Source organism: Dendrobates tinctorius, unplaced genomic scaffold (assembly GCF_039654945.1).
Source record: "Dendrobates tinctorius isolate UK_male_01 unplaced genomic scaffold, ASM3965494v1 ptg000040l, whole genome shotgun sequence".
NCBI classification, from domain to species: Eukaryota; Metazoa; Chordata; class Amphibia; order Anura; family Dendrobatidae; genus Dendrobates; species Dendrobates tinctorius.
The window spans coordinates 4,581,211-4,725,389 of record NW_027361708.1 but is presented as its reverse complement, the minus strand read 5'-3'; the positions used below and the strand labels follow the sequence as shown (position 1 = coordinate 4,725,389).

The following is a 144,179-nucleotide window of genomic DNA, read 5'->3' as shown; positions in this document are numbered from 1 at the left end:
TTGAGGACGCAGAACTATTGTCTCAGGTCCAGTAGAGATTACACCTCAATGTAACAGGCTGAAATTGGATGGTGTATGACAAGGTGGAGGGTGTACATAGTATTGGTGAGAATTTTAATCTCACTATAGATTTGAGGACGCAGAACTATTGTCTCAGGCCCAGGAGAGATTACACCTCAATGTAACAGGCTGAAATTGGATGGTGTATGACAAGGTGGAGGGTGTCTATAGGATTGGTGAGAATTTGAATCGCACTATAGATTTGAGGACGCAGAACTATTGTCTCAGGCCCAGGAGAGATTACACCTCAATGTAACAGGCTGAAATTGGATGGTGTATGACACGGTTGAGGGTGTCTATAGGATTGGTGAGAATTTGAATCTCACTATAGATTTGAGGACGCTAAACTATTGTCTCAGGCCCAGGAGAGATTACACCTCAATGTAACAAGCTGAAATTGGATGGTGTATGACAAGGTGGAGGGTGTCTATAGGATTTGTGAGAATTTGAATCTCACTATAGATTTGAGGACGCTGAACTATTGTCTCAGGCCCAGTAGAGATTACACCTCAATGTAACAGGCTGAAATTGGATGGTGTATGACAAGGTGGAGGGTGTCTATACGATTGGTGTGAATTTTAATCTCACTATAGATTTGAGGACGCAGAACTATTGTCTCAGGTACAGTAGAGATTACACCTCAATGTAACAGGCTGAAATTGGATGGTGTATGACAAGGTGGAGGGTGTATATAGTATTGGTGAGAATTTGAATCTCACTATAGATTTGAGGACGCAGAACTATTGTCTCAGGCCCAGGAGAAATTACATCTCAATATAACAGGCTGAAATTGGATGGTGTATGACAAGGTGGAGGGTGTCTATAGGATTTGTGAGAATTTGAATCTCACTATAGATTTGAGGACGCTGAACTATTGTCTCAGGCCCAGTAGAGATTACACCTCAATGTAACAGGCTGAAATTGGATGGTGTATGACAAGGTGGAGGGTGTCTATACGATTGGTGAGAATTTTAATCTCACTATAGATTTGAGGACGCAGAACTATTGTCTCAGGTCCAGTAGAGATTACACCTCAATGTAACAGGCTGAAATTGGATGGTGTATGACAAGGTGGAGGGTGTACATAGTATTGGTGAGAATTTTAATCTCACTATAGATTTGAGGACGCAGAACTATTGTCTCAGGCCCAGGAGAGATTACACCTCAATGTAACAGGCTGAAATTGGATGGTGTATGACAAGGTGGAGGGTGTCTATAGGATTGGTGAGAATTTGAATCGCACTATAGATTTGAGGACGCAGAACTATTGTCTCAGGCCCAGGAGAGATTACACCTCAATGTAACAGGCTGAAATTGGATGGTGTATGACAAGGTTGAGGGTGTCTATAGGATTGGTGAGAATTTGAATCTCACTATAGATTTGAGGACGCTAAACTATTGTCTCAGGCCCAGGAGAGATTACACCTCAATGTAACAAGCTGAAATTGGATGGTGTATGACAAGGTGGAGGGTGTCTATAGGATTTGTGAGAATTTGAATCTCACTATAGATTTGAGGACGCTGAACTATTGTCTCAGGCCCAGTAGAGATTACACCTCAATGTAACAGGCTGAAATTGGATGGTGTATGACAAGGTGGAGGGTGTCTATACGATTGGTGTGAATTTTAATCTCACTATAGATTTGAGGACGCAGAACTATTGTCTCAGGTACAGTAGAGATTACACCTCAATGTAACAGGCTGAAATTGGATGGTGTATGACAAGGTGGAGGGTGTATATAGTATTGGTGAGAATTTGAATCTCACTATAGATTTGAGGACGCAGAACTATTGTCTCAGGCCCAGGAGAGATTACACCTCAATGTAACAGGCTGAAATTGGATGGTGTATGACAAGGTGGAGGGTGACTATAGGATTGGTGAGAATTTGAATCTCACTATAGATTTGAGGACGCAGAACTATTGTCTCAGGCCCAGGAGAGATTACATCTCAATGTAACAGGCTGAAATTGGATGGTGTATGACAAGGTGGAGGGTGTCTATAGGATTGGTGAGAATTTGAATCTCACTATAGATTTGAGGACGCTAAACTATTGTCTCAGGCCCAGGAGAGATTACACCTCAATGTAACAGGCTGAAATTGGATTGTGTATGACAAGGTGGAGGGTGTCTATAGGATTTGTGAGAATTTGAATCTCATTATAGATTTGAGGACGCTGAACTATTGTCTCAGGCCCAGTAGAGATTACACCTCAATGTAACAGGCTGAAATTGGATGGTGTATGACAAGGTGGAGGGTGTCTATACAATTGGTGAGAATTTGAATCTCACTATAGATTTGAGGATGCTGAACTATTGTCTCAGGCCCAGTAGAGATTACACCTCAATGTAACAGGCTGAAATTGGATGGTGTATGACAAGGTTGAGGGTGTCTATAGGATTTGTGAGAATTTGAATTTCACTATAGATTTGAGGACGCTGAACTATTGTCTCAGGCCCAGTAGAGATTACACCTCAATATAACAGGCTGAAATTGGATGGTGTATGACAAGGTGTAGGGTGTCTATAGGATTGGTGAGAATTTGAATCTCACTATAAATTTGAGTATGCAGAACTATTGTCTCAGGCCCAGGAGAGATTACACCTTAATGTAACAGGCTGAAATTGGATGGTGCATGACAAGGTGGAGGGTGTCTATAGGATTTGTGAGAATTTGAATCTCACTATAGATTTAAGGACGCAGAACTATTGTCTCAGGCCCAGGAGAGATTACACCTCAATGTAACAGCCTGAAATTGGATGGTGTATGACAAGGTGGAGGGTGTCTGTACGATTGGTGAGAATTTGAATCTCACAATAGATTTGAGGATGCTGAACTATTGTCTCAGGCCCAGTAGAGATTACACCTCAATGTAACAGGCTGAAATTGGATGGTGTATGACAAGGTGGAGGGTGTCTATAGGATTGGTGAGAATTTGAATCGCACTATAGATTTGAGGACGCAGAACTATTGTCTCAGGCCCAGGAGAGATTACACCTCAATGTAACAGGCTGAAATTGGATGGTGTATGACAAGGTTGAGGGTGTCTATAGGATTGGTGAGAATTTGAATCTCACTATAGATTTGAGGACGCTAAACTATTGTCTCAGGCCCAGGAGAGATTACACCTCAATGTAACAAGCTGAAATTGGATGGTGTATGACAAGGTGGAGGGTGTCTATAGGATTTGTGAGAATTTGAATCTCACTATAGATTTGAGGACGCTGAACTATTGTCTCAGGCCCAGTAGAGATTACACCTCAATGTAACAGGCTGAAATTGGATGGTGTATGACAAGGTGGAGGGTGTCTATACGATTGGTGTGAATTTTAATCTCACTATAGATTTGAGGACGCAGAACTATTGTCTCAGGTACAGTAGAGATTACACCTCAATGTAACAGGCTGAAATTGGATGGTGTATGACAAGGTGGAGGGTGTATATAGTATTGGTGAGAATTTGAATCTCACTATAGATTTGAGGACGCAGAACTATTGTCTCAGGCCCAGGAGAAATTACATCTCAATATAACAGGCTGAAATTGGATGGTGTATGACAAGGTGGAGGGTGTCTATAGGATTTGTGAGAATTTGAATCTCACTATAGATTTGAGGACGCTGAACTATTGTCTCAGGCCCAGTAGAGATTACACCTCAATGTAACAGGCTGAAATTGGATGGTGTATGACAAGGTGGAGGGTGTCTATACGATTGGTGAGAATTTTAATCTCACTATAGATTTGAGGACGCAGAACTATTGTCTCAGGTCCAGTAGAGATTACACCTCAATGTAACAGGCTGAAATTGGATGGTGTATGACAAGGTGGAGGGTGTACATAGTATTGGTGAGAATTTTAATCTCACTATAGATTTGAGGACGCAGAACTATTGTCTCAGGCCCAGGAGAGATTACACCTCAATGTAACAGGCTGAAATTGGATGGTGTATGACAAGGTGGAGGGTGTCTATAGGATTGGTGAGAATTTGAATCGCACTATAGATTTGAGGACGCAGAACTATTGTCTCAGGCCCAGGAGAGATTACACCTCAATGTAACAGGCTGAAATTGGATGGTGTATGACAAGGTTGAGGGTGTCTATAGGATTGGTGAGAATTTGAATCTCACTATAGATTTGAGGACGCTAAACTATTGTCTCAGGCCCAGGAGAGATTACACCTCAATGTAACAAGCTGAAATTGGATGGTGTATGACAAGGTGGAGGGTGTCTATAGGATTTGTGAGAATTTGAATCTCACTATAGATTTGAGGACGCTGAACTATTGTCTCAGGCCCAGTAGAGATTACACCTCAATGTAACAGGCTGAAATTGGATGGTGTATGACAAGGTGGAGGGTGTCTATACGATTGGTGTGAATTTTAATCTCACTATAGATTTGAGGACGCAGAACTATTGTCTCAGGTACAGTAGAGATTACACCTCAATGTAACAGGCTGAAATTGGATGGTGTATGACAAGGTGGAGGGTGTATATAGTATTGGTGAGAATTTGAATCTCACTATAGATTTGAGGACGCAGAACTATTGTCTCAGGCCCAGGAGAGATTACACCTCAATGTAACAGGCTGAAATTGGATGGTGTATGACAAGGTGGAGGGTGACTATAGGATTGGTGAGAATTTGAATCTCACTATAGATTTGAGGACGCAGAACTATTGTCTCAGGCCCAGGAGAGATTACATCTCAATGTAACAGGCTGAAATTGGATGGTGTATGACAAGGTGGAGGGTGTCTATAGGATTGGTGAGAATTTGAATCTCACTATAGATTTGAGGACGCTAAACTATTGTCTCAGGCCCAGGAGAGATTACACCTCAATGTAACAGGCTGAAATTGGATTGTGTATGACAAGGTGGAGGGTGTCTATAGGATTTGTGAGAATTTGAATCTCATTATAGATTTGAGGACGCTGAACTATTGTCTCAGGCCCAGTAGAGATTACACCTCAATGTAACAGGCTGAAATTGGATGGTGTATGACAAGGTGGAGGGTGTCTATACAATTGGTGAGAATTTGAATCTCACTATAGATTTGAGGATGCTGAACTATTGTCTCAGGCCCAGTAGAGATTACACCTCAATGTAACAGGCTGAAATTGGATGGTGTATGACAAGGTTGAGGGTGTCTATAGGATTTGTGAGAATTTGAATTTCACTATAGATTTGAGGACGCTGAACTATTGTCTCAGGCCCAGTAGAGATTACACCTCAATATAACAGGCTGAAATTGGATGGTGTATGACAAGGTGTAGGGTGTCTATAGGATTGGTGAGAATTTGAATCTCACTATAAATTTGAGTATGCAGAACTATTGTCTCAGGCCCAGGAGAGATTACACCTTAATGTAACAGGCTGAAATTGGATGGTGCATGACAAGGTGGAGGGTGTCTATAGGATTTGTGAGAATTTGAATCTCACTATAGATTTAAGGACGCAGAACTATTGTCTCAGGCCCAGGAGAGATTACACCTCAATGTAACAGCCTGAAATTGGATGGTGTATGACAAGGTGGAGGGTGTCTGTACGATTGGTGAGAATTTGAATCTCACAATAGATTTGAGGATGCTGAACTATTGTCTCAGGCCCAGTAGAGATTACACCTCAATGTAACAGGCTGAAATTGGATGGTGTATGACAAGGTGGAGGGTGTCTATAGGATTTGTGAGAATTTGAATCTCACTATAGATTTGAGGATGCTGAACTATTGTCTCAGGCCCAGTAGAGATTACACCTTAATGTAACAGGCTGAAATTGGATGGTGTATGACATGGTGGAGGGTGTCTATAGGATTGGTGAGAATTTGAATCTCACTATAGATTTGAGGACGCTGAACTATTGTCTCAGGCCCAGGAGAGATTACACCTCAATGTAACAGGCTGAAATTGGATGGTGTATGACAAGGTGAAGGGTGTCTATAGGATTGGTGAGAATTTGAATCTCACTACAGAAATGAATACCCTGAACTATTGTCTCATGCCCAGTAGAGATTACACCTCAATGTAACAGGCTGAAATTGGATGGTGTATGACAAGGTGGAGGGTGTCTCTAGGATTGGTGAGAATTTGAATCTCACTATAGATTTGAGGATGCAGAACTATTGTCTCAGGCCCAGGAGAAATTACACCTCAATGTAACAGGCTGAAATTGGATGGTGTATGACAAGGTGGAGGGTGTCTATAGGATTGGTGAGAATTTGGATTTCACTAGAGATTTGAGTACGCTGAACTATTGTCTCAGGCCCAGTAGAGATTACACCTCAATGTAACAGGCTGAAATTGGATGGTGTATGTCAAGGTGGAGGGTGTCTATAGGATTGGTGAGAATTTGGATCTCACTAGAGATTTGAGGACGCTGACAATGATGCTCTCAGTCCAAGTATGGACGCAGGCAGCCTAATAAGCAGGACTGCTGCACACACAAAAGGGTGGAAAAATGAACGCTTGGTAACTGTGCAGAAAAGAGGAAGAAAAGTATTTTTGCTTTTAAAAAAGCAGTTTGCACAGCAGTGTGCAAACAGCAATGCAGCTATCAGGGAGCCTTATAAGGCAGCCTAGTAACCAACAGAGCTGATGCACGAAAATAGAGCCTCCCCTGTCACTGCACACAAAGTGTTGTGTTGTAAGTGGAAATCGCTAACAGCAGAAGCAGTTTTTGGGTTCTTCTTCCCTGCCTAATGCTCTCCCTTATTCTGAATCAGGAGCAGCAACCTCTCCCTAATGCTAAGATCGGCAGAAGTAAGATGGCGGTCAGCGTTCACGCCCTTTTATAGCCTCTGTGACGCCACACAAAGCCAGCCAATCACTTGCATGCCCTTCTCAAAGATGGTGGTGACCGATGCCTATGTCATCGCGTTGCCCACAGTGTGCGTCCTCCATCATTGGCTGAAAAAGGGCGCTGGAAGCATCTTTTGAAACGCGACTTTGGCGCTCTGGTCGCCGACCTCGTGGCCAACCTCACGCTATGGTCGGGTTTCGTTTCATGAAACCTGACTTCAGCGAAAGTCGCCGACTTTTGAATATGACGACCCGTTTCGCTCAACTCTAGTGACAAATTTTTTGCGGACTGTCCTGAAATTTCTGGATGCTTGGCAATCATGGATACTTCAAAATAGTATTCATGTAGTTTTCAAGCAATAAATATTATCACTATATTGTTACTGAGCAAAGTGCAGTATACTAGGATGATATCAATAATATTACAATAAAAGGGCAAAATGCCACCACATCATGACCTTATGTTACCACCACATACTGTTTAAAAGCAAGCATCATACTGTTACTGAGCAAAACCCTCAATAACAAGACCAATATACTAAACCACATTTTACCAGCATATACAATGGTGAAAAATAATAGCATACTGATCATTAACAAAAATCACATTAATAATACTCATAATATCCCCAGTGACATTATCCACAAGATCTTATATAGCTCATGCAAGTGTATACAGTGCCCATAATTCCAATGACTTACCTTTGATATAATAAGCAGGAACTCTGTAGATAGTATGCAGTGTAAGTGTACAGGTAATACAGTAACCATCATTAACATTAAACACAGGAGATCTGTATACAGTGTAAGTGTACAGGTAATACAGTAACCATCAGTGACATTATACACATGAGCTCTGTATATAGTGTCAGTGTACAGGAAATACAGTGATCACCGGTGACATTATACACAGGAGCTCTGTATATAGTGTCAGTGTACAGGTAATACAGTGATCACCGGTGACATTATACACAGAAGCTCTGTATATAGTGTCAGTGTACAGGTAATATCCATAATCACTGCTGATATTATACACAGGAGCTCTGTGTATAGTGTATGGTGTACAGGTAATAAAGTGATCACCAGTGACATTATACACAGGAGCTCTGTATATAGTGTACAGATATTACAGTGATCACCAGTGACATTATACGCAAGAGCTCTGTAACTAGTATATAGTGTATAGTGTACAGGTAATATAGTGGTCACTAGTACCATTATACAGGAGCGCTGCATATAGTCTAAGTGTACAGGTAATACAGTGATCACCAGTGACATTATACACAGGAGCTCTGTATATAGTGTATAGTGTACAGATAATACAGTGATCACCAGCGACATTATACACAAGAGCTCTGTAACTAGTATATATTGTATAGTGTACAGGTAATATAGTGGTCACTAGTACCATTATACACAAGAGCACTGTATATAGTGTCAGTGTACAGATAATACAGTGATCACCAGTAACAATATACACAGGAGCTCTGCATATAGTGTCATTGTACAGGTACAGTGATCACTGGTGACATTTTATATGTCATTATATACATGAGCATGGTATATGATAAATGCAAAGAATGCAGAAGTGCCCTATGTCATGATGCACTTATAGTGCCAGCACAATCAATGGTGTTAAAGTGTTGCATACAGTGGAAAAAAGGGGGGGAGGGTGGACAATTGCCTCAACACATGTCATCTTGTGCACAGAAATGAAAAAGACTAGACCTTCAAACCTCCATGGGCAGAACAAGAGATGGAAATAATTAAAACAGGTAATAAGGATTTAAAAACAAACCGTTAAAAAATATGTAGCAGAAAAAACAAAGCCAGAAGGCACACAGGTGGTCATTGAAAAGTGGTGTAACTATGCAATGATGTCATTGAACCACAAGCCATGGCTTGACGTCACCTGCTGCTGTTTTCCTCTGATAGGTTGGTGGCTTGTACAGATATTTTGTGGCTGGGAGTCAATGGTTCTCTGCTCTGCAGCAGTTTTCCTCTCAAGATAATTCCAAGAACACCAAGCTGAAAAAAGTGCTGGCACCGGAAGGACCTCTGGCACTTTGGGCCTGGTCGCATCCTCTGCGACTGTTATACTCAGGCTAAGATGCTATATAACCCCTTCCCGACCGGGAGATTTTCCATTTTTGAACTTTTGTTTTTTCCAAGAGCCATGACATTTTTTTCAACCCATATAGTCATATGAGGGCTTGTCCTTTACAGGATAAGCTGGTTTTAAATTACATCATCTATTTCATCATGCGTTGTACTGGAAAATAATTCCAAGTGGAGTGAAATAGCTTAAAAAGTGCAATTCTGCATTGATTTTTTTACATTTTATTATTTACAACTTTCGTTATATGGTAAGTGACCTGAAAATATAATTCTCTAGGTCAGTATGAATATGGTGATACCAAACATGGATAGTTTGCTTTTATCTAAGTGGTAAACAAATTCCGAAATTTGTAAAAAAAAAAAAAAAAAAATTTGCTTGCGTTGCCATTTTCTGAGAATAGTAACATATTTTTTGCACCCGTATCCAGTGTTTTTTTTTAATATCCTTTTTGGGTCAGATTCCATATTCTGATCACCTCTTGCATGTTTTTCAGTGAGGTAGTGGATGTAAAACCACAATAATGGGATTTTCAGTTTTTTTCTCCTAATAACAGTTAAATAAATCAAATATGTTAATTGACTTTACTACACAATATACACAATTTAATAAAGACCCCCTGGCTGTGATCATTGACATTCTCATATTATTTGATTGTTCATTTAGGGACTTGAACCTGTGGTCATCTGATCACTTGTGCAATACTGATCTTCACAGGCTGGCATTCATGGGAGTACCGTTTCATGACAGGCACAGGGGGTCTTCAGCCAAGACACAGCAACTGATTGGCACCCCAGTTAGTGGCTGTAAAAGCAGCTGTCACAGTTTGACAGCAATACAAAAAGGGTGGGGGAACAAGAGGCACAATAGTGCCCTATCACTAGTGACACTACAATGTGAGTGGTGTAATGCAGTTCCACTCACCTATTCCAGTTGTGTGACCCACAACTGGCTTGAAGACATAACACAGTATCAGCTGCTGCAGGACTTCCACCGACCACTCCAACGTGGAAAAACTGCCAGAAAATATGGGAAGCAAGGTGTGCCACAGTCCGCGCTGCTGAGTCCACAAAATCACCAGTAAAATGATATGAAGACCTTCATAAAAATTGCAGCGGAAACATTGCCAAAGTATCCAGACCAAATTTTTCAGGGCTTCTCTCTCTTTCTTCGTGAGATTATTCTTATCCCCCCTTGCACAGGACGGGCTTAACTAAGCGGCTGCCAGGTCCGCGGCATCCGCCAGGTGTCATTCCCAGAATTGTTTAATGTAGAGTCTTGCTGCTATAGTCCTGCAGCATGGGGATCCTGTATATAAGTTCAGGCTAAGTCCAGCCAAGTTCCTGTAACTTCCAGACACACTCACCATGTGCTAAACACCAACCTCCATTACATAGCCCATAGATGGGCTATGTAATGGAGGTTGGTGTTTAGCACATGGTGAGTGTGTCTGGAAGTTACAGGAACTTGGCTGGACTTAGCCTGAACTTATATACAGGATCCCCATGCTGCAGGACTATAGCAGCAAGACTCTACATTAAACAACTCTGGGAATGACACCTGGCGGATGCCGCGGACCTGGCAGCCGCTTAGTTAAGCCCGTCCTGTGCAAGGGGGGATAAGAATAATCTCACGAAGAAAGAGAGAGAAGCCCTGAAAAATTTGGTCTGGATACTTTGGCAATGTTTCCGCTGCAATTTTTATGAAGGTCTTCATATCATTTTACTGGTGATTTTGTGGACTCAGCAGCGCGGACTGTGGCACACCTTGCTTCCCATATTTTCTGACAGTTTGACAGCGGCATTTAACAGAATAACAGCTGCGGACAGAGCTTCACCCCACTTGTTGCTGTTAGAGACACATGATGGCTGAGTATCACAGCCATCACCTGTCTGCAAAAGTGCAAGCTCCGCTTCTAAGAACGTCAGGGAGCCAGCAAATTACATATCAGTACGTCATATATCGGTAAGGGGTTAAAGCCTTGAGCATTGAAGTTATGTCAATTAAACATTACCAGATGATGATAAGTGAGTGAAACTGCGCTCAGCACAATAATGACTACTCTAAGATGAGGAAACTGTGAGGATGGAGGAACAAGTTAATAGTAACAGGAGAAGGCACAAACAGAAGTGGTCCCCTGTGGAAGAACAGTGCACGGGCCCTTTGCAGTCCAATAGCTCATCTTGAAGCACAGGTCTTCCTGCTTTGGAGATGGTAGTAGACCACATTATCTCTTGGGCTCCTCTGCAGCTGCACAGGTTGCACCAAATGTATGTCCATCAATCAATAGTACATAATTTGTATTAGGAAGTTAGAGACCTCTCTGGCTCCTGCTAGACAATATTTATTTACTGGCTTATATAGCACCATTAATTCTGCAATGCTTCACAGATATCATTACTGTTCCCATTGGGGCTCACAATCTACAGTCCCTTCAGTATGTCTTTTGAGCATGGGAGGAAACCAGAGTACCCAGGGGAAACCCACCTAAATATAGGGAAAACATGCAAACTCTTTACAGGTGTTGTGCTTGTTGAAATTTGAATTCAGGACCTCAGCGCTGCATGGCTACAGTGCTAACCACAAGGCCCCCCGAATGCAGCACTGTCTGACCATTGACTCTACACTGATGCACTGTTGAGCTGGCTGTTAGTGCTGGGATGTGACTACAGCCACTGCTCTCAGTGAGAGTGGAGACTGTTATTGCTGAGGAACACCTGCATGACTGAAAGCCAGTGGCTTCAGGGAGAAAATAAAGACAATTTTTTTCTGAAAATGGCTCTCTCAGTACAGTGTCCTCCTGGCACCTCCAAGACCCTATTAACACACAGTTTAATCCCATACCTGCATGTTAATCTATGCAGTTTAATAACATTATTGTGTAATAAAGTTTAGTGACAGATTTATTTTATTTAAGTGTTAACAGGTATGCAGATGCAACAATGCAGACAATGAGGAGACTTAAACCAACAACTATTTATTCAATCAACACAATTAAAGCAGTGCTTTTGGCACAATATCAGGTAATAATGCAAACAGTGAAAAATGAAACAAGCTATATCACAAGGAAAAGGCTGGAGTCACACACAACGAATAAAAAATCGGTCCCATTTTAACGGTACGAAATCGCGCAAAGAATTCTTGTCCAGGGATCCGTCTGTCATCTCATTTTCCGGCGATGAACCGATTTTATTCGCATCTAAGCATCAAATTGACATCCAATGTCAATGCCTCATGCTTTTTCCTGTTGACCTGGATTAGTCTTGCGATTTAATCGCAAATCACTCGTGTGGTGCGTTTTCAATGCGATTTTTAATCGCATCCATAGACTTGCATTGTTGAATCCGATCCGAAAATCGGTGAGAATCGCAGCATGCTGCGATTGTCTCGGTCCGAGGAACGGATCCGATAAAAAAACGCATGATGGGAGCTGCCCCATAGAATAACATTGGGACGAATGCAATGCGATTTTTTATCGCATTGCATTCGTCCGATTTAATCGCTAGTGTGACTCCGGCCCAATACAATAATTCAGATGAACAGAGTAATGACACAATGCTATTGGCACACTATTGCTCTACTATCACTATTAGGCTATGTGCACACGTTGCAGAATTCCTGCAGTAATCGCCGCGAAAAAGCGAAAAAAACGCGACGTGTGAACGCAGCCTTAAACAACTGCTATTGTCAATGACTTCTTATTCTTAATACTGTAGCCTAAAGATCATCACTATCACTACCAGGCCCATCACCGTTGTCACTCTCTAGGCAATGCAGAACATCACACAGGCCAAAATGGCAAGTCTCAGATTGGTGGGTTACTCTGCACAATTGTCATGCTGGCTGCATTTGCTCCCTGAAGCGCAGACCCGGTCACCACTTTGTACTGTATGTCTACAGCAGAAGTAACCGCTCACACGAACGTCTCTCTCTCTTGTTCCTGACTCTGTTCACTCGACTCCCCTCCTCAGCACTCCTTAGCCTTTTATAATTATTATCTGCGCCACAGCTGTCACCTGACCTGGCTTCTCCTCCAATCGCTTCCCTGAGGGAACATACACTTCACTCTTGAGTTCCATCCAATGTCATTCTTTCTGCTTTTTCTTTCTCTATTATCTTTGACCAGCAGATGGCGATGTTCACTTGCAGACGCTCTGTTTGGCATTAACGGTTTGTGTCTTCTTACTTGTCTATCTCGTTACATAGGATTTCTAAATTTTTGTGCATGCTATCCCTGCCCTTGAACTCTTTTTCTGGACCCTTTCTGGTCATTTCTCTCAGGCACAGGCTTATAGACTCAATGGCAAGTCCACCATGACAAAGGCTTTCAAATGTTATTTGGGTTAAGACAATACCTACAATATCTCACATTTACACTTACTGAGCTGGACTTCAGTGATTACAACTGAGTCACTTGCTACGTGCGCAGCAAATGTTATGTTCTTAAGAAGAATTGCAATATGTCAAGAACTCTTACAAAGCTTTTTGTGAATGAAATGTCCTTGTTTTCATAAACTTGATGTTTCAAAATAGAAACTGAAGTATTATTGAGAATTAGTAATGTAATAACCTGGTATGCTAAGTAGAAAGCTCAACACATCTACCACTCATTTACAGCAAATAATACATTCCATAGAAATGCTTAAAAACTTACACATTAGAAGCTATTAAAATTCCTTGCAATTGCTAAATATATGGGGGATAGTGCACAATGTACGGTGGGGTGGGATCAGCCAACACAAGTGCTGTACGTATATCAAATGTTTTTCTCAAGTGTTAATGGGGGTTACAGAAACAATGTAGCAAAGACTCTAACTGTTCTGTAATGAACTCACAGTTGAGTCATAGCTAGACTTTCTATCAACTGCGCCAATATTTTTTTTCCCCCTAGTCCGATATCTAACCATGGCAGAGCGCATGTCCCAAAACCTCTGCATTAAAATACTGATACAGAACTACGGCCTTGATTCATTGGGACTGACGATCTTGACGCTAGTCTTGATGAGAGAGTGAGATATAATGAGATGCTCCTGAACCATTCAAGGGCCTCTCGATAAACCAGAAGCATCTGATGAGTGGCATTCTTTTCTGGGTGTGCCTTGCCACTAATTCTACTTCAGTCCCTGCTGTAGTTATATTTTAATTTTCAAAGCTTTTTATACCAGAATTCTTATGTAAAATATTTACATAATTGTATATATCTTTTCAGTTAGCATTTACAAACTTCTTTTTCTACCAGAACTGTTCTCAAGCTCAAGGTCAGACTGGGGTGTCCAGGGCCCACAGGGGAATGGACTGGGCCCACCCTACAGCTATATTCAAATACTTGTTAGCCATTATCTCCAATATAGCGGAGCTTCGACTGTAAAACACAGGAATCTCCTGCACAATCTACCATGCGCCACCATAACTGTGATGTACAATTACAGTTGTTTGCATTAAAGGAGTTCTTTGATAAAAACAATTTATCACCGATCCATAGGCTAGATAGGTGATAACTTATTTATCGATGGAATCCAACTATTGGAAACCGCACCAATCGGAAGAATGGGGAACTTTTATCCGTAACACAACACTTTTATCCCCATTTTAAAATGGAGCGGCAGGTGAGATGTCTGACCACAGCTTCATTTATCCTCTTTGGGGGCTTCCAGAAGAAGCCAAGTGCTGCCACAGGGAATAAATGGACCAGTGGTCAAGTCGTACATGCCGCTTCATACTAATGAGGATAAAAGCTGCACATTCTGCAGATCAGTGCAGTCCCAGCAGTAGGACCCCCACCAATCAATAACTTTTCTTTTGGCCACATTCACACATTCAGTATTTGGTCAGTATTTGTAATCCAAAACTAGGAGTGGAAGACTCATAGGAAAAGAATAATAGAAATATGGCACCATTTCTGCATTTATCATCCTTTCCTGTTTTTGGCTTACAAATACTGGGACAAAATATTGCCAAATGCAGAATGTGTGAACATGACATTAGAATAGGTATTGTTTTTCACCATAGAATCCCTGTAAGTGCATATTTACTACTGTGTTATAGTCACAGGACAGGGAGGGGGTTAAGCATCCAAGTATTTAATCTCTATTGGAAATCAAGAATCTTCCTCTTGTTTATATAAGAGAGAACAAGTGACTTCCATACACAACACAATCCACTATACCAAGACCAATAATACCACATACAAGGGAGAAATACCACCACCTGCATAAAAGTAACAAATGCCCCCATGCCTTGACTAGGCTACATATTATCACCACACAGTGACCAAATAATACCAGAACCAGGGGATAAATACCATCACACCATGACCAGACTACATATTACCACCACATAGTGTCACAGGAGTGAGAGGCTGCAGACAGTTGCACTGCAACTAGCTGCAGAAGGTCTCAACGGTTGGCTTTGCAAACTCCTTCCTAGTCCTTCTGACTTTAGAACCCAGTGGCAACCTCCCCCAGCTCAAATTGACACACCTAGACCAGGGTGTTTATAGATTCCCAGCTTGCTGCTGGGAGTTGCCGATGATATTTCCATTTCCCACTGTTGAGGCTTGGAGCTATTGTAGTCTGCTATCTTCCTCTGTGGTGTTTTGGGGACGTCTGTATTTTTCTATGAGTCCACTCAAGCTAAGTGTTCCCCTTGTTTGTCTATCCCATCTGTCTTTAGTTATAGCAGGGATCGACTAGTGTCACCCTGTCCTTCCCTAAGCAGGGCTTACTGCTAGGGTCAGGCAGGGTTTAGGTATCCTGCTTGGTGATAGGTGCGAAACTTATAGGGACGCTTAGGGCAGACAGGGTAACGCTAGATCTGCCTATGGGTTTCCACTCCTCACTTCCCTAGTGTTGGGCTCCCTTTCCCTCATCCTTTTGTGTTGCGCTTAGTCTTTCCTACACTGTGCATGAACCCTTAGCGTGGGAATCTCACTGCTCTAAAAGGGCAATCTAGCGGGCCTCATCAACCACTGGCCGTCCAAGCAGTGAACGTAAACCCAGAATCCTTGGAAGTCGCTATGTCTTTGGCTATTCATGTGGATAGACGTATAGACGTCTTTGGGATAGGTGAGTAAGACCATCTTCTCTGCAGCCTCATTTTCAGGGTATTACCTCTTTGCCAGTGAAACAGTCTAGCGATAAACCTGTACTAATGAGGAGGGATTAACCCATGCAGTTAAGGGGTGCCTCTACACCGGACATTTCACAGGAGGTTCGCAAGAAAAAGGTTTTTTTTTTGTGGAAAAAAGGGACATTTTATTGGGGCCTGTCCTTTGATGCATAAACAAAGAGAGACTCATTTAACTCTTGGTAGTTTGGAGTTAAATGAGCAAGGGGTGCATTTTTCATCAACCTGCAGTTCCCGGTTTGCCCTACCTACATAGGTAGTGCTGGAGCGCAAAACCAAAGAGATTTCTGTGTTTGTTGACAGTGGAGCTGGAGTCAGCATGGTTGATGCTGAGTTTGCCAGAACTCACGGGCTGGTTTGCTGTGCTTTAGCTAAGCCCATTTCCATCTTCTCCACTGACTCAGTGCCACTTGCACAGAAAGCTTTCACTCACATTGTGCGTAATGTAAGACTGAGGATCGGGTCGGTTTATTGTGAAATAATTCCTTGCTATGTCCTGGACCGTCGCCCCACTCCAATTGTATTGAGCCTTCCGTGGTTGGTGAAACATAATCCGTTGGTGGATTGGCAAGCCAAGGAGGTCATTAAGTGTGGGGGTTACTGCCAGGAGAACTGTTTAAATATTTCCTTTTCTTCAGTCTCTACAGAAACCTTACCTGCTTTTTTGTCTGGGTTTGAGGACATTTTTCCAGAGAGTGGGTGTCTGGATTTCCCTCCTCATCGTGAATATGACTGTCCTGTTAATCTTGTCCCCAGAGCTAAACTGCCTAAGTACAGGCTGTATTATCTTCCCAGTCCAGAGAGACAAGCCATGAAAGGTTTCATTGCAGAAAGTCTGGAGAAGGGTCACATCAAAACCGTGGTGGCAGGGTTCTTCTTTATGAAGAAGAAAGATGTCGGTCAGCGTCCCTGTTTACATTTCGGGAATTAAATCAAATTACCATCTTAGATCCATACCCTCTTCCTCTGATTCCTGATCTATTCAGCCAGGTTGTGGGACCTAAGGTATTTTTTAAGTGGGATTTAAGGGGGGGCTTACAACCTGGTTAGGTCAGAGAAGGGGATGAATGGAAAATGGCATTCAATACCCCTCAGGGTCATTTTGAAAGTCTGGTCGTGCCTTTCGGTCTGACCAATGCACCTGCGGTGTTCCAGCATTGCCTTAATGATATTTTCTATCATTTGGTGGGTAGGCTTGTGGTGGTCTGCCTAGATGATATTTTGGTTTACTCACCTGATTTGGAGACACATCGGGGACATGTTAGACAGGTGCTCCAAATATTAAGAGATAACAAATGGTATGCCAAACTGGAAAAATGTGTTTTTGCCATTCAGGAGGTGCAGTTTTTGGGGTACCTGTTGTCATCTTCAGGTTTTCAGATGAATCCGGAGAAAATCCTTGCTGTTCTTGATTGGGACTGTCCCGAGAACCTGAAAGCCCTACAACATTTTCTGCGTTTTACTCATTTTTACTGGAAATTCATCCGGAATTATTAAGTAATTGTGTAACCCCTTCCTGACATGACAAAAAAAGATTTTTTCTTGTCCAAATGGTCGAATGCTGCCCTGCAAGCTTTTTCCTCCCTAAAGAGATGTTTCTTCGTGGCTCTTATACTTAGTCTACCGGAGGTTTCCCAACCCTTTGTTGTAGAGGTTGATGCGTCAGAGGCGCGGGTTGGGACTGTGTTGTCTTAGGGTCCGTCCTCTGGTAAATGGCGTCCATACGCCTTCTTTTCAAAAAAATTTTTTCGGCTGAGAGAAATTATGATGTGGGTAATAGGGAGCTTTTGGCAATCAAGTTGGCATTTGAAATGGCGACATTGGTTGGAGGGGAGTGTCCATCCTATTACTGTTATCACTGACCATAAGAACTTGTCATATCTTCAATCGGCTAAACGTCTCAACCCTAGGCAGGCTAGATGGTCCCTGTTTTTTTTACTAGGTTCAATTTTGTGGTCACTTTCTGTCCAGAGGTCAAAAATGTCAAGGCTGATGCTCTGTCCTGGAGCTTCCCTGGTGATGATGACCATGAGAACTCTGCCCCAGTTTTGCAGAATGGGATAGTCATTTTGGCATTGCACCCTGAGCTAGAGGGTGAGGTGTTGGAGGCCCAGGGGGATGTCCCTGCCTACTGACTCCAGGAAGGTTATTTGCACCATCAAATCTGCACCGCAAAGTAATAAGGGAACATTTCAACTCTGTGCTTGCTGACCATCCAGGTGGTAAAGGCAACCGCGGACCTCCTTTCTCATTGTTTTTGGTGGCCGGGGTTGCATCGGGATGTGTTTAAACAAGTATCTACTTGCAGTGTCTGCACACTTTCCAAAGTATCCTATACCCATCTGTCTGATACTCTTCTTCCATTGCCTATTCCCAGCAGACCATGGACAAACTTGTCCACGGATTTTTTTACTGACCTACCGGTGTCTTCAGGCAAGACTGCGGTTTTGGTGGTTGTAGATAGGTTCACTAAAATGGTCCATTTTGTTGCATTATCGGCACTTACGAATGCCAAGACTCTTGCTCAGGTGTTTATAAATCAGATCGTGAAGCTTCACAGGGTTCCCTCCGATGTGTCAGGACCCAATTTGCTTCCATTTTTTGGAGGACTTTCTGTTTTTGACTGAGAGTGCAGATGTCCTTTTCCTCTGCCTTCCATCCCCAGTCGAATGGACAGACCGAATGCATTAACCAGAGTTTGGAGAAGTACCTTAGGTGTTTTGGCGACAAAAATCAGGAGGATTGGGCATCCTACTTACCGCTGCCAGAATTTTATTATCAATAATCACCGTCCGAAATCTACATTCAGGTTACTGTTCTTTGTTGCATATGGTTACTATCCTCAGTTTGGTGCTTTTAGCAGGGGAGGGGCTTTGGGAATTCCTGAAGAGGAACGTTTTGCTTCGCCACTCTCCTCAGTGTATGGGGGGGGGTTCTGAGTAATCTGAAGATGTGGAAGACAGGTACAAACGTATGGCTGACAGAAAATGCATGCCAGGCATGGGACGTGAATGTGAATGACTGTGTGGTTGTCTATCAGGAAAATCAGGTTGAAGGCTCCTTCATGGAAGTTGAGACCAAGAATCACTGGTCCCATTAAAATAACCGCTGTCATTATTCCAGCAGTGTTTCATCTTGAGCTACCTCAGACTCTTAAAATCCACATTGTTTTTCACAGTTCTTTGCTCAATAAATATGTGGAACCTCTTGAGCCCTCACCAATACCGCTACCCACAATAATGGTTGATGGAAATCTGGAGTTTCAGATTTCGAGGATTGTAGATTCTCGCTTCCAACGTCAATCCCTACAATACTTGGTGTACTGGAAGTGTTATGGCCCAGAGGAAAGGATGTGGGTCTCGGCACCAGAGGTGAATGCCCCCATGCTGTTTCATTAATTTCACACCTCTTGTCCTGAGAAGTCTGGTCCTGAGTGTCCAGAGGCCACTCGCAAAAGGGGGTACTGTCTGGGGTGTGGCAGAGGCTGCAGACAGTCGCACTGCATCTAGCTGCAGAAGGTCTCAGCGGTTGGCTTTGAGACTCGTTCCTACTCCTTCTGACTTTATAACCCAGTGGCAACCTCTCCCGGCTTGAATTGACACACCTGGATCGGGGTGTTTATAGACTCCCATCTTGATGCTGGAAGTTACCGGTGATATTTCCATTTCCCACTGTTGAGGCTTGTAACTATAGCTATATATACTCTTTGGTGTTTGGAGGTCGTATGTATTTATCTCTCAGTCCACTCAAGCTAAGTGTTCCCCTTGTTTGTCTATCCCATCTGTCTTTAGTTATAGCGGGGATTGACCAGTGACACCCATCCTTCGCTAAGTAGGGCTTACTGCTAGGGTCAGAGAGGGTTTAGGTATCCTAAACCTACAAGAAGCAAAATAAACATAAACCCTGCTGTAACCAAATAAGTAAAAAGCAAGAGTGCATTTAAATAGCACAGGGTTCTTCGTAATACTGTTTTTGATCAAAAATAGCATAAATGCCATCCCACCGTCAACAAGGTGACCCTGATCGGTATGGCCCTACGCTATCTAATATTAAAAACCTTACCATGTGTCATAGTTGACCTCAGTGTGTTAATAAGGGCAGACAAAAGGATCGGGTCCCGACCTGTGGACACTAGCCTGGGAAAGCCTTTAAATGTAATTTCCAGCTCAAGGGAGCAAGGCCATACCTCGGCTTGCAGAGAATTGTAAAAATACAAAGAAAAAACACAAAAATTGAGCTTAGTTTAAGTTGAGAAAACCGAATTGGTTGAAGCAACCATTGGGCGACCATGAGGATTTTCTAAATTCTTGTGGATCTTGGGTAGGCTATAGAAGACTGGTGTGATAAGGGTCATATTTATGCAGAAAGTCATATTTTTTGTCTATGGTACCCAATAGTAAATCCCTATCAAAAACATAATGAATTTTCTTTGTAATAAATATGATAGGATTAAGGGAAATAAGGGTATAATTATCCTGGTTAGCCTATTTTGATTCAATCTCAGCAATATAATTAGATTTGTTCATGACAGACAGCAATAGAACCTCTATCTGCTGATTTTATTTTTAAAGATGTATCATTTTTAAATGAATCATAAGCTGAGATCACTTCAATAGTCATAGTTGGTCTATGAGGAAAATTACCCAATCTGTATGAATTGATAATATCTTTGTTGTCATTGTTGTCATGGGTAACTGATTAGACATAGGCCTCAACTCTATGTAAATTTTGCAACAGTCTTACATTTCTTTTTTGAAGCAAGCCAAGGGAATGAATAGAGAATGGATCATGAAACGAGGAAGGAGTCAAAACCTATTGGTCATTCACAGAAAAATAGGTTTTAAACTGTAAAGCACTAAAGAAATCTTGTAATTCTTGATCGAGGAGTAATGTCAAGTCCTTGTGTGGTGCAAAATGACAGTCCTCTCCTCAGCAAGTTATATTGCGCAGGAGGCAGAATTTTGGATGAAATATTAAAAACTAGGTACAACCCCAGACCAGCGACCTGGACTGTATCCCGGATGTAGGAATGTCCATGACTTTGGCACCCTCGCTGGATGCATTTTGTCCTGGTGGATGTCTGGGGCGTAGATTTTGAAAGAAATGGGGCCATCTGGAACCATAATCTCTGCCAGATCTGAAAGAATATCTGTCCTGTGAGCGAAAATGATGTTAATAAATTATGACATTTATCTATTTATATACTTGATTAAGTTGATAGTTCTCCGTATCACAAAGAAACATGTTCCTTTTGATGTTCTTTGTAAATTTCCCATAATCTTCAAGGAGTTTAAGAATTTATTTTTAAGATTGGACAGGTAAGCTGCTGAAAAGTTTGAGGTTAATGGTTTCTCCATAGTGTTGCTTGGTATATAGGATTGCTTGTTGAAGAAATTCAATATTCAAAAGAATTAGTTAAAATGAGCATTTATTGATAATGCGGTTTTCTGCTATAAATTTGAGAGCATTATCTGCAAAAAACGTAGGCTGAAAATGTACCCTGAGACCCTTAGTGATCCTTTTGAGTCTATGGTATTCAGCCACGGTTGAAGAATGTAATTCAAAGGAAATCAGTTTACGAGAAACATGTTCCCATTCCCTTGTCTTCAATTCATTATTGGAGACAGGAAAAAACTTACTTGCAGTGGAAACCTGGGATAAAATGTGACTTGTAGATGTATCATCATAAGAAAAAATCTAGGTAGCAGAAGAAATGAGACTGGGTGAGCAAACTCAGAGAGAGAACTCAACAAGGTAATTATCAAGGTACTCAATGATGAAAGTTGGCAGGTGCTCAATGGTAGATCAATTCCAACAAAAGGAGAAAAGATACCATGGCACATCCAACTTGGTAAATAACTGTAAATTTACTTCATAACAGAAAGTCTGGGCATAAGGGCCAACGTTAACCTTTTGGTCATAAGGCCTTGTTCACGGCCAACTAAAATTACAAAATACTTAAATAAACTAATAGAGTAGATGATGTTAATTTAAAAAGCATTAACATGAGTATAAAATAGGGTACTTAGCATTATTTTGATGAAAAAAGTGTAAAAGCCATTCATTAGAAAATCTGTAGGTTCACCGGATGGGGGCGCTCTACACAGGAGAAGCCACCACAATCTGACAGATATGGGGCATTACTACAAGGAAGATTGGGCAAAGATCACCAATTCTAGATGTGCCATGCTGTTGGACCACTACTACAAAACTGAATGCTGTCATAAATTCAAAGGGTACAATAACAAAGTGTTAGATTACGGGTGCGCATATTTATGCACACACATTATTTTAACTCTTTATTTCTTTTTACTACCTGAAAAGATGTCAGGTTGTTTTTCATTTTGATTGTATAGATTATAGGTGACATGAAAAATGGAAAAATGATTCTTCTTGGTATGACTTTTTTTATATAACAAAAAGCTGGCATTTTAACAAGAGCGTATAGACTTTTTCCCACTGCTAGGATCAATGTTCCACCAATCTCAGCAGTTTAACCTCTGATATACCGCAGTCAATAGTGACAGCGACATATATATGGATGGGAAAATGAGGATAATCTTAATTATGTCAAGTGTAATATGGCCGCCAGACAGGTCCTTGAGGGGAGATATGTGTCATCGCTGTTATTAGCTGCAGTAATGAGAGCTTGCAAGCATGCTCCAGCACATCTAGTCCTGAGAGAGTTATGAGGCCATTCTTGGGCCGGGTTTTATGAGTAGTCACAAGAGATTGGTTGGAATGACTGCTCACATATCCCAACCCCAGGGGCGTGGTTTGGCAGAAAAAAATGGAGGCCAAGTGTCTCATTCACTGTCTGGAGCTGGAGATGTGTGGATCTCCTGTGTGTTGGTCTGTGCTAAGGCCTAAAGAACCGGACACTATCCTGAGCAGGCTGACTCACTGTATCTTGTATGGACTTTTTACTTTATGTTTTCACTTTGGGCCGGAAAAGGTGGTTCTTTTTTTCTATCCTGAGCGGTTTATACAGTTTAAATAAACTTGCCTGGATATTTCAGCAATGCCACTTCCTGTGCCTACCTCAACACAAGCCATACCATAATCCTAACAAAGTATGCATAACAATACAAGATTTACTGGTTGTTTTTATCCATCTTCAGAATGGAAAGTAAAAGCTATGAGTAAGTCATATTTAGCCCAAAAATAGTTTCCAGTGAAACCTACAGCTTGTTCTGCAACCCTCACACTACTCTGTCTACGCCAAAAGCTATGGTTCTCGAAGTGAGGTGACCAGACCCATTTTTTTTTGTTATTTAAAGGGAGTTAAATATTAAAAGCTGGATACAGTTGATTTTTTCATATCTTATTGATATGTAGAATTGTGTTAATATGTCAATTAAACTAAATAGTGAGTAAGGATAAAAACAATCTATTTGAATTTTTCTGTTTTGACTATATAGATTAGGTAATGTCATTATTGCATCAATCTGCAGAAAAAATGTTGATATGTCAATTAGATTGAATAGTGGATGGTTTACATAGTGAAAAGAATAATTAAATTGTTACTGTTTCCTTTGTCTATTATTCTACCATCTAAAAAAATGTAATAAAAAGTGATAAAAAAGTGGTATGTACCAGAAAATGGTACCACTGAAAACTAGAGCTTGTCATTCAAAATATAAGCCTACTAGGGATGAGCGGTTCAGGTACCAGAAATGCACCCGAACTTGAACCCGAACCACATTGAAAACAATGGGGACCTGAACTTTTGAGCTGTTAAATCTCTTTTCGTCTCTCTCCAACTTCCCCTGGAACTCCGAACATTGCAACAGACTTAGAGTAGAAGTCTGTTTTTGGCATTTAGCACCAGACACTAACTGTCCGGTACGAACACCGAACTTTTAAGTTCGAGTTTGCTCATCTCTAAAGCCTAAACCAATGAATAAAGGCAGCACTTTATTTAAAAGTATTATATCAGCTGGAATGCTACAATGAAAAAAACCAAACAAAATTACTTTATCCTAAAGTCACAAAATGGTCTAGTCTTTAACAGGTCAATAATCTGCAGCATATGTTTTTTTGTATACAGAATTTTTTTTGATACATGTCTGCACTGCAAATCCTGAAAGTGTGAACATAGCCTAAAGGGTAACTGCATGGATGATGCTGTTAAGGAGAAGTTTAAAAGGGGGAAGCATTGCAACCCCTGCAAAATCAGTATTGGCTGTTGTACTACTGATTGGAAATACCCTTTTTAATAAATAAAAACAAATTCGCTGCTACATTTCCTTTTAATGTCGTTGTTTTGTATGTAACCTATGAGTCTGTATCTCTTTATCAGCAATTTTAGTCATTGGCAGGAAAACTTTACCATCTTGCTGTTTCAGCAATTGGGCAATCAACTCAAATATAACAAGCAAATATCACGTTCTTATACACGGTACATATCCTAGTGGGACTTTCTGTAGAGCGGAGCCATGCGGAACTCTGTCATTTTCTGTTTTGCTGTTATATATTTCAAAGTGACTGTTTACGGCTTAGGTAAGTGTTAAACCAGCTGCAATACATATATATACTGTAGATAATCAGTAAAACTTTCATGGCGAGATATAAATAAAGAAGGCAAAAATATTCTCTCACTATATACAGAGACAGTTAGTTTATTTTCAACCGCGTTGTGCAATGTTCTCATGTGGACTCTGTTCTGTAGGAGCCATTCCACAGATTAGAAAATGTGACAGTTCAGGGAAGTTTAAAAAATAATGGTAAATAGTAATACATGTTGGGATACAGAGAGCAGAGGGTCTATGTAATAGCAGTATATGGACATCTTTCTCTCTAATAAGTAATTAAATTGCATTCTATTCTATCTCTAACGATCTATCAGATATTGTCTTCTATAAAATAATTTTCCACAAGAAGTAGTTTTTACACTTTATGTCTTCTGATCTTTCCTGAAATTTGTATTACAGATGTTTTCTGAAAGTCTAGTAATGACATATGAATTGCCCAGCATACAATGCTTTTTTGCTTGTGCCATTTTGTTGCATTTCAACTCCTGTTTACATCCCTAGCTGATCTCTCTATTTCCAGCCTATTCTTGACAAACACATGGTACTGCTCCAAGGGATCTCACTGAAATTACCACTGCAGTGGCTGCATGGGCAGGACAAGAAGTAGGAAAGAAATGCACCCGCCTAGGGTGCTAGCTCTTGCCCCTCGAGGGGGAGCTTTGGGAGAAAAAGTGACATTGCTGAATGCCTGCAGCCACCCGACACCTTACTCTAGCACAGGCATTCAGCACACTGGTGGCTGGAGTGCAGGTAGTCATATACACCATTTAACCTTCTATCTGCCTTTGTCCGGGTTGTCACTCTCTCCCTGCACTCTGTCACGGGGGTACCAAGACAGTGTGGAGCCAGAAGGCCACAGGTTCTGCTTGCTCCTACTTCGGCCCTGAGAAGAAGCACTTCTTCATTTTAAATGTGTTTATTCCTTCTGGCACTAGAGGAGTTAATTGGCCTTGTTGGAAATCCCTGTGCTCACAGCTCGGTCAGCCACTCCTTTTCCCTTGATCATCTGGACTCTGATACAAATCCTTTTCAGAGCTAGCTTTATTGATGCATGGCTAATGGCGGGAGAGGAGTTCTTATGAGAAGGAGAGTTCGAGGCGTTATTAGTGACATTTGCTTGGTTTATATGCGTCTTAATTCCTTATCCTTCTCTATTTTGGTTTATTCTCCTACCTTCACAGCCTGGTGCATTCCTCTGTAATACATGAGTGAATATTTTGTATGCCTGGAGTTTTCTGTTAACCTTTGTTTGTCGGATTGGTGTACTATGGTGCACAGTAGCGCCCCTCTTCCCTGCGTGGGGGAAGAAAACAGACAGAGGGCTAACTCAGGAGATAAGGCAAGGGGGGAAGCCCGCATCTTCACCTTCAGAAGTATCCCAGGGAGTAGAGCGAGCTAGGGTGCCCCCTAGTGTTAGCGACAAGGAAGGAGTCCCTGGTCCTGGGTCACCCGACAATAAGATGACAATACAATTGATGTGAATGCTGCCTCGCACAGGAGGAGAGGAGGTATATGTCAGGAACTCTATTAGAACACAGGCCACTTCCGCCCTGCACCCTTTTGGCAATGGCACACACAGAGAACGTCAGTTGCAATGATGTCATTGCACCATCCAGCGTCCATTACTGTACTAGTGTAGGTACGTGCGCCGACTAGGGGGTGGTCCCTTTTTCACTGCAAACAGACTGGAGACGGAAACCGATGTGCGTTCAACAGGTCCTCTTTATTGGCCGTCCTCCCGACGACAACAGCAACACAGCAGCAGCACGACAGCTTCTACGCACAGGCCAGGGTACCTTTCACTTCCTTTTCTTTCCTTTACAGTGACGTCCCTCGTGGCTCTTTCACTGTGGCTGCCTTAGGCCCACCACCACAGCGCTTCATCTGTCCAAGTCTGTTTGTCTGGTTCCCCTGGGCTTTGTCTTCTGTCCTGTGGCTCTCCTGTCAGGGCCGCCCCCCGACTGTCTCTCCTTTCAGTCCCTCCTGGAGTTCTTCCTTTGTCAGCATCTCCCACTTTCAGTCTCTTCCTCTGCTGAACTCCTCCTGGACTGGCCTCCTTCTGGAACGCTCTCTGCCTTTTTTATATTCCCCTCCCTGGGAATTCCCCTCTAGAGTCCCCGTCTCTCCGCCCACCATGACTATGCGGTTTGCTAGCCTTAAGCTGCTGTTAAGCCCTTTTCTCACAGCTCCCTGCCTCCATCTTGTGGCCAAACCGTAGTAGTGCACCGTCTCTTTTTCTGCTGTTCTTTGTCTCCCACTAGCGGCCAAAACCCAGTACTTTACCATCCTTCACTGTTTCTAGCTGTCTCCCCACTTATATACACCAGTCCACGTCAAGTACATTTATGGTACATCTTGCATTCACCTTCCTGCTGCAGACAGGTCCATAGGTCAGTTCACTTCCCTACGTTAGATCAAAAAGAAGACAGAGGGTACACTGAAAGGGAAGCTTGGATTGGTTGAATATAAGCTTTTTTTACCTTTTTATCTTATTTTGCAAAAGAATGGGGAACATTACAAGAGGGGCTGGCTTTGAGGACATAAAAGGGGCTCGCTGTGGGGATATAACAAGAAGGGCTGGCTGTGGGGACAAAACAAGAGAAGCTGGCTCTGAGGACTATCACAAGAATCATAGAATCATAGAATGATAGAATGGTAGAGTTGGAAGGGACCTCCTGGGTCATCTGGTCCAACCCTCTGCTCAAAGCAGGATTCACTAAATCATCCCAGACAGATGTCTATCCAGCCTCTGTTTGAAGACTTCCATGGAATGAGAACTCACCACCTCTTGTGGCAGCCTGTTCCACTCATTGATCACCCTCACTGTCAAAAGTTTTTTCTAATATCTAATCTGTGTCTCCTTCCATTCAGTTTCATCCCATTGCTTCTAGTCTTTCCTTGTGCAAATGAGAATAAAGATGATCCTTCTACAATGTGACATCCCTTGAGATATTTGTAGACAGCTAATAAGTCACCTCTCAGTCTTCTTTTTTGCAAGCCAAACATTCCCAAATCCTGTAACCATTCCTCATAGGACATGGTTTGCAGACCAGTCACCATTCTAGCTGCTCTTCTCTGAACATGCTCCAGTTTGTTGATGTCTTTTTTAAAATGTGGTGCACAAAACTGGACTTTTCTTTTACTTTTGACATATCCCCCAAATCCTTTTTTATTGCTTTTGACATCTCTTGCAAGCCTTAATTCAATGTCAGCTTTAGGTAATCTGATTGGTGCCCTGCAGGTTCTATGGACAGCATTATATTCTTCTTTAGATATGCCTCCCTCTTTCCATTTGATAAACATTTCTTTCTTCCTATTTAGCATGTATTTAAGTTCTGTGTTCATCCATCCTGGTTTCCTTAAATGCTTCCTATTCTTCCATCTTTTTGGAATTGTTAACGATTGTGCTTTGAGAATCTCATTTTTCAAGATTTCCCATCCTTCCTGGACATTTTTGCCCTTAAGGATATTCAGCCATTGGATCCCTCTGATTCTCTTTCTGAGACCCTTAAAATCTGCCTTTCTGAAATCTAACCTTGAAGTCTGAGTCTTCACAGGTATTCCTCCTCTAGTTATCCAAAATTCAAAAATAGCATGGTTGCTATCTCCTAGGGTCCCAGTCACTCTTAACTCCTCAACCATTTCCTCCCTGTTTATGAGGATTAGATCCAAGGTAGAAGATCTCCTTGTTTTCTCCCCCAACCTTTTAGAAGATAAAGTTGTCAGCAAGAGAGGATAAGTATTTGCTTGGGTTTTGCCTGTGAGAGAATCCCAACAAATGTCTGGATAGTTGAAATCTCCCATGACGTCAAAAGCAATAAAAAATGATTTTGGGGATATGTCAAAAGTGAAAGAAAAGTCAAAGATGCTATAGGGTTTTTACAAGATGAAAATTATGAAATGGTAAGAAAGGATGTTGAGAAGGCCAAACTTTTAAATTCCTATTTTGCATCTGTTTGCTCTCAGAAAGGAAAAGTAAAATCAACTGATCTTCACTGTCCTATTAAAGAAATATAAGAATCCAGGCTATCTATAAACAGAAAGATAGCTAGGAAATACTTAGCTAACATAAATTAATTCAAGTCTCAAGTTCCAGATGAATTACACCCCAGAGTACTGAAGGAGATAGCAGAATAAATTTTTGAACCACTCTCCTTAATCTTTGAAAATTCTTGTTAATCTGGAGAAGTCCCAGAAGACTGGAGAAGAGCAAAGGTTGTTCCTATCTTCAAAAAGCGGAAGAAGGTGGATCCAGGAAACTATAGGCCGGTGAGTCTGACTTCTATTCCAGGAACAATCTTTGAACAAATAATTAAACAACATATATGTAAGTACCTGGATAAGAATGACATCATTACTCAGAGACCGCATGGATTTGTAACTAGTAAGTCATGCTAGACTAACTTAATTTCCTTCTATGACAGAATAACTGACTGAGTGGATCAGGGAAAGGCTGTAGATATATTATATATTGACTTCATTAAAGCATTTGACAAGGTATCTCACACCATCCTTATTGAAAAAATGACTAAGTATGGAATGTACAAGGCAACTGTTAGGTAGATTCATAACTGGCTTGGTGATCGGACCCAAAGAGTGGCTGTAAATGGCTGCACATCCAGTTGGAAGAATTTCTCAAGTGGGGTACCACAGGGCTTTGTTCTGAGCCCTGTATTGTTTAACATCTTTATCAATTATTTAGATGAAGGAATTGAGGGTACACTGATTACATTTGCTGAAGACACAAAGTTAGGAGGGATAGCTAATACTAAAGATGAGAGATAGGATTCAAAAATGTCACGGCACCGCCAGACTCAGGGCCTGCTGTCCCGGCCTCGGCCAGTAGGAGGCGCTGGACTATCACATCACCGTCAGACTCAGGGCCTGCTGTTCCGGCCTCGACCACTAGGAGGCGCCGGACTGTCCTATCACCATCTGACCCGTGGCCTGCAGTTTCGGCCTTGGTCTCTGGGAGGCGTTGTGCTTCAACCCCGAGTGATGGCGGCGATAGTCATGAGGCTCCTGCGCAGGCGTCCGCTGGACGCAGGCTTCACTCCTCGGTCAGTCATGAAGGGGCTGGTGCATTACCATCCAGCCTGGTCCTGGGGGCGGTCCGGATGACATCATCAGGCCACGGGCCTGTAAGGGATGACCTGATCCCTCAAATACCTTGGGACTGCTCTTGCAGGCCGCCGGATATATTCTTGGTTCCTCTGCGTGTTACTGTGTGAATTACTGTTGACTGACTCTGACTTTTGCCTGGACTTCTGACCCTTCTTCTGCCTAACGATTCTGTACCTCTGCGACCCTCCTGGTTTATGACACTGACTTCGGCCTGGATTCTGACTCTTCTTCTGCCTAACGATTCTGTACCTCTGCGACTCTCCTGGTTTATGACACTGACTTTGGCCTGGATTCTGACTCTGCTTCTGTCTAACGATTCGGTACCTCTGCGACTCTCCTGGTTTATGACTCTGGCCTGGTATCTGTCTTTGCTGCTGTCTACCGTGCTTATACCATTTCTGCCTGACTGGTTTAGTCTCAGATATCATTGCCTTTGTGTCCTGTGTTGGAACACCTTTCTGGCGACCGTCCTGCTCTGGTCTTTGCTCCTATTCAGACAGCACCTCCTGGGCTCTGCTATAAATCCAGATCCCTGTATAGGGGTAAAGGGTATCAGTGTTTCTCGGGGTGTTGTCCGGCTGCAGCCCAGACCGCAGGCAGACATCACAAAAAAGACATAAATAAACTGGAGCAGTGGGCAGCAACTATCAAAATGGTTTTTACAGGGAAAAAATGAAAAGTACAACATCTGGGCATTAAAAATGAAAAAGCATACATAATGGGAGGAATAGGGCTAAGCAACAGCACTTGTGAAAAAGACTTGGGTATACTAATAGATGATAAACTCAACTTGAGTCAACAAGGTGATGCAGCAGCAAAAAAAGGAAATAAAATTCTGCGATGTATTAACAGAAGCATACAATCTAGATCACGTGAAGTCATTAACCCCCTCTACTCCTCTTTGGTCAGGCCTCATCTGGAATACTGTGCCCAGTTCTGGGCACCACAATTTAAAAAAGATATCAACAAACTGGAGAAAGTTCAGAGAAGAGGGACCAGAATGGTGACCGGTCTGCAAACCATGTCCTATGAATAACGGTTACAGGATTTGGGAATGTTTAGCTTGCAAAAAAGAAGACTAAGAGGAGACTTAATAGCTGTCTACAAATATCTCAAGGGCTGTCACATTGTAGAAGAATCATCTTTATTCTCATTTGCACAAGGTAAGACTAGAAGCAATGGGATGAAACTGAATGGGAGGAGACACAGATTAGATATTAGAAAAAACTTTTGACAGTGAGGGTGATCAATGAGTGGAACAGGCTTCCACGAGAGTTGGTGATTTCTCCTTCAATGGAAGTCTTCAAACACTGACTGGACAGACATCTGGGATAATTTAGTGAATCCTGCTTTGAGCAGGGGGTTGGACCAGATGACCCAGGAGGTCCCTTCCAAATCTACCAGTCTATGATTCTATTATTCTATTATCTGGCATTGTAAAGTGATGGGGAATATGGATTGCACTATCTGGCTAACTATTTTGCATGAGGGAAGGACTTCCCGAATGTAGGAGTGAGAGCTCTCCCAAATGTATGATACAGGGTTACCTGAGGGCCCTTGCCAAACTCAGGTTTCACAGCACCTGCTGCCACTCTGCTAATTGTCTGCGAGGGCTGCATAATGGCATGGCAGTGAACAGAGTGTCGGTGGCGAGTGATGCCTAAAATTCAAATGGACATGCTTAAAATGGCATTGTAAAGGGATGAGGAATATGGATTCCACTATCTTGCTAACTATTTGGCATGAGGGAGGATCCTCCCAAATTTAGGAGTGATAGCCCTCACAAATGTTAACGTAAAAAATAAAGGCAAATGGCAACGTGTGAACGTATGCTAAAGGGTAGGTATAATTTTTTTTGCATTATATAGATGTAATTATGAAGGAAATAATGTTTCTTAGCATTCTTTCCTTTAAAAAAATTGTATTGGTTTGGTAGGTCTTCTTAAAAGTCCGTAAATCCGGCGCAATAGTCTGACAACATTAATCCCAGATACCATATACGAGACAGAAAGGCATGCAGGCATCTTCTCCATGCTTTTCCCATTTAGTTTTACCTCTTTCCCATCCATTTCCTTTTTTTTCCACGTCCACAGACCTCTTTTTTGGGTCCAGCAGAAAAATATTTGACTTTCTCACTGACTTTCAGTACAAATACTAGTATAATATAATATTAGTAATTTGGGATTTATTAGAAGTTTCCCATATCTGAACATTTCACTATTCGATCATCACTAGTTTTTATCACTATATATGCCTTTGTATGTTTAATAAACATATATGTTTTTTGAAATATATCATGGACTTTTTACTCTGTGTTTATTGTATGACAGTTGTTTATAGTGTTGTTTTTATACAATAATGGTGGTTTTAGCAATCTATTTATATAATAATTATGGTTCTGGTTCCGTATTTATAAACTATTGATGATTCTGATATTGTCTTTAAGTACCAATGATTTTGGTTTTGTATTCATGTAATGATGATGGTTCTGGTGTTGAATACCCACCAAATAACACCAAAACACCAATACCACAATCAGTACAGGAATATGGCACCAGAACCACTATTAGTTTTGTTGCAAACTGTATTTGTCGTATGATGGATGTCAAAACCATCAGACATATCACTTTATCTATAATAAGTAACAGAGGTAAATGGTATGGGGAAAGTCAACTCATCATGTGTAGATGCACTATGTTTCAATGGAGATCATCGCACAAAGCCGTCTTAGTCTGGGACGTGAATATCAGAGCACAGAAAGAGAACAAAGTTTTCTCCAGCGATGACAAGGTCAGTTAAAAAAATAGAAAAACCATCTTTATTAATCCAATATTAAAAAGTAAATGCACTGGTCACCATGAGAAATCCATGATACATAACTGACGCATTTCAGCTAAACCCCTTGGGCTATGTGCCCACGTATGCAGAAAATTTCTGCTTCAAAACCGGACACCTTCCCAGAAAACGCGCATTTTATTTCCGTGCGTTTTTGCTTAAAAACCGCACGTTTTTTATGCATTTTTTTCCGCGCATTTTCTGACTCATAGAAAATAGCAAAAACGCGGACTTTTCCGCAAAATTAATGAGCATGCAGTGTTTTTGGCCGCTAAGCGTTTTTTTGAGCGGAAAAAAGCACATCAATGTGCACAAAAAGTGTGGATTTCATTAAAATGAATGGGGTGCTTCTTTTATGCCTTTTTGAAGCGTTTTGACCGGGACAAACGCTTTAAAAACGCTTACGTGGCCACACAGCCTCAATCACGGTAGTAGCCATATCCTGAGACTTTTGGCTGAGCTTATTACTTGACCCGTTACTTGGAGAAGGACACAGGAGAGCAGAGAATGGAGTCCAGTGTGTTCCTAAGTTGCTTTGTCAATTTCATGTTGTGTAGATAGGGATTTCACAACACACTATTACTTCAATAATTCAAAAATATTTAATTCCATGTGCAGGCAGAAAGCAGATGTATTTCCGGTAAACTTTAAAGTGCAGGGAAGTTAGTGACATAGTTTACGTTCAGACCCTATCCTGGATTTTTATCACAAAGTCACAATATGTAAGGTCGATCAGTGCTCTCGTGCACTTACATTATGTTTGCCAATTCCCCTTACCCAATTTCACGTTGTGTAAAGTTTTTCTAAATTTTATATTTGTGTTTTTTAGAAAATGACCTAGTTGATGTGCCCAACACACAAGTTCCAGGTAACCTTAAAGCGGAGAATTTATTAGTGTTTCTGTGCCTCTTTTATCTTAATAGACATTAACTCAGTGCTCAGTGTTTTTCTGTCTGCCCTTGATGTGTTAATTTATAAACACCCTCATTTGGCTTGACACCTACTTTTGTGCAGGGTGCTTTTTGTATCCGGTGATGATGATTATGCTATCTCATTTTATTCATTTCAAGCCTGTTTGTCTTGTCTCCACAATGCTTTCTCAATAAATTACATTGTTACATTGTAGTCTTGGACTCTGCTTTTCTCCTTTTTTTCATATATTTATAAATTGCAGCTTTTTTACAAAAAAAAGTGGACAAATGTGTTATGTGTAAAGATGCGCCAAATGTATAAAACAGCGTGGACGCACGGTGGCTCAATGGATAGCACTGCAGCACTGGGGTCCTGGGTTTGAATCCCACCAAGGACAACATCTGCAGTGAGTTTGTATGTTCTCCCCGTGTTTGCGTGGGTTTCCTCCAAGTACTCCAGTTTCCTCCCACATTCCAAAGACATACTGATAGGGAATTTAGACTGTGAGCCCCATCAGGGACAGTGATGATAATGTGTGCAAACTGTAAAGCGCTGCAGAATATGTTAGCGCTATATAAAAAAAATAAAGATTATCATTAGAGTTGAGTGAAAGTCACCGACTTTTGCCAAAGTCGGGTTTCATGAAACAAATGCTTGCACGTGACTTTTTTCAGCCAATGAGAGAAGCGGAGCGTAGCATAGCTGGAGTGGGAGAGGGAGAAGAGAGATTTCGCCGCCTCTAGGGTTAAAATTCATGCCAGGTGTGTTTACAGTCCTCCACTCACCGCCGACTTTTCTCCCCATTGACTTGCATTGGGTTTCATGTTTCACCACTTTTCCCTATAGTCGGCCGATTTCGTTCGACTCGACTTTTGAGAAAGTCGGGTTTCATGAAACCCGACTCGACCCTAAAAGAGCAAAGTCGCTCATCTCTAATTATTATTATTATTGATATATTGAAAGCAATTAAAGGCAATGCAGTGAAAAGTGGTTACAAATGTTCCATTCATGGGAATAGGTAACCAGGTTTATACTACCTAATCTCAGAGCAGCATAATGTAGGGAAAGAAATCATAATTCCAGTGACGTGACTGCTCAGTGTAGTTTTTATAAAATCATTGATCACCAGCAAAGGTTATCACTAGAGGACTATTAAACCTCAGGGCCATCATAACGAATGGGCCCAATGAGCATTTACCTGGGGACTTCACAAGCAAAGCTAATATGTGTATGTTAAAGTGGATCACCCCCAGGGCAAGTGTGGGGATCACTTGGTACCGGACCGGTGTCTCAGGGGGACGTGTCACGGTGGCGGTGACCCGGTCCATGGCCCTGGGTGCCCAATGTAAAATGGGTGAAAAATAGCTAAATAAAGTTTATAGGTAGATGATTTGCGGTGCCACCTGTGGTGCTCGGCAATGAAGGTGTTAAGCCGACGCTGCGGTGCAGAACCTCTGGGACAGATGGTGGGGTGCAGCAAAGATGTGATAGCTCTCCACAGGTAGAGCTGTGGTCCCAGGGCAGTAGTAATATAGATGTTGAGGTAGATGGTGTAGTGTTAGGCACAGAGATTTAGCAGTGCTGAGTGGGTTGCGCAGGAAGAAGGCAATGACACAGCTGAATGCAGTTCCAATTCTTTTACTCACGTTTCTGGCACACACAGGTGCCCGCTTCAATGCTGCAGCCTCCAGGTCAGTGACTCAGCCAACTCCCAGGCAGATGGATTAACCCTTCCAGCACTCCCTTCCAAATGTGCCTTTTCTGAACGCCTCCTTTCTAGCGTTAATCTGAAGTACTTGCAGTTCTGAATTACACTCAAGTTCCTCCTTCTTGATGTTGCTTAAACTCCACTCGTATGACAGGTGACTGCAGCCTGCTTCAGGATCTCCATGAATCATGTCCCAGCTCACACAAAAGTTGCCACTGTGTCTTCGAGTCTTTGGTGGGAATAAAGTGGTCACAACTTCTATTCCTCCGGTTTCTGCTGTAAGATCATTAGTATCACACACAGCCTCAGTTACCGGCGCCCGGCCTTGGCACATTAAACTTAGGAAAGGGCTCTACACTAGCCCCAATCCCCAGTCTCTCTCCTCCTCACGTTCCGTTCTTATCTATCTTCCTTCTGAACAACTGATCCTTCTTTCCTTCTCTTTCCTTGCCAACAGCTCCAGCTCACAGGGAGCTGCTGCAACTATGTCCTCTCTCCATCCCCTCTGGGGATTCTCTGACTAACTTCCTGTCAGCTTTCCCCTCTAGTGTTTGTAAGCTCCACCCACCACCCAGCACCCTTCATGAACCAAAGCAGCTGCCATAAAGGGTGCTCTGTTGTTCTAAGGTGTCTGTGCTGGATGTAGATGATGGAGTTTGGTCAGGTGTTACCATCTTACCTGGGAAGTGGGATACTACACCTCAGGAGGAGATGCAGTACCTCTGTGGCGACTGAACCCTCAGGGGCGCCACAAAAGCATAACTAAACTTTCGGACTTTACACTAAATAAAGGTCGAGTTTAGCTGAGCATTTTTCATGCTGGTGACATAGTAGTCCACTACCTCCTTCGCCCTTAAAAACAGCACACTGTAGTCTAAACGAAGAAGATTTTTTTTTTAGGTAACAGAGGTCAGATAAGATTCCAGCTTCAACCTTACTCCATCCCACAAGGAAAACTGTGAAGTGGTAACATATTAAGCAGGGGAATCACAGAATAGGAGGTGAGCAGACTGCTCACTACTGAATATACTGAATGTGCTTCCCTTCTGCCATGAGGTGAATAACCCTTTCAGTGTTTCAATGAAACATAATGTTTTGAATGGAGCAAGAAAGGGCAACCTCACACACGTGTCTTGCATGGCTCACGTCCTCAACCTGGTGGTACAGCAATTTCTACGCCACTCTCCCGGCCTGGATGCGCTGCTGCAGAAAGCAGGGTTGCTGTGTGCTCACGTATGCCATTTGAACCCCGCAGGTCATCGACTTGCATCGCTATGTAATAACATGCAGGTGTGGGCATGTCACCATGGAACAGAGACAGACCAAAAGTTAAAGGGTTTATTTACCAGGGTCTAAACCTCCTCACAGGGAGGAAACAGTGGGGGTTAAACTGGCAAAAGGATGATGAAATAACGGTTTATGAAAACTATGCAAAGTTATCAAACAGTCAAGGAAGATAATGGTAATTAACGGGTATTCGTAAACCTTATCAGTCTGAAGAAATCTTGCTTGAAGGGTCGTCTTCTCCAACGTTGGTACCGTCAGCAGCGGCACTTGTAGTCTCTGTAGTCTCTGTAAACGCTGTAGTCTCTGTTAGATGGTAACCGGGATCTCCAGGGTTAAGGTGGAAGGCAGAGGGACACTGGGACTGACTGGGTCTCCCCTGCTCTGAGTCTCTGCTTTCAAACTAACAGTCTCTCCACCGGAACAATACTCAGTCTCTTGTTAAGCCTCTCTGCTGGAACAATACTCAGTTGTAAGAAGGTGCCAGAACAAAGTCCTGGTGATATTAATGTCAATGTTTATCCTGTTGTAATTGACATGTATGTGTGCAGTATATGTGACATGAAATTATTTGGATAGGCTTGTAGAGACTGTGTAGTAATATAGAATGGACACTAGATGGGAGCATTGAGCACATCCATAGTGGCTAGGAGGACACCAAAGGGTTAACTAGGGGGATATTAGAGGAGTGGTTAACTGGGAACTAGGAGAGATAGATTTCCTGCTCTAGTTCAGTGTAGCCGGGGGTAGCCTCAGGTACTGGTGAGGAGGCAGAAGTCCTGACAAGCTTGGCTGATTGAGACATGAAATGAAGTAGAGTCTCTCAGCCATCCTGTGGAGAGAAACGAAGTGTTGTGCCTACAGCAGCAGCCAGTGAGAGAGAGTCACTGGAGAGCCATTAGCTAGAAACTGGGAGTTAATGTGCTAGTAAGGCCAGTAGGAGAGCTTCTGGAGTCAAGTCAGTGTGTGTATAGAAGCTGAAGTGACACTGCAGCCAGTCTGTTGAAGTCAGCCTGTGTCTGGGAGCTGTTGAGCAGGGAGATCAATAGAAGAGTCCCTGTGGAGACGACAACCTGAGTCTGGGAGCTGTTATGACAGGGTGTAGAAGAGTCCCTGTGGAGAGAGCAGCCAGTGTGTGGGAGCTGGCCAAGTAGTCGAGTGGGCCACTAGCGAAGTGCACGGACCTGACTGCCTTAGAGGGGTGAACGACCTTTGTGGGCTGAAGTCAGTCGCAGGAAGAGAGGTCGAAGTGCCATATTCACCGTGTCTCCTGTTCCGTTGCCAATTGCCATTGTGTGGTCCCGACCGGGGCTGCGCCCGCGGATCTCCATCTCTGCACGGTCAGGTGGACGTCTTCCCCTCATCAGTGGGAACTTCGCTTCACCGTACTCACAGGCAGCAGTATGTATGTCACGTCCTCCTGTCTTATCTTTCTGGCTGGGAGTGCTCTCTCCTCCCCTGCGTGCAGCTGTGTCCTGTTCTGTCTCCTGCACAAGCTGCTCTGCCCTGAGTGCGCTCTGTCTTCGCGCCCTCTGCCTGCACCCCTTCCTGTCCAGCACAACTTCCTCTTCCTCACTGCTACTGACAGACCCATGATGTAGTCGGTCCAGGTCCAAAAGTCTTCCCCCTGGCAACCCTTCTGCGCAGCTATATGGTTCCGGACATGGAGCAGAGGAGGTAACCCCTTTCTGGTTCTTCTTGTGCTTCATGCCCTTACATTCCCCCTCTCTTTGTGCTCGCCATTCCACAGGCGAGAGTTTCTGAAGTTCTCGTTGACAGTCTTCCAATCCCTGCACAATCTGCTGCCAGACCAACTGATCTTGATTATAGTGAACAGGGGGTACACCAGCTATTGAACATTCAGAGCGTTGCAAATCAGAAGGAACAGCAGTGTCAGTTGTTGTGGGAAGGACAGGAGCTGGGGTCAATCCCGGCATGTTGGTAATTTCAGGCACCAGCCCTGTTTCCGTATTCCCCGGGGGAAGTTGGGAGTCTTCCTCGTCTTCAACATCAACATCTACCAATGGAATGTCCAGGTAGGTCAAAATGGTTTCAAAGTTCAGGTCTTCCAGACATCTCTCCATGAGGCGTTGAAACATCCCCAGGGCATTGGCCAGCCCGAAGGGCATGTGGTCGAACTCGTATAACCCCATCGGAAAGATGAAAGCTGTCTTGGCTCGATCTTGTTCAGACATGGGTACTTGCCAATAACCGCTGGCCAGGTCTAGCGTGGAGAAGTTCTGGGCATTCCCTAGTGCCAAGACGGACTTCTCTATCCTCAGCAATGGATATGAGTCTCACACCGTACAAGCTTTGAGCAGGCGGTAGTCCACACAGAAGCTTAAGGATCCGTCCTTTTTCCTCACAAAGACTATGGGGGCAGCCCACGGGCTCTGACTCTCACGAATCACTCCTAACTTCAACATCTGTGATAGCATCCCTTTCACCTCCTGATACATCTGTGAGGGTATCTGGCGATACCGTTCCCGGATTAGTGCCGCATCCCCGATGGGTATCTCGTGGGTGATGGCTGTGGTGCGCCCAAAGTAATCTTCATCTTTGGAGAACGCTTCCTAGTATTTTCCTAACAAGGCTTTCACCTGGGGGACCTGCTGAGGAGTCAGCTCTGAGAGCTCTGCCTGCATATGTTCCAGTATCCATCTCCCTTCCTGCAGCAATCTGGGGTCTGGGGCTGCCTCTGCCTTGACAGTCACCAGCCACAGGTCTTCTGGCTTTGCAGTCAGCTGAACTGTCTCAGATGGGAATAGCTCATCCGGAATACCCAGGATATGGACAACTTCACTTCTGGGGGGCAAAGTTACATTGGTCTCCACCAAATTCACACAGCGTACGAGGACAGTGCCATCCCGCAAAGTAGCCAAGGTCCATGCGACCAATATCCCCGACGGCAGCAGATCAGCTTTGCTGGGTTCAACTTGTACCTCCACCCCCTCCAGGGGAATACCAGCTCGGACAGGCAGGGGGAGCACGGTCTGTCCAGGGGGCAACACTCGATTGATGGAGGCGGGTGCGATGACCTTGCCGATTTCCTTCCCGTCGCTGTGTGCTTCTCAGACCAGAGCTGTCCATATCAGCTGTTGGAAGACCCGTCTCTGAGGGGTCTGGTCACTCCATTGTTGCAGGAACTGCTCTGGGGACTCATTGAAGAGAAGACTCCCGAGATCTTTAAGCACATTCATGCCCAGGGTTACGGTATGGTCTTTAGCTGGTTCTCCATCTACCAGCACTACTCTTCTTCTCCCCACATCTCTTCCCCAGACCTCTATGTTCATTCATACCACCCCTATGACCGGGATGGGTAAGTAGTTGGCCACCGTGAGCTTGATCACTGGGCCTCATTCTGGCCGCAGTGCTTCCGCGAAGTGTTGGCAGAAATATCTTACAGGCATGGTGGTCACTTGGGAGCTGGTGTCTATCAGGCACCGCACTGCTCTTCCATTGATTTCAGCCCAGACCAGGGGCACGTGGAAACAAGGCTGGTGGGACTTTTGCTACTCCTTCTCTAATTTTCACGCTCCTGGCGGTGTCCCTTGGGCTCGGAGCCACCTAGTTTAATGGATGGCGTGGGGATGGTTGGCTCCACCAGGGACACCACCGGGCAATGTGGCCGGGCTCTCCGCAGGTATAGCATGTAAGGAAGCTTCTCCTCTGGGTAGCACCAGTCTCGCGTCGAGGGCAACTTCTCTGTCTCATACTAGAGAGCTGGACTCTACCATCAGAGTTTTTTTTGACACTGCCATCTCTTCACGGAACTGTTTAATTTCCTGCTTCAGGACTTCCACCCATTGAGGGATAGTGTCCGTGGTGGCAGTTACCTTCCCACTCCATACCTTCCCTACTGGCACCGTCACTCCCTGCTCTTGCTCACGTGCACGCGCCTCACTGCCATCTTCAGAGAAAGTCATATCTGGCTTTACCCGCATGCGCTCTTGCAGGTACTGCTTCATCAACATGTCACGCATGTCTGTCACCAGCTGATCTCATAGCACAATGTCAACTGACCGTACACCTCCGCTGTCCTTTCGTATGGCGGTAAGGAGCTTTTGCAGGTCGTTCATAAATTGCATCACTATCTCCCCCTCTCTTTGCTCCCGGTGAAATAGTCGCATGCGCAGCTCCACTACGTCAGTGGGATCCCCATGTGTCTCTTCAAGTATACGTATAACTTTGTCCAGGATGTCTCTCGCCTGGGGGAGCCTAAGCATAACAGAGTCCCGTGCTTCTCCCTCCAGGGCCATCACCGCAATCTCTGCCTCCAGGCAGGTGTCATGGGATGCATCCGCATCATTCCCAGGATGCGCTCAGTCCAGCTCCACAACATCACATTGCTCCCAGATAACTTTGGCAAATTATTTAACATGGCTCTCAGGGAAATGCTAGACCTGGGGCCTCCCCCAACTGCTTGGTCTGCCCCTTCCGCGCTTCTGTGTGACATCCTGCTGACTACACCAAATGTAATAACGTGCAGGTGTTGGGTATGTCACCACCGAACAGAGACAGACCAGAAGTTAAAGGGTTTATTTACAAGGGTCTAAATCTCCTTGCAGGGAGGAAACAGTGGGGGTTAAACTTGCAAAAGAATGATGAAATAACGGTTTATGAAAACAAGGCAAAGTTATCAAACAGTTAAGGATGATAATGGTAATTAACGGGTATTCGTGAAACTTATCAATCTGAAGAAATCTTGCTTGAAGGGTCGTCTTCTCCAATGTCGGCACCGTCAGCAGTGGCACTTGTAGTCTCTGTAAACGCTGTAGTCTCTGTTAGATGGTAACCGGGATCTCCAGGGTTAAGGTGGAAGGCAGGGGGACACTGCTTTCAAACTAACAGTCTCTCCGCTGGAACAATACTCAGTCTCTTGTTAAGCCTCTCTGCTGGAACAATACTCAGTCTCTTGTTAAGTCTCTCTGTTGGAATAAGGGATTCTGACCTGTCACCGTGGGCACCGGGGCTGCGCGTGCGGGTCTCCATCTCTGCATGGTCAGGAGGACATCTTCCCCTAATCAGTGGGGACTTCGCTTCACCGTACTCAAAGGCAGCAGTATTATGTCACGTCCTCCTGTCTTATCTATCTGGCCGCGAGTGCTCTCCTCCACTGTTTGCAGCTGCATCCTGTTCTGTCTCCTTCACAAGCTGCTCTGCTCTGAGTGCGCTCTGTCTTTGCGCCCTCTGCCTGCACCCCTTCCTGTCCAGCACAACTTCCTCTTCCCCATTGCTACTGACAGGCCCATAATGCAGTCGGTTCAGGTCCAAAAGTCTTCCCCCTGGCAATCCTACTGCGCAGGTTCCGGACATGAGCAGAGGAGGTAACCCCTTTCTGGTTCTTCTTGTGCTTCACCCCCTTACAGCTACTGAGGTTTTTCAGGTTAACTGGTTAACTGGTTGATATGCGATGTGCTGACACTGTGGAATTCCACTCTGCACATGTTGCAGTAACTGTGGCAGCAGCCATGAACCCTTGTACAGTATGTCATTTTGCATAGCCTGAGCCAATGCAGTCTGGTCGTGGTGCAAACCACACTTGCAGAGTAGGCATAAATGAAGGACCTCTGCACACTTTTGCACAGTTTTGAAATGGCTACTAAGATGGTTAACGCTGACGATACCGTCATCAGCATCACTATTCCAGTCATCTACATGCTGGAGCACACTTTGAATAGTCTGTGGGAGGAGATGGTGGTTCCAAAGGAGGAGGAAGAAGCAGAGGAGGATGCGGAAGTGATAATATATAAGTTCTGGATTGATGTCGCACAGGCAGGGCCCATGAGAAGGTGGAGGGGGGCTCATGGTACCAGATAAACTGTTAGTGAAGGCGCAGCAGCTGAGGAACAAATGGAAGTGGATGAGGAGGAAGGGGTAATGGGCACGCAACAGTCAGGAGATGGATAATGATCCCCTCTCTGCTGTCCAGGCTTGGCAGGAGTGGATGGAGGAAACAACTTTGAGTGTTACCCTGCGACCAACACACCATAGATTTGAACCTCATGGAAGCACCCAACACATGAGCGCCTTCTTGCAGCACTATCTGCAACATGATGCCTGTATTGTTAGAATTAGAAAAAGTACTGACTACTGGGTTACCACTCTGTTAGATCCACAGTAAATTTTGCCAGATGCTTCCCCTTGGAATTCCCAAGGCAGCTTCTTCGGTAGGCGCTATAGCTTGCCGGATAAGGAGGGAGCCGGCGATGTTCGCTCATCTCTACAGGTAAGTACCATTGCCTTTGATCTCCACATTATCACGCGGATAAAACCATATTGCGCTTCTTGTAATTCCAGTTTTTCTACCTCATAAGAAGTTTGTACTTTCATACTGTGCCATCTAATCTGTGTGGCTTACTGAGTACTGTTGTGTTTTTCAAGCCTTGTGTATTGTTCAAATGTTTATCATGTTGATTATTTTCTGCTGTTCAGCCTGTTTGCAATGTTTTAACACCATTTTTATTAAACCACCAATAAAATAAAAATGTTTAGTATTATCGACCATTAATTTTATTCCTGGACAGATCAATGTGCTGGAGCCCCTACAACAGCCAGTTGTCGTAGGGGCCCCACCACACTAATGCTGTTAAGTCAGCCTTGTTAAACCTGTTGCCAGGTATGCACTCACAACTGATTGACAGCTTTCTGCCTATGCACAGTGTACAGAGAAAGCAGCCAATCAGTACTGTTAATAGGGTTATACAGAATTCAGCATTCAGAAGACTGGTAGATCTGCAGAAGAGAAAACATTCATTTTATCAAAACTGCAGCAAGCAGCATAATAATTGACACATCGCTGGAATCAGGGTTTCTGCCACCATCTCAATCTGTTCTCAGATAGAGTAGCAGATCAATTCATGATCAATTCCCCCTGTTGCTGAGTTATATTTACAGTATTGTTCATGCATTAGAGCGTTTCAATGTTAAGAAATCCTTTCTCAGTCCAAAACTGGGCATTTTATTGTTTTATACTTGGGTATTATGGTAGCAGCATTCCACATGTGGGGAAGAAAATCCACAGCATTTCCGCAACTAAATTCACAATCATTTTTGCTACTGCAGATTTTGTTTTAGAGTCTACCGGATGAAGTCTACAGTAGAAAGGTTCTATATAGAATTAAGTTTCTCTTCACTTATAACCTCTCCCTGTTTTGGCTTGAAAAGAACAAAAAAGGTAAAAATTATTTCCACAAAGTGTTTTTACCTTTCTCTTTTAGAATTAGCAAAAATTTACAAAGACAATGATAATGCCAAAGACATGTCTTACAAATCTCTACAAAGAAAATTAAAGGTAAGAAATAAAACTAACATTAGTCTTCTTTAGAATGATCGTTGTGATGTACGGCTAAATTAACGCTCTGTTCTCCAAGTTGTATAAAAGTTTAATAAAACATCCATTAATTTTTTTTACTGTGCTGCCATTTGTCAGATCATATACAGAAGCGTTGTTTTTTATTCTGCCAGAATATGTATAAATCCATCATATGCCGTAGCATACACCATCATATAGAGACAAAATTGTGCCACCATATGGAGACAACATATGATAGCAGACAGAATCCCTAAAATTCTTTACTGCAAAGGTATAGCGTCTCCGTGTGCCTAAATTTGCACACATCATAACCCCCTATTCTTGAAAGAATCTGTACTATGATCTTTAATTATCCCTTCCAATAGGATAGGGCATAACCTACTGATCACTGTTCGTCCAACCAATGGGACCTCCATCATTGCTAGCACCATAGAGTCAAGGAGTTCTCTGCTGTCTCCATCAGTCCCATACAGAATGAATGGAGCGGAGGAGCACTTGTTGGTCTTCTGTTCATTTCAGGCAATGCTCTACAGAGCCCCGTTCTCAGGATCAGCTTGGGTCTCATCATCCAAATCTCATTAATCAGAAAATTATCTTCTCTTCTATGGATATGGTATTATTTATAATCTTGGTCCAAGGTCTTCAAAGGGAATCTGTCAACAGGTGTCTGCTATGTGATCTGAGACCTCTATGAGGTAGTAGCTGAAACACTGATATCAGTGATGTGTCACTTACTAGCCTGTATGCTACAGTTTCAATATTATCAGCGTTTCATCAGTTGGAGAATATCACTGCTGGATCAGCTGCCCATGTGCCTTCTGGTCCAACCACACCCTCAGATCTAATTAGCAGCTTACTGTCAATATACAATGTACATAGAAAGCTGCTAATTAATGATGTTGGTGCAGTCAGCTTTCTGAGCACTGCTAATTGTATCATAACCCTGTAATCTAAGTGATACATCACTCGAATCAGGGTCTCTTTCCCTACATTATGAATGAGGTACCAAAAACCTGATGACAGACTCCCTTGAAGAAATAGGAATTAAGATGCTTATGTTTAATTGTGCTTCAGAAAAGTTTTCTTCATTGTTAAAATGTGTAGTAAGAAAAAACATTTTCAATTCTAGCACTTCATCAATCTTGATAAAGAGCTCACAAACTTGACACTGTCACAGATTCATTCACTGATCCTGTGGACCGAACAGGCACTTGCCAGTCTTAAAGGATACCAAACAAAAGGTAAAGCCCTATCCATAATATAAAACTACTATTATACTTCTGCCTATTCCTGATGAAAACAATTTACTTATTTTGTCTTTCTTTGTCCTAAGTTTATAACAAAAGTGTGATGACAATGAACTGCACAGTGCCGCTGGTGCCCACACATGGTGGTTTGGTGTGTGCTTATTTTGATAATGTTTACTACTGCAAACCAATGTGTGATCAGGTATTCATCCTTTGTACATTTTACGTATGCTTTATTCATATACAAGAAGGCTAGTTTCCCAATTTGTTTAGGTAGATGATTTGGTAAATGGGGCAAGAAAAAGTCCTGTTGTCTAGATTAGATAAGACAAATTTATACCAAAATACAGCATTGTAAAGTTTTAGTCATGTGTTAAAAAATACTACAAAGTAAGACTGCTTTAAACATAGAACAGTTAATAGTTTATTTTATTAGTTAACAAAATTCAAAGTAAATGAACAAGAGAGCAATCAAAATCACATCAATACATGGCGTGACTACCCTTTGTCTTCAAACCAACTTCATTCTTCCAGGTACCCATGCACAAAGCTTTTCAAGGAAGTTGGCCTGCTGCAGAATACATTTGGAGCCAATCAGATGCCCCCTGATGGTATTATTATAGAATCATAGAATGTTAGAGTTGGAAGGGACCTCAAGGGTCATCGTGTCCAACCCTCCGCTCAATGCAGGATTCACTATACCATCTCAAACCGATATCTGTCCAGCCTTTGTTTAAAGACTTCCATTGAAGGAGAACTCACTACCTCTCGTGGTAACCTGTTCCACTCATTAATCACCCTCACTGTCAAAAATATTTTTCTAATATCTAATTTGTATCTTCTCCCTTTTAGTTTCATTCCATTGCTTCTTGTGTTTCCATGTGCAAATGAGAATAATTATCATCTCTCTACACTGTGAAATCCTGTTAGATATTTGTACACACCTATTTGTCTCTCTTAGTCTTCTTTTTTTCAAGCTAAACATTCCTAGGTCCTTCAACCATTCCTTGTAGGTCATACTTTGCAGTTCGCTTACCATCCTGGTAGGTCTCTGAACTTGCTCCAGTATTTCAATGTCTTTTTTACAATTCGCATCAAGATCTCGAGAGATGAGATTTCAGCGCACAGGAAACCACGGAACTGCAGGGGGCTCTGGCCCCTTATGAAGTGTCGGCAGAGCCCCCCCACAGCGCCGGACTCTTTGGGCAGAAGTTCCGGAAACCCCGGGCAGCAGGGCCGGACACCCCAGCAGCACTTCAGGGCACCCCCTCAGCCCAGCCTGCAGCAAAGGTACTGGTAAGGTATATACATATTATAAGACGCACCCACATTTCGCCCCCAAATTTTGAGGGAAAAAGTGCGTGTTATAATGCATAAAATACGGTACTTTATCAATTGCTTTGCTGAAGTCGAGATATATTATATCAACCGCATTTCCCTGATCCACCCAGTCAGTGACTTCATCATAGAGGGAAATTAGATTAGCTTGGCATGATTTGTTTGCTACAAACCCATGCTGGCTCTGGTTAATTACTATATTCTTATCCAATTACTTACAGACATGCTGTTTAATAATTTGTTCAAATATCTTTCCTGGTATAAAAGTAAGGCTCACTGGCCTGTAATTTCCTGGCTCCATATTCTTTCCTTTTTCAAAGATAGGGACCACATTTGTCCTTCTCCAATCTTATGGGACATCTCCTGTTTTCCAAGATTTTTCTACGATTCTGGCTAGTAGTTCTGCAATTTCCTCTGCTAATTCTTTCAGCAGCCTAGGATGTAATTCATCTGGACCAGGAGATTTAAATTCATTTAATTTAGCTAATTGTTCCCTAACCATCACTCTGTTTATGGATAGTGTGGAATCTTTTATTCCTTTGATGGCACTGTGAAGATCAATTAATGTTACAAATGCTTTCTTAAAGAACACAGATGAAAAATAGGAATTTAAAAGTTGGGCCTTCTCAACATAATTTTTGACTACTTCACCCTTTTTCGTCCTGTAAAAAGTCCTAAAGCATCTTTGACTTTTCTTTTGCTTTTGACATACCCCCAAATCCTTTTTTTACTGCTTTTGGTCTCCCTTGCAGGCCTTACTTCATTACTGGTTTTTGCTCTTCTAACTCTTGCCCTGCTTTCCCTGCAAATAGCATTACATTCTTCTCTAGATATGCCCTCCTCTTTCCATTTGATATACATTTCTTTTTTCCTTTTAACAAGTGATTATGTTCTGTGTTCATCCACCTTTGTCTCTTTAAATGCTTCAAATTCTTCCTTCTTTTTGAGATTGTTACTGATTGTGTGCATTACATGATGGATAAGTATCTGTCTGCATTTCCCACTATTGAGGACATCAAAAGATTGCAGCATTTAAGAATCTAGAGTGGTTGGCAAAGGAAGCTTAGTGCAGCAGATGAAAGACACATCATCCTTACAAATGTTTGAAATTGGATGATGTCCAGCAGTTCCATTAATGCAGAACTGGCAGAAACTAGAGGGACCCAGTTACACTCATCTTCTGCTTGGTGAAGTATGACCAGAAGTGGTTTTCATTGAAAAATAGCAGTCATAAAGTTGACACCATAAGATAATGCAATGGGGCCCCCACTCGATGGTAGCTTACCTTGAATGTACTTAACAGCTCCTAGTATCACTAGACTAGCAATTCCCTAAGGAATACAGGAATCACACATGGAACAATTGCAACCAACTTAAAATACAGCAAAGTGAATGAATCCAACAAATACTATTACCAGTAGGAAACATGCGCAAGGTAAGGTATATAAAGCTGCACCTGAAAGGTGATAGGGCAGACATCCAAAGTAAAAGAAAAACACCAGTTACCCAAAACCAGCAGGAAAAAGGAACAAAAACATCCAAAGAAATAGTGTATCTACTGAGGCTCAGCAGAAAGATACGCCGAGCAAAGAACACAGGATCAAGTGTTTGAATCCAGATGCATGACATTAAGAAGGCATCTGATTGGCTCCAAATGTACTCTGCAGCAGGACAATGACCCCAAACGTACAGCCAATGTCATTAAAGGGAATCTGTCACCCCATTTTCGGCCTATAAACTGAGGCAACCGCCATCAGGGGCTTATCTACAGAATTCTGTAATGCTGTAGATAAGCCCCTGATGTAACCTGAAAGAGAAGAAAAACAAGTTAGATTATATTAACCAGGGGGCGCGGTATGTTGCGGTGGGTGTCACGGTCCGGTCCGGCGCCTCCCATCTTCTAGAGAAGACGTCCTTCTCCTTTCTTCATGCTGCGCTCCTTCGCAGGTGTACTTTCCCTGTTCAGGGCAGAGTAAGGTAATGCAGTACGCAGGCACCGGGAAAGGTCAGAGAGGTCCGGCGCCTGTGCACTGCAGTACTCTGCTGTGCCCTCAACAGGGCAGAGCAGTGCGCCTGCGCCACAGCCGCGAAGGAAAGCAAAGAAGAGGACATCATCTCTAGAGAGTGAGTATAATATAACTCATTTTTCTTATTTGTCAGGTTACATCGGGGGCTTATCTACAGCATTACAGAATGCTGTAGATAAGCCCCAGATGGCGATGGCCACAGCTGATAGGGTTAAATGGGGTGACAGACTCCCTTTAAGTACTATCTACAGGGTTAAGAAGAATAAGAAGACCTGTAAGTGATGATGTGGCTTCACACAGACCTGATCTCAACATCAGCCAGTCTGTATGGGACTTCGTAAACTGACAAGGATTTGCACAAGCAACATCGATTGGAACAACCTACCTACTGGTCTCCTTTAAAAACTGAGAGGAAGTGTACCTAGAAAAATTAATGCTGTTTTTAAGGATAAGGGCGATCATGCCAAATATTGTTTTGTTTTTTATTTTTCTTTTGTATATTCATTTTGTGTTTTGGTAATTGAAAAAAGTAAAATATTAACGATTACACTTTTTTAAAGCATTCTTATGTTGCAGCGTTTTTCACATCTACCTTAAACTTTTACACAGTTTTCTCAGTCTGTGTAGCCAGTTGAGGTCGGTATGCCTATTTTTTCAGTGTGACTGTATGCCCTATACAGTATTTACAATAAGAGGTACTGGTAGATGAAGGCAACTGCATAAGCAACCAGCCAACCACTTCATACATCTGTGGCATACATTCAAACAAGGTATCTCAACAAATATAATACTCAAATGTTGTATGAAGCGCACCTAATAAAACAGATTTTTCAATAGATGTGTCAAGAAAAACAGACCAGACTAGATATATGTACAGCATGAAAAAATCTCATCAAAATGTTTACATTAGTGTATTTAGTTTTCTTAAATAGTACTACAAGGTAATGTAACTAATATATTATTCTTCTTAGGGCTATGATTTTTCATTTCTAAGGAGAAGTAGGTTGTATGAAAAATGCGGACCTGAAACTGGGTTTTCTTGGACGTCCCAATATCCTGGTGGAAACAGACTAGCTGAGTGTACAGGTGGGTGTGTATATATGCCTCTTCAGGTCTGTGTTCATTTAGAATTACCGTATATACTCGTGTATAAGCCAACCCGAGTATAAGTGTAACCCCCCTAATTTTGCCACAAAAAACTGGGAAAACTTATTGACTCGCGTATAAGCCTAGGGTGGAAAATGCAGCAGCTACTGGTAAATTTCAAAAATAAAAATAGATACCAATAAAAGTAAAATTAATTGAGACATCAGTAGGTTAAATGTTTTTGAATGTCCATATTGAATCAGGAGCCCCATATAATGCTTCATACAGTTCATGATGGGCCCCATAAGATGCTCCATACAAAATATGTCCCATATAATGCAGCACAAAGGATAATAATGCCCCCATAAGATGCTTCATAGAATAATATGCCCCATATAATGCTCCATAAAGGTTATGGCCCCATAAGATGCTCCATAGATTATGCCCCCATAAGATGCTCCATAGATTATGCCCCCATAAGATGCTCCATAGATTATTCCCCCATAAGATGCTCCATAAAATGCTCCATAGATTATGCCCCATAAGATGCTCCATAGATTATGCCCCATAAAATGCTCCATAGATTATGCCCCATATGATGCTCCATAGATTATACCCTCATATGCTGCTCCATAAAATATGCCCCCATATGCTGCTCCATAGATTATGCCCTCATATGCTGCTCCATAGATTATGCCCTCATATGCTGCTCCATAGATTATGCCCTCATATGCTGCTCCATAGACTATGCCCCATATGCTGCTCCATAGATTATGCCCCTATATGCTGCCCCATAGAATATGCCCCCATATACTGCTCCATATAATTTACCCCCATATGCTGCTCCATAGAATATGCCCCCGTATGCTGTCCCCATATGCTGCTCCATAGAATATGCCCCCATATGCTGCCCCATAGAATATTCCCCCATATGCTGCTTCATAGAATATGCCCCCATATGCTGCCCCCATATGCTGGTCCATAGAATATGCCCCCATATGCTGCCCCCATAAGATGCTCCATATATTATGCCCCCATATGCTACTGCTGCAAAAAAATGCCATACTCACCTCTTCTGCTCAGGACCCGGCACCTGAGATATTCACCTGTCCGGGGTCCATCACTGCTCACCGCTGTCTGCCGCGTCTTGTGTCAGTGGCTGTTCAGCCATCAGAGGGTGCGGCGCACACTAACCACGTCACCGCGCCCTTTGCTGCCTAAACATCACTGACACAGGACGCAGCAGACAGCGGTGAGCAGCGATGGACCCCGGACAGGTGAATATTGAATATACTTACCCCCTCCTGGCACGGTCTCTGCAGCCCTGCTTCTCCCACGGTCTCCCTTCCTGCCTTCAGCGGTCACGTGGTACCGCTCATTACACTCATGAATATGCACATATTCATGAGTTTAATGAGTGATACCACATGACCGCTGAAGGCAGGAAGAGAGACCGTGGAAGAAGTGAGGGGGCTGCAGAGACCACGCCAGGGGGGGTAAGTATAATCTCTGACACCCCCTCTCCCCCCCATGTATATGACTTGTGTATAAGCTGAGAGGGGGACTTTCAGCCCAAAAAAATGGGCTGAAAATCTCGGCTTATACACGAGTATATACGGTATTTTATGGGATTTACAGTACTCAAGTTTAAATTACATGTCTTGTATAGAAACACAAAGGGTACAATTCAAATAAAGTATTTGTTTTCCTGTGTCTGTGTTTTTTTAACTATTCACTTATCAGGTTAGTAATGGGTGCATCTGAACGACGCCGCCCCATTATTAACCTCTGGGATTGATGACAATGGAGACTACACAGATGATATTAACCCCAAATATTACCCCGCTTTCCAATGGGCAAGCAGGAAGAGCCAGGCTGAAGTTTGCTATTTTTAAGCTGGGGAGGGCAAAATATCCATGGACCTTCCCAGCCTTTCAACAAGTTGGGCTTCCGAACCAAAACACTAACACAGACTTCCATGAGAGGTTTGTTTTCAGAGTCCATGCATGGACACTAGGTGTCTCGTACGAAAACTAAATTTTACAGTTCGGGTTTGCTCAACTCTAGTCACTTGCTTTCACCTTCTCTCGGGCGTTCACTTGCAAGGCAGGGATATAGTGGGACACCATCCTGCCCAAGTCTGTACCTAGCAGCACATTGGTAGGGATAGTGTCTGATGCACCCACTTCCCTCAATCCTTTCCCTGCTCCCCAGTCCAGATACTCACAGGCCATTGGTACAGCAAGGTGGACTTCCCCAACTCCAGTTACAAACATTGTCTTTCTTGGAATTACAAGTACATAGGAAATATTCAGCTTGGTTATAATTACCACCTGCCCACACCTTTAAGATTGATTCACTAGATTGAGGTATCATGATTGACATCTCTCATTATTCTTCAATGAGACCCCCTATGGCTCTGAGTTCCTGTAACACTGGTAAATCCAGTTTGTCCTTTTGTCAACTAAATGTAACTGTAGTGCTCTTATATATTCTCCTACAACTATAGATTTTCTTCACAAGGACTATCAGATATTTTACTAATTTTCTGGTTCTATGAAATTGTGTTTAATTACAGCCTCAGCTATTGCCATCAGTGGACAATCCTCAGCATATTTCAAGGAGATAAAGTGCCAAGAAGCTGTCAATATGGGGACAGAAGAAACCTATATAGATGAGTTTATAAAGGAGCTGAATGACAATGGTATAACAAATAATCACAAGAGAGAACACAATATTCTTTTATGTAGATAATTGTTCGGAGAAATATATAAGAGAAAAAAAAATTGAATAAAATTAGTAATTATGTTGATAACAATATTTGGATGCTGTGGTTAATATGAATGGCTATTTGTGCATTCACAATTATGTTTCAAGCTATAATATTTGTTACCGGCATTTGATCATGGGTGTATGAGTAGGGTCGTAAGGCCGGGCTGGGGGTTGGTCCCTCTGTATACCGCGCAGTGACGTACAGACACAAGATGGAGGCAAGTTTCGGGTGCAACAGGTCCAAGTTTATTCTCTCGCCGTCCACCAACGGCCTCACCACACACCACAATCCTCTTCAATGCTCTCCGGTTACATAACACATCGACGTGACATACTTTTCACCTGGGACGTATATCTATGCACCATCTCTTCACACTTAGTGACGTTCTGACAGCTCCGTCACTGTGGCTGCCATAGGCCTATACACCAACAGTAATTTTACTGGTCAAACGTCATTCCCTATACGGTATCCTTCACCCGGAGCCTCGTCTATACTGCGGTACTTCGTGTCAGGACCACCCCCCTGACGTACTCTCTCCTCAGTCCCCTAGTTAGGTTTTCCTCACAGTGCACCAACTGTCACAGTCTCCTTGTCACTTGAGCTCCCCCTGGGGACTGGAACTTTCTGGAACTCTCCAGTCAAATTTATAACTGTCCCAGTTCCCTGTGACTCCGCCCCCCATGACCAACGGTTTCTAAAGCCCTAAGCTGATGTCAAGTCCTGCACACACACTCCTCCCTGCCCTCTTATGGTCAACCCAAGGTACTGCATGTCACCTACACTTTCCTAGTTGTTTTACCTTCTGTCATCACTGACAACCACCTAAAATGTGCAAACCCTCCTTTCCACTTGCTGACAAGTCCGTCTGTCAGGTCACCTTCCCTACACTCCTCCTTTCTTTGTCTATTGTTGTCCCCGACAATCACAACTCTGTTATGAGCTCATTTTCTCCTTCACCTTTGATGTCCGATGAACTCCCTCTGCTGGTGAAAGGAGGTATTGAAATTGATTTGGATGGGAAAAACCTGTCATCTGAACAGGTGGAGTGTGATTGGACATCCAGAATCTCTGAGTGGATATAAGGCAGCCGACGCCCTGCTGGGTTGCTGGTGATCCTCTCTGCTCTGAGCTCTGGCCTCCAGTTTAGTCCTGTCTACTAAAGCTAAGTTTTTGCTCTGCTATCGTTCCATGAGATTTTGTATGGTTTTCTTAGTGTTTGTGTTTAGCCAGCCCTGGTTATGACTGGCTGAATTCCATTTTTGTCTCTAATCAGTTGATCTCTTTGCTCTGTTTTCAGAATATACCTGCGTGCTGATATAGTGATTTTGAAGTCTAGTGACTTCAGGGCCTTTTCTATCAGACGTGTTGGACATTATTTTTGGCAGGGTTTTTGCGTGATTGCAGACAGTTGCTTTTCTTTCCTGTCCTATCTAGTTAGTGAGGGCCCCATCGTTTGCTCAGCCTGTCTTTCTGTCTGTGTTTGTGTTTTCATCTGTTTTCACTGTCAATACATGTTGGGGGCTGTCTATTGCTTTGGGCTCTGCTCTGGGGCAGTTTAGATTTCCCCTTTCTTTCTTTAGGTTTATTTAGTTCTCTGGCTGTGACCGAGGTGTCTAGGGCCACCGTAGGAGCACCCCACGGCTTCTGTTAGTTGTTGTGAATAGGATCAGGGGTCTGCAATCCGCTGGCTACCAACCTCTCCGGTTTTCTGGACTTGGCTTGTATTTTTGTTTTTTCCTCCTCCGGTGACTCATTAATAACAGAATCACCAGCCATACCGCAGATTCTAGGGTACTCAATAGCAGGAAAGAATTGTAAAAAAAAAAAAAATGTCAGAATGTTTTTTTTATGTATATTTTTTCCTCTTTTTCTCTGGGGCCGTAGGAGGAATTTTCTTAATGGAGATTAAGCAATTGTCTGATCATGTGGAGCAGCTGGCTGCTGCAGTACCGGGGAATTTCCGCCTATCTTGCTCATTCACATGCTGCTGAACCAAAGATTCCTACTCCTGATGTGTTTTTTGGGGATCGGTCTAAATTTTTGAATATTAAGAATAATTGTAAATTATTTCTTGCCTTGAAGTCTAACTCATCGGGAAGCTCTGCACAGCAGGTTAAAATTGTCATCTCTTTGCTGCGCGGCGATCCCCAGGATTGGGCGTTTTCTTTTACACCTGATGATCCTATTCTAACTAATGTGGACGCATTTTTTCAAGCCTTGGGGTTGTTGTATGATGAACCTAATGCCCTAATGCTATTGATCAAGCTGAGAAAGCCCTGTTGGCATTAAGCCAGGGTCAGGATTCTGCAGAGTTATACTGTCAAAAATTCTGAAAGTGGGCGGTCCTTACTACCTGGAATGATGGTGCCTCGACAGCTCTCTTTCAGAAGGGTTTGTCACAAACTGTAAAAGATACTATGGTGGGATTTCCTGTTCCCTCTGGTCTTGACGATTCTATGTGATTAGCCATTCAGGTTGATCGGCGTTTACGTGAACGTAAAAGTACACAAGAAATGTTGCCACCTGTTCAACAAATGTCTGAACCTATGCAATGTGATAGAGTTTTGTCTAGGGCGCAACGTCAGGAGTTCAGAAGGCGTAATAAGCTGTGTTTTTTCTGTGGAGATGCCTCTCATATGATTTCTGTCTGCCCTAAACGAGAGAAACGTTTTGCACACACATTTGCTGTGGGTGGTGTTCAACCTAAGTTTCTTCTGGCAATTACTCTGATCTGCTCCCTGTTCACATTTTCCGCTAAGGCTTTTGTGGATTTGGGAGCGGCTCTGAACCTGATGGACTTGGATTTTGCTAAACGTTGTGGGTTTCCTATGACACCTCTGCGGTCGCCTATCCCTTTGAGGGGTATTGATGCTACTCCTTTGGCGAAGAATAAACCTCAGTTTTGGACCCAGGTGGTAATGTGGGTCACCCCAGACCATCAAGAAAATTGCAGATTTTTGGTGTTGCATAATTTGCATGATACCATTGTTCTGGGATTTCCCTGATTGCAAATCCATAATCCAGTTTTGGATTGGAAATCTGTGTCTGTGGTGAGTTGGGGTTGTCGGTGTGCTCTTGGTGACGCTCCTGTTTTCTCCACCTCTCCCCAGTCGCATAATGTTCCTGACTATTTGGCTGATTTTTATGATGTATTTAGTGAGAATAAGTCTGAGTCTTTGCCTCCTCATAGGAGTTATGAATGTGCAATTGAGTTGAGCCCTGGGTGTAAATTTCCCATGGGTCGACTTTTCAATTTATCTGTACCCGAGCACGAGGCTATGCGATCTTATATTAAGGAGTCATTGGAGAAGGGTCATATTAGACCATCCTCTTCGACCTTGGGTGCTGGGTTTTTTTTCGTGGCCAAGAAAGATGGGTCATTAAGGCCTTGTATTGACTATCGTTCCCTCAACAAAATTACTGTTAAATATCAGTATCCGTTACCCCTGATTTCTGATCTATTCTCCAGAGTTAAAGGTGCTTGCTGGTCTACCAAGCTTGACTTCAGGGGGGCGTATAATCTTATTCGCATTAAGCATGGGGATGAATGGAAGACGGCGTTTAATACTCCGGAGGGACATTTTGAGTACCTGGTGATGCCTTTTGGGCTCACTAATGCCCCTTCTGTCTTCCAGTGCTTCATGAATGATATTTTCCGGGACTTTGTGGATACATTTTTGATCATCTATCTGGATGATATTTTGATCTTTTCCAGGGATTGAGACTCTCATGTGGAACATGTTTGGACTGCTTTGGGGCAGTTTAGATTTCCCCTTTCTTTCTTTAGGTTTATTTAGTTCTCAGGCTGTGAGCGAGGTGTCTAGGACCACCGTAGGAGCACCCCACGGCTACTGTTAGTTGTTGTGAATAGGATCAGGGGTCTGCAATCCGCTGGCTACCAACCTCTCCGGTTTTCTGGACTTGGCTTGTATTTTTGTTTTTTCCTCCTCCGGTGACTCATTCATAACACAACCCCTACCTTCGTCATTCTGAAACTCCTCCTACCATCTGTTGTCGGACCGGTTGTTGGGCCAAAACCGCTATCTGCAGGGGCCAAACCAAACCGGGAGCACCATGCTCCGAGCGGCCTACTGTCACTCGCCAGCACGCATGCCACATGACAACGTCTTTCAAAACTGGGCTAGGTACACCTGGATTCTCTCCCTCCGGCGTGTACCTTCCCCTACTCTCCCCTTCTGTCATCTTTCACAACCCGGTACGCCATGATCAAGGCCTTACACCTACAAGATCATTACCAGCGCCCGACTTCCTCTTCCTGGGGTGTCTGTGGTGTCAGGGACCTGACCTGGGACTCCTGTCCGGTTCATATCTTCCATCTCTTTGTCTTTCTCTTGGTTACCAGTCATGGTCGGCGTCTCGGTCTCCCAGACCTTCTCAACTCATAGACCCCTTTGGTCTCGCATTTCCTTCGGTCACACAGACCTTCTCCTACCCGGACCTGTTGCATTTTTCTCATGCCTAGTATACTTCAAAACAACTTTATAACAGCACGAGCACCCCTTTTTCTATATATTTTTTTTCTTTTTACTATTGCTTTAAAACCATCACACACAAAACAGTAAAACAGAAAAGATTTTCTTCCCCCTTCCTTGGACATGGACACTCCCTCTTTTTTTTTATTAACTATAAGATCAGAAGAACACAAAAACATTAATAACATTCTCATTCAACTAGGGCGCAAACTGTCCCCATAATCAGCATAACGTTGCAGCAAATACCTGACAGTCCATGCCATCTTCTGGTGGTCGGTAGCAGGGGACCCCACAGCCGTGGAGCTCCCGGGATGTGGGGAGTGTCCATAAATTCTTTTCTATGGGGGCTCGTGATCTTTGGGTTCCGCGAGCACGGCTACCGCATAGTAGCCGCGGGGGCAGTATTCCTTATAATAGGACACCAAGTCCCCCTCATGCAAGGCTCAGCTGTGGCGAATAGAGGCCACATTGATATAAACTTTCTGGCCGGTAGCAAGATCCCGGATAAACCCGTATCCCTTTGGCATATTCGTGTATATGAGCCGTCCCAGAGATCGTGTAGCCGCCATGCCAGCCTCTCCTTTCGCATGGAGCTGGTTCCACACTTCCTGCTCCCTGGCCTTTTTCTTCTTTATAACCTCTGCGACCCAAACGGAGGGTCCGGTATAAGCCCTGGAGTCCAGTGGGCGGGAATTAGCCGAAGGTGCTAGCGGGACAGAGGCAGCTGATGATGTCAGCGGCCCAGCAGCCGCTGGGGCCAGGTTGCTTGTTGCTTAGCCCTATTCCTCCAATTCGGTATATGCTTTTTTCTTTTTTATTGCCCAGATGTAGTACTTTGCATTTTTCCCTGTTAAAAACCATTCTGTTAGTTGCTGCCCACTGCTCTAGTTTATTTATATCTTTTTGAATCCCCTCTCTTCTCTAGTATTTTCTATCCCTCCTAGCTTTGTGTCATCAGCAAATTTAATGAGTTTACCCTCAATTCCTTCATCTAAATCATGGATAAAGATGTTGAACAATACAGGGCCCAGGACAGAGCCCTATGCTACCCCACTTTAGACATTCTTGTAACTGGATGTGCAGCCATGTACAACCACTCTTTGGGTCCGATTACTAAGCCAGTTATGAATCCACCTAACAGTTGCCTTGTCCATTCCATATTTAGTAATTTTTTCAATAAGGATTATGTGAGATACTTTGTCAAATGCTTTGCTGAAGTCAAGATATACTATATCTACAGCATTTCCCTGATCCACCCAGTCAGTGATTCTGTCATAGAAGGAAATTAAGTTAACCTGACAAGACTTATTAGTTACAAACCTATGCTGGCTCTGTTTAATCATTTCATTCTTATCCAGGTACTTGCATACATGTTGTTTAATAATTTACTCAAAGATCTTTCCTGGTATAGAAGTCAGACTCACCGGCCTATAGTTCCCTGGGCCCACCTTCTTCCCCTTTTTGAAGATAGGAACAACATTTGCTTTTCTCCAGTCTTCTGGGACTTCTCCTGTTCTCCAAGAATTTTCAAAGATTATGGAGAGTGGTTCAAAAATTTCTTCTGCTATCTCCTTCAGTACTCTGGGATTCATCTGGACCGAGAGACTTGAATTCATTTAGGTTAGCTAAGTGCTTCCTCGCTATCTTTCTGTTTATAGATATCCTGGATTTTTGATATTCACTGTCTTATTAAGGGAATAAAATCAGTTGATGTTACATTTCCTTTCTGAGAGAAAACAGATGCAAAATAGGAATTTAAAAGTTTGGCCTTCTCAACATCCTGTCTTACCATTTCATCATTTTCATCCTGTAAAAATCCTATAGCATCTATGACCTTTCTTTTACTTTTGACAAATCCCGAAAAAACCTTTTTTATTGCTTTTGACGTCTCTTGCAAGCCTTAATTCATTGTCAGATTTAGTAATCTGATTCATGCCCTGCAGGTTCTGCAGACAGCATTATATTCTTCTTTAGAAATGCCTCCCTCTTTCCATTTGATAAACATTTCTTTCTAACATGTGTTTAAGTTCTGTATTCATCAATCCTGGTTTCTTTAAATGCTTCCTATTCTTCCCTCTTTTTGGAATTGTTAACGATTGTGCTTTGAGAATCTAATTTTTCAAGATTTCCCATCCTTCCTGGACATTTTTGTCCTTAAGGATATCCAGTCATTGGATCCCTCCAATTCTCTTTCTGAGTCCATTAAACTTTGCCTTTCTGAAATTTAACCTTGACATCTGAGTCTTCACAGGTCTTCCACCTCTAGTTATCCAAAATTCTAAAATAGCATCGTTGCTACCTCCTAGGGTCCCAGACACTCTTACCTCCTCAACCATTTCCTCTCTGTTTATAATGATTAGATCCAAGGTAGCAGATCCCCTTGTTTTCTCCCCTACCTTTTGGAAGATAAAGTTGTCAGCAAGAGAGGATAAGAATTTCCTTGACCTGTTAGTTTTTCCTGAGATAGATTCCAAAAAAATGTCTGGATAGATGAAATCTCACATGACAACTATGTCATATTTTTTGGAGAATTTGGCCATTTGATGCATAAAGAGTTCATCCATATCTTCTGCTTGAACAGGAAGCCTGTAGTAAATGCCTACAATGGTGTCCTTTCCATTGTTCTGTCCTTGTATTCTTACCCAAACATTTTCCACAGAACTCCCAGTCTCTGAAGCTTCAATCTCTGTGCAGATATATGCTTTTCTAACATACAATGGGACACCTACTCCTCGTTTATCAAGTCTGTTTCTTGCAAATAAGTTGTATCCTTCTAGCCTTGTATTCCAATCATGTGTATTGTTCCACCAAGTTTCAGTGATTCCAATGACACCATATTTCTTTTCCTGCGATAGTAGTTCCAATTCTCCTTGTTTGTCGCCCATGCTTTGTGCATTCGTATAGAAACATTTTAGTTTGTGATTGGGGGTTGGACCAGATGGCCCAGAAGGGGGTTGGACCAGATGACCCAGGAGGTCCCTTCCAACTGATTCTATGATTTCTCTTTCTCCAATAATTTTATTGTTTAGATTTTTTTGTCTTTGTTCTTCTCTTCCACTTCTAACAGCAGAATTCTCAATAGTATTTGTCAGGTTTATTGCTTTTTCTGGCCTTTTGCTTCCGTTCCCACATTGTTCTAGTTTAAAGCTCTCCTTATAAGTGCAGCAAGGCTACTTCCAAATACTTGTTTTCCAGTCTTCGTAAGGTGCACCCCATCTCTAGCAAGTAGTCCATCGTATAGGTAATTCACTCCGTGATCCAGAAATCCAAAACCTTGCTGTCAGCACCATCGATGTAGCCAGTTGTTCACCTGCAGAAACTTATTCCACCTCCTTGTTCTATGGCCATCCACTGGAAGGATGGAAAAGAAGACCACCTGCACTCCCAGTTCTTTCACTTTCTTAGGCTAGTTTCACACTTGCTTTTTTTTGCAGCGCGTTTTTCCCGCAAAAAAACGCATTGAAAAAACGCATACATAAGCATACAACTGCTGCGTTTTTTTCAAGCATTTTTATGAGCATGCATGAAAAAAACGCAGCGTTTTTATGCGTTTGTATGCGTTTTTAGCGCGTTTTTACCGCGTTTGCGTTTTTTTCCAACATTTTTAGGTGGCCCCTCACACTACCCAAACCCTGACTTTACTAACCCTAACCCTGACCCTAACCCTAACCCTAACCCTGACCCTAACCCTAACCCTAACCCTGACCCTAACCCTTAACCAAATCATACTTAACCCTAACCCAAACCCTAAACCCTAACTAACCCTAACCCTAACCCTAACCCTGACCCTAACCCTAACCCTAACCCTGACCCTAACCCTGACCCTAACCCTAACCCTAACCCTAACCCTAACCCTGACCCTAACCCTAACCCTAACCCTGACCCTAACCCTTAACAAAACCATACTTAACCCTAACCCTGACCCTAACCCTAACCCTAACCCTAACCCTAATCCTGACCCTAACCCTGACCCTAACCCTAACCCTAACCCTAACCCTGACCCTAACCCTTAACCAAACCATACTTAACCCTAATCCTGACCCTAACCCTGACCCTAATCCTTAACAAAACCATACTTAACCCTAACCCTGACCCTAACCCTAACCCTGACCCTAACCCTAACCCTGACCCTAACCCTAACCCTAACCCTGACCCTAACCCTTAACAAAACCATACTTAACCCTAATCCTGACCCTAACCCTGACCCTAACCCTTAACCAAACCATACTAAACCCTAACCCTGACCCAAAACCCAACCCTAACCCTAACCCTGACCCTAACCCTAACCCTAAACCCCCTTAACTAACCCTAACTCTAACTCAAACCCCTAAATTCCATGGTTAAAAAAAAAAAACGCATATGCAAAAAAACGCTTACATGAGCATGCCAGTGCGCACATATGCGCATCCATAGGCTATAATGGCCATTTTTAGCGCAAAACGTGCGCATATGTGCGCATGCGCTTTTTTGCAGGGCCAAAAAATGCAACATGATGCGTCTGGAAAATCCAATCGCACACCCCAAAAAAACGCAGCGCATGAAAATCGCATACATGCGCTTACAAGCGCGCAGGTATGCGCACCCATGTTAAATATAGGGGAAAAAACGCATGCGCAGGTTAGCGTTTTTTTCCAGCGCTAAAAAACGCAAATGTGAAACCAGCCTTACCTAAGTTTTCAAAGTCACTGCAGATGGTTTCCAGGTCGTTTCTTGTGGTGCCATTTGTCCCCACATGTATTAGCAGAAATATGTAGTCATATGTAGGTCCTGATATCCTGTCAGACACATCTTTAATTTTTGCACCTTGGAAAACAGCACATTTCTTTTGAGGTTATATCTGGTCTGCAGACAGCGGCCTCTGTTCTTCACAACAGGGAATATAAAGAGCGGACATCTTGTTTTAGAGCCATTTTGACACTGTAACAGCAGAAAGAGGCTACTCCTGATGCTGGGACTGCTTGCTACTAGATTTTAGCTAGTTAGGTTGGCAGTTGTTTCTTAGCCAGATAGTGTAGCTAGCTAGAGTCCTGTGTTGCTGTGAAGTCGACATTCCATCATTTTTTGTGCCATTACTGAGGACAGATAAAGCCAGCAGGTCACATTTCATACAAGTGTGTTGTGCACTGCTTTTATTGTGCTCCATGCATGAGTAGACCATTGTAAATCTTTCTTTTTCACTTGCTAAATGTGAAACAGCGTGCCATATCCCACCTTTTTATTTAGTGCTGTGGGGACATTATTCTGTGATTTTAAATGTTGGGCATGGAAAAAAAATTTTTTGGCAGTTGCTACCATGATTCAGCACGCCATACTTTGCCTTATTTAGCGACATTGAAATTCCACTCTCTCCATAGCTCATGCAGATTAAAAAAATTCTGTTGATAAACGTGATACAGCCCGCCATATCCCTTGCTGTAATTTTGTGATGGTGAAATGAAGCTGTCTGCAGACCTCATGCATATTAAAAAAAATACATTTTTTCTGTTGCTAAATGTGATACAGCTGACCTTATCCCACGTTGTTATTTTGCGGCGATGAAATGAAGCTGTTTGCAGACCTCACGCACGTTTAAAAAACACATTTTTTTCTGTTGCTAAACGTAATACAGCCCGCTATATCCCACGTTGTAAATTTTGTGGCGGTGAAATAAACCTGTCTGCAGAGCTCATGCACATTAAAAAAAATTTCTGTTGCTAAACATGATATAGCCTGCAAAATCCCACCATGTCATTTAGTGGTGGTGAAATTGTTCTGTGTGCAGAGCTGTTGCACATTAATTTTTTTTTCTTTTTCAAACTTAATACAGCAGGCTAGATCCGAGTTTGAAATTATTTTGAGCATATCTTCTAGATTATACAGGCCTCATCCACATTAAAAGCAAATTTTGTTCTATTTCTAATTTCACACAGTAGGGGATATCTCATTTTGAAATTGTTTGGAGCATATCTTCATCATACACTCCTCATCCACAGAAAAAAAAAATTCTGCTACTTATGTCATACAGTAGAGTAGATCTCACTTTGAAATTGTTTGGAGCATCTAGTCTATTTTAAACAGGCCTCATCCACACAGCAAAAATAATTTCTTCTGTTTCTAACATCATACAATAAGGGAGATCTCATTTTGAAATTGTTTGGAGTATCTAGTCTGTTATACAAGCAACATCCACACAAAATCAAAACATTTCTTCTGTTAATAATGTCATATAGTAGGGGAGATCTCAGTTTGAAATTGTTTGGGGCATATCTTCTTTGTCATACAGCTCTCATCCACACTGAAACAATTCTTTTTTCTGTTACTAACGCTATACAGTAGGGGAGATCTCAGTTTGAAATTGTTTGGAGAATATCTTCTTTGGAATACAGGCCTCGTCCACACTGAAACAATTCTTTATTTTGTGACTAACACGATTCAGCATGCCATATTTTACCTTCTCATTGAGTCCCACTAAAATTCAGCTGTGTGCAGAGGTGGTGCAGAGTTAAAAATCTAACTATTAGCTGCTAATTCTGTGCTCCTGCCACACTATCTTCGCAACATGACTGAGAAAAGGTGAGTTATTAGTAGAAGAGGGATTAGGCTTGGTGTTCAAGGTGTATGTAGAGTAAGTGGTAATGTTTGTGAGAGCACTAGTAAACCAACAGCGACACATCCTATCCAAAAGACAACTGACAACTTCTGTTACTGGACATTGTAGTTTTTAGTGTGCTGCATTGTTCTCACGTTATTGCAGTCTGTGATATCTTTAGTGGGGCTTCTGTCCCTGGTGTTGCTGCTGCTGCAGATGTTAACACAAGTTTGTGGAAATGTGAACAGTCCTGATTGGGTGTCCATCTGCTTGGCTTACTGCATTTCTACTGTGGTCAAATTGATGCCACTTTGGTGGTGTCTGCCACTAATTTTTGTAAATGGGAACACTCCTGGTTGGGTGGCCAACTGTCCATACAGTATTCTGGGTTGGGTGTAGTGGAAGACCTATTGGTCTCTCATATTATTTCTACTATGGTGAAATTGATGCCACTTTGGTAGTGTCTGACACTTATTTTTGGAAATGTGAACACTCTTGGTTGGGTGTACAACTGTCCATCTGCTGGATTGGGGTAGTGAGAGGCCTGTCTGTCCCTATTATACTATTTCTACTGTGGTGAATTTGATGCCACTTTGGTGGTGTTTGCCACTAAATTTTGGAAATATGAACACTCCTGGTTGGGTCTCCTTATGTTTGTTGCTTGTAGCAATAGGCCTCCGAGACGAGCTGTCCTTCACTACCTTTGAGTCATCTACCCGTGTTACTATACTTACATTTTTCGGACAATGTTAGGCTACGAAACTGATATTTGTGTAGCTGAGCATCAACTTCTATATATTTTTTGACTAATCACTTATATAGTGCCAATAATCCAACATTGTTTTATAGACATGTACAGACAATACTGTCACTGTCCCCATTGGGACTCACAATCTAAATTTTCTTTCAGTATGTCTTTAGAGTGTGGGAAGAAAAATATGTACTAGAAGGAAACCCTTGCAAACACGGGGAGCAAATGCAAATGTATTGCAGATGCTGTCCTTTAATAGGTTGGGATAAGAGATGAACGAATATATCAATATTTGGTTCAGATCACAATCGCAATTTGCAATATTCACCAAGTTAATCACCAAATATGCTGAACTCTATAGACAGAACAAAAGCTGGTGTTTCCCATGCTGTGGGAAAGCATGGTAAACACCGGCGTAGACGTTCTGATCAGTGGTAACTTTATTGATGGTAGATCGTTAATGCCATCAGATTTCTACGGGAACATGCTGTCAGATGTCGGCGTGACCCTGCAGAGATGCAGTGATCTGCAGTAAAAAAACTTATTGCAGGTTAGCAGGCGCCAGCTGATGAGAGACTACTCCTCCCATCAACCTACGTCTGCTGTCACTGATAACAGTGATAACAGGAGCCGCTGATGTTAGAAGTAGTCTCTCGTCAGTCGGTGTCTGTGCTCCAAGTAAAAAAAAAACACATGTAAATTAATTAAATACATATTCAAAATAAAAAAATTAAACACATATTATACTACCTAACACCCAATCCCTGATGCCCTCATCTCTTATAAAAAATGTAAAATAAAAAAACATATACTCAACTTAACGCCCAATCCCCGATGCCCATGTCTCCTATAAAAAAATCAAAAATGATGAACCACCATATACTCACCTATCCACTGTAGTCCTGAGTGTCCTATGGCATTCTCAAGTGCAGAACAGTCACATCAGGAGATGTGACTGGTCTACCTGGCCTCCGTCAATACACTGACAAGAGTGTCATCGTTCTCATAGTGTAAAGCTCTGAGCTGCTGTGAAAGAGGTTACACAAGCTCATGATGAACTCTGGTGAACTTTCTTATGCAGTGACGATGCCATAAGTGAGATCACTGGAGCTAATCAACTGATGAACTCGTGTGACCTCTCTCACGGCAACTCAGTGCTATACAGTGCAGGAGTGTCACGCCCCCCCACCGGCGCCGTTACTTACATGCGCGATCCCGTGTGCGCCTCCCAGCGCATTCCAACTCCACGGCGCATCCCCGCCTCTGACATCTGGCGTCCCCGGTGTCGGTCCTGCGCGCCTGCACACGATGTTCCACTCGGTGCTCTGACTTCTGGGAGCAGAGATTCGGTGGCTCCACCCCCAACATGGCGGCGCCCACCGCCTATTTCTTCTCGGCGTCTACCCAGGTAAGACGCCTGTTTATACGATGCGGTGACGCTGTCTGCTTGGCCAGCGCTCGCCCTTCCTTCAGGCCCTATACCACTACCTAGTCTGTTCTGCCTGTGCTACCACTGGTAGCTTCTGTGTTCTCCTCCTCCTGCTTCGCTCTGTCTCCCTGTCTCTGTCCCTGCTCCTGTGTCTCCCACCGTACTACCTTCTCTGGTAGCCCGTCTATGTACCTCTTGCCTACGGGTGCCCTTGTCAGTCCACCCTGAGGTCCTTGTCCGCTGTCTTACTATATATCTTTCTCTCTTGCAGCCTCCAGCCTCTGCCAGCCCCAGGTGCTCCCGGTCCCTTCGCCTCTCTTGCTCCGTGGCCTCAATAACCCCCACTTCTGTTAAAGCTAGGACTCCACCTCTGTCTCCCTGGTGCCTAACCCAGTCACCCCTTTGGCTCCAGCAGTCACAGTTCCATCCCCTGTGGGCCTGCCCCTAACACTCCCTGTATAGGGGGTGGCTCCACCTGGTCAGCTCGCCCGCGGGGGCTCTGGAGCCGTGACCCAGAGGGTCCACTCCGGGTTGTTCTAGTGTTCTCTCCCCATCATAGCACAACCGTAACAGATAAACAGGCCATGGACCCCGCTGGAGTCACGGCTACTCAAAAAGAGTTAGTTTTCTAACGTGAAAATCAAACACGCATAATGTTCTTTATGAAATCTATGGACGCGTGCCTCTCCGCTCTCCAATCCTCTGACCCGGGTAACGCTGCTCAGCTGGCTGGCTTACAACAGGAGCTGGCGCAGCAGTGAGATGCTCAGACTCATATCCTCAGCTACATGGCCTCAGTTGATGGTCGGTTGTTCTCTCTACAGGGTGCTGCTTATGCTCCTCCTCCAGCCGCTGGTCCTCACCCTCTACCGCGGATGGCCAAACCACCCCGGTATAACGGTGACGCAAAACTATGCCGGGGTTTCCTGAACCAATGCCGTCTCCATTTTGAACTTTTGCCCCAGCAATACCCCACGGACCAGTCCAAGGTGGCCTTTATAATCTCTCATCTTGAAGGGGACGCTTTGGCATGCGTGAATCCTCTCTGGGAGCATGACGATCCTGTCGGTCTTTTTGGATACTTTTCATCGGGTACTCAACGAGCCAGGCTGTTTAGCCTCTACTACTGAGTCCCTGTTCAGTCTGTGCCAGGGCTCTCAAACCGTGGGACAATACGCCATTCAGTTTCGGACTCTGTCGTCCGATTTGAGCTGGAACAGCGAGGCGTTGGTGGGAGCCTTTTGGCGGGGCCTTTCGGGTCGTATAAAGGACGAGCTTGCTGGTCGCGACACCCCCACTGCCCTTGAGGATCTAATTTCTCTGGCTACTCGAATCGATCTCCGGTTCCAGGAGCGGGCTCGTGAGAGAAAATTTGTGCGCCCAGTGCCATCTGCTCGCAGACCACCCAGTCCTCGTCCCAGGGCTCTCACTTCTTCTTCCGCACCCGAGCCGATGCAAGTGGATCGCCTGAAGCTCTCCGAACAGCGTCGCAAGGAGAGAAGCACCCAGGGCCTCTGTCCAGAAATTTTATTAGGCTCGATGTTGTCACCAAATTTTCTGTCCCCGTGAGGACTCTAGAGAATCCGCAGGTCCTTGCATCTGTGGACGGCAACCTGTTGCAAGAGACCGTTATGTTAGTTACGCATGAGATTGAGCTGCAGATTGGGGCCCTGCACAAAGAGAGAATTACATTCTATGTTTTAGCTGGTATCTCTCATCCTGTCCTTCTTGGTCTTCCCTGGCTGCGGCTCCACGAGCCCACCTTGGATTGGCATAATGGCAATGTTCTGCGCTGGGGGGATTCCTGTCAGGCTCGGTGTCTGCTGCCGGTGCGTCCTGTAGGTGTTCCCCGTCCTCTCCCTGTCCCCTCCGGATTGCCGCCTGCATATAGTGCCTTCTCGGATGTCTTCGACAAGAAAGAAGCTGAGGTCCTTCCGCCGCACCGAAAGTGAGTGGTCCTTACTAAATGGAATGACGATGCCCTAGCAGCTCTCTTTCGGAAGGGTTTGGCAGAAACCGTAAAAGATGTTATGGTGGGATTTCCGGTTCCCTCTGGTCTAGATGATTCTATGTCATTGGCCATTCAAATTGATCGTAAAACTACACGAGAGGCGTTGCCGTCTTTCGAACGAACGTCTGTACCCATGCAATGTGATAGGGTTTTGTCTAGGGCGCAACGTCAGGAGTTTAGAAGGCGTAATAAGCTGTGTTTTTTCTGTGGAGATGCCTCTCATACTATTTCTGTCTGCCCTAAAAGAGAAAAGCGTTTTGCTCATACATTTGCAGTGGGCAGTGTTCAGCCTAAGTTTCTTTTGGCGATTACCCTGATCTGCTCCTTGTCTACATTTTCCGTTAAGGCTTTTGTAGATTCAGGAGCAGCTTTGAATCTGATGGATTTGAACTTTGCTAAACGTTGTGGTTTCCCATGATACCCCTGCGGACTCCTATCCCTTTGAGGGGTATTGATGCTACTCCTTTGGAGGAGAATACACCCTAGTTTTGGACCCAGGTGATAATGCGGGTCACCCGGACCACCAAGAAAATTGTAAATTTTTGGTGTTGCACAATTTGCATGATACTATTGTTCTGGGTTTTCCTTGGTTGCAAACTCATAATCCTGTTTTGGATTGGAAATCTGTGTCTGTGGTGAGTTGGGGTTGTCAATGTGTTCTTAGTGACACTCCTGTTTTCTCCACCTCTCCCCAGTCTCATGATATTCCTGACTAATTGGCTGATTTTTCTGATGTATTTAGTGAGAGTAAGTCTGCGTCTTTGCCTTCTCATAGGAGTTATGACTGTGCAATTGAGTTAATGCCTGGGTGTAAATTTCCAAAGGGTCGGCTTTTCAACTTATCGGTACCCGAACATGATGCTATGCGATCTTACATCAAGGAGTCGTTGGAGAAGGTCATATTAGACCATCCTCTTCATCTTTAGGTGCTGGGTTTTTTGTGGCCAAGAAAGATGGTTCATTAAGGCCATGAATTGACTATCGTTCCCTTAACAAAATCACTGTTAAATATCAGTACTCGTTATCCCTGATTTCTGATTTATTTTCCAGAGATAAAAGTGCCTGTTGGTTTACCAAGCTTGACCACAGGGGGCGTATAATCTTATTTGCATCAAGCACGGGGATGAATGGAAGATGGCGTTTAATACTCCAGAGGGACATTTTGAGTACCTGGTGATGCCTTTTGGGCTCACTAATTCCCCTTCCGTCTTCCAATCTTTTATGAACGATATTTTCCGGGACTTTGTGGATAAGTTTTTGATCATTTATCTGGATGATATTTTGATCTTTTCCAGTGATTGGGATTCTCATGTGGAACATGTCCGGACTGTGTTTCGGATTTTGAGGGAAAATTCCCTGTATGTTAATGGATCGAAGTGCCTCTTTGGTGTACAGAGGATTTCATTTTTGGGATTCATTTTGACCCTGTCGGCTATTGAATTGGACCCGGCCAAGGTACAGGCCATTTATGATTGGGTTCAGCCCACTTCTTTGAAGGCTCTCCAGAAGTTTTTGGGTTTTGCTAATTTCTACCGTAAATTTATAAGTAATTTTTCTGGTATTGTCAAACCATTGACTCATCTGACCAAAAAGGGTGCTGATGTGGTGAATTTGTCTCCAGAGACAGTCTCGTCATTTCAGGAGCTTAAGCGGAGATTCACTTCTGCTCCGGTTCTACGGCAACCTGATGTCTCACTCCCATTTCAGGTGGAGGTAGATGCTTCTGTGATTGGTGCAGGAGCCGTTTTGTCCCAAAAAGATCCGGTGACTTTTAAGATGAATCCCTGTGCCTTCTTTTCTCAAAAATTCTCCTCATCTGAACGCAACTATGACGTGGGGAAACGGGAATTGTTGGCCATGAAATGGGCATTTGAAGAGTGGAGACATTGGTTGGAGGGAGCTAGACCTCAAATTGTGGTCCTCACCGACCACAAAAATTTGATTTATCTTGAATCAGCCAAACGTTTGAATCCTAGAAAGGCTAGGTGGGCCTTGTTTATCACGCGGTTTAATTTTGTGGTCTCTTTTCTTCCGGGCACTAAGAATGTTAAGGCGGATGCCCTTTCTAGGAGTTTCTTTGTGGATTCTCTAGATGTGACTGAGCCTACAACCATTCTAAATGAGGGTGTAGTTCTTTCCGCTATTTTACCTGATTTGAGACGGAGGAATTTCAGGAGGACAAACCTGAACATTGCCCTATGGGAAAATTGTATGTCCCTGACCAGTGGAGGAAAAGAGTAATGTCTGAAATTCATTGCTTCACGTTGGCTGGTCATCCTGGTATTTTTGGTACCAGAGATTTGGTAAGTCGGTCTTTTTGGTGGCCTGTCTTATCTTGTGATGTCAGGAATTTCGTGCAATCCTGTGGGACTTGTTCTCGGTCCAAGCGCTGTTCTTGTTCTAGTGGGTTGTTGATGCCCCTGCCAGTGCCCAGGAGGCCATGGACCCATATCTCAATGGATTTTATTTCCGATCTTCCTGTCTCTCAGACAATGACTGTTATCTGGGTGAGTTGTGATAGATTTTCTAAGATGGTCCATCTTGTACCACTCCCAAAGTTGCCATCTTCTTCTGAGTTGGTGCCCTTGTTTTTACAACAGGTGGTTCGGTTGCACAGGATTCCTGAGAACATTGTGTCGGACAGAGGAGTCCAGTTTGGAGAGCTTTTTGCTCCAAACTGGGAATTCAGTTATCTTTCTCCTCTGCATTTCATCCTCAGGCCAATGGGCAGACAGAGAGAACAAACCAGACTTTGGTGTCCTATTTGAGATGTTTCATATCTGCTGATCAGGATGACTGGGTCTCATTTTTGCCCTTGGCCGAATTCGCGCTAAACAATAGAGCTAGTTCGGCCACTTTGATGTCGCCCTTTTTCTGTAACTTTGGGTTTCATCCTCTATTTTCTTCAGGGCAAGTGTAATCTTCGGCCTGCTCAAGTGTGGACTCTGTGGTAGAGAGAATGCAGCAGATTTGGGACCAAGTGGTGGATAAGTTGTCCCACTCTCAGGAAAAAGCCCATTGGTTTTCCAACCGGCATAGGACCATTGGTCCCCGGTTAAAGTGAGTGATATGGTTTAGTTGTCTTCAAAGAATATTCCTATGAAGGTTGCATCTCCAAAATTCATGCCAAGATTCATTGGACCCTATAAGATTTTGGAGATCCTTAATCTCGTTTCTTTCCGATTGGCTCTTCAAGTTACGTTTAAGATCCATAATGTCTTTCATAAATCTTTGTTGAAGAGGTTTGTGGAGCCAGTAGTTCCTATGGCGGTGCCTCCTGACCCTGTATTGGTTAAAGGCAATTTAGAGTATGAGGTAGAGAAAATATTGGATTCTAGTTTGGCTAGACGGAGACTCCAGTACTTGGTCAAATGGAAGGGTTATGGCGAGGAGGATAATTCTTGGGTCCCTGCCTCTGACTTTGATGCCGAAAAATTGGTTCGTGCTTTTCACCGGGCCCATCCTGATCGGCCAGGTGGCGTGGATGAGGGTTCAGTGACCCCTCCTCAAGGGGGAGGTACTGTTGTGAATTCACTTTCTGGCCTCCCTCTGGTTATTACTGTAGGTAGTGGAACTGGACAGATCGACAGAGGGGTTGCGAGTTCTCTTTCTGGGCTCTCTCTGGTGGTTACTGGAGGTAATGGAGCTGATCTGATTGATAGAGGCTTGCCACCTGATAATGATGATGATTGGAGATCTGGGGTTTCAGATTGGGATTTAAGACAGCCGACTCCCTCTATCCCTGCTGGTGATTTGCTTCCTGTTCCTCCTGAGGTCTGATTTCTCAAGCTCTGTCCCTGCATGTTCAGCTAAGTGGTTTATTTGCTATTCTGTTTGCATTTGATCTGGTTTTGTCTATCTCTTCTTGGTGTGGGTCAGCCAGCTCCGGCTGGGGCTGTGCTGAATCACCGCCCATATGTTACTGCTTGTGCCAGTTTGTTTTATCCCTCTTAGATTGGTCTCTTTTTGCTCTGCTTTCAGAATATACCAGAGTGCTGATACAGTGGGGGGCGAAGTCGTGTGACTTCAGTATTTTTTGCATCAGACTTGTTGGACTTTTTGCAGGGTTTTTTGCATGATTGCAGACAGTGTCTTTCCTTTCCTGTCCTGTCTAGTCAGTGTGAGCCCCATCATTTGCTCAGTCTAATTTCCTGCCTGTGTTTGTGTTTTCATCTTGTCTCACTGACAATATATGTTTTGGGGCTATCTAGTCCTTTTGGGGTCTGCTCTGGGGCCGTTTAGATTTCCCCTTTCTTGCTTTAGGCTTAGTTAACTCTCCGGCTGTGCCGAGGCGTCTAGGATCATTGTAGGTACGCTCCACGGCTACTGCTAGTTGTGTGGATAGGATCAGGGGTCTGCAATCTGCTTTAGGTACCAACCTCTCTGTTTTTTGTGGCTTAGCCTGGACCTGCTCTCCTCCTCAGTGACCCATTCATAACACACATCCCTTTCAAGGGGGGGAAGCAACTGGCAAAATTTACTTTTCTATAGCGGATCATACAGACTGAGAACCCAGTAATCTGCACTATTTTGAATTCTACCAATATGGGCAACAATCATGTTGCAGATAGTGCTGCAAGAAGTTAATCATGGGTCGGTATCTTTCATGTGGTCCAAGTCTATAGTGTGTTGGTGGCAGGATAACACTCATGCTTACTTCCTCCATCTCCTGACAACCACGTAAAACAGAGAAGAAATCATTATCCTCTTCATCTCCTAACTGTTGCGTGTTCATCATCCCTTCCTTCTCATCCTATTCCTCGTTCTTCTCCATTTATTCCTCCCATGGCAACCACGTGTGTGTGGACAGGCCTGAATTTAGATATATGATTAACGCTAAAGGCATCCTTCTCTGCTTCCTCCTCTTCCCCCGGGACCACCACCACCTCCTCCTGCAAACTATTTAAAGTGTGCTCCAGAATATAGATGACAGAAATAGTGATGCTGATGACGGCATCGTCAGCGCTAACGATCTTAGTAGCCATTTTTAAAACATGCAGAAGAGTGCAGAGGTCCTTCATCTGTGTCCACTCCCCAAGTGTGAATTGCATCACGTCTGTACTGTGTTGTGCCAGGCTATGCAAAATGTCATGCTACACCAAGTCTCGGCATTGCTGCCACAGTTGCTGCAACATGTGCAGAGTTGTATTCCATGGTGTAGTCATATGGCATATCAACCGGTTAACTGGTTGCCTGAAAGAACTCTATACCAACTTAAGTGGAATGGTGAAAATGAGCACACGATAGTGGTTTCTGCAGCATTGCATTCAGGCTGGGACAATGGCGGAGGAATTGCTTTACCGTCAGGTTGAGGATGCAAGCCATGCAAGGTACATGTGTGAGGTTGCCCCAGTGTAGGGCCGACTCTGGTTCACACAGTTATTGCGCACAGCCTTCCCTGACTCCAGATTGAATGTAGACCGCCAATGTTCAAACTCGGCATGGATGGTATCCACAACTCTTGATCTGTATGACTGTGATATCCAATGCATATTAATTTAAACACTGCCTGATTGCGGTGAGCTCTGGATGCGCATTAGACAGCTGGGGGGGTTCTCTTTGCAGTGTTGGAATGTGTGTTTCCTTAAGGCAGAGTTTGAGGGTGCAGGTGGATTTGTTCCACAAGCCCTGTGGATTCCACAACTTGGTGTTTAGTGACAACTTGGTGTCTAGTGCTTTAGTTTTCCAACCCATGATGATGGGTACTAGTTTAGTTCTTCAACACAAGCTGTTTAGTAACTTAGTTATCCAACCCCTGTTGTCTATTAGTTTAGTTCTCCATGATCTGGTATGTATTTGTTTCGTTTTCCAATCATAGCTGTTTAGTTGTCCAAACCCTCTTGTCTATTAGTTTAGTTCTCCATGTTCTGGTGTGTATTTGTTTCATTCTCCAATTATAGCTATTTAGTAGTTTAGTTCTCCAACCCCTGTCACGCAGAACCATCCACTGTGATCTTTGTAGTGAATAGCTGTCAGCTGGCCCCAGACAATTGCATAATTGGGCGAAGACGATCATCCGAAGAGGCTGCAGGCTGTCCACAATAATTAGTTCTCAGAAAACTAATATGGCATATCCACCACCGGATTAGAATGCATGGATTATGTGTATATTGCTAACTCGACTATAACCCCACACTCCTTGCTGCCACCAACAATCCTGTTTTTAAAAAAGTTATAAATATGGGCACATTGGATGTCATTCTTCTTTGGAGCTTCACACCATCAGGATCTTCTTTCCCCTCTCCCTCTGAGTAGCGGTCATATACCGTCCCCCAAGCTCACCCACTCTCTTCCTTGACCACTTTTCTGCCTTGCTGCCACACTTCATGTCCTCAGAATTGCCAACCCTTATCCTGGGAGAGTTCAACAGCCCCACCTCCTCAACTGCATCCCAGCTTCTATCTCTAGCCATTTCCCGCGATCTCTCACAACTTTCAACCTCTGAGACACACAAAGATGGTAACACCCCTGATCTGGTCTTTGTCCAGCTCAGTTCAATGCCCTATCTAGATAACCTACCTCTTACCCTTTCTCTCCCATGTAGTTAGGAGTATAACCACAACTTAAACATTTTTAGGCGCCTCCTAAAAATACATGTGTTTAGGGCAGCCTATCATGTTCCCTACTCAAAGACCTTTTTATATATATAGCCTCTTCTCTACTTCTCTGAACGTTAACCATAAAACTCAACCATACCCAAAAGCCCCAAGCAGCTTTTATCTTCCCACCATTTCCTCAAGATGTTTGGACCATCACTGTAAAAAAACACCTTACTTTGTGTCACCCCCATCTCATTGTAGATCGTAAACTCTGAAGAGCAGGGTTGTCATTATCTTAGTTTTAATTGATTATTGTAAAATTTGACACTTTTGACTGTTTTATATTAACTGCTGACTTGTAGAGATCTGCGGAATATGTTAGCACTATATCAATTAAAGTTAATTTTATTAGTAGATTGAAGATGGTGAAGTTCAAGCTTTTAGCTTTGTCATGTGTAGGAGGAAACAATCTTTTACAGGAGCACAACTGCACAATCGAGAGCTAGTTCCTGTGCTGACACAAGGTGGTCTAGGGTGAACACGACAAGCTGCTGGACTATGAAAGAAATGGGGTGTGCTTGGTAACAAAGATCAGTCAAAAACAGCAGGAATGTCCACATCAGTATCAGCTGACAGGCTGTCACTTACCCTGAGTGTAGCAAGTAAACAAGTGGAGGTTATGCGGCTGGAGACCTGTGTGATAATACTTGCCACTAGAGTTGAGCGATACCGTCCGATACTTCAAAGTATCGGATCGGAATGGATCGGCCGATCTTAAAAAAAAGTATCGGTATCGCCGATTCCGATACCGGAAGTCCCATTCAAGTCTATGGGACTTCCGGTATCGGAATAAGAAAAACCCTATTTTTGCCTTGTACAGCCTCTCTGGGGTCTATACGGGCCTTTCGGGGGGCTGTGCCGGCCTGCCAGGGGGTCTGTGCAGACTCCGGTGGTCTGTGCCGGCCTGCCGGGGGGCTGTGACGGCCTGCCGGTGGTCTGTGCAGGCTCCGGTGGGCTGTGCCGGCCTGCCGAGGGGCTGTGCCGGCCTGCCGGTGGTCTGTGCAGGCTCCGGGGGGCTGTGCCGGCCTGCCGGGGGGCTGTGCAGGCTTCGGGGGTCTGTGCAGGCATCGTCCGATGGGACTACAAGTCCCATCGGGCGATGCCTGCTACCATGACAGTGATTGACACATTAGCCAATGATGGGACAGTAGTAGTCCCATCATCCGGCTAATGTGTTGAATGTAAAAAAAAAAATAAATTACGTGCTACATACATGCTACATACATACAACATGCATACTACATATATACTACATGTAACATACATACTACATATATACTACATGCAACATGCATACTACATGCATGCTACATACATGCTACATACTACATACATGCTACATTCATACTACATATATACTACATGCATGCAACATACATACTACATATATACTACATGCATGCAACATACATACTACATATATACTACATGCATGCAACATACATACTACATATATACTACATGCATGCAACATACATACAACATATATACTACATGCATGCAACATGCATACTACATACAGTATATACTACATGTAACATACATACTACATATATACTACATGCATACTACATACATGCTACATACATACTACATGCATGCTACATGCATACTGCATACATGCTACATACATACTACATGCATGCTACATACATACTACATGCATGCTACATGCATGCTACATACATACTACATGCATGCTACATACATACTACATGCATGCTACATACATACTACATGCTACATACATACTACATACATACTACATATATACTACATGCATGCTACATACATACTACATGCTACATACATACTACATACATACTACATGCATGCTACATACATACTACATGCATGCTACATACATACTACATGCTACATACATACTACATACATACTACATACATACTACATACATACTACATGCATGCTACATACAATACATTCATACAATACATACATAGACATACAGTACATATAACAGAGTAACATACTTACCAATACTTGTCACATTGTTCCCCGAAGCCATTGTCTTTTACGGAATAAATATTAACATAACAAACCACAAAAATACTCACCCATGATCCGAAGCAGTCCACGAGTGTGTCCCACGACGATCTTGGGTAGAGAACTGCAGCATCAGCTGATGCTGCCGCTCTCTACGGGCTGCAGGAATCCAATGACGGAAGGTAGGTATCCTTCCGCACTGTATTCCTCCGCCACTTAAAAAAAAAAGTCCCTAGTCTCACTTTATGCCAATGCCAATGGCATAAAGTGAGACTAGGGACTTTTTTTTTTTAAGTGGCGGAGGAATACAGTGCGGAAGGATACCTACCTTCCGTCATTGGATTCCTGCAGCCCGTAGAGAGCGGCAGCATCAGCTGATGCTGCAGTTCTCTACCCAAGATCGTCGTGGGACACACTCGTGGACTGCTTCGGATCATGGGTGAGTATTTTTGTGGTTTGTTATGTTAATATTTATTCCGTAAAAGACAATGGCTTCGGGGAACAATGTGACAAGTATTGGTAAGTATGTTATTCTATGTTATATGTACTGTATGTCTATGTATGTATTGTATGTAGCATGCATGTAGTATGTATGTAGTATATATGTGGTATGTATGTAGCATGTAGTATGTATGTAGCATGCATGTAGTATGTATGTGGTATGCATGTAGCATGTAGTATGTATGTAGTATGTAGCATGCAGTATGTATGTAGCATGCATGTAGTATATATGTAGTATGTATGTAGCATGTAGTATGTATGTAGCATGCATGTAGTATATATGTAGTATGTAGCATGTAGTATGTATGTAGCATGCTGGTAGTATATATGTGGTATGTATGTAGCATGTAGTATGTATGTAGCATGCATGTAGTATGTATGTAGTATGTATGTAGTATATATATATTTTTTTTTAAACATTTAACACATTAGCCGGATGATGGGACTACTACTGTCCCATCATTGGCTAATGTGTCAATCACTGTCATGGTAGCAGGCATCGCCCGATGGGACTTGTAGTCCCATCGGACGATGCTTGCACAGACCCCCGGACATCAGCACAGCCCCCCGGCAGGCCGGTACAGACCCCCACAGGGTGCACAGACCACCGGCAGGCCGGCACAGCCCCCCGGCAGGCCGGTACAGACCCCCACAGGGTGCACAGACCACCGGCAGGCCAGCACAGCCCCCCGGCAGGCTGGTACAGACCCCGGGCAGTCCACACAGCCCCCCGGCAGGCCGGCAGAGACCCCCGGAAGGCCCGAAATGACGGCGCATCATGATGCGCACACACCGCGCACCATGATGACGTCATTTCGGCTGTCTATCAACTTTGAACTTCCGATTCCGATGCCGACTTCCGATATTGAAAAAATATCGGAAGTCGGTATCGAAATTCCGATACAGCAAGTATCGGCCGATACCCGATACTTGCGGTATCGGAATGCTCAACACTACTTGCCACGGTGAGGCAGAAGGAAGAATCAGAAGATGCGGTTGATGGGGTGGGCCTTGTTTGTCGAGGCACAATAGTCTGCATTTTAGCACAGTGAGATTCCCAGAATAAAGTATGTTGATCGTGCAAATGCCAGTTTATGCATGTGGTAGTGAAATTATTGCATTTTTTTTTAACTCTACTCTGTCGTTTTTAGCAAAGTTGGCAGATAACGTGATTTTTGTCATTTTTGTCAGTCTGAAATAAAGACTCAAGCTAGCCAACTGCATTCCCATGAATGCTGCAGGCCACTGACAGAGTTAGGGATAAGGATGCATTGCTTTTCGTGGCTGCATAACTCTGAGTCTGCGGGAAGCCACAACTTAACCTCCCCGTCTTCCTCCTCCTCTTCCTCTGCTGATCTACTCAGCTTCATGCCTCTGGGTTTACACCAGGTGTGATCTTCTACTTCATCCTCATCCTCACTGTTCTCTTACTTCTTGCCCTGAGAGTGACTGTCCTCCTCTTCTTGCCCTGACAGCACAGTACAGTCCACATGCGCCTCAAGTATCCCAGTCACCTCCACCTCCCAGGGTTAATGTCTGTTGACAAGGATTTGGATTCTGCTTGGACCCTACTTCGTCTGGCCCTGGATCAAACTGAAAAAATGTGGGTATCGGTGCAGATGATTTTATCCTCTTTACTATGAATCTTTGGAGTACACTTCTGATGCCCATGGCATAGAATGTGTAAACAAATCTGCAGACTCAGCCATCTGTGGTTCTTAAGAGTCAGTTTGGCAGTTGGAGATTTGTGAAGTGGGGGGAAAACAAGGGTAATTGGGGTACCACCTCTAAGGACTGTACTGTGTGTGATGCAGTGCTTGTCATCTACTGGAGCACATGTTCCTTCTGGCCCTCATCTACAAAACATACTGCTATGTGGCTGCCAAAGAAAGGGAGTTGAGTATCCCATCCCATAACAGAAGTTGTAAAAATGCTGCAAAATTGCTCATTGCAGCAAAACAAACCTACTTCTCATCTCCCATATCATATCTGTCTCAGAACCCTAAACAATCATCAGTACTTTCAATTTTCTCCTCCATCCACCAGCTCCCCCTCCCTCTCCTCTCATCTCAGCTGAAGACTTTGCCTCTCCACGTGTGAACTTGACCTAATAACGTCCCACCTCATTTCAAACCTTACCACAGTCTTCATTCCACACCTAAAACAACTCTTCAACCTGTCTCTTAAAACTGGTGTCTTCCCCTCCTGATTGAAACATTTCTTATCACATCCATCCTCAAAAATATCTCCCTTGACCCTTCCTCTGTGTCTTGCTAACCCCCATTTCATTTCTCCCCTATGCCTCCAAACTACTGGAACAAAACATCCATTTTGAACTGTCCTCCCACTTTTCCTATTGCTCCCTCTTTGGCCAATCACAATCTGGCTTCCAACCACACCATTCTACTGAAACTGTCCTGACTAAAGTAACCAATGACCTACTATCTGCCAAATCAAAGCGATGCCAGTTTGTCCTCCTACTTCTCATGGACCTGGCATCTGCCTTTAACACAGTGGACTTTTCCCTCTTACAACACACTTTTTGATCTCTTGGCATTACAGATTGGGCCCTTTGTTGGTTCTCTTTGTACCTGACAGGACTTTAAGTGTCTCCAATTGACACACCACCTACTCATTTCGCCCCCTATGTCTTGGTGTCTCCCAGGGTTCAGTTGTAGGCCCGGTCACTATACTTAGGGCGCACGCTTCCTCCCTCTTAAAGGGACTGCCCATCTATTTAATGCTCCTCCTCCAATATTGAGCTGCCTGAGCTAGGTTGCTAGTTTGCGTTGCATGCTTGCTAGTTGTCAGGGTCCCCAGGTCCGCCCTTCTGCTTGTCTACCCTGTATCTGACAACTCATACCTGTCTGTGCTCGTCTGTCCATCAGCAGAACCAGATAGCACCTGCCAGTGTCCATCTGTCTAACACCTGGTCCAGCCTGCATCTGCAAATGCATTTCTGTTTCTCAGCCGGTCCCATCTGCACCGTGGTTCAAGTATTCTTGCAGCGCCTGCCTGCATTCTTCATCCCTTCTTTAGGCCATAGCAGCCTACCCATGCTAACAGGTCAGCTGCCATCCTTTGTAGGTCAGCCCTGGAGTAGAACCTGGTGCCACCTTCTTTTGTCACAGTTTTCACCTGTTGCAACTTATCCTTGTTGGGATTTGGAAGGCCACCTAGTTCTGCCCTTCCAGGCTTTCTCACAGATATGGCACAGTGGTTCCACCACCTTACCTGTTACAGTCACCTTCTACTGGGTTGGCTGTAGTAGAAGAGGTATCGATCCCCATTATACTAGTTCTACTCTGTTGGAATTGATGCAACTTTGGTGGTATCTGCCACTAATTTTTGTAAATTTGTAGACTCCTGGTTGAGTCTCCTTCATATGTGTTGCCTGTAGCAGTGGGCCTCCAAGACTGTCAGGACTCCAATTCCTTTGAGTCAACTACCAATATTACCATTCTTAGATTTTTCTGACAATAGTAGTCTATGAAACTGATATTTGTGCCACCTGAGTGTGGCTGAGCATGAAAGCAGGTTGAGCTGTTCCATGTGGTATCAGGGCTCACAGCACAGAAGGCCTGCACCAATCCCTCATCCACACCTTCTTAATTGACATCCAATTAACAGCTGTAAATGCTGGCACAGACCCCAATACCTCATGCATGGCTGATTGCTGCCGTGCCAAGATACAGTTTGTATTGTGGGTGAATTGGGTCCACTTTCCTGGTGTCTGTTACTCATTTTATGTGTTTTGGCATTTTTGGGCCCATTTGAAGGTGTTATGTATGCGTTTGTTTCTGCTTCCCATTGACTTGAATGGCGTTCGGCTATGTTCAGCGAATATTCGAAGAATAAATTGGCGAATATTGCAAAATCATAATCCAAACTGAACATTGAAATATTCACTCTTCTTTAGTCTTTACCATTGTAACAAAGGAACATGGTCTACCAAGTGACTTTTTAAATCACTGAAGTCATTATTCGTTGGCTAATTCACATAACTTGGGCATCGACAATCAAGCACATTTGATTCTCATTGGTGATTTACCACAGGCGAGTCAAAATGTGTTTCTATACTAATTTAATGTAAAGGGTGCCAATACCGGTAACACAGCAAGCTTTAGGTTTTTCTATTATTGTTTATCATTTGCTCTTTTGAATTTAAAATGAGTTCTCTATACAAAAAAAGTGTTTCACTTGATTCTTTTTTGCAGGAGATATTCCACATTATGTACTTTAACTTCATGGGTGCCAATAACGATGAGCAGGACTGTACACCTGTCACTCAGCCACCTCTTACTGATCAATTTGTAAGCTAGAAATGCAGGGCCAGGCCATGTCCAATCCATCCATGCTGCGCCATCATAACATTTCTACTGTGGGTCAATTGATGCCACTTTTCCTGGTGTCTGCCTCTAATTTTTGGAAATGTTTTGACTCCATGTTGAGTCTCCTTCATGTATGTTGCCTGACTTTGGCCAGGCTCTCAGTACAGCAGGACTACACCGGTCTCTTACTCACCTGTTAATTTAACTTAATTTCAAAGTTGTAAATGCTGTCTCATGCATGGCCCATGCCTGACTGCTCCACCATTATAACATTTCTACTGTGGGTCATTTAATGCCACTTTTACTGGTCTCTGCCGCTAATTTTTGGAAATGTATGAACTCCAAGTTGAGTCTCCTTCATGTGTGTTGCCTGAATTTCACAGGGCTTTCAGAGCACCAGGCCTACACCGGTCACTCATCTACCTGTTACTTATTAATGTGTGTTAGAAATGTTGGTCCAAGCCCTGTCTCAGGCCCTGTCCCATGCATCTATGCTGTACAATTATATTATTTGTACTCTGAGTCAATTGATGACACTTTTCCTGTTGTCTACACCTAATTTTAGCTGTTTTGGCAACTTTTGGGCCCCCCTGAAGGTGTCGTGTACGCCTTTGGCTTTGCCTCCCATTGAATTAAATGGAGTTCAGATAAGTTTGGCAAACTGTTTGACAAACATAGGTAAGTTTGCCGATCCAAGCCAAACCGGACCTAAAAAGGTTCGCTCTTCTCAAGTTATCAGTCATCAGACTGTGGACCATAAGGGAACCACAATAATGATGAGAATTTGTCAGTATCACAAATAAATATTTACATCCAAGTACCTTTATGATGACAACTTCACTGATTAAACTCATTCTCTTTATTTTCTTTTTCATCTTGTACAGATGCCATGATGACTTTTCACAGCCACACGGTATCTGCATTGTTCAATTTTCTCCGGTATTTTGCAGCACATCCCAACATTATGGCCTTAAAAATAGCAGCTTAATTATAATGCTCTTAATTAAAAATATATGCCCTACCCTGTGCCCCTCAATAAATAATTGCCCCTCACTATGTTCCCAGTACAAAATATAACACACACTGTCCCTCTTGAGGTACATTGCCTCCAACCTGCCCTCTCCTTTTCATATTTAACATAGTAACATAGTAACATAGTAATTAAGGTTGAAGGGAGACTTTAAGTCCATCTAGTTCAACCCATATCCTATCCTAACTTGCCCTAACATGTTGATCCAGAGGAAGGCAAAAAAAACCCATGTGGCAACAGTAAGCTTCACATTGGGGAAAAAAATTCCTTCCCGACTCCACATACGGCAATCAGACTAGCTCCCTGTATCAACGCAATATTAAGGAGACTAGTGTATATACCCTGTAATATTATACTTTTCAAGAAAGGCATCCAGTCCCTTCTTAAATTTTAGTAGTGAATCACTCATTACAACATCATATGGCAGAGAGTTCCATAGTCTCACTGCTCTTACAGTAAAGAATCCGCGTCTGTGAGTATGCTTAAACCTTCTTTCCTCCAGACGTAGAGGATGCCCCCTTGTCCCCGTCACAGGTCTAAGAGTAAAAAGATCATTAGAAAGGTCTTTGTATTGTCCCCACATATATTTATACATTGTAATAAGATCACCCCTAAGCCTTCGATTCTCCAAACTAAATAACCCCAAGTGTAATAACCTGTCTTGGTATTGCAGACCCCCTAGTTCCCTAATAACCTTGGTCGCTCTTCTCTGCACCCGCTCCAGTTCAGCTATGTCTTTCTTATACACCGGAGACCAGAACTGTACACAGTATTCTAAGTGTGGTCGCACTAGTGACTTATATAGAGGTAAAATTATGTTCTCCTCATGAGCATCTATGCCTCTTTTAATGCATCCCATTATTTTATTTGCCTTTGCAGCAGCTGCTTGACTCTGGCCACTAAATGTGAGTTTGTCGTCCACCCATACACCCAGGTCTTTTTCAGTGACTGTTTTGCCCAGTGTTTTACAATTAAGCACATAATTATACAACTTGTTCGTTCTACCCAAGTGCATGACCTTACATTTATCCCCATTAAAGCTCATTTGCCATTTATCAGCCCAAGCTTCTAGTTTACATAAATCCTCCTGTAATATAAAATTGTCCTCCTCTGTATTAATTACCCTGCAGAGTTTAGTGTCATCTGCAAATATTGAAATTCTACTCTCTATGCCCCCTACAAGGTCATTAATAAATATGTTAAAAAGAAGCGGGCCCAAAACTGACCCCTGTGGTACCCCACTGCTAACCGTGACCCAGTCCGAGTGTGCTCCATTAATAACCACCCTTTGTTTCCTATCCCTGAGCCAGCTCTTAACCCACCTACACATATTTTCCCCTATCCCCATTGTTCTCATTTTATGTATCAACCTTTTGTGTGGCACCGTATCAAAAGCTTTTGAAAAGTCCATGTACACCACGTCCACTGCATTCCCTTGGTCCAGTCCGGAACTTACCTCTTCATAAAAGCTTATCAGATTAGTCTGACAGGAACGGTCTCTTGTAAACCCATGTTGATATTGGGTCATAAGGTTATTCTTCTCCAGATACTCCAGTATAGTATCTCTTAGAAAACCCTCCAGGATTTTACCCACAGTTGAGGTTAAACTTACAGGCCTATAATCTCCAAGTTCAGTTTTTGTCCCCTTTTTGAATATTGGCACCACATTTGCTATACGCCAGTCCTGTGGCACAGACCCTGTTATTATGGAATCTTTAAAGATTAAAAATAGTGGTCTATCAATGACTGTGCTTAATTCCTGCAGTACTCGGGGGTGTATCCCATCCGGGCCCGGGGATTTGTCAATTTTAGTGATTTGTAGACGCAGCCGTACTTCCTGCTGGGTTAAGCAGGTGACATTTAATGGAGAATTTTTATCCCTGATCATGTTATCCATCATGGGATTTTCTTGTGTAAATACTGTTGAAAAAAAGTCATTTGGCATATTGGCTTTTTCCTCATCCTCATCCACCATTTCACCCAGACTATTTTTAAGGGGACCAACACTATAATTTTTTAGCTTCTTACTATTTATGTAGTTAAAGAATATTTTGGGATTATTTTTACTTTCTCTGGCAATGAGTCTCTCTGTCTCAATCTTTGCTGTCTTGATTTGCTTTTTACAGAATTTATTTAATCTTCTGTATTTAGTTAATGCCTCGTCACTACCTACTTGCTTTAATTCTCTAAATGCTTTATTTTTATCTCTTATTGCGCCCCTTACAGCTCTATTTAGCCATAGTGGTTTCCTCCTATTTCTCGCATGTTTATTCCCATACGGTATATATTGTGCACAGATCCTATTCAGGATGCTAATAAACGTCTCCCATTTTCTTTGTGTATTTTTATGTCTCAGGATATCGTCCCAGTTAATTGCACCAAGATCATCTCTCATCCGTTGGAAATTTGCCTTCCTGAAGTTTAGTGTCCTTGTAACCCCTCTACTACACATCTTATTAAACGATACATGAAAACTTATTAATTTGTGATCACTATTACCCAAGTGACCCCCAACCCTTACATTTGATATGCGGTCTGGCCTGTTGGATAATATTAGGTCTAGCAGTGCCCCCCCTCTTGTTGGGTCCTGAACCAGTTGTGAAAGGTAATGGTCTCTCATAGTAGTCAAAAACCTATTACCTTTGCTTGAACTGCAGGTTTCGGTTCCCCAATGTATTTCAGGGTAGTTGAAGTCCCCCATAATAATGACTTCTCCTTGAGTCGCTGCTTCATCTATTTGCATTATGAGGATATTCTCTGTAGCTTCCATTATTTTTGGAGATTTATAACAAACCCCTATCAGTAATTTATTATTTTTCCCCCCTCCCCTTATCTCTACCCACAGGGACTCTACATTTTCATTAGATTCATATATATTATCACGAAGGATGGGTTTTAAGGATGATTTTACATATAAACACACGCCTCCCCCTCGCTTATTTGTACGGTCATTTCTGAACAGACTATAGCCCTGTAAATTAACAGCCCAGTCATGGCTCTCATCCAGCCATGTCTCAGATATCCCCACCATGTCATAATTATGTTCCAACAACATTAACTCCAATTCCTCCATTTTGTTGGCGAGACTTCTGGCATTAGTATACATGCACTTTTTGTATCTCTCTGTACCTCTATTCTTTCTTAAATTATTAACTGTTCTAACCCCACCCCCCATGCCACCCCCACCCCCAATGTCATTATTTGTGCCCAGGTCTCTATCTGCACTGTCTTCCCCTCCTATAAAAGGAATACCCTCCCCCCCGTCCCTAGTTTAAACACTCCTCCAACCTTCTAGCCATTTTCTCCCCCAGCACAGCTGCACCCTCCCCATTGAGGTGCAGCCCGTCCCTAGCGTAGAACCTGTAGCCAACTGAGAAGTCGGCCCAGTTCTGCAGGAACCCAAACCCCTCCTTCCTACACCAATTCCTGAGCCACTTATTAACCTCCCTAATCTCCCGTTGCCTCTCTGGCGTGGCACGTGGTACAGGAAGTATTTCCGAAAATACCACCTTGGAGGTCCTTGCTTTAAGCTTACAGCCTAATTCCCTGAAATCATCTTTAAGGACCTTCCACCTACCTCTAACTTTGTCATTTGTGCCAATGTGCACCATGACCGCTGGATCCTCACCAGCCCCTCCCAGTAATCTGTCAACCCGATCAGCGATGTGTCGGACTCGAGCGCCAGGTAGGCAGCACACCGTTCGACGATCCCTGTCTTTGTGACAGATTGCCCTATCTGTTCCCCTAATAATTGAGTCTCCCACTACCAGAACCTGTCTGGCCTGCCCTGCTCTCCTATTTCCCCCCTTACTGGAGAAGACACTCCTCCGGCTTTCAGAGGACATGCCTTGCTGCAGCAGTGCTACTCCTGCACTAACACTCCCCTCATCTGCCAACTTTGCAAACTTATTGGGGTGTGCCAGATCAGGACTAGCCTCCCTGGTGCTCTTCCCTCTACCCCGCCTTCTAACTGTCACCCAGCTAGCTGCTTCATTGTCCTGCAGCTCCAACCTAGCATCCCCCCCTCATCTATCCCATTGAGCGTCTGCTCAGTGAGCAGAAGACTCCTTTCCATATTGTCTATGGATCTCAGTGTTGCCAGCTGCACATTTAGATCCAGTATCTGGGCTTCCAAATGCACAACGTGCTCACATCTTGCACAGCAGTATGCACCCTCGACCGGCTGTTCAAGGACTGCATACATGCGGCAAGACGTGCACTGGATGGCATTGGCAATAGTGGAGCACATCCTAATGGGGATTGCACCAGACAATAAGATAAGCAAAAATAAATAAATAAATAAAAAAAAAAAAGTATTACTATAACAGCAATTCAGTAAGACCTCCCTTGGAAACTCTCTGAATCTAAAGTCACTGAATTTCAAGTCACACACTTACCACAGTTCGCACTTACACTCAGGTCACACTCAGCTCGTTCACACTCGCTCAGCCCCATCTTCACACTGTCCTCCCAGTGTCCCCAATATTGCCTAGTTTCTATACTATGCTCTCTCATCACACTCCCCCTCTTCAGCATGCCGCCCCCTCCTTGTAGTGCCCTCACACTTTTCCCCATATTACCTCCTCACACTATCCAGTCTTTATTCTCTGCCCTCTCACATTTTTCTCCCCCATAATGTCTCCTCATACTATACCCCTCAATAGTCTCCTCACATATCTTCCCCGTCCATCATACTGTCTCTTAACACATCTCCCACTCACAATACTGTCTCCTCACCTATTTACCCCTTGTTCTCTATACTATATCCTCACACATCCCCCTGCTCTTTATACTGTTTCCTTACACATTCTCTACTCCTTATCCATACTATCTCCTCACATAGTCACCCTACTCACCATACTGCCTCTTCACAAATTTCCCCTTCACTCTTTATACTGTCTCCTCATATATCCCACTCCCACATTCTGCATAAAATACCCACCCACCTTCATAATGTTCCTCATAATGTTTACTCATACATTACCATCTCCCCTCCCCATACTGTATTGGCACTCATTCCCCCTCGCTCCTCACTCTGTTTCCTCACAAATTCCCACCCTCGCTCCCTGTAAGATGTCTACACCCTCCCCCCCAGCTCACCATACTGTGTCCTTACTCCTACTCCTTCCCCATACTGTTTCTGCAACCAAGAACCCCTTATACTCTTACTATTTCCTCACACATACCCCTCACTGCACATACTGTGTCTGCACTATTTCCCACACCCTCAGTCCCCATACTGTGTCCGCACCCATTCCTCAACCCTCGCTCCTTATATTGTGTCTGCACCCATTCCCCTTTGCTTCCAATAGTGTGCCCAAACCCATTCCTCTTCACTCTCCATACTATGACTGAACCCATTCCCCCTCTGTTTCTCACATATCCCCCAGCTGCCCATACTGTGTTTGTACCCTGCACCTTCACGCCTCGCTCACCATGGTATCGCCTCCTACATCCCCCTTCCCCATACTGTTTCCTCACACATTGTCTCCATAATGTCTCTTCAAATTTATCCCCATCAATTACAATAAATCTTCAGCTCCATTAGAGCTTTTACCACCAACATTTATTGCGCCTATGCTGTACCAAAAATGTCTGCAGCATGATCAGATGATCTGATCAAGCTACTGAAATTGCTCGGACCCAAAGAGGTGGTGGTTAAGGCTTCAAATGTACTTGCGAATGAAAGACGGCAAAATACAGTCACCGGGGAGAAAACTAAAACTGCTGCATCAGGCAGCCTGATGGTGCCCCCTGGCATCTGTGCCCTGGGCAAATGGATCACTTGCTCCCCCTATATATGCCCCTGGCAGTGGGATGATGTATGGCATATATGCTGTAATGCTTGTGGGATGCAGGCATATTTTTACCATCACACAAAGGGATGACTTTTGGATAACCTGCTTTTAGATCCCCACTGCAAAAACAAAATGGGAGTTTTTTTTCGGCATCAGACAGGGAATTTAAATTGGTTTCTTACCATAAGCTGTAGGGCCCCCAGTATAAAGCCGGAGACTTTTTCACACTCAAGTTGACCAGTTTATCTGCTACAATCATAGAAAACCTTATCTTTTATCTAAGTTAATCAGGCATGGATCATTGCCGACTTTTATTCACCAATGGCTGATGCCAGTGATTAAATCTGCTGTGCCATCTGCCTGCCTGTCTGTTGACTGTTTTATACACCCATCTGTTGCCACCAGTTTGGTTGGTCCACTCCAGAAGGGCACCTACTCCCTGTCCTCCAGGTCATTTAAACTATAGTACTGCTGCTACTGTCGCTGGACCTATACTGCCAGTCATCTCCTTGCTTGTCCCTTCCTAATTCACTACAATGTAGCTTCTTCTGCTTCCACTGTATAGCCACAGCAGACACACACCTATTGACTGCCTGTCCACTGTGTTTTACAGCTATACACTGTTCTGCTTCTGACAGATCTATCATTGCTGGCTGTACACTGTCAGTCATTTTCTTGCCTACACCGCACTAAATCTGTACTTTGGGGTTTTTGTTTTTTGCCATTGCCACTTCACAACCATACCAGCCACACATCTCCTGGCTCTGCCTGGCTACTGTGTTTTATAGTGCTAGACTATATTGCTGCTGGGGTTGCTAATAAAGTGAACCTGTCAGCAGGATTGTGCTCATTAACCTACAGACATTGTCAGGTCGGCACCGTCATACTGATTACAATGATACATTGGTTGATGAAATCCATCTTGTGGTTGTTGTTTAATCTTTTTCAGTTTTGAGTTAATGATATGCTCGTGGTCTTGAGTGGTCTGTGGGGTGGGTCTTCATGTGGCGCTCTGCTTAGCTATTCATAATGAAGACTGCTGACAGTCCTGCCCCCTATTTTACATACTGAATATTATATATATATAGTGAAAAAACTCACATTAAGCAGTAAAAAAATAAAAGACTGAGCATATGCACAGAAAGCCATGTTTTTTATGCTATGTATATGCTCACTCTTTTTGGCGATTTCTATAGCTCTTTCTTCTAGTAATGTCTAGGCAGCATCCACCTGAAAAATAAATTTTATCCACATATCCTTACAGAGAAGTGTCAGCCATAAGCTTTTGAGATGACACATACTGTATTTTAAAATTGTATGAGTGCTTTTTTTTTTTATTTATTTTTCAAGTAACTGATATAATTTGCACTTGATTTGCACATATTCCAAAGCACTTGCACAATTTTTGTCTCTGACACTGATAAGTGATAAGTAGATGCCACAGGGTATATATTCTACTCATTTGTTACAGTAGCTTAGCAAAGCATAATAAATGCATTAAAAGTAGAGTATCTCAGCGTATCACAATAAATACATTGAACAATTGCATAACAGCAACAAAGATAAAATAATTATATCAGATAGACAGTTGTGTATGACGGGCTGGACAATATGTCTCTCTATACAAAATTGAGCAGCAGGAGCAATGGATGCACTTGAATTTGGTTGTGGGAGAGAAACCTGTTTCTGCTTGACAGGCTGGGTATTTTTTCCATGTTTGAAGAATAAATCCATAGTTTGAACAATCTGAAGAAAAGTCTGAAATTACTTTTAGGAGAGCACGGTGTCTTCATAAAATTCAACTTGATGCTTCAATATGATGTGACTCATCATGGTTAAAGTTCAAAAACTGGTGTTACATTATGAAGAAGCAAACTGTGGCACTATTGGAAATGAATGTTGGCTAGCATCAATCCCAAGTTAAAGGCTCCCCAATAATGTGTTTCTCTAACCATTATACAAATCACCAGGCACCTTTCACTGCAGTAAGGATTCCGTTGTGTGGCTATGTTACTATAGATATTTCTATAGCTGTGCCATTGAAGTGGGCGATTTCAGCTGAGTTTGTTATACAGTCCCATCTAGTGAAATAACCGGCATGTTCTTCCTCCTCCAGAAAATGAGAATTCCTGAAGGTAGTAGGACTAAGAAATACATCCCTACCACTGTGACCAAGATGAGAAAAACAATGACCCATGGCTCCAAGATGGCAGACACCATAATTCTTCGAAATTAGCCAAGACCCTGTAAAAGAGACAAGAACAAAATTTATACCTTAGACTTTTCTTAGTACAACTAGTCACATAGCACCTGAACATAGTAGCATTACAAGGAGGTGCACAGGAGGTAATGATATCCAGGCCCTTATTTCCTACTGCTTGGGTGTTCAAGTACAATTTAGTAGACTTATTTTAATTAGAATCCTTTAGAGGGAAACTGTCACATACAAAAACGTTATTTACCTGACAATACAATGATAATCAGGACCAGTGCTGCAGTCCATCAATAGTTATATAACCCCCTGACTCCTCCTGTATACCACCCGAAAAAGCTTTTGAAGTTCTCTTGCTCTGTATGTTAACCCTGTCAGTGCGGTCCGATGGGTGTGGTTTCTGCGATCTCCAACCATCCGGTCGGCTTCTCTATCCCTCCTCCCGGCTGCAGAAAACCGTCCTCCTGCTGTAAATGATGTGGATGAAGCCATCCACATAGTTGGGCGAAATCTTGTGCCTGCACACACAAATTGCCAGCTCGTGCCTGCACACTATGCTCTACCCTATTGAGGGCTGAGCCTAAATCATAATAGCGCATGCGCTAAAAAAAATTTAAAAAATTCAAAATGTTTTTGGTGAGTGTTCACGGGGAGCCAGGGGGTTATATAATCATTGATGGCCTGTAGCACAGGAGTCGACTAATAGTTTTTGTTGACACAGGATAAAACTTGTGACTAGAGTTGAGCGACTTTGGTCGGATCGGGTTTCATGAAACAAAATTTGTTTCAGATTAAACTGGTCCGACTAGGGCAAAAAAAGTCGTAGTTTCATCCGAAACCCGACCCCAATGCAAGTCAATGGGAAATAAAAGTCGGCATTGAGCGGATGACATTCATCCACTCAATGCCGACTTTTAATCCCCATTGACTTGCATTGGGGTCGGGTTTCGGACGAAACTCCGACTTTTTTTGCCCTAGTCGGACCAGTTTCATCTGAAACAAATTTTGTTTCATGAAACCCGATCCAACCAAAGTCGCTCAACTCTACTTGTGACATGTCTTCTTTAACTCTTTTAGCTGGTCATTTACTTCAGTCCATCAACCTGTATATAAGCCCACAAATCTCCATGGATATCCCAAAAATACCTGTTATAAGTCTGCTGCACTGTATGCTAATCAGCCCAGTCTGGCCCAATAAGCTTTAGTAATTTGGGGGGTCTGCACCTCCTCTATTGGTAGAATCACCATTATCCTGCCTTAACTGATATGGAAATCGTGTCCTAGATTATTCATAAATCCCTGTGAATTTTACACCAGAAAAGTTGAAGCATTGACTAATGTATGGCACTTTATTCTGCGTTATGAAGGGCAAAGCAAAATTCTGCAAAGCACTTGCACCATTGCCAACTTCTCTTCTGGTTAATAAGCACCGGAGCGTTACAGAAGTTTGCTCAGCCCTTTGTAGGGCGATAAAATGCACATCTGCCCAGGCCTATGCTTCAATTACGCAGGCACAATATTCGCAGTTGCCTATGGATCATGTAGGACACGTCATTCATATCAATCAAGGCAGGAGAAAGTGATTCTGCTTATAGGGGAGGCGCAGACCACAGGCGCCCATCAGGCCGACAGTGCTGATTAACATACTGCCGTGGGAGACTTATAAAATATTTTGTTTGAGAATTGCATGGGGAGTTTATATACAAGTTGACAGACAGTTGTAATAGACCAGCTAAAGGTGGCGGCTTTACTTTATAATAGGAAAACCTAATGACCGCTTACCTTTAACTTATTCCTTTGTACTCCTACATAGGTACTTGGTTGCATAATTAGTGTGGTTAAAAGAATACATATGTTCATAAGGTTCAACCAAGGGATGAGAAAGGATATGAATGAATGAAAGGAAGAGGGGATTTTAGAAATTTGCTCCGCCTCTAATTTATTAATAGGAATGTAAAATGCCATCATGCATGTATTAGATAAAGAGACAATTTTCTTTTTTGATTTCGTGCAGCACAAACTGCGTCAAAATTCAAACAATCGTTTCAGAGCTAGTACAAGTAGCAACAACGAGCATGCACTTCTGATGTCATCATCCAAAACCTTTTAAAAACTTAGACTGATAAGTATTCAGGTGATAGGATGTAATAGTGGTGGAAGCTCATGGATTGCTTCCAGCCCCCAAGGGTTAAATGTGTTGATGTACTTGTATGTGGTACAATTAGAATACCCCATGGGGCTGCACTTAGCTGGGGTACAGTTAACTGTAATGGCCAAACCAAATGGGAGGGGGGAACTGAGAGTTAGAGGCAGGAAGTGGCAGTTCCGTTAATGCAAAGGCAGAAGTGCATATGCAGCAGGGATAGTAGGCTGCTAAGGACGACGCAAGCTCAATATTCAGCAGATTCCCATAAATACCTTTCGTGTGATTCCATCTAATGGCCAAGGGCAAACTCGCGGATGTCAGGGCCAGGGGCACACTCAGCTTGCGAAGCTACACTACCGTTCAAAAGTTTGGGGTCACCAAGACAATTTTGTGTTTTCCATGAAAACTCACACTTTTATTAATCAAATGAGTTGCCAAATGAATTTAAAATCTAGTCCAGACATTGACAAGGTTCGAAAAAAAGATTTTTATATGAAATAATTTTCTCCTTCAAACTTTGCTTTCGTTAAAGAATGCTCCCTTTGCAGCAATTACAGCATTGCAGACCTTTGGCATTCTAGCAGTTAATTTGCTGATGTAATCTGGAGAAATTTCACCCCATGCATCCAGAAGCCCCTCCCACAAGTTGGTTTGGCTTGATGGGCACTTTTTGCATACCATACGGTCAAAGTGCACCCACAACAGCTAAATGGGGTTGAGATCTGTTGACTGCACTGGCCACTCCATTACAGATAGAATACCAGCTGCATGCTTCTTCCCTAAATAATTCTTTCATAATTTGGAGGTGTGCTTTGGGTCATTGTCCTGTTGTAGGATGAAATTGGTTCCAATCAAGTGCTGTCCACAGGGTATGGCATGGCGTTGCAAAATGGAGTTTTACCTTGTACAAATCTCCCACTTTACTAGCACCAAAGCAACCCCAGACCATCACATTACCTCCACCATGCTTGACAGATGGTGTCCGGCACTCTTCCAGCATCTTTTCAGTTGATCTGCATCTCACAAATATTCTTCTGTGTGATCCAAACAGCTCAAACTTGGATTCGTCTGTCCATAACACTTTTTTCCAATCTTTCTCTGTCCAATGTCTGTGTTCTTTTGCCCATATTAATCTTTTCCTTTTATTAGCCAGTCTCAGATATGGCTTTTTCTTTGCCACTCTGCCCTGAAGGCCAGCAACCCGGAGTCACCTCTTCACTGTAGACATTGACACTGGCGTTTTGCGTGTACTATTTAATGAAGCTGCCAGTTGGGACCTGTGAGGCATTGATTTTTCAAACTGCAGACTCTAATATACTTGTATTGTTGCTCAGTAGTGCAGCGGGGCCTCCCACTTCTCTTTCTACTCTGGTTAGAGCCTGTTTGTGTTCTCCTCAGAAGGGAGTAGTATACACCGTTGTAGAAAAACTTCAGTTTCTTAGCAGTTTCTCGCATGGAATAGCTGTCATTTCTAAGAACAAGAGTAGACTGTCGAGTTTCACATGAAAGTTCTTCTTTTCTGGCCATTTTGAGAGTTTAATGGAACTAACAAATGTAATGCTCCAGATTCTCAACTAGCTCAAAGGATGGTAAGGTTTATAGCTTCTCTAATCAGCCAAACTGTTTTCAGCTGTGCTAACATACTTGCATAAGGGTTTTCAAGGGCATCCATTAGCTATCTTACACAGTTAGCAAACACAAAGTACCATAAGAACACTGGAGTGATGATTGTTGGAAATGGGCCTCTATACACCTATGAAGATATTGCATTACAAACGAGAAGTTTGCAGCTAGAATAGTCATTTACCACATTAACAATATGTAGAGTGTATTTCTGAATCATTTAATGTTAGCTTCATTGGAAAAAAAAACTGTGCTTTTCTTTCAAAAATAAGGAAATTTCTAAGTGACCCTAAACTTTTGAATGGTAATGTATATAGAAAGATGGACTCAGACTACATGGGGTGGAAGGTATCGCAATCCAGAAATGCTGCTAGAGGCGAGGAAGATCCCCAAGGGCTAGGAAAGCCAAAAAGGGGGATATGCCATCTATCACAAGAGCCAGGGCTAAAGTTATATCCAGTACCTGTGGGAAAGATGACAACCCATTGGGCCTTATCCTTTAAACCTGTTTGTAACTATTGTGCAGACTGCCACTTTGTAAGTAAAATTTTGCTTTTTATGAACCACGTGTCTCCTGGACTGTTTGCTGCCCTGGTTCTAGAGGAAGGATTCCTGGAGTCAGAACAGGCTTACTGGACAGTGAAAAGTGAAAAGCACCATATACACAGTAGCACAAGAGGATCGAGACACCCCTTGTCTGTAGGATGTCAGAGGGGGTGACATCCTACAGACACACACCTTCCACCCTCTTTCCAAGAGTCTAGCCACACTTTACAACTGGCTATGCTCTAGCCATGTCAATCATTATCTAGTCAGATGCTCCTGAGTACTACAGTGGGTATGGAAAGTATTCAAACCCCTTTAAATTTTTCACTCTTTGCTTCATTGCAGCCATTTGGTAAATTTAAAAAAGTTCATTTTTTTCAAATTAATGTACACTCTGCATCCCATCTTGACTGAAAAAAACTAAAATGTAGAAATATTTTCAAATTTATTAAAAAAGAAACTGAAATATCACAAGGTCATAAGTATTCAGACCCTTTGCTCAGACACTCATATTCAAGTCACATGCTGTCCATTTTCTTGTGATCCTCCTTGAGATGGTTCTACTCCTTCAGTGGAGTCCAGCTGTGTTTAGTTAAACTGATAAGACTTGACTTGTAAAGGCACACACCTGTCTATAGAAGACCTCACAGCTCACAGTGCATGTCAGACCAAATGAGAATCATGAGGTCAAAGGAACTGGTCAAGGAGCTCAGAGACAGAATTGTGCAAGGCACAGATCTGGCCAAGGTTACAAAATAATTTCTGCAGTACTCAAGGTTCCTAAGAGCACAGTGGCCTCCATAATCATTAAATGGAAGAAGTTTGGGACCACCAGAAGTCTTCCTAGACCTGGCTGTCCAGCCAAACTGAGCAATTGTGGGAGAAAAGCCTTGGTGAGAGAGTTAAAGAAGAACCCCAAGATCACTGTGGATGAACTCTACAGATGCAGTAGGGAGATGGGAGAAAGTTCCACAAAGTCAACTATCACTGCAGCCCTCCACCAGTCAGGCCTTTATGGCAGAGTGGCCTGACAGAAGCCTCTCCTCAGTGCCAGACATATGAAAGCCTGCATAGATTTTGCTAAAAAACACAAGGACTCCCAGACTATGAGAAATAAGATTCTCTGGTCTGATGAGACAAAGATAGAACGTTTTGGTGATAATTCTAAGCGGTATGTGTGGAGAAAACCATGCACTACTCATCACCTGCCCAATATAATCCCAATAGTGAAATATAGTGGTGGCAGCATCATGCTATGGGGGTGTTTTTCAGCTGCAGGGACAGGATGACTGGTTGCAATTGAAGGAAACATGAATGCAGCCAAGTACAGAGATATCCTGGATGAAAACATCTTCCAGAGTGCTCTGGACCTCAGACTTGGCCGAAGGTTCACCTTCCAACAAGACAATGACCCTAAGCATACATCTAAAATAACAAAGGAGTGGCTTCAGAACAACTCTGTAACCATTCTTAACGGGCCCAGCCAGAGCCCTGACCTAAACCCAATTGAGCATCTGGAGAAACCTGAAAATGGCTGTCCACCAACGTTCACCATTCAACCTGACGGAACTGGAGAGGATCTGCAAGGAAGAATGGCAGAGGATCCCCAAATTCTGGTGTGAAAAACTTGTTCCATCATTCCCAAGAAAACTCATGGCTGTACTAGCTCAAAAGGGTGCTTCTACTCAATACTGAGCAAAGGGTCTGAATACTTATGATTATGTGATATTTCAGTTTTACTTTTCTAATAAATTTGCAAAAATTTCTACATTTCTGTTTTTTTTCAGTCAGGATGGGGTGCAGAGTGTACATTAATGAGAAAAAATGAACTTTTTTGAATTTACCAAGAGGCTGCAATGGAACAAAGAGTGAAAAATTTATAGGGTCTGAATACAACATCCAGTTTCTACTATCAACTCAGCAATGCTGTTTGCACCCCCATCTCTACTGAGTTAAGATACCTGTTAATCTACTTGTCTCTGTTATTCCAAGATGGTATCTGCAGCCTGAGACCTGACATTCAGTTATCTCTTCTCTTCATCTCATCTTCTATTGCTATGTGTTACCTGTAGAGTTGAGCGAAACGGGTCGAAAAATTTCAAAAGTCGCCGAGTTTTGGCAAAGTCGGGTTTCATGAAACGAAACCCGACCCTAGGATGAGGTAGGCCAAGAGGTCGGCGACTTACGCGCCAAAGTCGCGTTACAAAAGTTTGTTTTGCGCTCTTTTTCAGCCAATCAGGATCCACGGACACTGAGGGCAACGTGATGACATAGGCACGGGTCACCACCATCTTTCAGAAGGGCATGCAAGTGATTGGCTTGCTTTGGGGGGCGTCACAGGGGGTATAAAAGGGCGTGCACGCCGACCGCCTTGTTACTCATGCTGATCTCAGAATAGGGAGAGCTGCTGCTGATGATGATTTTGTAGGGAGAGCGTTAGGCAGGGAAGAAGACACCAAAAACTGCTTCTGCTGCTAGCGATTTTGCCTGTACAACACACCAGTCACTGTGTGTGCAATGCAAGGGGAGGCTATATAGTGGTGTATCAGTGGTGTTGGTTGTTGGGCTGCCTTATAAGGCTTCCTGACATTCCTGCATTGCTGTTTACCCACTGCTCCGCAAACTGCTTTTTTAAAAGCAATCCCAATTTTTTTTTTTGTCCTGCTGAGAAGAAAAGAAAACTGCTTCTGCTGCTAGCGATTTTGCCTGTACAACACACCAGTCACTGTGTGTGCAGTGCAAGGGGAGGCTATATAGTGGTGTATCTGTGGTGTTGGTTGTTGGGCTGCCTTCTAAGGCTTCCTGACATTCCCGCATTGCTGTTTACCCACTTCTCCGCAAACTGCTTTTTTAAAAGCATTCCCAATTTTTTTTTTGTCCTGCTGAGGTACTGAGCGTGCATTTTTTCACACCATACAGCGGTGTACGCTCCTCACACAGTACCGTGTAACAGCTGTTATCACAGCCACAGTGAATTAAAGTATCAGTGTGTCACTCTGTGAGAATAAAACGAGGACATGTTCCGTTCTTACAGACCTGCACTCTAGGGAGATTCCTATTCTGCCCAATTCTACATACACCTTGTAGTTTGTGATACACTAGCCAATTTCTGCCTGTGACATAGCGCTGTGATATTCAGTGGGCCTCACACAATCCATAAGTGTCCAGTGTCCACAAGTGTGTGCAGAAATTCAAAATCTCCCTTATCCTCTAGTCACTTTGGTCACAGCTGTGCCATCGAGCCTGTCACATAGCGCTCAGATATTCATTGGGCCTCACACAATCCAAAAGTGTCCAGTGTCCACAAGTGTCTGCTGAAATTCAAAATCTCCCTTATCCTCTCGTCACTTTTGTCACAGCTGTGCCATCGAGCATGTCACATAGTGCTCAGATATCAGTGGGCCTCACACAATCCAAAAGTGTCCAGTGTCCACAAGTGTGTGCAGAAATTCAAAATCTCCCTTATCCTCTAGTCACTTTGGTCACAGCTGTGCCATCGAGCCTGTCACATAGTGCTCAGATATCAGTGGGCCTCACACAATCCAAAAGTGTCCAGTGTCCACAAGTGTCTGCAGAAATTCAAAATCTCCCCTGTCCCATAGACACCTTGTACCTTGTTTTACATTACTATATAGTTTGTTGGATTTTGTCTACATTTCTACCAAAAATGAGGAAGGCTGGTGGAAGAGGCCGTGGAATTGGGCGGGGGTTGGCAGCTGGTAATGATGGTGTTGGTGGTGGATCTGATGGTAGTGGCAAGAGCAAAATAGGACCGAATGCAGGAGGTGTTGAGCCTGCGTCATCGTCTGGCTACATAAGGCCTCGAACGCTTAGTTTTCTAGGAGTTGGCAAACCGCTTTTAAAGCCAGAGCATCAGGAAAAAGTTTTGTCTTACATTGCTGACTCAGCCTCCAGCTCTATCGCCTCCTCTTCTTCAGTTGTAAAAAGTAAAAGCACTGAGTCGTCATTGGAGGCTCATGTTCATGAACCACACCTTTCCTTGTGTCCTTCACCCCAACCAAGATTGAAGGATGACGCAGGCCATACTACTGATTACTCCATGGAGCTGTTTTCACATACCATGCCTGGATTATCAAGTGAAATGGTGAATTACCCAGGCCAAGATGAATCTGACATGGAGTGCACTGATGCACAGCCGCTGATGGATGATTCTGCTGGTACATTCACTCAGAGCACTACATTGTCCTCGCAGTGTACAGAGCCAGATTCTGACCCTGATGAGACTCAGGTGCCCCTTCCCGCACACTATACCACCATACACGGTGACACAGAGGAAGGTGCACATGACATAGAAGAGGAGGTGATGGATGACCCAGTTGTTGACCCAGATTGGCATCCATTGGGGGAAGAGGGTGCTGCTTCCAATAGCTCAGATGAGGAGCATCCACAGCAGACATCGACATCGCAACAGCTGTTATCTGGCAGGCCCGGAGCACTCCAAAGACAGGTTCCAAACATCAAAAGAGTTGCTGGACAGCTTGTCCAGAGGGTCAAAAGATCACAGCGTGCTAGGCCGCAAAATGTCTGCCAAAGTAGGAAGAGTGCAGTGTGGCACTTTTTTGAACAAAATCCTCATGATCAGGCCAAGGTTATCTGTAAGAAGTGCGCAAAGACCTTTAGCCGAGGGAAAAATCTGAAAAATTTGAATACCAGTTGCATGCTTAGACATTTAACCAGCATGCACTTGCAAGCGTGGACACAACACCAAACCTCAAGTGCCACATGTGCAACTGATCACAACGAAGGTAGTCAGCAATGCTACATTGTTTCCCCCACTGTAAGCCCACCGGTTAGCACAGCAGCAAATGTTGAGGTGTCGTTGCAAGGCCACAGCAGTCAGGGAATCCCACTGTTATATCAACGAAAGACTGATTCTAGGCCATCAGAAAGAACACCAACTCCATCACCATCATCAACCCTCTCTCAGTCCGCCCTGACCACCGCTACTTCCACCATATGCAGCTCTCAAGTCCAGCTCACCCTCCCAGAGACTAAGAGTAGGTCAAGAAAGTACTCAGTCTCTCATCCGCGGACACTGGGTTTGAACGCCCACATTGCCAAACTAATCTCGTTTGAGATGATGCCCTTTCGGTTGGTGGAAAGCGCAGCTTTCCGCGAACTCATGGCCTATGCAGTACCACGCTATGACCTACCCAGTCGCCACTTCTTCTCTTGCAAAGCCATCCCAGCCCTCCACCATCATGTGAAAGACCGCATTGTCCATGCACTCAAGCAGTCACTGAGCGGAAAGGTGCACCTCACAACTGATGCATGGTCCAGTCGGCATGGCCTGGGCCGTTACGTGTCCATCACTGCGCACTGGGTTAATGTGGTGGATGCAGGGTCCACAGGGGACAGCGGTGGTGGGACAGTGTTGCCTAGCCCACGGTATAGGAAACAGTTGGCTGTAGGCGTTCGACCCTCCTCCTCCTCCTCCAGAAGCGAAAGCTCGTCCACAGAGCGCAGTCGTACGAGCACTCCATCTGCAGCTGCCACTGTTGCACACGAGGTGTCCCCCTATCGAGCAGCTAGTGGAAAGCGTCAGCAGGCAGTGTTGCAGATGATGTGTTTGGGCGACAGACACACCGCCGAGGTGCTGGCCGAGTACTTTCAGCGACAAACTGAGTCATGGCTGGGCAGTGTACATCTTGAGGCAGGCAAGGTAGTTAGTGATAACGGGCGTAATTTTGTGGCAGCCATAGCCCTTTCAAAACTCAGCCACATACCTTGCTTGGCTCACACCTTGAACCTGGTGGTGCAGTGCTTCCTCAAAAATTATCCGGAGTTAACAGCCCTGCTCCAGAAGGTGCGAAGACTGGGAGCGCACATCCGCCGGTCGCCTGTACACTCCGTTCGTATGCAGAAGCTGCAGCGATTGCTCCACCTTCCCAACCACCGCCTCATTATCGACATTGCAACAAGGTGGAACTCCACCCTGCACATGGTGGAGTGGCTGTGCAAGCAGAGGCAGGCCATAATGCATTTGTGGGAGGATACACGGCCAGGCACTTTGAGAGCAGACATGGAGTTGACCGGTGTGCAGTGGTCGAAGCTGAAAGACCTCTGTAAAGTCCTTCAGTGTTTTGAGGAATGCACACGGCTGGTAAGTGCAGACGACGCCATCCTAAGCATGAGCATCCCACTTATGCGTCTGCTCATGCAAACTTTGACGCACCTTAAGGAGCAGGCTTCTGCAGCCATTGTTGATGAGGAGGAAGAGGAGGAGGGAATCCTTGATGACATTCAGCCATTGTCTGCTCAGGGACCTCTCCTGGACGAGGTGGAGGAAGAAGAGGAGGAGGAGGAGGATGATGGGGATGATTACTTAGGGGAGGAGGATGCATCTCGTGGGGCAAGTGAAAATGTTGGCGTGGCAAGGTCTGGTACAGGGTTTGTGCGTGACTGGAGGGATGTGGATTTGCCAGAAAGTGCTCCTCCAACCAGCACTCGCAGTGCATCATTGACACCGGGAACATTGGCCCACATGTCAGATTATGCCTTGCAGATCCTAAAAAGGGACCCCCGCATTGCCAAAATGATGAACGATGACGACTACTGGTTGGCCAGCATCCTGGATCCACGCTATAAAGGCAAATTACAAAACATCATGCCACAGGAGAACCTTGACCTAATATTGGCTAATAAACAAGCAACTCTGGTAAATCGGTTGCTTGAGGCATTCCCAGCACACAGCAGCGGTGATGGTTCTCACACGAGCCGTACGGGCCGGGGGCAGCTTGGCAGAGGTGTTCATGGTGCACACAGCAGAAGTGGCGTTGGAGACAGGGGTTTCATGACAATGTTGTGGACTGATTTTTCAAGTACCGCTCACACAACTGGTAATACTGCATCGATGGAAAGTGACAGGAGACAGCAGTTGCAACTATGGTTACAAACTACTTTTCCTCCCATATCGATGTTCTCCCACACAGGTCATTCCCCTTTGACTATTGGGCCGCTAAACTGGACACCTGGCCTGAATTGGCCCAATATGCCTTACAGGAGCTCGCTTGCCCAGCTGCAAGTGTGCTATCGGAAAGAGTCTTCAGTGCAGCTGGATCAATCCTGACAGAAAAAAGGACCCGTCTGTCAACCCAAAATGTGGATGATCTAACCTTCATTAAAATGAACCACGCATGGGTTTCCAAGGATTTTGTCCCACCTTCCCCTGATGACACATAGGGTGACAGAAAAATGGCTTGCTTTGGTCCACCTCTTCCTGGGACTTGACCTATTTCACCTTTTGCATCAGCTGAATGTCCAACATCAACATATGCCACTTTCTAAAACTCCCTAACTGTGCTGCCTCCCCCCCATGGCCGGGGTCACCACCTAGCGCACGACACCGTGCGAGTGCCGTTGCCCTGGACAGGTGGGTAGGCCGACTCTTGGGCGCGGGCACTGGCACAGGGTCCTTCATAGTGCAATCAAGTGTCTCTGACGGTGGTGGTGCACACCCGCCGTCAGACACACCGCCGTACTATGAGGGGCCCAGTGCCAGTACCGACGCCCACGAGTGGGCCCCCCTTGCTTGGGCAGGGCCCCAGCATTTGCAATCTTTACCTCTCCCTGCTCCTCCGCTGTGTAGTCTGGGCCGTCAAATCCATACTGTGCCTGACACCGTCTGAGCCTGCCTCCTGATGTATAGACATATATTTTGAATGTGTATGCTATCCATACATGTTATCTGGGGATACGGTACCCTTTCTAACCTTTGTGCAATCACGTGCAATCCATACTGGGCCTAACACCGTCTGAGCCTGCCTCCTGATGTATAGACATATATTTTGAATGTGTACGCTATCCATACATGTTATCCGGGGATACGGTACCCTTTCTAACCTTTGTGCAATCACGTGCAATCCATACTGGGCCTAACACCGTCTGAGCCTGCCTCATGCTGTATAGACATATATTTTGAATGTGTACGCTATCCATACATGTTATCTGGGGATACGGTACCCTTTCTAACCTTTGTGCAATCACGTGCAATCCATACTGGGCCTAACACCGTCTGAGCCTGCCTCCTGATGTATAGACATATACACTCACTGGCCACTTTATTAGGTACACCTGTCCAACTGTGTGTTAAGACTTAATTTCTAATCAGCCAATCACATGGCGGCAACTCAGTGCATTTAGGCATGTAGACATGGTCAAGACAATCTCCTGCAGTTCAAACCGAGCATCAGTATGGGGAAGAAAGGTGATTTGAGTGCCTTTGAACGTGGCATGATTGTTGGTGCCAGAAGGGCTGGTCTGAGAATTTCAGAAACTGCTGATCTACTGGGATTTTCACGCACAACCATCTCTAGGGTTTACAGAGAATGGTCCGAAAAAGAAAAAAAATCCAGTGAGCGGCAGTTCTGTGGCCGGAAATGCCATGTTGATGCCAGAGGTCAGAGGAGAATGGGCAGACTGGTTCGAGCTGATAGAAAGGCAACAGTGACTCAAATTGCCACCCGTTACAACCAAGGTAGGCAGAAGAGCATCTCTGAACGCACAGTGCGTCGAACTTTGAGGCAGATGGGCTACAGCAGCAGAAGACCACACTGGGTACCACTCCTCTCAGCTAAGAACAGGAAACTGAGGCTACAATTTGCACAAGCTCATCGAAATTGGACAGTAGAAGATTGGAAAAACGTTGCCTGGTCTGATGAGTCTCGATTTCTGCTGCGACATTCGGATGGTAGGGTCAGAATTTGGCGTAAACAACATGAAAGCATGGATCCATCCTGCCTTGTATCAACGGTTCAGGCTGGTGGTGGTGGTGTCATGGTGTGGGGAATTTTTTCTGGGCACTCTTTGGGCCCCTTGGTACCAATTGAGCATCGTTGCAACGCCACAGCCTACCTGAGTATTGTTGCTGACCATGTCCATCCCTTTATGACCACAATGTACCCAACATCTGATGGCTACTTTCAGCAGGATAATGCGCCATGTCATAAAGCTCGAATCATCTCAGATTGGTTTCTTGAACATGACAATGAGTTTACTATACTCAAATGGCCTCCTCAGTCACCAGATCTCAATCCAATAGAGCATCTTTGGGATGTGGTGGAACGGGAGATTCGCATCAGGGATGTGCAGCCGACAAATCTGCGCCAACTGTGTGATGCCATCATGTCAATATGGTCCAAAATCTCTGAGGAATGCTCCCAGCACCTTGTTGAATCTCTGCCACGAAGAATTGAGGCAGTTCTGAAGGCAAAAGGGGGTCCAACCCCTTACTAGCATGGTGTACCTAATAAAGTGGCCAGTGAGTGTATTTTGAATGTGTACGCTATCCATACATGTTATCCGGGGAAACGGTACCCTTTCTAACCTTTGTGCAATCACGTGCAATCCATACTGGGCCTAACACCGTCTGAGCCTGCCTCATGCTGTATAGACATATATTTTGAATGTGTACGCTATCCATACATGTTATCTGGGGATACGGTACCCTTTCTAACCTTTGTGCAATCACGTGCAATCCGTACTGGGCGTGAGAACGGCTGGCGAGCTGTTAAGCAAGCTACAGCACCTGTGGTTTGCACACGTAAGTTTTTCATTTTTTCAGGAATGACGGTTAGGCCTAATTCCGGAACTGCGGTTGACCTGCACTTACTGGGAAATCATTGTTCGCGGGTAATAATTGTAATCAGTGATCCCCATCACTAACGTTGTTCAGTGGGTTATCTGCACCTGTAAGCGACAAACACTGGCCTTTTCAGTGTAGCGCACATGCAGCCACGGACATGTAAGGGCATGACACACCAGTTATTGGCCAATCTCATGTGCCAGAGCCTCACGTGTCCCTCTAGTAAGCCGGACTCGGACCGCGGGGCATGACGGAGTCTCGTTCGTTAACGGAATTAAGCTTGCAATATGTGCATCTGTTCTGTAGCTGGCATGGTTGAGGTTTCCCAGGTGGAGTCAAATTTAACCGTAGGCTCCACTCCTGGTGGTCCCCTTCTGGACATTCCTTTAAGGTTCAGCTTTGCAACCATACTGCCCACGTAAAACAAACACTTTGCCTTCATGAACGCTGTTTGGAGGGTCATGACTCGTGGGAATAACGCCGCCCAATCAGTTAACCTGCTAGAGAGATCCTTCGTTGCTCCCAAGCATGACATCACACTCCCTAGGAAGAAGGTAATGCCACTGTGGCGACCATACTCCTGGGGGCGACACAAGTGCACTGATGCCCAGCCACTGCTCGATGAATCTGCTGGTACATTGACCCAGACCACTACATTCCCCTCGCACGCTACACGACCTGAATCTGACCCTGATGAAACTCAGGTTACCCTTCCCATATACAGTTCCATCTTACACGGTGACAAAGAGGAAGCTGCAGATGAAAGTGCAGGTTCGGCCCACCCGCCATCAGACACACCACCGTACTATCAGGGGCCCTGTGCCAGTGCCATCGCCAACGAGTGGGCCCCCCTGCTTGCTCAGGATCACAGCACTTGCAAAGTTGAAATACTGTGCAGTGAGATGGAAGATGGGGACGACGAGGAGTCCAGACAAGTACAGGGATTCCCTAGCGAGGAGACTTATTTGATTGTTTTCAATGTTGGGACAGCAATTTTTGGGGAGCACTATACTCTGGAGAATGATAGATGGGGCCCACCATACACTGGAACATTCCAAAGGTGGACATCAGACACTGGAGCAGCATTTACAGGGCCCATTATACACTAGAGCATTAGAAATGGGGCCAATTATGTTTGGAGCATTATTTGGGCCCATAAGACAGTGGAGCTTCATCCATGGGGACCAACATATACTGTAGCATTATGTGGAGCTCATCATATACTGTTTCAAACATTATATGGGACCAATGATTCTGTATGGAGAAATAGATGGGCCTCGTCATGAGATGTAAAAAGTGAAGTATTTTTCATTGTACTATACCGCTATTTCTCTGCCGTATCGGAGCATGATGAGTTGTGGTATGTGTTAAAGGGGCGCTCTTTCGCCCAGGGCACATGAGAACCTGCAGCCAGCCCTCCCCCCCCCACAACTTTAGCCAAATAACCCCCATTTTTCAGTGCCTAACTTGTATTATGAAGTTAATTAAGGTTGACAAGCTTAAGTCAGAAGAATTGATGCTTTTGGCATTCAAATGGGCACTGTAGGTGTGTTTCCTGTCCTCCTCTCACTGCCGACTTTTATTCCCCATTGACTTACATTGGGTTTCGTGTTTCGGGACGACCCCGACTTTTCCCTATAATCGGACGATCTTGCTCGACCCGACTTTTGGAAAAGTCGGGTTTCACGAAACGAAACTCGACCCTAAAAAACCAAAAGTCGCTCAACTCTAGTTAACTGCACTCCTGTAACAAGTTGCCTGACTGCCTAGTGAACCCTTATATTCATGTATTCTACCCGCACACTGGCAAAAAAAGAGTTTGACTGTTTATTCCACTCTGCTATTCCTATGTGATACTTGCACTCCTGAAGCAAGTTGCCTGCTTGCCTATTTAAAGGGGTTGTCCTAAACTAACCTTTATTTGATCCTAAATATCTATTTCTTTAATGTATTAATCTAATCTTTTTTTATATACTATAATTAAAAAGTCCCTTCCCATCTCTCTGTGCGATTAAATCAAAGTTAGTTTTGGACCACCCCTTCACCTACACCTAACTATATTATTCCAGCGTGCGCAATTCATACTGGAGATATGTGCCTGTGTGCCTACTAAACTGTACAATTCCTGTATGCTACCTGTATGACTTTTTGGCTGCTCAACTCTGTTGTCCTGTGTGCTGTTGTAACAACCCTGCTGGCATCACTGCATGGCCTCCCATCCCCCGCACACCAACTTACTTTCTGCTTCAAGCCATGCTGTGAATTCTGTCTGTTGCCAGCTCTGTGCCTCTACTCTCCATGTTTCCAGACAGTGTGTATAGGGGGGCGGTGCCTGAACTCTCTGGTTCTTATGCAGTCAGGGTGCACCTGTGTAGTCTGTCCCTTACCAATCACCTGGAGCCCTTGACTATTTAGTTTCGCCACTCCCACTGAAACATTGCCTGTGCAATGTCTAAACTCAGTTAGCTCCTTGCTGCTGAGCTGGCCAAGCCCTGTCCTATGTCTTGCCTTCTCTGAAGGCTCTTAGTCTGTATTCCTGTGTCTCGGTACCTTGCCTAGCATTTCTCTGTCTGCCTGCCAGGAGGCAGAATATCCTGGTCCTTGAGTCTTGTTCCCAGTGCCTTGTCTGTTCTCTGCCCGCCTGCCAGGAGGCTGAATATCCTGGTCCTTGTGTCTTTGTCCCTGTCTCTCTGTCTGAACTCAGTCTTACCTTTGTCTATCAGTCTCCCTTTCTCCTTGTCCGTGGCTCCCTTCCTTGCTGTGTCTTTCCTTGTGTCCTCCCTGTCTGTGTATCTGCACTCTCGCAGCTTTATCTGTGCATCTGCACCCTCGCAGCTTTATCTGTGCATCTGCACCCTCGCAGCTTTATCTGTGCATCTGCACCCTCGCAGCTTTATCTGTGCATCTGCACCCTCGCAGCTTTATCTGTGCATCTGCACCCTCGCAGCTTTATCTGTGCATCTGCACCCTCGCAGCTCTATCTGTGCATCTGCACCCTCGCAGCTCTATCTGTGCATCTGCACCCTCGCAGCTCTATCTGTGCATCTGCACCCTCGCAGCTCTATCTGCACGGCTCTGCACGGCTCCTTAGCTGCTCTGCCTGCTCCGCACTCCTGCGGCTCTGCCTACCTGCACCTCCGGTGTGAACAGGTCCAAACCTGTTCCTTCATATTCCACTCCTTCCTGCCTATATCCATACCTGCACCTCCTGTGAGAACAGGTCCAAACCTGTTCCTTCATATTCCACTCCTTCCTGCCTATATCCATACCTCCTGTGTGAACAGGTCCAAACCTGTTCCTTCATATTCCACTCCTTCCTGCCTATATCCTTACCTGCACCTCCTGTGTGAACAGGTCCAAACCTGTTCTCTCATATATCACTCCTGCTTGCCCTGTGTCTCAAGCAGTCACCTACCTGTCCAGTGTCTCCAAGCCGTGCCCGCTTGCCCAGTGTCTCCAAGCCGTGCCCAGTGTCTCCAAGCCGTGCCCGCTTGCCCAGTGTCTCCAAGCCGTGCCCGCTTGCCCAGTGTCTCCAAGCCGTGCCCGCGTGCCCAGTGTCTCCAAGCCGTGCCCGCGTGCCCAGTGTCTCCAAGCCGTGCCCGCGTGCCCAGTGTCTCCAAGCCGTGCCCAGTGTCTCCAAGCCGTGCCCGCTTGCCCAGTGTCTCCAAGCCATGCCTCCAAGCCGTGCCTGCCTGCCAGTGTACCAAGCCGTGCCTGCTTGCCCAGTGTCTCCAAGCCATGCCTCCAAGCCGTGCCTGCCAGTGTACCAAGCCGTGCCTGCTTGCCCAGTGTCTCAGCCTGCCTGTTAGTCACACCTGTCCAAGTGACTTGTCCCCGAGTGGGACCAACAGCCACAGCCAGACACCACCCTGGAGTGGCACCCGGCAGCTACCTGCCGCACAAGCCTGACCTCACCATCAGAGACTCCAGTGAAGCCCGAGGTAGCTGCCATAGTCACGCCCCTTCCAGGGTAGTCTGGTTTGTGGCACAGTGGGGCCACAACCCCCCGGCTCGTGCCATTCAGCCAAGGCGCGAGCGTGACAGCTGTCTGCACATTTGACTCTACAGCATCTACTATCTTACATATTCAGCACTACTGGCCCTCACTGTTCCGTGTATTACCTTGCTTTCCTGCTCTGCTTTCAAAAGGCCCCGTCTCACTAAGCGATCTCAGTAGCGAGATCGCTGCTGAGTCACAACTTTTGTGACGTAACAGCGATCTCACTAGCGAGATCGCTGTGTGTGACAGCGATCAGCGAGCGGCCCCCCTGCCGGTATCGCTGATCGCTGGAAGAAACCTCTGGACATTTCTTTGGTCGCTGGTCTCCCGCTGGCCAGCACGCATCGCTGTGTGTGACAGGCGGGAGACCAGCGATCAGGTGTAAAAAATAATTAAAAAAATAAAAAATATAGTTATTCTCACCTTCCGACGTCGCGTTCAGCCATCCTGCCTCTCTCCACGCTCCGGTCCCAGTGATCCTTTGCACGAATGACCGCGAGACTTTGTTATCCCGCGAGACTGTGACATCTCGCGGTCATTCATGCAAAGGATCACTGGGACCGGAGCGTGAAGAGAGGCGAGATGGCTGAACGGGACATCGGAAGGTGAGAATAACTATATTTTTTATTTTGATTCTATTTTTTACAGGATGGCAAGCGATGCCGGGCGCTCGGCATCGCTGTGCCGATCGCTGGTGAAGCTGTCTGTGCGACACCTTGATATCGGTGTCGGGATCGCTGGTAAGTCGCTTAGTGTGACGGGGCCTTTAGCATCTCTGGCCTTTGCTTTTCACCATGACCTTCAACTTAGTGAATCCATCTCACTAGGGGAGCTCATCACAGCAAAGTAATAAATATTTGTGTTTCAGTAAGCGCCTTTTGTACTAGTTTGGCCTTTGTGGATTTTTGCTGAAAGATTTACGCTGATGTGAACTGTCTAGAGAATTTCTTTACAACCTAACACATTCATTGGTGCTAGGCCAGGGTCACACTTGCGAATATGATATGAGAAACTCACGAGAGTCTCTCACATCATTACCCGGCACTGCCGCCAGCACTCGGGATCGGAGTGTGCGGCTGCACAGAAATACATGCAGCCGCACACTCCGGTCCCGAGTGTCGGGGGCAGTGCCGGGTAATCATGCGAGAGACTCTTACGAGTTTTTTGTATCACATTTGCAAGTGTGATCCCGGCCTTACACTGAAAAAAGAATTTACAGACAAATAAATGTATTTTGATATGCAGAGATATAAGTATCAACTACTTTTAACACACTCAAATACTGAGTATTACATGGTCAACTTAGTATATAAATTAACATTTGAGTGAGTGAATGGCCTATAATGAGACACTGTGACATGATTGTAATGCTGAGTTTACACATCTGTATGTCACAATCCTCCATATACAGTATAGACCGGCCTGAGCTCTCCCAACCCAAACACAACAGTCTCAGGTCAGGAGACCTGTGCATCGTGTTCCCTACTCGGACTGTGACACAAGTTGTGTGAATACAGCATTTGGCCAGGTTTACACAAGCGTATTTCACGGTCCTTACATGGACCACATTGCTAGGACTGACAGAGGCTGGGCATGATGCTTCAACTTATAACTTCCAGTCTGGTTGAGGTATAACCTTCACCAATTAAAATTATCCACACATAACAGACAATAAATCTCATAATGCACATCTGAATCACAAATTTCTTCCACACCAATAGCAACCAGGCAAACAGCCCCCATTTTCAATAAATCACTCTGAAAGCAAATAATACTTGCTGTGCTGCCATGTGTGTAATCAGACTAAGGGTACTGTTACACCTAGCGACTCACCAGCGATCCCGACCAGCGATATGACGCGGTCAGGATCGCTGGTGCATCGCTAGGTGGTCGCTAGTGAGCTGCCACACAGGCAGAACTCACCAGCGACATCGCTGGGGACGGGGATCGCTACTTACCTGTCAGACGCGGCTATCCTGCGTCCTCCCGCCCGCGTCCACGTGTCGCTCATCGTCACAGCAGGAAGCGCCGCAGGAAGTGACCAACAAGGAATGGTCCAGGAGCTTCTCGCGTGATCAGCGATAACCAGCGGGGGAGTCGGTCGGAGGTAAGTATCACATGCAGCGATATCGCTAGCAATATCGCTGCAACGTCACAAAATCGGTGACTTTACAGCGATATCGCAGTGTGTAACGGGGGCTTAAGTAGATCTAGGCAAGCCTGCAGTTCTTCTTGGTTCAGATACATAGCAATCTCTATGCCTTTTAATCAATGTATTATTTAAAGGGAATATGTCATGATGATTAACCCTCTTAAACCGTCTATTTGGGCATGCAGGTCATAGGAAGCTGAATAAAGTAATACCTTGATATCTGTTATTCGATGTCTTATTCCAGGGAATTCCATGTCTTTCTTATATGTAAATGAGCTGGTCAAGACTATGGGCCATACACTGATCTACACGAGACTCTACCTCCAGAGATTATTATAAATGAAAAAGGGTATTACCAGTGTGAGACATGTAACTAACACAAAACAGTAGAACTGAACATTGTCTCCTTTACAAACACATTTGCTGCAGCTTTCACAGCTCTGCTGTATTGTGACAATACTGCACCACTGTCTGCCTAAGCGATGGAAGCATAAGCTGAGAGGAGCCTGCAGATGTGTCAGTTATAGTCACACACAGCTCTGCGGTAAGATCAGGAGAGCAGAGAGTGGTCATTACATATTACACTGGTATTGCCTCCTTTCATTTAAAATAATCTCTGGAGGTGGAGTCTCATGTAGATCAGTGTCCTGCCCATAGACCTGAACAGCTCATTTACCTATTATTAAAATTTTAATTTCTCTGAAATAAGTCATTGTGTCACAGATTTCAAGCTACCATTAAATTCAGCTTCCTATGATCTTTGTGCCCTGACAGACAGCTTGGAAGGATTGATCGTACTGATGTAAGGGGTTGGAGAATTAACCCCTTTAAGCCTTCTTATTGTTTGTATATATATATATATATATATATATATATATATATTTAATATATTTTTTTATTGTTGCTGTATTACCCATGTATTATATGTTGTCTTAATGCTGTTACCTGTGTATGATAGGGATAGTGCAGTCTGGGGTGTGGCCACTAAATGGGGGCATAGAGGTCACCACTGTAGAGTTAGTAATATAAGGGTTAACTATAGGAGGAGTTAGTTGGGGAATAGTCAGGCAGGTCTTCCTGTATTTAGTCAGTCAGGGGACTGACCCCTGTGTGATTGGGTGGGCCATATGCCCAAGCTGCCTAACTACCCCATAACGTTTAAAGGTACTCCCAGCCATCCACGGGGGAAATTTAGAGAAGAACCAGGTACAGCAGACCCAGCAGTTGAGAGGAAAAGAAGGAAGTAGAGGAAGATAGAAGGTACACCATAAAAGTGTACAGGTAGGTCGCTCCAGTATGTGGTGGATAGCTTCGTGGGCTGGATCTCTGTTGTCTCAGGCGAAGCAGATGGGAGAACGCTCTACCATGGTGACGCTCCACCAGGAGGACACTGAGGGGTCGGCTGAGACACATCGTCCAGTGGAAACACTTAGTGACGTAAGGAACAGTGAAGGGAAAGATGAAGTAATGTGCCATCTTTACTGTGATGGAAATGCTGGATACTACGTGGATGTGCTGTGTCCTGAAGTAAATAAATATGTCCAGTTAAGAGTTGCCCTGGACTGTGTCTTTATTCTTTGGGATCCAGGACCAGCTTCAAGTCAGTGCAGCAAAGAAAACGCTGACACACCATGAGTACATGCAAGTAAAGGTACCGTTTTCCTGTAGAGGGAGGCCAGGGTGTGCAACACCAGACAACCTCAGCCACGACTACCTCCCTGGCTGACCTTTACACTGACATATGCCCTTTAAGGATTTTCAGGCCCATGTGCAGGAATGGACCTTTTCCACCTCGGAGTCTTTATCCAAATAAAATAGCTAGCGGTATGGCACTTCTGTTGATTGTCCCCTGCTTCAACAGGAATGGTAGCTGGAAATGGGGGATGCCTAGGAGTCCTGCTGCTGCTCATTACAGCTTCTTCACCGAGTTGTTTTGCCCACCAATATATTGCTATGTGGGCTAACCTCCACTGCACCTCTCCTGCTGGCAGGGAGGAAGGCTGGGGCAAACATTGTTTTTTTTTTTTTGCTGCAAAGTGTAAGGATTCTTCTTCATCAAACAGGTTGCTGTACTGGACAATTCACAGATAGAGCTGTACCAATGGTGTATTATCAAAGTTGACCTATCCAGCAGAACATGAATAGTGCTATCATCTACTCTTCTCCATAGTTTCCAAGACAGCACTGAAGTTCATTGGGTCTGCCATTATTTGATGCAGCCTTTAAGTTCCAAGGATAAAAAACGCTTTCTGTAAGTGCCCCATAGATAACTATCAAATTCAACTCCCCTTTTACACCTTAAAAGGGGAAAAAAAAATAACCAATCAACTAAATAAATCCTGCTTCAAAATATTCTAATATCCATGAATTAAGTCACTACTTAGGATGGCAAACAAGAAGAGACTTGTTTGGGACAAACAACACAGCACAATGACTGGATATTAGATCAGTGAAAATCTGTACCGTGGTCTAATGAGTGAAAATTAAAAAAATTTTGGTGCCAATTACCGTGTTTTTTTTTTTAGATGCAGAAAAGATAAGTGGATAGTTTCTACATGTGTGATGGCTACCATGAGTCATAAGGAGAAGGTGTAATGGTGTGAGGATGCTTTGCTGGTGACTCTGGTGGTTTATTCCAAATTCAATTCACACTTAACTTGCATGGCTACCACAGCATTATGCAATAACTTTATTGTTACTTTAAAGTATCTTGTTTTAAAAGTTTAACCACACACATTTCTGTAAAGTCATAAAAAGGTAACTAGAAGATACTTTTGGCATGAAGGCTACATTTTATTAAAGTGATAAAAAAAGGTATTCCGAGCACCCAGGCCCAAAAGGTCCCTGTAGCTCATATAAGAAGACCAATACATTTAAATGCCCCAAATAGTTGTGGGCCTTGTTGGAGACGCTACACTGGGGTCTGCAAGCTTCAAGGTATGCCATTGTTCAGAAGATCAATTTTGACATAAATTTGCCTAAGGGTATTTCTCAAAATACGTGGACTGTAATGTTGAGGTCTCTGTCCTTTTTAAAGAGGTTTTATCAAAAGCAATATAATCGTGGCTGAAAGGACTGAGACTGGCATAGATTTTGTTTTTCACAAAGTCTGTCATTCCTCTTTTTATAGTGACAGTTTTCATTAAATCTATACTATTATGAAGAATGATGGGATGACTTGCAAAAAAATGGTTGTCATGAAAGTTAACTTGGTCAAAAAAAATTCCACTTCCACTGTTTTTTAGCAATGCGACTACATTACCTGATTGTATCAGTAAAATGATCTTCTCATTAGCTCAGGAGAAAATGTTAATGAGGACAATTCAGCTGATATTGCTCTGTCATGCTGATACAATCAGAGGTTGTTTTAAAAATGGGTTGCTGATTAAAATCATTATTTTCTCATGCTAAATATGGTTATATCAAAAGAAATGTGTGCAGTCATCATTGCGTTGAATCAAAAGGACTTTACAGGCAAGGACATTGCTGCTTGTATGATTGTCCTTAACCATTTATTGGATCATCAAGACCTTCAGAGAGAGGTTCAATTGCTGTGGAGAAGGTTTCACGGTGCCCAAGTATTGGAAGTGCCAAGAACATCTCTTAAATGGAACTTAACAAAGCTTATTTGGGTATGGCAGAAGGCAGGTGCCAATGCATTTGCAAGCACAGTGAGCCAAACACTTTTAAAGGCTGGCATGTTATCAAACAAGAACAGCAAAAAATCCACTTCTGAGTTGCAAAAAACATCAACTAACATTCTGCAAGATGAACAGGAATTAGACTGCAAAGAACTTGGATAAGGTTATTTTCTTTGAAGAAGCTCCCATCCCGTTAGGGACATCTGTAAGAATGATTGTCTGGAATACAAAAGTGAACACTACCGTGAGACCTGTGTTATGTCAATACTAAAGTTGAGCGATACCGTCCGATACTTCAAAGTATCGGATCGGAATGGATCGGCCGATCTTTAAAAAAAGTATCGGTATCGCCGATTCCGATACCGGAAGTCCCATTCAAGTCTATGGGACTTCCGGTATCGGAATAAGAAAAACCCTGTTTTTGCCTTGTACAGCCTCTCTGGGGTCTGTACGGGCCTTTCGGGGGGCTGTGCCGGCCTGCCGGGGGGCTGTGCCGGCCTGCCGGGGGGCTGTGCCGGCCTGCCGGGGGGCTGTGCCGGCCTGCCGGGGGGCTGTGCCGGCCTGCCGGGGGGCTGTGCAGTCTCCGGGGGGCTGTGCCGGCCTGCCGGGGGGCTGTGCCGGCCTGCCGGGGGGCTGTGCAGGCTCCGGGGGGCTGTGCAGGCCTGCCGGTGGTCTGTGCAGGCTTCGGGGGTCTGTGCAGGCATCGTCCGATGGGACTACAAGTCCCATCGGGCAATGCCTGCTACCATGACAGTGATTGACACATTAGCCAATGATGGGACAGTAGTAGTCCCATCATCCGGCTAATGTGTTAAATGTTAAAAAAAAAAAAAAAAACAAACAACATACTACATACATACTACATACATACTACATGCTACATACATACTACATATATACTACATGCATGCTACATACATACTACATGCTACATACATACTACATATATACTACATGCTACATACATACTACATGCTACATACTACATATATACTACATACTACATACATACTACATGCATGCTACATACATACTGCATACTACATACATACTATATGCATGCTACATGCATGCTACATACATACCACATACATACTACATGCATGCTACATACTACATACATACTACATGCTACATACATACTACATATATACTACATGCATGCTACATACATACTACATGCTACATACATACCACATACATACTACATGCATGCTACATGCATACATACTACATACATACAATACATTCATACAATACATACATAGACATACAGTACATATAACATAGAGTAACATACTTACCAATACTTGTCACATTGTTCCCCGAAGCCATTGTCTTTTCCGGAATAAATATTAACATAACAAACCACAAAAATACTCACCCACGATCCGAAGCAGTCCACGAGTGTGTCCCACGACGATCTTGGGTAGAGAACTGCAGCATCAGCTGATGCTGCCGCTCTCTACGGGCTGCAGGAATCCAATGACGGAAGGTAGGTATCCTTCCGCACTGTATTCCTCCGCCACTTAAAAAAAAAAAAAGTCCCTAGTCTCACTTTATGCCATTGCTGCGTGGGAAATTCCCACACAGCAATGGCATAAAGTGAGACTAGGGACTTTTTTTTTTTTTTAAGTGGCGGAGGAATACAGTGCGGAAGGATACCTACCTTCCGTCATTGGATTCCTGCAGCCCGTAGAGAACGGCAGCATCATCTGATGCTGCAGTTCTCTACCCAAGATCGTCGTGGGACACACTCGTGGACTGCTTCGGATCGTGGGTGAGTATTTTTGTGGTTTGTTATGTTAATATTTATTCCGGAAAAGACAATGGCTTCGGGGAACAATGTGACAAGTATTGGTAAGTATGTTACTCTATGTTATATGTACTGTATGTCTATGTATGTATTGTATGAATGTATTGTATGTATGTAGTATATATGTGGTATGTATGTAGCATGTAGTATGTATGTAGTATGTATGTAGCATGCATGTAGCATGCAGTATGTATGTAGCATGCATGTAGTATATATGTAGCATGTATGTAGTATGTATGTGGTATGTATGTGGTATGTATGTGGCATGTACTATGTATGTAGCATGCATGTAGTATGTATGTAGCATGCATGTAGCATGCATGTAGCATGTATGTAGCATGTATGTAGCATGTATGTAGCATGTATGTAGCATGTATGTAGCATGTAGCATGTATGTAGCATGTATGTAGCATGTATGTAGTATGTATGTAGTATGTATGTATCATGTAGTATGTATGTAGCATGCATGTAGTATGTATGTAGCATGTAGCATGTATGTAGTATGTATGTGGTATGTATGTAGCATGTAGTATGTATGTAGCATGCATGTAGTATATATATAGTATGTATGTAGTATGTATGTGGTATGTATGTAGTATGTATGTGGTATGTATGTGGTATGTATGTGGTATGTATGTGGTATGTATGTGGTATGTATGTGGTATGTATGTGGTATGTATGTGGCATGCATGTAGCATGTAGTATGTATGTAGCATGCATGTAGTATATATATAGTATGTATGTAGTATATATGTAGTATATATGTGGTATGTATGTGGTATGTATGTGGTATGTATGTGGTATGTATGTGGTATGTATGTGGTATGTAGCATGCATGTAGTATGTATGTAGCATGTAGTATGTATGTAGCATGCATGTAGTATATATGTAGTATGTATGTAGCATGTAGTATGTATGTAGTATGTATGTGGTATGTATGTGGTATGTATGTGGTATGTATGTGGCATGTAGTATGTATGTAGCATGCATGTAGTATGTATGTAGCATGCATGTAGCATGCATGTAGTATGTATGTAGCATGCATGTAGCATGCATGTAGTATGTATGTAGTATGTATGTAGCATGCATGTAGCATGCATGTAGCATGCATGTAGTATATATGTAGTATGTATGTAGCATGTAGTATGTATGTAGTATGTATGTAGCATGCATGTAGTATGTATGTATGTAGCATATATGTAGCATGCATGTAGCATGCATGTAGCATGCATGTAGCATGCATGTAGCATGCATGTAGTATGTATGTAGTATGTATGTAGTATGTATGTAGTATGTATGTAGCATGTAGTATGTATGTAGCATGCATGTAGTATATATGTAGCATGTATGTAGCATGTATGTAGCATGTATGTAGCATGCATGTAGCATGCATGTAGCATGCATGTAGTATGTATGTAGTATGTAGTATGTAGTATGTATGTAGCATGCAGTATGTATGTAGCATGCAGTATGTATGTAGCATGCATGTAGTATGTATGTATGTAGTATGTATGTAGCATGCATGTAGTATGTATGTAGTATGTATGTAGCATGTATGTAGCATGTATGTAGCATGCATGTAGTATATATGTAGTATGTATGTAGCATGTAGTATGTATGTAGCATGCATGTAGTATATATGTAGTATTTTTTTTTTTTTTTTTAACATTTAACACATTAGCCGGATGATGGGACTACTACTGTCCCATCATTGGCTAATGTGTCAATCACTGTCATGGTAGCAGGCATCGCCAGATGGGACTTGTAGTCCCATCGGACGATGCTTGCACAGACCCCCGGACATCAGCACAGCCCCCCGGCAGGCCGGCACAGCCCCCCGGCAGGCCGGTACAGCCCCCCACAGGGTGCACAGACCACCGGCAGGCCGGCACAGCCCCCCGGCAGGCCGGTACCGACCCCGGGCAGTCCACACAGCCCCCCGGCAGGCCGGCAGAGACCCCCGGAAGGCCCGAAATGACGGCGCATCATGATGCGCACACACCGCGCATCATGATGACGTCAGGCCGTCAATCAACTTTGAACTTCCGATTCCGATGCCGAATTCCGATATTGAAAAAATATCGGAAGTCGGTATCGGAATTCCAATACAGCAAGTATCGGCCGATACCCGATACTTGCGGTATCGGAATGCTCAACACTAGTCAATACTAAAGCACCTTGAGGTCACTCATGTGTGGGAGCTTTAAATCCAAGGGAGTGGGCTCATTCACAATTATAACTAAGAACACTGCCATGAATAAAGAATCCTCCAATAGCAACATCTCCCAAGAATCCTTGCGTAATTTGGTAATGAACAATTCTTTTTCGAGCATGATGGAGACCCTATCATAAGGCTAAAGTGATAACTAAGTGGCTTGATAAACAAAACATTGAGTCCATTGCCAGGAAACTCCCCAAATCTTAATCTTATTAAGAACCTTTGGTCAATGAAACACAAATAAAGGAACTGTGATAAGCAGCAAGCGCTCATTAGGCAAGAATGGGTTGTCATCAGTCAGGATTTGGCCCAGAAGCTAATATCCAGCTGCCAGAGGGAAGGGCAAAAGTCTTGAAAAATAAGGGTCAACAGTGTAAATATTGAGTCTGTCCATAAATTTCATGTATATGTAAATAAAGGTTTAAAATGTATTAAATGCTTATAATTTTACTTCAGTAACCATGAACATTTGACTTAAATATGGAAATACACTGATCCAGCAAACTCTGTGAAAATCAAAATTTGTCATTGTCAAAACTTTGGCCATGAGTGTACTTGGCAACTACAGCTTGACGTCTTTAGAATGTTTTAAAATTTGTTTGAGGACACATTGTTCATATGATAATCAAACATTTTGTATTGGAATTTTTTTCCTGATTTCTATTTCCTGGCAACGTAGATTTTAAAATGCCTATAACTGTTTGCCTAAGAGATTACAAAGGTATTCACTTGACAAATTCTTGCAAAACAGTTAAAGGTGTTTTCCAACTTGAAAAAAGATAAAGTAGAACAAATGCCAAACTTAGAAACCAGCAAAAAAAAATTAAATTCTCCTCTCCTTTTTTGTGATGATTCAGTGCAGACCCTCAGGCTGTTACACTTTCCTTTTTTTTTGCAATGTACAAAAATCTGACAGCTGCAGCAAAGCAGTTCTCAGTAGTCACCTGACATACTACTGACACCTTTGGTCATGTCCCTGAGCTATAATGTAAGGACTAGAGCACCTGAACTCACTAATTGCTTACAAGGCTCACACCCTCATTGCTCATAAGCAAAGACAATAAGAATCTACAGATTGAGATTGGTAATGTAAATAGTAATAGCGCACATAAGGAAAACATTTCCAAAAATTCAAAAAAACAACACATTTGAAAGGTTAACTCACGAAAAACCCTTACTAATGCACTAGCCAGATGCAGCAGACCTCCATTGATAAAGGCTGCGATATCACAGGTGCAAAACCACTGATAAGAACAGCCAGTAACCCAATATGGTCTGGCTGCCTAGTGGAAAAAAATGCACACAAATAGGACTTGCATAGGACATAAGTCACACAGATAAGTGTGGTGCAAAGTGTCCGAACAGCCTATTGATCACACCCATAGTATTAGCAGGCGGGCTGCTCAGCACTGTATATATGCATCACACAGAAAAAAACAAGCCAACACAAAGAGGTCTAGCTGCATCCTGCAAAAATGATAAGAAGTGCAAAAAGATAAAAAGATATGGGGTATTAGTTACTATTTTGGCCAAAGTAGATTAGCTCACAACCCAGCATCAAGGGTCCCCTAACACTAAAGCTGAACAGCGCACATAAGTAAAAAATTCCCAAAAATTCAAAAAAACAACACATTTGAAAGGTTAACTCACCAAAACCCTGACTAATGCACTAGCAGGATGCAGCAGACCTCCATTGATAAAGGCTGGGGCAGCACAGGTGCAAAACCACTGATGAGAACAGCCAGTAACCCAATATGGTCTGGATAGTGGAAAAAAAATGCACACAAATAGGGCTTGCATAGGACATAATGTAAGTCACACAGATAAGTGTGGTGCAAAGTGTCCGAATAGCCGGCAGGCGGGCTGCTCAGCACTGTATGTATACATCACACAGAAAAAAACCAAGCCAACTTGAAGAGGTCTAGCTGCATCCTGCAAAAATGATAAAAAGTGCAAAAAGATAAAAAGAAATTGGGTATTAGTTACTATTTTGGCCAAAGTAGATTAGCTCACAACCCAACGTCAAGGGTCCCCAGATTTTGTGATGCATATGTACAGTGCTGAGCAGCCCGCCTCTTAATACTATGGGCGTCATCAATAGGCTGTTCGGACACTTTGCACCACACTTATCTGTGTGACTTATGTCCTATGCAAGCCCTATTTGTGTGCATTTTTTTCCACTAAGCAGCCAGACCATATTGGGTTACTGGCTGTTCTCATCAGTGGTTTTGCACCTGTGCTGCCCCAGCCTTTATCACTGGAGGTCTGCTGCGGCCTGCTAGTGCATTAGTCAGGGTTTTGGTGAGTTAACCTTTCAAATGTGTTGTAATGTAAATAGGGACCTATTCTTTTGCCAACTTTAAATTGAAACAACTGAGAAAAGCAGTTGATAGTTGACACCTCACAATGCCGGTGTTAGGCTGGGGTCACACTGCATTTTTGGCATAGCATTGACGGACTGCGGTTCACCGGCATAACGTAGTCTGTAAACGCTGCCATTCAGCCCCATTATGTGGCGCATTGCGACGTATGCCATAAAGCGGCACGGGTTCGCGATGTGCCATCAAGCACTGACAGAGCCTCGGACGCGGCCTGCAGCGTCTGAGGCTCCGTCCCCGAAGAATCATCAGCGCTAGCGGGCTGTGTTAACGCTATGTGAACCTGGCCTTACTATAAACCCTTTAATTGCAGTGTCAATTACAGTGCTTCCCTGTCAGTCAATGTTGTGGAAAGTTACTGGGAAATAATATGATCTCTGAGACATACAGTATAACATGCATTAAATGAAATGGGATTCCCATTTCTTTCTATCAGGATTTGGTAACATTTGTAAAACACAAAATGCACTCAAATGCAAAAATCGAGGGTCGAGTTGAGAAGAGATCCATGACAAAATTAATCTTATTTAAACAAGGATTAAAAACATAGTTATAAGAAGTAATGTTATAAAGGGACACTATTTGGGTGAAATGGTAAAGTACAGAGTAAAATTTCATATGAAAGAAAGGTAACAAAGAATTTTGATGGTACTATCACTTTGAATATTTCTCCATGTCAATAATAAATTGAATAAGCAAAGTGATTGACAAAATGTTAGGCGTCAAGTTTCTTCCTCTGCACAGGAGGAATCCCAAGCCTTGCCTTCTCCCATTCAGTCCCGGCTGCAGAGGAGCCTGCACAGCAAAGACATCATTCCCGGCACCTTGTTCAGGCTAGTGCTGTCAGGTTGGTTGCTGCTGCCATCCCTGGTTCAGCTATAGCAGCCTGCACTAGCCAGCAGCGAGCAGCTCCTGGGACTAAGTCCCTTTTCCGCTCCACTAAGCATGCCCGTGGCTGAACCTCTCATTGGAGATCAAGGGTCACATGCTCCGGTCCCGTGTCTGTTCTGATTGCACCATCAGGAAGGTCCCGGAAGGACACTGCTAAAAAAGGGTCGCATGGCCGCTCGGCCATGCGCTAGTATAGACTTTAATGGCTAAGTGTGTGTATGTTGATGGATACTTGAGACAGATGAATGACTTATGGCTCCCTCCCTTGGTTGTGCATGAGTTATGGTTTAGAGTCAGAGTCAGCGCCGAGTTGTGGCATTGCCTAGCACCGCAGTGCTCCCAGCTCCTTACACATGCTAGCGCCAGAGTGTGCCATTCATCACAAGGCAAAACGTTAACCCATAAACTGCAGCGTCTGCCAGAGCAGCTCAGTGTGCAGATAGTGCGCTTTCCTGCTCTAAGCTAGATTGGTTAGTGGCGTCCGCCAGGGCGGCGCTGCATGCTCCAGTAGCGGTTTACTTAAGTTCCGTTTTTCTGGCATTGCAGTTGCGGTTCCACATGCTAGTGAGTCATGAGGGACTCTAACCCTGTGTCCTTGGGGCAGAGTCCTGAGACTCTACACTAGCGCTCCCTTTGCCGAGTCCTGTGGAGTTAATAGGCTCCGGCATTTGTGCCAGCGACTCTGTGAAGTTAAGTTCCTTCTGTACACACCGGGTCAGTGGTTAACCCACCGGTGTTCAGTTAGCACTCCACCATTACCGAGCAGCAGTTTATCATCTCTGCACGGTGGACCCCAGGTTGCGATCGAACTTCTTTATATTTTATATTTAGTGCGATCCGCAACCCTAACATTGAGACCAAGGGATACACTGTATGCACTGTTGGGATTCTACTCGCTTAGGTGCGACGGGAGACAGTCAGGAGGCAGGTTCCCTTGAAGTTCATGCAGTTTATTACGTCATAAACCAAACAGCATGTCACCAAAATAACCAGCCTTCAGTTCAGGCGACAAAATAACATCAAAATGTCCTTTCCTTCAGGCTCAGTCCGCGAGCCTCAGCGCACACAGGAGGTGTATAACCCCCTCACAAACAGCTGCCTTGCTCATGAGCAGGCCACATTATAAGGGTGTAGCCACACCCACGAATCCAGCAGCTGACTGGTCACATAACTGTGACCTCACCACAGGTCTTTAAAAATAATAATAATACAGCAATATTTGTTATTCCTTACATTATGGAGACAAGCCATTTATGAGACACATATCTCCCATCGATTACACGACCCTTAGCCCTGCCACAGCACTCTCATAGCCAATACAAACTTCTAAAAAGGTGTCCTCAAAATATAAATAAACAAATACCAAAATAAGACAGTATATTTAAGGATTGTGGAGGAACACATCACTCACAGTTAATATAGGCAATATTGCCTCAATGTGCTGCCAGTGCAGAGAAATGTATTGGACTAAGACATGTGTAACATAGTAACATAGTAACATAGTAATTAAGGTTGAAGAAAGACTTTAAGTCCATCTAGTTCAACCCACATCCTATCCTAACTTGCCCTAACATTTTGATCCAGAGGAAGGCAAAAAAAACCCATGTGGCAATCAGTAAGCTTCACATTGGGGAAAAAAATTCCTCCCCGACTCCACATACGGCAATCAGACTAGCTCCCTGGATCAACGCAATATTAAGGAAACTAGTGTGTATATTCTGTAACATTAAACTTTTCAAGAAAAGCATTCAGGCCCTTCTTAAATTTTAGTAGGGAATCACTCACTACAACATCATATGGCAGAGAGTTCCATAGTCTCACTGCTCTTACAGTAAAGAATCTGCATCTGTGATTATGCTTAAACGTTCTCTCCTCCAGACGTAGAGGATGCCACCTGTCACAGGTCTAAGGCCTCTTTCACACATCAGGTTTTCGCCTTCAGGCGCGATCCGGCGCTTTTGACAGAAACCGGATCCGGCGAAATGCAATGCCGGATCCGGTTTCCCCCCCATTGACTTGCATTTGCGCCGGATCGCGCCGGATGGCCATGCGTTTCATCCGGTTTTCGCCGGATCCGGCAATGTGTCCGGATCCGGCGTCTGGAAAAAACGTCTACTGTAACGTTTTTTGTCTCCGGCGAAAAAGCCGGACACGCCGGATCCGGCGCGTCCGGCTTTTTCACACAATGGAAGCCTATGAGCGCCGCAATGCGCCGGATCCGGTTTTTTTGGTCTGAGCATGCTCAGTAGCCACAAGGGTCAATTTTAAAAACCGGATCCGGCGTAATCCGTCAAAAAACGGATAGAAAAACGGATGAACCGGATGAGACGGATCCGGTTTTGTCTGTCAAGAAAAAGACGGATCCGGCAGAAAACCGGATCCGTCACATCCGGTTTTACAAAACATTTGCCGGATCCGGCGTTCCGGCACGACGCCGGATCGCGCCTGACGCCGAAAACCTGATGTGTGAAAGTAGCCTAAGAGTAAAAAGATAATTAGAAAGGTCTTTGTATTGTCCCCGCATATGTTTATACATTGTAGTAACATCACCCCTAAGCCTTCGATTTTCCAAACTAAATAACCTCAGGTGTAATAACCTGTCTTGGTATTGCAGACCCCCCAGTTCCCTAATAACCTTTGTCACTCTTCTCGCTCCAGTTCAGCTATGTCTTTCTTATACACCGGATACCAGAACTGTACACAGTATTCTAAGTGTCGTCGCACTAGTGGCTTGTATAGAGGTAAAATTATGTTCTCCTCCTGAGCATCTATGCCTCTTTTAATGCATCCCATTATTTTATTTGCCTTTGCAGTAGCTGACTGACACTGACACTAAATGTGAGTTTGTCGTCCACCCTTACACCCAAGTCTTTTTCAGTGACAGTTTTGCCCAGTGTTTTACAATTAAGCACATACCGTATATACTCGTGTATAAGCCGACCCATGTATAAGCTGACCCCCCTAATTTTGCCACAAAAAACTGGGAAAACTTATTGACTCACGTATAAGCCTAGGGTCAATGGTGGTCCAAGAAGATGCTCCATAGATAAACCCCATATGCTGCTTCACAAGGGTTAATGCTGCCCAATAAGATGCTCCATAAATGCCCCCCATATGCTGCTGCACAAGGGTTAATGCTGCCCCATAAGATGCTCCATAAATACCCTCATATGCTGCTGCACAAGGGTTAATGCTGGCCCAAGAAGATGCTCCATAAATACCCCCCATATGCTGCTGCACAAGGGTTAATGCTGCCCCATAAGATGCACCATAAATACCCCCCATAATATGCTGCTGCACAAGTGTTAATGCTGCCCCGTAAGATGCTTCATAAATACCCCCATATGCTGCTGCACAAGGGTTAATGCTGCTCCATAAGATGCTCCATAAATACCCCCATATGCTGCTGCACAAGGGTTAATGCTGGCCCAAGAAAATGCTCCATAAATACCCCCCATATGCTGCTGCACAAGGGTTAATTCTGCCCCATAAGATGCTCCATAAATACCCCCCATAATATGCTGCTGCACAAGTTTAATGTTGCCCCATAAGATGCTCCATAAATACCCCCATATGCTGCTGCACAAGGGTTAATGCTGCTCCATAAGATGCTCCATAAATACCCCCCATATGCTGCTGCACAAGGGTTAATGCTGCCCCATAAGATGCTCCATAAATACCCCCCATATGCTGCTGCACAAGGGTTAATGCTGCTCCATAAGATGCTCCATAAATACCCCCCATAATATGCTGCTGCACAAGGGTTAATGTTGCCCCATTAGATGCTCTATAAATACCCCCCATAATATGCTGCTGCACAAGGGTTAACGCTGCCCCATAAGATTTTATTATTATTATGCATTTATATAGCGCCATTTATTCCATGGCGCTTTACATGTGAAAAGGGGAAATATAGACAAGTATAATAAACATGTGTAAGACAAGGGACACACAAGTACATAAGGAGAGGGGACCCTGCCCGTGAGGGCTCACAGTTTACAGGTTAATGCTGCTCCATAAGATGCTCCATAAATACCTCCCATATGCTGCTGTACAAGGGTTAATGCTGCCCCATAAATACCCCTTATTTGCTGCTGTCGCTGCTGCAATAAAAAAATAACATACTCACCTCTCTGTCGCTCGGGCACAGGTACCGGTGTTCTGAGCCCCCGGCACCGGCGAAATTTACCGGTCCCTGTTCCATCGCCGTCCACTACTGTGTCTCCCGGGTCTCTGCAGTGACTTTCAGCAGAGGGTGCGCACTGACTACGCCATCGCACCCTCTGCCATCACAGCAGGAGGACCCGGAGACATAGCGGTGCACGGCGATGTAACCGGGACAGGTGAATATTATTCTGCCCCGTCATACTCACCCCCTCCTGGCGCATGGTCTTCTCTGCAGCGGCAGCCTCTGCTTCTCCCTCTGTCGTCTGCTTCCTGCATTCAGCTGGTCACGTGGTACCGCTCATTAAACTCATAAATATGCGCATATTCATGAGTTTAATGAGCGGTACCACATGACCACTGAACACAGGAAGCAGAAGGCAGAGGGAGAAGTAGGGGCTGCAGAGACGTGCCAGGAGGGGTGAGTATGATCTCTGACACCCCCGCTCCCCCTCCCCCACCCACCCCCCGGTATATGACTCAAGTATAAGCCGAGAGGGGGGACTTTCAGCCCAAAATGGGCTGAAAATCTCGGCTTATACACGAGTATATACGGTAATTATACATCTTGTTTGTTCTACCCAAGTGCATGAGCTTACATTTATCGCCATCAAACCTCATTTGCCATTTATCAGCCCAAGCTTCTAGTTTACATAAATCCTCCTGTAATATAAAAATTGTCCTCCTCTGTATTGATTACCCTGCTGAGTTTAGTGTCATCTGCAAATATTGAAATTCTACTCTCTATGCCCCCTACAAGGTCATTAATAAATATGTTAAAAAGAAGCGGGCCCAATACTGACCCCTGTGGTACCCCACTGCTAACCATGACCCAGTCTGAGTGTGTTCCATTAATAACCACCCTTTGTTTCCTATCCCTGAGCCAGCTCTTAACCCACTTACACATATTTTCCCCCATCCCCATTGTTCTCATTTTATGTATCAACCTTTTGTGTGGCACCGTATCAAAAGCTTTTGAAAAGTCCATGTACACCATGTCCACTGCATTTCCTTGGTCCAGTCCGGAACTTACCTTTTCATAAAAACTTATCAGATTAGTCTGACAGGAACGGTCCCTCGTAAACCCATGCTGCTGTTGGGTCATGAGGCTATTCTTCTTCAGATACTCCAGTATAGTATCTCTTAGAAAACCCTCCAGGATTTTACCCACAGTAGAGGATAAGCTCACTGGCCTATAATTTCTAAGTTCAGTTTTTGTCCCCTTTTTGAATATTGGCACCACATTTGCTATACGCCAGTCCTGTGGTACAGACCCTGTTATTATGGAATCTTTAAAGATTAAAAATTATGGTCTATCTATGACTGTGCTTAATTCCTGCACTACTCGTGGGTGTATCCCATCCGGGCCCGGGGATTTGTCAATTTTAGTGATTTTTAGACGCCGCCGTACTTCCTGCTGGGTTAAGCAGGTGACATTTAATGGAGAATTTTTATCCCTGATCATGTTATCCGTCATGGGATGTTCTTGTGTTAATACTGTTGATAAAAAGTCATTTAGCGTATTGGCTTTTTCCTCATCCACCATTTCACCCAGACTATTTTTAAGGGGACCAACACTATCATTTTTTAGTTTCTTACTATTTATGTAGTTAAAGAATATTTTGGGATTATTTTTACTTTCTCTGGCAATGAGTCTTTCTGTGTCAATATGTGCTGTTTTGATTTGCTTTTTACAGAATTTATTTAATTTTCTGTATTTATGTAATGCCTCATCACTACCTACTTGCTTTAATTCTCTAAATGCTTTATTTTTGTCACTTATTGCGCCCCTTACAGCTCTATTTAGCCATAGTGGTTTCCTCCTATTTCTAGCATGTTTATTCCCATACGGTATATATTGTGCACAGGTCCTATTCAGGATGCTAATAAACGTCTCCCATTTTCTTTGTGTATTTTTAGGTCTCAGGATATCGTCCCAGTTAATTTCACCAAGATCATCTCTCATCCGTTGGAAATTTGCCTTCCTGAAGTTTAGCGTCCTTGTAACCCCTCTGCTACACATCTTATTAAAGGACACATGAAAACTTATTATTTTGTGATCACTATTACCCAAGTGACCCTCAACCCTTACATTTGATATGCGGTCTGGCCTATTGGTTAATATTAGGTCTAGCAGTGCCCCCCCTCTTGTTGGGTCCTGAACCAGTTGTGAAAGGTAATTGTCTCTTACAGTTGTCAAAAACCTATTACCTTTGCTGGAACTGCAGGTTTCTGTTCCCCAATGTATTTCAGGGTAGTTGAAGTCCCCCATAATAATGACTTCTCTGAGTCGCTGCTTCATCTATTTGCTTTATGAGGATATTCTCCGCTGCTTCCATTATTTTTGGAGACATAACAAACCCCTATCAGTAATTTATTATTTTTCTCCCCTCCCCTTATCTCTATCCACAGGGACTCTACATTTTCATTAGATTCATACATACAGTATTATCACGCAGGATGGATTTTAAGGATGATTTTACATATAAACACACGCCTCCCCCTCGTTTATTTGTACGGTCATTTCTGAACAGACTATAGCCCTATAAAATAGCAGCCCAGTCATGGCTCTCATCCAGCCTTGTCTCCGATATCCCCACCATGTCATAATTATGTTCCAACAACATTAACTCCAATTCCTTCATTTTGTTGGTGATGTTTCTGGCATTAGTATGCATGCACTTTATGCATCTCTCTGTACCTCTATTCTTTCTGAAATTATTAACTGTTCTAACCCCACCCCCCATGCCACTCTCACCCCCAATTTCATTATTTGTACCCAGGTCTCTATCTGCACTGTCTTCCCCTCCTATAAAATGAATACCCACCCCCAGTCCCTAGTTTAAACACTCCTCCAACCTTCTAGCCATTTTCTCCCCCAGCACAGCTGTACCCTCCCCATTGAGGTGCAGCCCATCCCTAGCGTAGAACCTGTAGCCAACTGAGAAGTCTACCCAGTTCTCCAGAAACCCAAACCCCTCCTTCTTACACCAATTCCTGAGCCACTTATTAACCTCCCTAATCTCCCATTGCCTTTCTGGCGTGGCGTGTGATACAGGCAGTATTTCAGAAAATACCACCTTGGAGGTCCTTGCTTTAAGCTTGCAGCCTAATTCCCTGAAATCATCTTTATTTTAACCTAATTCTATCTTTGTCACTTGTGCCAATGTGCACCATGAACGCTGGATCCTCACCAGCCCCTCCCAGTAATCTGTCAACCCGATACACTGCTCAGCAGACAGTATCACACAGGATAGGATTAGATACACAGCTTAGCAGTCAGTATCACACAGAATAGTATTAGAGACACGGCTCAGCAGACAGTATCACACAGAATAGGATTAGATACACGGCTCAGCAGTCAGTATCACACAGAATAGGATTAGATACACGGCTCAGCAGTCAGTATCACACAGGGTAGGATTAGATGCATGGTTTTTATGTGCAATATAATCATTATAATTTGTTATAACTAACCACAGTTGGTTACTATGCCCAGGCAAATAAAATTAAAAATGTCCTACCCGACTGCTATCAAAAAATAATAGCGAGATAAAGAGCAGAGAGTTATGTGGACTCCTATAATAAATGAAATGAGGTGGTTCAAGAATACCATAACGGATAACAGTGATAGCAGAGAAATGAAGAGAGGTGTTATTATATTTATACCTGTTTTGAGAATATTGTGTGTGCATATATTATATTCTCCAGCTGTCTCTGGGACGTACTGTGCTGTGTTAGGAAAAACCATAAGGTGGATGAGTATATGGTTTACAGTAATTATTGTCACTGTTATCCATTATGGTTTTCTTGAACCACCTCATTTCATTTATTATAGGAGTCCACATAACTCTCTGCTCTTTATCTCGCAATTATATTTTGATAGCAGTCGGGTAGGACATTTTTATTTTTATTTGAATTTTTCTTTTTCTTTTCTTCCACCTGGCTCTCCTGATGCATTGTCACAGTATAAAATGAGATTTTTCTATGTATTACCCTGATATATTATACCACATATGGGGACATATTATTGACCATGTATACTGTATATTACTGTACCAATTATGAGGACTTATTATGATTTCTTTCTTATTGTATTTATTTTGAATCTATTATAGCAGGCTGACGAAGGCCGGTTGTAGGCCGAAATGTCTCTGAGACTGCATACAAATAAAAAATAAAAACGTCATTTCTAAAGGATCATTCAGTTGAGTGCCAAGTTACTTTATTATTACACTTTGGTCTGGGTAATCTACTTGTGCAACCTGCGGTAGTGCCACGCTATTCTTGACATAAAAGTCTTTAGCCATCTTGGCTGTAGAAGTCAGGAGAAGAGCCAGGGATTTATGCCTGGCTATAAGTCTTGAGATGAAGAGAAGGATGAACCTCCAGGCATGGAGCCTGGAGGGGGTCAGGAAACCCCTCACATGAGGTCTGCTCTGGGTCACAACTTGTACCAGACTCCCCAGGGAACTTTCCAGAACCCTGTCTTGTCTCCCCAGAGATTGGAGGTACAGTAGCTCCTCCCATTGAACCTTGGTGACAGAGTCACTGACCAATAGGATAACTCTCAATTCTTGTGTCAGACTTCACATTGTGAGATTAATTTATAAATCATGCATTTCACCAGCATATGGTGCTGGAACACATCAAATGAAAAGTGCACTTAATAGAACACTGAATCACCTACCTGAGGAATATATGAGATTAGTGAGTTTTTGATTTATTTAAACCATATAACAGTAAAAGGCTAATTAAGGAGTGAGTTGTAGTGTACAGAAGCTACTCACGGTCCAGGGTTACTTAAAGGGGCATACCCAGTCTGGACTGGGTCACTACACTGGTAGCACAAAGTATCTATAAAAGTGAAATGGCTCCCTGCCTGTCATGGGTGTGTCAGATGTGACAGACAGTCATCCTGGATCCAGCTGTAGAAGGTCTTTGTGTTTACCTCAAGCACCTGCTTGATTTTTGCATCTCTGTTATGGAGCGATATCCTTCTCCCTCTAGAACCAAATAGTTACCACCACCTTCTCCTGCTAATCACACACCTTTGCTGAAGGTTTAAATATATTCAATTGCTTTAGTAGGGTGCGGGTGTTAGCTCATACTAGCCTCAGTCTTGTTGGAAGTTCTAGCAGTTGGTTAGTGTCTTTCTCAGAGGACCATGGGAGGATTGCTGGCATGACATCTCGATTGTCTTCTCAAGCTAAGTGTTTTCCCCTCATCCATCTTCACTCTCTGTCTTTAGTTTTAATGGGGATTGACTAATGCTGACCCAGTCACCTCCCTATGTAGGGCGTATCACTAGGGTCAGGTAGGGATTAGGTTCCTGCTCGATGCTAGGTGCAGAACCTATATTGGAACATTAAGGACAGACAGGGTGATTTTAGATCTGCCTAGGGGTCTCCAATCTGCTCTTCCCTAGAGTTTGGGCTCCTTTTTCTCTTTTCATTGTTGTGCACTTACTTATCCTTCACCCAGCATGACATCGCCCATTGAAAGAAATTCAGCAAATTCTGAGCTCCCAAATCCAAATGTCTCTTTCCTTCCCGGCCCCCATGTGTTTAAACCACATTTAGCGCCCACATGTTTGGCATTTCTGCAGCGATGAGAGCCTGCCTATTTTACAGGTGTATGTCTTCAGAGGCATGAGCTGGGCATAACGTACTGGTCACTACAATGTTTTGGTAACTACAACGTACTGGTCACTACAATGGCAATTTGCAATTTTCACTCTGCAACATCCACTTCTGCTTGTTTCTGGAAAGAAACCATTGAGTCAGTCAAAATTGTTACTACACCTGTAGATAAATCCCCAAAGGGGTATAATTACCAAAATGGGATCACTTGAGGTGGTACTCTGTATATGGAGTCTTCAAACTATTCTAGGAAAATCTGCCCTCCAGGATGCAAATAGCGCTCCGTCCCTCCAGAGTCTCGCTGTGTGGCTAATCAGTACTGTACAGCCACGTAGGGTGTATTTCCACATACAGTAGAACTTGTGGGACAAATTGTGGTGGCATTTTAACTCACTTCTTGTGTGGAAATGTAAAATCTGGGTCTAAACCTAAAATTGTGGTGGTAAAAATGTAATTATTTTTTCTTCACTGCACAATGGTATAAAATTCTTTGACACACCTGTGGTGTCAATTTGATCACTGTACCCCTATGTGAATTCGTTGAGAAGTATAGTTTGTAAAATGGGGTCACTTATAGGGATTCTGCCGTTCTTGCACCTCAGGAGCTCTGCCAGTGTAACATGGCACCCTCAAACTAGTGCAGTAAAATCTGCTCTGTAATATAGCACTCATTCCCTTCTGAGCTTTGCCTTGTGCCTGAAAAGTAGTTTTCAACCATATATTTGGTATCAGTGAACTCAAGAGAAATTGTGCAATAAATATAGAGGTCCATTTTCTCCTGTTACCCTTTTAAAAATACATTTGGGGCTAAAAACATTTTTGTGGGAAAAATGTGATATTATTTTATTTTCATGGTTCAACGTTAAAATCTTCTGTGACGCACCTGGGGGTTCAAGATGCTAAATACACATCTAGATAAGTTCCCCGGGGGGTCTAGTTTCCAAAATTGTGTCACTTATGGGGGTTTCCACTGTTTAGGAACATCAGGGGCTCTACAAAAGCGACATGGCGTCTGCGAATTATTACAGCAAATATTACATTAAAAAAATCAAATGGTGCTCCTTCAAGAGTTGAGCGAAACGGGTTGGTAAATGTCAAAAGTCGCCGACTTTCGCAAAAGTCGAGTTTCATGAAACGAAACCCGACCATAGCGTGAGGTCGGCCACGAGGTCGGTGACCATGACGCCAAAGTCGCGTTTCAAATGATGCTTCAGCACCCTTTTTCAGCCAATGATGGAGGATGCACACTGTGGGCAACGTGATGACATAGGCAGTGGTCAGCACCATCTTTGATAAGGGCATGCAAGTGACTGGCTTGCTTTGTGTGGCATCACAGGGGCTATAAAAGGGCGTGCACGCCGACCACCATCTTACTTCTGCTGATCTCAGAATAGGGAGAGCTGCTGCTGCTGCTGATTCTGTAGGGAGAGCGTTAGGCAGGGAAGAAGATACAAAAAACTGCTTCTGCTGGTAGCGATTTTGCCTGTACAACACACCAGTTTAGTGTGCAGTGCAAGGGGAGGCTATATTTTGGTGCATCAGCTCTGTTGGTTATTAGGCTGCCTTATAAGGCTCCCTGATAGCTGCATTGCTGTTTTCACACTGCTGTGCAAACCGCTTTTTTAAAAGCAAAAATACTTTTCATCCTCTTTTTTGCCCAGTTACCAAGCGTTCATTTTTCTACACTTTTGTGTACTGCAGTCCTGCTTATTAGGCTGCCTGTTGCCATACTTGGGACTGAGAGCATCATTGTCAGCTTGCTAAAATCTCTAGGGAGATTCAAATTCTCCCCAGTCCTATATAGACATTTTATACATCATCCAATTTCAGCCTGTTATATTGAGGTGTAATCTACACTGGGTCTGAGATAATAGTTCAGTGTCCTCAAGTCTGTAGGGTGATTCAAATTCTCCCCAGTCCTATATAGACATTTTATACACCATCCAATTTCAGCCTGTTATATTGAGGTGTAATCTACACTGGGCCTGAGATAATAGTTCAGTGTCCTCAAGTCTGTAGGGAGATTCCAATTCTCCCCAGTCCTATATAGACGTTTTATACTCCATCCAATTTCAGCCTGTTATATTGAGGTGTAATCTACACTGGGCCTGGGATATTAGTTCAGTGTCCTCAAGCCTGTAGGGAGATTCAAATTCTCCCCAATACTATATACACCTTGTACCTTGTTTTACAGTACCATATTGCTGGTGGTATTTTGGGTACATTTTCCCAAAGTTGAGGAAGTGTGTTGGAAGAGGCCGTGGAAGTGGGCGTGGGTTGCCAGCTGGTAATGATGGTGTTGGTGGTGGTGGTGGATCTGCTGATAGTGACAAAAGCACAATAGCACCTAATGCAGGAGGTGTTGAGCCTGCGTCACCGTCTGGCTCCACAAGGCCTCGAAGGCTCCCTTTTCTGGGAGTAGGTAAACCGCTCTTAAAGCCAGAGCTTCAGGAACAAGTTTTGGCTTACATTGCTGACACAGCCTCCAGCTCTATCGCCTCCTCTTCTGCACTTTCAAAAAATAAAAGCACTGAGTCGTCATTGGAGGCTCATGGTCAGGAACCACACCTTTCCTTGTGTCCTTCACCCCTACCAAAAGTAAAGGATGCGGCAGGCCACACTACAGATTACTCCATGGAGCTCTTTTCACATACCTTGCCAGGGTTATCAAGTCAAATCGTGAATTACCCAGTCCAAGAAGAATCTGACATGGAGTGCACTGATGCACAGCCACTGCTAGATTTATCTGCTGGTAAATTCACTCTGAGCACTACATTGTCCTCACAGTGTACTGAGCCAGAATCTGACCCTGATGAAACTCAGGTGCCCCTTCCCGCATACTATACCACCTTACATGGTGACACAGAGGAAGGTGCATATGACATTGAAGAGGAGGTGATGGATGACCCAGTTGTTGACCCAGATTGGCATCCATTTGGGGAAGAGGGTGCCGCTGCCAATAGCTCAGAAGAGGAGGAGGAGCATCCTCAGCAGGCATTGACATCGCAGCAGCTGTTATCTGGCAGGCCCGAAGCAGTCCAAAAGCGGGTTACAAAAACCAAAAGAGTTGCAGGACAGCTAGGTAAGAGGGTCAAATTAGCACAGCGTGCAAGGCCTCAAAATGTCTTCCATAGTAGGAAGAGTGCAGTGTGGCACTTTTTTGAACAAAATCCTAATGATAAGGCAAAGGTTTTCTGTAAGAAGTGCGCAAAGACCTTTAGCCGAGGGAAAAATCTGAGAAATTTGAATACCAGTTGCATGCTTAGACATTTAACCACCATGCACTTCCAAGCATGGACGGACTACCAAACCTCATGTACCACATGTGCAACTGCTCCCAATGAAGGTAGTCAGCAAAGCTACATCGTTTCCCCCACTGTAAGCCCACTGGTTAGCACACCACCAGCAGCAAATGTTGAGGTGTCGTTGCAAGGCCAAAGCAGTCAGGGAATAACAATGTTATTGATATGAAAGACTGAATCTAGGCCATGAGAAAGAACACCAACTCCATCACCATCATCAACCCTCTCTCAGTCTGCCATGTCCACCGCTAGTTCCACCATATGCAGCTCTCAAATCCAGCTCACCCTACCAGAGACTATGAGTAGGACAAGAAAGTACTCATCCTCTCATCCGCGCACACTGGGTTTGAACGCCCACATTGCCAAGCTAATCTCGTTAGAGATGATGCCTTACCGGTTGGTTGAAAGCGAAGCTTTCCGCGAACCCATGGCCTACGCAGTACCACGCTATGACCTATCCAGTCGGCACTTCTTTTCTCGCCAAGCCATCCCAGCCCTCCACCTTCATGTGAAAGACCGCAGTGTCCATGCACTCAAGCAATCAGTGAGTGGAAAGGTGCACCTCACAACAGATGCATGGTCCAGTAGGCATGGCCAGGGCCATTACGTGTCCATCACTGAGCACTGGGTTAATGTGGTGGATGCAGGGTCCACAGGGGACAGCAGCGGTGGGACAGTGCTGCCTAGCCCACGGTATAGGAAACAGTTGGGTGTAGGCGCTCGACCCACCTCCTCCTCCTCCAGAAGCGAAAGTTCGTTCTCAGAGCGCAGTCGCATGAGCACTCCATCCGCAGCTACCAGTGTTGCACACTCAGTGTCCCACTATCGAACAGCTAGTGGTAAGCGTCAGCAGGCTGTGTTAAAGATGATGTGTTTGGGCGACAACAGACACACCGCGGAGGTACTGGCCGACTACTTGCAGCGACAAACTGAGTCATGGCTGGGCAGTCTACATCTTGAGGCAGGCAAGGTAGTTTGTGATAACGGCCTGAATTTTGTGGCAGCCATAGCCCTTTCAAAACTCAGCCACATACCTTGCTTGGCTTACACCTTGAACCTGGTGGTGCAGTGCTTCCTCAATAATTATCCGGAGTTAACAGGCCTGCTCCAGAAGGTCCGAAGACTGTGCTCGCACATCCGCCGGTCGCCCGTACTCTCCAGTCGTATGCAGAAGCTGCAGCGATTGCTCCAACTTCCCAAGCCCCACCTATTTATCGACGTTGCAACAAGGTGGAACTCCACCCTGCACATGGTTGAGAGGCTGTGCGAACAGAGGCAGGCTGTAATGCATTTGTGGGAGGATACACGGCCAGGCACTTTGAGGGCAGACATGAAGTTGTCGGGTGTGCAGTGGTCGAAGCTCAAAGACCTCTGTAAAGTCCTTCAGTGTTTTGAGGAATGCACATGACTGGTAAGCGCAGACAACGCTATCAAAAGCATGAGCATCCCACTTATGCGTCTGCTCATGCAAACTTTGATGCACATTAAGGAGTAGACGTCTGCAGCCAAGGAGGATGAGGAAGAGGAGGAGGAAAGCCTTGATGACAGTCAGCCATTGTCTGCTCCGTGATCTCTCCAGGACGAGGTGGAGGAAGAAGAAGAGGAGGATGATGATGGGGATGATTATTTAGGGGAGGAGGATGCTTCTCATGGGGCAAGAGAAAATGTTGGTGTGGCAAGGTCTGGTACAGAGTTTTTGCGTGACTGGAGGGATGTTGATTTTCCAGAAAGTGCTCCTCCACCCAGCACTCGCAGTGCATCATTGACACCTGGATCATTGGCCCACATGTCAGATTATGCCTTGCAGATCCTAAAAAGGGACCCCCGCATTGCCAAAATGATGAACGATGACGACTACTGGTTGGCCAGCATCCTGGATCCACGCTATAAAGGCAAATTCCAAAACATCATGCCACAGGAGAACCTTGACCTAATATTGGCTAACAAACATGCAACTCTGGTAAACCCTTTGTTTGAGGCATTCCCAGCACACAGCAGTGGTGATGGTTCTCCAACGAGCCATAGGGGGAAGCATGGAATAGGTGTTCATGGTGCACACATCAGAAGTGGCGTTGGAGACAGGGGTTTCATGACCATGTTGTGGACTGATGTTTCAAGTCCTGCTCACACGACTGGTAATACTGCATCGATTGAAAGTGACAGGAGACAGCTGTTGTCAACTATGGTTACAAACTACTTCTGGTCCCATATCGATGTTCTCCCTCACAGGTCATTCCCCTTTGACTATTGGACCTCTAAACTGGTTGCCTGGCCTGAATTGGCACAATATGCCTTACAGGAGCTCACTTGCCCTGCTGCTAGTGTGCTATCGGAAAGAGTCTTCAGTGCTGCTGGCTCAATCCTGACAGAAAAAAGGACCCATCTGTCGACCCAAAATGTTGATGATCTAACCTTCATTAAAATGAACCATGCATGGGTTTCAAAGGATTTTGTCCCACCTTCCCCTGATGACACATAGGTTGCCAGAAAAATGGCTCGCTTTTTTCCTCCTCTTCCTCGGACTTCTCACATTCCTCCATTTGTAGCTGCTGAATGTCCAACATCAACATATGCCATTTTTTAAACCTCCCTAACTGGGCTGCCTCCCCCCCATGGCCGGGGTCACCACCTAGCGCACGCAACCGTGCGAGTGCCATTGCCCTGTACAGGTGGGTGGGCCGACTCTTGGGTGCCGGCACTGGCACAGGGTCCCTCATAGTGCAATCAAGTGTCTCTGACGGTGGGGGTGCACACCCGCCGTCAAACACACCGACGTACTATGAGGGGCCCAGTGCCAGTACCGACACCCACGAGTGGGCCCCCCTTGCTTGGGCAGGGCCCCAGCATTTGCAATATTTACCTCTCCCTACTCCTCCGCTGTGTTGTCTGGGCTGTCAAATCCTTCCCTGGGACTCCCACTACAAATTTGGTGAACTGATAGATGATGGTTAAGATGTAGCTATGCCCTGTCCTGCTGGCCGGGCTCTAGGTTGAGATGATCAATGGCTTCCATTTCTTATGGACGTCGACTCACAATGAGATGCAGTGGTGGTTTATCATCAGCTTTCACAGTTTTCCTACTCACAGACGTGTGACATTCCTGCCCACATTTTTAAATGTGCCCTCTCATGCCAATCCAATAGAATCGCCTACAGTCTGTGGCTTCTGTCTTTTGCACTCCAAACCTGACAGATCATGATAGGCAGTGAGGACCATGTCTACATCTCTCCCTGTGATCAAAATTTGATGGAGAAGAGTAACGGTGATGGGATCAACGGTACTGCGATACAGCAACCCTTTCTTCACAAAGAACTTTTTTTGCTGTCTCCACACACAAAGTAATTGAGGGTCAGCATCGCCTCTGAGAATTCTCCAGGGAGTTGTTCCCGTGATTAATAATTCCTAAATTTCTGCAATCGCTCGACTTTATTTCTGTACTTTTATCCATCTTGTTTCCTCTTGCGGAGAGTCTGAACTGTCTTACTGAGACAGAAATATATATGAAGATTTAAAAATACCCCAACAGCGTATACTGGTGTATGCTTAAAAAACATTTCCTTTTTTCTATTTTTTAGATTGTTGTCTAATCCATACTGAGGCTGTGAGTGTCTTTGTTGTACTCTGGAAATAAACACGGAGATTTTAAATGTTTAAACTATGCTATATATTCCTGTTATCCGGTGATACTGTACCCTTTCTCAACTTTCTGCAATCTTGTTGAATCCATACTGTGCCTGAGACCGTCTGATTCTGCCTCCTGATTACAGATGAGTGGTGTTTGAGTGGAACTGTTGGCCAAATTCAAATTCTAGCTGTTTTGGGCAGTGTTAGATCCATTCGTCGAACTACAACACTTTGATTAAAATTCGGCTGTTCGAGTTTCCGTTCGAGAACGTTTCGTTAAACAAAAGCGTATCTTTTTTTCACATTAATAATGGTTTTCAATGATAATAGACAGTTTTAGGGCATAGTAGCGGTGTCTGGTAGCCAGCGGTGTAGTACACCTGTGAAGGAGCTGCACCGTGTGTGTTTCTAATAATTTTTTACCGCATATTGTCCTGAAAATCCTTTTGGGCCTAGTAACTGTGTCTGCTACTCAGTAGAGGAGCCCACCCGTGAACCGAGCTATGCCGCCTGTTTATGAAAGAACCAGTTTTTGACTGCATTTACACCACTTAATACTTTGGGCCTAGTAACTGTGTATGCTACTTAGCAGAGTTGGCCACCCGTGAACCAAGCTATGCCGACTGTTTATGTAAGAACTGTGTGCTAATCAGCAGAGGAGACCAGCTGTTAAGCAAGCTACAGCACCTGTGGTTTGGACACTTAATTTTTTCACATTCTCTCTGGAATGCCATTTAGGCCTAATTCCGGAATTACGGTTGACCTGCACTTACTGGGAATTGCTTGTTCGCGGGGAAGAACTGTAATCCCAGATCCCCATCACTAACGGGGTTCAGCGTGTTATCCGCACCTGTAAGCGATACACGCTGGTCCTTTCATTGTAGCACGCGTGCAGCCCCGGACATGTAAGGGCATGACAGACCTGTTATTGGCCGATCTTGCGTGCCAGAGCCTCGCGTGTCCCTCTAGTAAGCTGGATGCGGACTGCGGGGGCATACCTGGGTCTCGTTCGTTAACAGAATTAAGCTTGCAATCTGTTCAGCTTTTTTGTGGATGGCATGGTTGAGGTTGCCCGTGTTGAGTAGAATTAAGATGCAGGCTCCACTCCTGGTGGTGCCCTTCTGGACATTCCTTTAAGGTTCAGCTTTGCAACCATACTGCCCCTGGAAACCAAACACTTTTCCTGACAGTGACATTCTGGTCAAAGAGCGCGATGACATCACGTCTGTATGCCCTCTGCCTAAACAGTCCAAGTGCAGAGAGATGGAAGATGGGAATGACGAGGAGTCCAGAGTACAGGGATTCCCTAGCGAGGAGACTTATTTAATTGTTTTAAAAGTTGGGAGCAATTTTTGGGGAGCACGATACTCTGGAGAATGATATCTGGGGCCCACCATACACTGGAGCATTTCAAAGGAGGACATCAGTCACTGGAGCAGCATTTACAGGGCCCATTATACACTGGAGCATTAGAAATGGGGCCCATTATATATGGAGCATTATTGGGCCCATAAGACACTGGAGCTTCATCCATTGTGAACAACATATACTGTAGCATTATGTGGAGCTCATCATATACTGTTTCAAACATTATATGGGACCAATGATTCTGTATGGAGAAATATATGGGCCTCATTACTCTGTATGGCGCACTATGCGGTGGCCATAATACTGTATGGAGGAATATACTGTCTGTTTTTGGAGCTATTGTAGAATTTAAAATGGATATCAGTCATGTGATGTAAGAATTGAAGTATTTTTCATTGTACTGTACCACTATTTCTCTGCCGTATCAAAGGATCATGAATTGTGTCACGTGTTAAAGGAGCCCAGTGACACTCTTTGGCCCTGGGCCCACGAAAATCTGGAGCCAGCACTACCCCCCCACAACTTTAGCCAAATAACCCCCAGTTTTCAATGCCTAACTATTATTATAAAGTAAATTAAGGTTGACAAGCTTAAGGAGTAAGAATTGATGTTTTTGGCATTAAAATGGGCACTGTAGGTGTGTTTCCTGTCCTCCACTCCCTGCCGACTTTTCTTCCCCATTGATTTACATTGGTTTCGTGTTTCAGTCGGACTTCGACTTTTCACGATAATCGGCCGATTTCGTTCGACCTGACTTTTGCGAAAGTCGGGTTTCGTGACTCGACCCGAAAAAAGGCAAAGTCGCTCATCTCTAGCTCCTTCCATTCCGAGCCATGCCGTGCACCCAAACAGTGGTTTTCCCCCAAATATGGGATAACAGCTTGCTCATGATAAATTGCACAACAAATTTGTATGGTCCATTTTCTCATGTTACCCTTGCAAAAGTAAAAAAAAAATAGATCTAAAGAAAATTTGTGTGAATAAAAGTTAGATGTTTATTTTTTTCTTTCACATTTCATTAATTCCTGTGAAGCACCTGAAGGATTCATAAACTTCTTGAATGTGGTTTTGAGCACCTTGAAGGGTTTTTAGAATGGTGTTGCTTTTGGGTATTTTCTGTAATATAGACCCCCTCAAATTCACTTCAAATGTTCGGTGGTCCCTAACAAAAATGTTTATTTAATTAATTAATCATTTTTTATTCCATCTTTGGTCCAATTTTTGAGTATCTCTTATAATAATCAGAAGTGTACTCACCTGTTAGCTAAAGGCATTCAAAGACTCACACTGTGCACTTTCTATAAGTTTTAATTGCGGCACAGTATGTTGGCTTGTTCTGATTGGTGGTCATCTGAAGACAAAATAGCTTATAATGTCTCTATTACCAACAGAAGTAGGGTGCCCTAAGAACAGGGTTGCCTTTATAATACACGGTATCTTGTGCTATATCTGATGTTATGCTTTTCATACAGGTTGTAATGTCTTACAGTGCACATATACACAAACCACAAAGTGCTCCTTTGAGGGAATATTGCAGTATGTGTACCATATAATAGTACACATTGGTCATTAATACTTCTGCACAATTGCCTAAATAGTGTAACTCAATGAAGCAAACATCATACAATGTTTTCACAATACTTCTGTACAAAATAATATTGATTTATAGTGGCCACAACCTTCAGGTGAAGACATGAATGATAACTCCTTCAGCATGGATGGGTTATGAATCCTTTATGGTTGCACAGATTACATACCCCTAATAAGGAAAGGTGCAAGCAACGATCATGGCACTGCATCTTGATCATCAGAAGACATCATGAACTCTTCCGACAACACATTACATTAATATAGCATATACAAATAACCCTTAAATTTTGAGTAGGGTATTTCAATGAACTAACACAAAAAATGAGTACAGTAAATTCTATATTACCTTGTTTAGTCCAGAGGATCCCTGAAAAGGAAAAAGAACCAGGCTTTTATCGTTGATGAAAGGAACAAACCTCTTTTGCCTCCAATGCAGCTTAACAAATTTGGACGATGAAGATGAACCTGGTTATTATGTCAACAGTTGGTCGTCACACAGGGAGTACTCTGAAAGGATTAATTAAACATACTTTTTTTGTACTTTTACCTTCCCTACAGACTATTGTTTTCATGACAAGTGGAAGCTTTTTTCTATAATTACACAACAACGATATTGTGCAGTTTCATTTTGGCAGATAATATCATTTAGGATGAAACATTACAATACCTTTACTCAGAAATATTTTTGGCTGTATAACAAGGAAGAAGGGAATGTTCTGTACAATTTCAAGACAACCTTGGTCTTTACATCAAGAGGTTTATGTGTTCATAATGCTGTGCAAATACACACGTACACACATATATAAATATACATTTACTGTATATACATGTATACAGATAGACGCTTATGAATATATATCTATATATAAACACATATATACACCCTATATTTGGATATGTGTATATATGTGTGCATGTTTTCAGATATTGTACAGTGAAGGAAATAAGTATTTGATCCCTTGCTGATTTTGTACGTTTGCCCATCGGCAAAGACACGAACAGTCTATAATTTTAATGATAGGTTAATTTTAACATTGAGAGATAGAATGTAAAAAGAAAATCCATAAAATCATATTGTATGAATTATATACATGTATTTGGAAATGCCAGGGTCTCGTACCTTGCTATGCTCCTATATCAAACCTTATCTGTTTCCTCCCCAACCAAGGAGGTGTGAGGCCGAAGTGTATTGGAAAACACTAACCAGATGGACAAAGATAAACAGGGATAAAAAAAACTACAATCATACAAATACACTCACAAGACAACAGAGTGGGAAACAGGGGAGGAATAAGTGGCACAAACCAAATGGGAGACGAAAAGGATAAACACTTCTCCTTCAACTTCAAACCAGGAAGTGCAAAAACTATTACTTTCAACACACAAGTGCCAGTGGTGAGCATATATAGTGGGGAGTGGACAACACAGCACAGCTGAGACAATTCAGAATGGAGAGCTCCAGGAGATCTACTGAACTGATTAAACATTGCAATTACATAGCAATGAAAACCTGCACTGTTTAGTAAGATGATGAAGCTGTTCTAATCCATGCAGGCATTCGTGTAGCCAGACGCTGTGATCCTCTGGCCTCTCTCTGTCGTGGTATCCCAAAGACATGTAGTTACCAAAATGGGGTTATTTGTGGGGGGGGGGGTTCCATTGTTCTATTCTATCTCATTCTATTTGCCAATTACTTCAAAAGAGGAAACATCCCCATTAGTCTATTGTCTCCGCAAGAGAAATTGACATACTGCGGTCTGGAGAGACGTGCCGCATGTCCGTCTCTGGGGGTGAGCCATGTGCATCTCTGGATGCTTAGTGGGCATGGGATTTCTTTAAATCTCATCCACAATGCTGTAACAGCTGGACACTGTGGGTTGGACACCGTACAAGTATGCAACGTCCAACCCGCAGCGTTTACTGATTGTCTGCACATACCCTAAAGATCCATAATATTGACATGTTCAACCAACATTCTAGTGTGTATGGGGGTGCCAGCTGACTGATCATCATGAGTGTCCGATTGCGGTTTGACAATCACATTATTCTATTGGAGGTAAGCCATTAGCTAACATTTCAGTTGCCGGCTTTCTGATTTCTCTTGGTGTAACAAGCGCTCCTGTGAATGGGAGAGATAGATGAGATTTATTTCAGTTGAATAATCTGTGGATCATTGTTCGCCTGACAGCCAACTCTGTATGGAGGGCTTTATGGGGCTCCCTCTGTTACCCTATCATCCCATCCCTTTGTGACATGATTTTACTATGCTACTAGCTGCTATATAAGTCAACATCCACTGGATGAAGAGTCTAATAGGTAATCTGTTAGTGTAAGGCTAAGTGCACACGTACCGGAACTCTCGCGGAAATTACCGCGATAATTCCGGAATTCCAGTCCGCGGGAAAATCGCATTTTAAATTCCCGCGATTTTCCCGCGGAAAAACTAGCATTTTGCAAGCGTATTTAGCTTGCAAAATGCTAGCGTTCTCCAAGCGATCTGTAGCATCGCTTGGAGAACTGATTGACAGGTTGGTCACACTCGTCAAACATAGTGTTTGACAAGTGTGACCAACTTTTTACTACTGAGGCCGCCTATGCGGCATCAATAGTAAAAGATAGAATGTAAAAAAAAAATAAAAAATGGTGTTATTCTTACCCTCCGACGTCCCGCTCATCCGTTCCCAGTAATCCTTTGCGAAAATGCCCGCGATGACGTCAGTTCTCGCTGGATCGCGACGTCTCGCGGTAATTCGCGATGACGTCACGCGAATGACCGCGAGACTTCGCGATCCCGCGTGAACGGACGCCATCGCGGGCATTTTCGCAAAGGACTACTGGGAACGAGAGCGTGAAGAGAAGCAGGAAGACTGCGCAGGACGTCAGAGGGTGAGAATAACAATATTTTTTATTTTTAAATTCTATTTTTTACAGGGATATGGTACCCAAAGCCCGGAGGACAGTCTCCTCCTCCGGACCGTGGGTACCATCCGCAAATGTTCTGCTTACTTTCCGCATGGTGTGCACAGCCACATGCGGAAAGTAAGCGGAACAATGCATTCCTATGGGTGCGGGATCGCCACGATTCTGCAAATTAATGAGCATGCTGCGGTTTTTACCACGAAGCGATTCCGCCGCGGTAAAAACCGCAGCATTAGTACAGCATTGCGGAATCCCATAGGAATGCATGGGATGCTTATTTTTCACGTTTTCGCGGCAAAATCGCGCGTTTAAAACCGCCGCGGAAATGCGAAAAAAACGCCAGGTGTGAACTCAGCCTAACACTGACAAGCATAATACAATGAAAAACAAAAGCATTGCAACATATTATGAATGATCAGGTGATTACCTAGACTAATACTAGTGATGAGCGAATATACTCGCTACTCGAGATTTCCCGAGCATGCTCGAATGATCTCCGAATATTTGGATGTGCTCGGAGGTTTAGTTTCTGTTGCCATAGCCACATGATT

At 43.9% G+C, this 144,179-nt stretch overlaps 1 protein-coding gene and 1 long non-coding RNA gene across 4 annotated transcripts; one reads left to right on the top strand and one right to left on the bottom strand.

Moving 5' to 3' along the window:
• Positions 1-24,456: 24,456 nt before the first annotated feature.
• LOC141088652 (uncharacterized) lies at positions 24,457-90,036 on the top strand. 3 transcript variants are annotated; one of them, XM_073574797.1, is made up of 9 exons: positions 24,507-24,593; positions 30,659-30,912; positions 33,414-33,452; positions 43,709-43,782; positions 44,933-45,044; positions 45,137-45,252; positions 49,387-49,501; positions 52,080-52,205; positions 89,909-90,036. In XM_073574797.1, the coding sequence occupies exons 2-9, from the start codon at positions 30,804-30,806 to the stop codon at positions 89,923-89,925; spliced, it is 708 nt and encodes a 235-aa protein (XP_073430898.1). In that variant the 5' UTR covers positions 24,507-24,593; positions 30,659-30,803; the 3' UTR covers positions 89,926-90,036. The 3 variants fall into 3 exon arrangements, with proteins under 3 accessions (XP_073430900.1, XP_073430898.1, XP_073430899.1); XM_073574798.1 differs by lacking the exon at positions 24,507-24,593 and adding an exon at positions 27,699-28,894; XM_073574799.1 differs by lacking the exon at positions 30,659-30,912 and having other exon boundaries at positions 24,457-24,593.
• LOC141088653 (uncharacterized) lies at positions 88,895-141,225 on the bottom strand. Its single transcript, XR_012232012.1, has 2 exons — positions 141,056-141,225; positions 88,895-90,036 (listed from the first exon to the last, which is right to left on the bottom strand). It is a non-coding gene; the product is annotated as an uncharacterized lncRNA (long non-coding RNA).
• Between the last annotated feature and the right edge of the window lie 2,954 nt (positions 141,226-144,179).

Bases quoted from the DNA above. Each gene is read 5' to 3' on its own strand.
- LOC141088652 (XM_073574797.1), top strand. From the start codon at position 30,804: ATGTTTAGCTTGCAAAAAAGAAGACTAAGAGGAGACTTAATAGCTGTC. The intron at 43,783-44,932 runs GTAAGAAATAAA...TTTCAATTCTAG, and splicing joins CTCTACAAAGAAAATTAAAG to CACTTCATCAATCTTGATAA. The intron at 45,045-45,136 runs GTAAAGCCCTAT...CTTTGTCCTAAG, and splicing joins TAAAGGATACCAAACAAAAG to TTTATAACAAAAGTGTGATG.